The sequence below is a fragment of the Pinus tabuliformis genome, chromosome 7, assembly GCF_031772625.1.
Source record: "Pinus tabuliformis cultivar Carrire ecotype Pingquan chromosome 7, CPIR1, whole genome shotgun sequence".
Classification (NCBI taxonomy): Eukaryota; Viridiplantae; Streptophyta; class Pinopsida; order Pinales; family Pinaceae; genus Pinus; species Pinus tabuliformis.
Window position 1 is genome coordinate 1100540745 of NC_142293.1, and position 144179 is coordinate 1100684923.

The window sequence follows — 144179 nt, forward strand, 5'->3', positions numbered from 1 at the left end:
TGATATTTCTTCCTACAAAGTATATCATCTCAGTTAAACAAAATCAAAATAAACCAACGTACCTTAACATAGCTTGGGGATGATACCTTGTCTGCAAGATCAACAATTCAATGTGATACATGTATAACATAATCATGACAACATATAGAAATATAAACATAAGCATATGAACATGCAACCATCATTCTAGCTAGGGTTCAGTCATCAATGCATGACCTCAACAACAACACACACCACGACCTCATGCATGACATCAATTACTACATCATTGTACACTTGACCACATGCAAACATGAACATGCATAAGAAATACATAACCAACTACACATATGCATAATCACATATGATCAAGCACGAGTGAACGATACTTGAAATCAAACTTGCAAGAATGATATATGCAACCAATCATACAAGAATGTAACCAAACATGCAAGATTGTAACCAAATATATTGCAACGATACATGTAAGTGACATAGGTCGACATGTAACCAATCATACACTTGCAATGTTGCATTCCACGACACCAAAGCTCTAGGAACTAGTAACTTAACCCAAGCTACGGAAACATGAGAACCAACCAAAAACTCAAAAATGAAATAAACCCACAATCACCGTGGCTATCCAGGAAAATGCAAGGCTAGGAAATCCACTGTCAATCCCGACCATCCTCCATGCTAATGACATATCACAACCAACAAACCACATGCATATGCCATGCATGTGAAAACTAGTGAAGGAAACATACATGCAACTCTGTATCTGCAAGCAAATCTGATGTAGTTGTTGATCCCGATGCCTTCTTCCACTTTCCTGCTCTTCCTATGCCTTCTTGCTCCAAGAATCTAAGTATGCCACACCCTCCAATAGTGATCCAAGAAAACTCTAAGTCTACAAGAGTATTAGAGAGAGAGAGAGAGAGAATAGTGAGAGAGCTCCAAAATTGAACTGACAAAAGGTTACCAACTAATCCTCATAAGCCTTTTTATGAATGAGCCCTCTATTTTCTTCATTTTCCATTATTTTCCTTCATTTTCCTCCTCACATGCAACCTGTGACCTTTCACCTCCCTTTTCTCCTAATTTCCATTATTTTCATAAATAAATGTGCCAAAATGCCTTTTTTCCTTTCCAAATCCTTAGCCATTGCCTTTGCAAATTTCCTTAGCCATAAAAAATCACAAGTGATCCCCATCACTAGGATTTTACCCAACATTCAGCTTGGAATAAGTGTCCCATCATCCGTGGTTATTATTTTGCCTTTATTTACTTTTATTACAAGGAATGTTCACTAGGGCTATTACAAAAATCTGCCCCTTGGGGGAACACTGTTCTCGGTGTTCAACAACACCTATAACCACAAAACTGTTGTAAGCAAAATATACTTCCGATGGAGCTTTATCAGTTAGCTCTATGTAGTATTTACAATGATCAACCTGCTGGGAAGCAAACCAACATGAAAACATAACAACATAACATCATAATGACATGACACCCATACAACTTATTGGAGTTTTATAACATAGCTCATGGTGGTATTTACATCCATATACATATGTACATAAACCAACATCACCAAAACATATACCAAGACATATACCAAAACACCATGCCAAAACTTATTTGCCTCAACCGGAAAACAAGGAAGGATACATAGCCCGCATCTGATCCACCATCTCCCATGTAGCTTCATCGCGCCCAAAGTGCTTCTATTTCACTTTTACTTGATCGATTTCTCGGTTCCAGAGCATGAGCACCTTTTTCTACAATATACACTGAGGCTCCGGCTCGAATTCCCCATCTGGTTCCACTTGCAATACAAACCAGTCAATCACATGATCAACATCTATAACATACTTCTTAAGCAATTATACATGTAAAACATCATGGAATTTCATTGTCGGAGGCAGTGCAAGTCGATAGGCTGCTGGACCGATCCTCTAAATAATATTGAGGGGTCAACAAAACCGTGGTGCCAGATGGCACATGATCCAATCTGCAAGGAGCTCTTCTTCGGTTTGATGCGCAAGTACACATGTTCCCCAACGTGGAACTCCTTGAACAACCTGTCCTGATCTGCATAAATCTTCTACCTATCCTGTGCTACCTTTAGATTCCTCTTTATAGCCTACATTTCCTGTTCCATGTCTGCCAACATATCTGGTCCAATCAATACCCTGTTAACTAGATCACTCCAACTGATAGGAGTGTTGCGACTCTGCCCATACAATGCCTCAAAAGGACTCATCCTTAATTATTCCTAGTACTCATTGTTGTACATGAACTCTACTATTGGAAGGTACTCTTCCCACTTTCGTTGTTGATGCATCACATACATCCTCAACATGTCCTCCAATATCTTGTTGACCCTCTCTTTCTGTCCATCTGTCTGCAGATGATAAGTTGTATTGAAGGCCAAATCGGTGCCCAATCCCGCAAATAACTCCTTCCAAAACTTTGAAGTGAACTTCACATCCCTGTCCGACACAATCTTCTTCCAAACACCATGCAATTTGACCACATCTCTGATGAATACTTGTGCTACATCGCTAGCTGAGAATGTAGACTTCACTATAATGAACTGTGCAACCTTTGTCAACCTGTCCACAATGACCATGATGGAATCATTTTGTCTCACTGTCTTCGGCAACCCTATGATGAAGTCCATGTAAATGACCTCCCATTTCTACTGTGGAATCGCAATCAATTGTAGCAATCCACCTAGATGTTTACACTCGGCCTTTACACGCTGACAATCAAAACATCTAGCCACAAAATCTACTACATCCCTCTTCAAATTCGGCTAATAATAAAATTTCTTCATTGTTGTCAGTGTCTTCTGGCAACCTGGGTGACCTGAATAAGGTTTCGCATGAAATTCCCTCAAGATCACCTTCTTGAGCTCATTGTTATCTAGCACATATATCCTCTCTCGGCACCTGACCAATCTATCTGATGTAAGACAATAATCCATATCCTATGCACCTTCACCTGTACCTATGTAGAAATTTTGAATAATTTAACACATATTCAATGGAGATTATCCTGATCATGTACTAATGCGGAAAACATACACAATACATAAGCTCCTCTACGTTGATCAAGAATATAGCAGCATCAATAACAATAAAACATCAAGAGCATTCACACATTAACACAGTATGTATCACGGGGAAAGCATCTCGCTAAAAACCCCACACTATCTGTATATTAATGATTGAGTCATGTAACATTACACAGCATAATACTTCTCACAAGTATCTCCACCTCTGTTACACACAATACAGCTCAGATCTGATCTCCAAATCTCTTCCACTGCTTGCCTGCCTCCACTGCTCAATACCTGCTCAAGAACTGATGAGAATTGCTTCCCAAACTCGATTTTCACCTGCAAAATAGTCACTCACTCTTTGTGGACGTGAGCAAAGGCTAAAAATGCGGGCCAAATACGTGAGCAAACTCATTGGCATACTCAATCCTTTGATTGTGCAAGATCTGGTGCACAACTATAGTCACAACTGATAGCAATCTGATTCTCTACCACCTGTCCCTGTTGAACTGAACATGCACTGACATGCAACTGAGTTAACTGATGTATTCTTTAGTTGTATTATGAGTTAATAATTAGTTTAACAACTCATCATTAGTCTATCTGCAGTTAGACTAACTACAACCAGTTTAACTAAGTTAAACTGAACACAACTCCATCAACTGTACCTCCAGTCCACTAAACTCAACTCACTTGAGTTCTAACTGAAGTCATGCATGCAACAACTCAACTGACTCATAAGAAAAATGAATTTCCTTCTGACAGCTGCATGTGCCACTTCCGTAGCTCAAACTGAAGTGCTCCAAGAGAATAAGATTAAGTTTATAGTCCAAATATTATTGTGAGATAATAATATTTGACTTTTCTATTTTTGACAGCCAGTCTAAAAATAGACTTGATCACTCACACTGTGATCACTCACACTTTCATCAAAAATAGAAGTCCATCTATTTTCCCAACTTGATCAATCATCCATAAACATAGACATGATCCATATGTCTAAAAATAGACATAGTCTAAAAATAGACTTGCGCCAAAAATAGCCTGCGGGCCCACTTAGTGAAGGCGACTCTTTTCACTAAGCTCCATCATCTTGTTGCAATCTCAACAACCTATACCTATACATGTACTATAACCTGTACCTGTACCAATGCTTTTCTATAACCTGTCCACAATATCCATATATCTGACATCCCACTGACCTGCCTGCAAGATCATATCTTGTAGATCTGTCCCATAGAAGCTCATAGCTGCTAAGTGATTTAACTGTATCTGCCTACTAAGAGCATATGCCACTCTATTCTCTTTACCTTTGATGTATCAAATCTCGAAATCAAACTCGCTGATCATAGACAACCACCGAGCCTGCCTACCATTCAGATTTGTTTGATTAAATAGATATCACAAACCATTGTGATAACTCATCAATGTGAATCTCCTACCCAGAAGATAATGTCTCCACATATTCAATGCATGTATAATGGTTGTGAACTCAAGATAATGTGTGGGATAGTTCTGCTTGTGCTCATTCAATTTCTACGACTCATAGCGTACCACCTGCCCATCCTGCATAGGGACTCCACCAAGTCCTTTCTTGCAAGCATCTGGCGTACTACAAATTCTTTTTCTAGATCTACAATCTTTAGCACTAATGCGTGTGTCAACAACTACTTGAGCTACTAAAAACTGGCCTCACCCTCCTCTGTCCATTCTAACTTCTTACCTTTCCTTTGCAATGATGTAATAGGATAAGCAATATGTGAGAAGTTCCTAATGAACCTCCTGTAATAGCCTGCCAACCCCGTGAAAGATCTCACCTCATCCACATTCTTAGGAGCTACCCACTCCATGATAGATCTTATCATTTATGGATCTACTGTAATTCCATCCTTAGAGACCACATGCTCCAAGTAGTGTACCTTTGTCTGAAAGAAACTACACTTGTTGAGCTTAGCATACAACTGATGCTCTCTCAACAACCTCAACACTGTTACTAAATGTTCGACATGTTCTTCCTCATTTTTAGAATATACTAGTATATCATCAATGAAAACAATAACAAACTTATCCAAATATGAATGCAACACACTAATCATCAAACACATAAATGTAGTTGGAGCACTAGTTAAGCCAAATGGAACTACAAGAAACTCATAATGCCCATATATAGTCCTAAACGCGGTCTTGTAATTGTCCTCTTCTTTGATGCGTACCTAATGGTGTCCGAATTTGAGATCAATATTTAAGAACACGGTTTCTCCCTTCAACTGATCGAACAAGTCATCAATCCTCGGTAATGGGAAGCTATTCTTGATGGTCACTTTGTTCAACTGCTTGTAGTCAATGCATAACCTGAGAGTACCATCTTTCTTCTTCACAAACAATGCTGATGCGCTCCATGGTGATACACTTGGCCTAATGTACCCCTTGTCCAACATTTCCTTTAGCTACAACTTTAACTCAACCAACTCAGGTGTGCTAATCTTGTAAGGTGCTTTTGATGTTGGAGCTGCCCCTGGCACTAATTCAATAGAAAAGTCTACCTCCCTCTGAGGTGGAAACTCCGAAATGTCCTCAGGAAATACATCCCTGAACTGTTGTAAAACTAGTTACCTTCTCAATGCATCTGCATCCTCAACTTCCTTACCCTTATCATTGGAAATGTGTATCGCAAATAGCTTGCACCCTTTCCTGTGGCTATGCTTTGCTTGCATAGTTGTCACCGTCCTAACTGATGTACCTTTCTTCTTACCCTGTAGGACTCTTGGTTCTTCATTGTCATCAACACACCCAATGGATTTTTCATAACAGTCTACCTTGGTTCTATGAAGATACAACCAATCCATGCCCAACAACATACTATATGATCCCAATGGCAATACATTCAAATGTGTTGCGGTTAGCATACCATTCAAATCAAATTCACAAGCCCTCAGCCAATGATGAAATCGCTTCTTCGTACCTGTAGCCAACTGCACTAACCAAGACTCTGCATGCAATTCCTTATTCAAACCACACTTATCCACCAAGTCAGGACTAACATAGCTATAATTAGATCCAGGGTCAATCAAAATAGAAATAACTTGATCACAAAGCTTACTATCCATCTCAATGATAGATGCCTGATGCTCTGCTTGTTTGTTATCCAATGCTGCATAGATACGCGGAATACTCTGACCAACATCTCCAACAGTCTGTGCCTCCTGCGCACTGTATATCTTAGGCCTACCACTCTGGTACTATGGACAATCCCTCATGCGATGATCTCCTCCACAAGTCCAACACCGCACAAACTACTTATTCTACTCCTCAGATATGTGTTCCTGTCCTCTATCTGATACATGGAACCTCTTAGGTGGTGCAACATTCTCCTTGTTACCCGAATCTTGTGGTATTACTAACTTATTGTCCCATTTTCCCTTGTTCTTTGCATTGCCTCTTGAGTCTAGCTTCGTCTCAATTCTGCACTTTGATTGTTCATAGCAATGCTTCAACTTTTGGATGGCCTCCTCCAATGATCGAGGATCATCTAACTCAATCCTATCTTTGAATGCAACGGGTAATACACTAACGAAACTATGAATCTTGGCCTTATCCTCCACGAGATAAGGCACATACCTCAATAACTCCAAGAACCTGCTAGTGCACTCATCATCTATCATAAATCCCATCTTTAGCTCATAAAATTCCTTCACCCTGTCATCAAAATATCTTTCTGACATATACTTCTTCTTAAATAGTCACTCAAACTCACTCCAAGTCAAATCCTCCCCGTGAATAAATCTAACATTCTTCACATCTTCCCACCAAATGTCTGCTTTACCTTTAAGACTAAATGTAGCCACTCTAGCTTTCATGTTCTCCGAATAATCATGCAACCTGAAGAATTTCCGCATGCCAAGCAACCATGCCTCTACATCTTGTGGTTTATTTATGTCTCCATCAAAAGTTGGTGGCTTTGCTTTCTTAAATTAATCCAAAAACTATCCCTTATCACTCCTCCTGTAAGGACAATGACGATGACGATCATGATGCCTGTCTAAATTAGAACTAGAATCATACCTGTGTTAATCCCCTCTCATATCTGGAGTGCCCAACAATTTTCCATTTCTGACTGTGTCATCTCTATCAGACATGTGACCACCATTTGACCGACTACCATATGCCCCATTAGTTTTATCCTCTTGTTCATAGTTGATCCGATGTGGTCCCTATTGTTGCAAATCTAACAAAGTCTGAAGTATTACTCCATTTACCTCTGCTTGTTTCTCCTGAGCTTGCATGATTATGTCATTATCTGCCTCACAACTCCTTACTTCTTCCTTTAAGCTTCTCAGTGTAATTTCCAAATCGGAAGAGTTCCCAACATCATACTTCTCCTCGGATTCATAGGGAGAGTCTTTGTAGTCAACCATCTTGCTAGCCATTTGATATTTCTTCCTGCAAGGTATATCATCTCAGTTAAACAAAATCACAATAAAGCAACGTACATTAGTATAGCTTGGGGAGGATACCTTGTCTGCAAAATCAACAAATCAATGTGATACATGTATAACATAATCATGAAAACATATAGAAATATAAACATAAGCATATGAACATGCAACCATCATTCTAGCTAGGGTTCAGTCATCAATGCATGACCTCAACAACAACACACACCATGACCTCATGCATGACATCAATCACTACATCATTGTACACTTGACCACATGCAAACATGAACATGCATAAGAAATACGTAACCGACTACACATATGCATAATCACGTATGATCAAGCACGAGTGAACGATACTTGAAATCAAACTTGCAAGAATGATACATGCAACCAATCACACAAGAATGTAACCGAACATGCAAGATTGTAACCAAATATATTGCAACGATGCATGTAAGCGACATAAATCGACATGTAACCATTCATACACTCACAACGCTGCATTCCAGGACAACAACCTCAAGTTTCACATGACGACATCACTACAACCATGAACAACATCATGCAAATGCTACAAGCACATGGAATGCAAGTGTGAGGGACACACATGCATGACCAACACATAGCCCATCCAGTCCGAGGGGTGAACCATGCTCTGATACCACTTTGTAACACCCTCCTCCCATGTCTACCAAAGCAATCGGCCAGCCGAGGTAAATATGCGACGAGAGGCCACTATGATATGATTCAACCTCCCAAGTCACGTTATGGAAGTGGAACCGACGAAAACACACCATAAAGACATTCAACATCAACTTTAGGATCCTCAGGAACCAATCCAACACTTCAAACAACTTCCCCTTGGGTCCCACTAAAATTTTGGACAACTTAAGCCTCAGTTTCTCTCATGCTATAGACATGACAACGTTTAGAAACCCAAAGTCACTCTCACAAGCTTTCCTGCCAATGTCTAGAGACTAAATTTGTCAGTGTTATGCCAGTGTCCCCCAGATTTGAGCCACTTTTTCAGGCCCATAGCCCATAATTGAGCCATTTCTTCAGAACAATAAAATAACATGGAAATGACAGTACTAAAGCAAATACTTGTTTAATACCTTGATTGGACCCCTACTAGCCATGGTAGACATTTCTTCAAACATATCACGGATATGTAAACTACAGGTGTAAATAACAAATCTGAGCATAGGGGTCTCATAACTAGCTCAGAATCACTAAGAACCATTGATGCCTCAACACATCAACTGTCATTCCGTCCGTTAGGTCATAGATACATTGATCATTCAATTACAAGTAAAAACATGATGAAATCCATACATAGGTGTTGTCACAAAACACATAAATAACCATCCGAATAGCAACAAAAATATTCACGAAAGTACAACCATATAAACCACATATAATCCATCAAAATTCTCATAGAAATACAAGGAGAAATACACTTTCATTAATGATGCAAAATCCAAACTCAAGATGGGACTTCCATGTTCCACCCAACCGTAGAATGGCTGAGCCAAATCTCTCTTCATCCATTCACCCTCGTGCCATATTCCAAGCATGAATGTGGGATATCATAGAACACATCGATAAAAAACCATCCAGGGCTTCCCAAGGCCATCCACCTCAACCCATCAAATAGTGACTCAACCTCACGATCGAACATCACAAAACCATCATCAGATCGGTCTCTATCCAATCCATTCAGGGCTCCAGAGCGTTTGTTCCAACCAAGGCTCCAGGACTAGTAACTCAATCCACAACTACAGTCGATCTCCAGAGTGTTTGTCCAACCAAGGCTCCAAGACTAGTCACTCAACCCAGCAAGGGCTCCAAAGCATTGTACAACCAAGGCTATGGGACTAGTAACTCAACCCAAGTTGTTACAGGGCTCCAAAGCGTTTGTCCAACCAAGGCTCCAGGAACTAGTAACTCAACCCAAGCTAAGGAAACATGAGAACCAATCAAAAACTCAACAATGAAATAAACCCACAATCACCATGGCTATCCAGTAAATGACAAGGCCAAGCAATCCACTGTCAATCTCGACTGTCCTCCACGCCAATGACAGATCACAACCAACAAACCACATGCATATGCCATGCATTCTAAAACTAGTGAAGGAAACATACATGCAACTCGGTACCTGCAAGCAAATTTGATGTAGTTGTTGATCCTAATGCCTTCTTGCGATTTCCTACTCTTCCTTTGCCTTCTTTCTCTAAGAAGCCAAGTATGCCACACCCTCCAAGAGTGCTCCAAGAAAACTTCTCCAAGAGTATGAGAGAGAGACAATAATGAGAGAGCTCCAAAACTGAACTGATAAAAGGTTACCAACTGATCCTCAAAAGCATTTTTATGAATGCGTCCTCTATTTTATTCAATTTCCATTATTTTCCTTCATTTTCCTCGTCACATGCAACCTATGACCTTTCACCTCCGTTTTATCCTAATTTTCATTATTCTTGTAAATAAATGTGCCAAAATGCCTTTTTTCCTTTCCAAAACCTTAGCCATTGCCTTTGCCAATTTCCTTATCCATAAACAATCACAAGTGATCCCCATCACTAGGATTTTTCCCAACATTCAGCTTGGAATAAGTGTCCCATCATCCATGGTTATTATTTTTCCTTTATTTACTTTTATTACGTGGAATTTTCACTAGGGCTGTTACAACATAAATTACTATGACCTTTCCTCCTTTGCTTTTTCCTGGGACATAATCTTGGTTGTAACATCCCATAGATTACAACTATGGGTTGCTCCTCAATCAAACTCTTCAACATCCCACTAAGTTACCAAATCACTACCTTTAACACACTAATGGTTAACCATGGTCAACTGTATTTGACAATGATTATCTGTGGTTAACTATAGTTAAGCATTGTTGAATATGATTGTCCATGGTTGATGTATCTAACTCTATAAACCATCTCCACTTACCTTGAACCCATCGATTAATAATCCACGAACATAAATCCCTTAATCCCTAACGATTGACTCTTAATCCGCTGACCCTTGAGCCCTAACCAATAATCTCCGACCTCACCCACCTATCCCTGAACTCATCAACCCACTAACCACTATCCACTAACCTCCACCACGTAAACCACTTTCGCTGTAATCATTAACTTACTAACCTATTAAGAACTAACCCACTAAACCTTCAAGGAACCAATTACTAACACTTGACCTATTAAAACATAAACTCCCTAACCACTAACCCCCTAACTGCTAACCCTTGACTCATTAACCCACTAACCACTTACTTGACCTACTAACTCACTAACCATTGACCCCCAATTCATGGCTCCCTAACACTAATTGTTGATTGACCAACCACTAACACTTTATAGATCAATACTCAACCCACCAACCTTTAAACAAATTACCATCAACCACCAATTATTTACAAATTAACCACAAACCCACTAACCTTTGATAAACTAACAACAAACCTCTAATTCACAAGCCCTTGATTTTTAACCCCCTAAGCACTCACCTCTAACCCACCAACTCGTCAATACTCAAACATTTACCCACTAACCACTTATCCCATAACCTTTAACCTTGTAACCCATTAACCATTGATCCATTAAACCCTTAACTCACTAACCATTGACCCTAAACACACTAAACACATGCCCTTAATTATTTATCCCACTAATCCATTAACCATGAATCTTTAAACCAGAATGCATTGATCCACTAAACTCCAATCCTTAATTCACTAACCCCAGGTAACAATTAACTTGTAATTCATTATCCCATTAACACTTAACTCACTAACTACAAACCCCTAACTTGTATCCCATTAATCTCTGACCGCTAACCCTTTACCAATGATCTCTTTTCCACTTACCCTTAAACCACTTTGAAACTTCATTCCATAACTGATAATAGTATGGATACCCATTGCAACAATTCACATTGAGAACTATAAAAGGGGGATTCATTATGTAACAACCCTGGTTAAAAATCCATGTAAAAAAATATAAGACCAAGGTCATGGGACACGTATTCCAAACTGAATGTTGGGAAAAACATCCTAGTGGGTGTTCACTTGGTTTATTATGGCTAAAGGATTTCAGAAAAGGCAATGGCAAAGACTTTGGAAAGGAAAAAGACATTAATTGGAATTTTATTTATGAAAATAATGGAAAAATAGGAGAAAATGAAGATGAAAGGTCGCAGTTTGCATGTGATGAGGAAAATGAAGGAAAATAATGGGAAATGAAGAAGATAGAGGCCTCATTGGTAAAAAGGCTTATGAGGATCAGTGGGCAGGGTTATGAGGATCAGTGTAACCTTTTGTCAGTTTAGTTTTGGAGCTCTCATTTTATTCTCTCTCTCTCTCATACTCTTGAACACTTAGAGTTTTCTTGGATAAAGCATCAATGCTTCCTTACGAATCTTAGATAAGTATGAGACCCCTATGCTCAGATATGTTATTATGACCTATAGATTGCATGTTCATGATGTGTTCAACGAAATGCCTATCATGGTTAGGATTGGTTACGCTAAGTCCTTGATCAAATGTTGTGTTAGAGGCTTTATATTGGTGTCATGTATTGTTTTGGAAAGTCTTATCAAGTTTCGGGTAGTGGTCTAGAGACTAGCCCTGAAAAAGTGGCTTAAATATCACAGTCTTTGGCATAGAACTGGCTGAAAAAGACTGTAGTCTCTCCCTTGCAGGCATTGTGGGAGCGACTGGAGGGTCCTAGTCGCATGCATGCCCATGTCATGGGAGTAACTGGGGGTTTAATTCATTGAAAGGCTAGGTTAACTCAGGGGTTGGGCACCTGGAGTGGTGGATTAGCTCCTGGGGGTCTTGTAGCACCCGAGGGAGGTCTGTAAAGTGTTGGTTTGTCAGTTCCACTTCCTTAACTGCACTTAGGGAGTTGAATCATATCATAGTAACTCTTCATCACATGTTTACCCTGGTGGACCGGTTAGCTTGGGTAAATGTGGGAGGAGGGTGTTACATATTACTTAAAAATACAAATAAAAATGTATGACCTAGAATGAAATTCCTAACATTTTGTAAAATGTAAGTATAAATCACATAACCTAAACTAAGGGAGCACAAATCAATTAGAAGTTTATAACTTAAAAAAACAAAGAATAAATGTGCAATTATAGGACCTAGAATGGAGTTGGTCACCTTTATAAATTGGAAGTGGTAAATCATATAACCTAAGGGAAGAAAAATTAATTAGAGAAAAACAATTAATTGTTTCATTGCATAATTATTCTTATAAATATTATTGTACATCATGGAGAAAAATAAATAAAGATACACAATAATTATCTGTTTACGAAGTTGTGTAGTAGTAATAGTGTTGATTGTTTGTTGTTCACACCTTTTTTACATTACAAATCTATGGCATATACTTAATTTACAATGAATTATGATACACACTATAATTGCACACCACAAGAGACACACTATCCAAGTGTTCGGTAATTTTGTGTTTTCATAATAGTCAACAAACTTTTAAACTCATACTTAACCATCTAATTCATCGTAATGGTAATTTGTACACAATTTTATTTTAGATTTGTCTTTACTAAAACAACCTCCAATTTTCTCAAACTTCCATCTTAAATGAATTTTGACATTCCTATGCGACTCTAATCTACAATTCTCAAAACTTAAACCATAATTGATGAACTACGCCCATATTACTAGGATGTCTCACCAAACAATTATTTATTTGAACAAACATAGAAAGCACCATGACTTTAGCAAATAAAAACTAGGTCATATGTATTATAACTAAAGTAACCACACGAAAATTAACTCTAATAAACTTCACGTTCTTATATAAGAATATTTAACTTAACAAGATAGTTGCTTGAGATCTTCTATTTTTTTGTTTTTTTTTGTTTATCCTTTTAGCCTTCTTTATGTGTTTAAAGCAAAGTGAAATATATACTTATATCTCCTCTTCTTCTTCTCCTTGTTTTTGTTTTTTGTTTTTAAGCTTGGCAAGACTATATCTTCATGATGTCCAATATATCACCCCGATTAGGGCAGGGAATTGAACCAATGACTTCACATCAAGGAGTTCTTATCAGAGCCCCTGATCACTGTCTATTCAAGATCCTGTGGACATGCTCATATATGTTATAACTAAAGTAACCACATGAAAACGAACTCTAATAAACTTCACGTTCTTATATAAGAATATTGAACTTAACAATATAGTTGCTTAAGATCTTCTAATTTTGTTTGCTCATCCCTTTAGCCTTCTCTATGTGCTCAAAGCAAAGCTCACAAAGTGAAATATATGCTATTAGAAGTTTAGTCTAAATTTATAAAAAATAGTAGAGTAATTTAATGAGGCTACAATTTCACCTAAAAAATAATAGAAATTTCTGCAAGATTTTGACAAAATCCAATTGAAATTTTTAAAGATCCATATTATAGTTGTAAAGCTTCGGGATTTTGGGTGCCACAGGGGTTTTTGATAGTACTGAATCCATTTCCACTATAGAAAAAAGATTAAAACACTTCAATAGTCATATTTTTTGAAAAAATTATCGTCAAATTCCTGCAAAAAAAATTTGCCGCTTGGCTGAAATTGTGGCCTCGATAGACAACGCCAAAATTATTAAGTTAAAAAAAATAATATTATATATTAATAAATTATAAAAATATTTTAAAGTATAATGTATTTAGAAAATGATACATTTTAAACTTTATATTTCAACTAATTGAAGACCAAGACACCTTTACTCTTATTGTGCAGTGGAATTGCTATATATTATTTATATTAAAACATATTAGACTTTATTATGTTAAGATATTAAATTTTATTTTGGTATAACTTAATACTCAATACCAAATTCAAATTATATTAAAATATGCAAAATTAAAACTTTATATTTCTCAAACAATTATAATATTGAAATCACTAATTTAATTGCACTAAACATATACATAAACACATTTAAATGAATACTAAAACTTTAACATCCATAAATAATTAATTATAAAGTGAGAACAATATACAAATGCAATTTTTTAATATCCTGGTAAAATTAAACTTTGCATATAAATTTATACTTGGACATTCCTTGGGAAAGCTTATTTCTCCCAAAAGTGGTTTATATTTTCAGCTTCTCCCCACACAAACTAATTGATTTACACCTCATGGGTAATGAAATTATGCTTATGGTATATATATATATATATATAAAACCTACAACTAAAGTCGACGTAAAGAAGTATACTGAAAGAAACTATTGTGGTGCCTTAATGGAGATTAAACCGGTGTTGTGAAAATCGCGATAATATCGTTTTATCGCGATTTTTTCCCGAAGCCAATATTATCGGGGAATTTTTTTATACCCGATAATTTAAAAAAAAAATTGCGATAATTTGAAAAATTGCAATTTTTTCCCAATTTATCGCTGAGGGTCGGGGCAGCACGGTTTTATAAGGGATGCTAAATGTTCGAAATGCAAATTTTTTTGAAAGAAACAAATAATTTTTGAGTGGGGCAGCTTAATGATCAAGTCTAGGCCCTAGTATTGATATGGTATTCATGGTAATGTTAAATTTTTAAAGTAAAAGTGACATTCTCCTTAATCTTCATTTTCATCCTTTTACTTAAATTTTTAACATTACCATGAAATGACTCAGGATGTTTGAGAGTGGTTCCGGCCTCATTGGATTTCGTATGAAGAAAGTAGAATTTTAGATTTCATTCAAAATCTAGCAGACTTATCAGTTTTTGAAGAATTTAGGATTGGGAGATTGTAATGTTTCCAGGTGACACCACCTGCCCGGGCTACCCCTGCCACCAGTAGAGGACGTGGTCTACCTCCTATAGTTCCTACTTCTAGTTCTTCAGCTTCTAGAGCACAACAGACTCCATTGCCAACTCCACCAGCACCAGCATCTACATCTAGAGGGAAAGGGAAAGTTGTGGCATTTTCTCGCAAGAGGGGCAGAGGAAATCAATAGGATTAAACTTTAGTTATTTTCTTCATTTTATTGTATATGACATTATGACATGATGAGATATATTATTATATTTTTTGTTGATATTTTGAGGCTGAGTTGGGACTCAGGAGTCAGGACTTACTATTCAGGACATGATTTAATGTTGTGTGATTTTAGCACTAGAAATGATATTAAACATCTTATATATTAGTTCTTTTATCATATTTATGTGTCAATGTATTTATTTTATGTTGTAGATGGTCTAGATATTAAAAAATTTGAAAAAAAATGAATATTTTTGTACCAAACGATTTTTTCCTGATTATTTCCCGATAATTAAGATTATTCTTATTCTTATTATTATTTTTTATATATTTTTTTATATTTTTATTTTTATTATTTATTTATTTATTTATTTATGTTAATTTTAATTTTATTTATTTTATTTATTTTATTTTATTTTTTAATTTTATTTTTTAATTTTTTTTTGTTTTTTTTTAATTTTAATTTTTCTTTTTATTTTTATTTATTTATTTATTTATTTATTTATTATTTATTTTTTTTTTCCCGATTTTTTCCTGGCGCCAATATTATCATGATAACGATTAATGCAACATTGGATTAAACAAAATATTATTCGTCTTACTAGATTATAAAATTCCCACTTTGAAAGTCGATGTAAAGAAGTATAATGAAAGAAACAACTATTGTGGTGCCTTAATGGAGATTAAACAAAATATTATTCATCTTACTAGATTATAAAATTCCCACTTTGACTAAAACACATGGCTATAGAATGTCTTCATAATACCCATGTCTATAAATATGGCTATAGAATGTCTTCATAATACTTATCTTCACTCAAATATTAATTGCCTTAATTGATTTTTATATGTGTCAAGATTGGCTTGCATGTCCATTTATCTGTTGTTAGCACTTAAGACATGAAACCATTGCACGAATTTAAACCTTATTTTGAGGGTTGTAATTTGAAAGAGAACTTGAGTCAACTTATTGTCCTTTGGAACTGTACCTTGAATCATATGTCAGATGATAATTGTGGGATCCTCAAATACTAATAACTTTTGTATGCCCTATTAGTATGCCAATGACAAATGACAAAGCTTTGAGTAAGATACATACTTTTGTTTGATTGTTTGTTGTATGATTAAGGTTCCATGCAAAACTATAAAATAAAACCCCCAAACTTTGTCTCTAACAATATAAATACTTATTACAACCTAGCCGCCGCTCTGCTCCTCTACGCCTGTCGCCTGCTCGGCCCTCGGGCTGCTTGGTGGGCTTCGTAGGCCTCCTATGGGCTCTTCCCCCGCGAGGCGCTCCCCTGCGCTGTGCTTTGCCTCCGCTCCTGTAGTTTTGCTGGGGCTCCCTTTCGCTCTGTTCGTTGCTCCTGAGATGGCTTGTGGGACTTGATCCACTGATCTGTGGTCGCTGCTTCAATGGATCTGCCCCCTCCACCCCCCCTTCTGATGCCGAAGCCTTTCTTAAGCTCCTGGAATCCCTGCCGAAGAAGAAAGTTTCAGAGGTTGCGAAGTTCGTGAAACGTTTGGACGACATTCCAGAGATCTCGCTTCCCCCTGAGGGTCCGATCAAGGTCGCCCTTTCGCTGGCTGAGAGAGCTCTGGTAGGTCAGTTCACGGGCCTCTGGCTCTCCCCCAAATCCACGGAGAGCTGGATTGCTAGAAACTGGGCTCCGTTGATTAAGAATGGTGTCACCTCGTATTTTCTAGGAAAGTGATTCTTCATGTTTGAATTTACTGATAAAGAGGATAAGGATCTGATATTCCGGAACGATCCCTATTTCATGGGCCCTCAGGGGTTGTATCTCAACAAGTGGACGCCTGATTATGATCCTTTAGTTGATGTTCCCACAACCGTTCCTGTGTGGGTTAGGCTGCCCAATTTGCATGTGCATTGCTGGAATTGGGAATCCCTAAAGCATATTGGTAACACCTTGGGCAAATTCATCGACCGAGCAAATAACAAGGACCAATTCGATTGTGCAAGAATCTGCGTTGAAGTTGACTTGGAAGTTGGTTTGCCCGAGGCAGTAAAGATCAGGGTTGGAAGCTGGTCTCATGTTGAGAAGCTGGACTATGAGCAGCTCCCGTTCAAGTGCAGGAAATACCAGGTTTATGGTCACTTCGCTCGGAACTGTCCAAAGAATACTGAAATGGAGAAAGGAAAGGACGAAGGCTGGACCCAGGTTAAAAGATCCAAAAATGCCCACAAAGCCAATCGAACAGGCAATACAAAAGGCAATGGTTCTCATAGAAATCAAACCCCTATCATGGAAGAGCAAGGAAACAAATACACTCTGTTAAGCCCAACTATGGAAGGTTCCCTAGAACCAGAGATACAGAAAGAAGGATCGATCCCCAAGGAGTCCCTCATGGAACCAATACAGGTGGAAAGTAATGAAGACAGACCAAAAGAGACTCTCATTGAAGAGACAGAGGATGTGCAAAGTTCGGAGGAATCAGAAGAAGAAGGCGAAATAGGAGCTTCGCAAACCTCGACCAGAAGATCATTGAGAGGTCGAAAATCTTTGCGGGAAAAAAGAGAACAAGAGACCTACAAAGACAAGCTCCAGGGAAGTCAACCAACCCTTGAGAAGCTTTTGGCAAATACTTCGAAGAAGAACAAAAATCAGTCCCAGAGCTCTAGGGGAGCTCATCACTCAAAATGCAAGTGATGAAGATCATCTCCTAGAATTGCAGGGGTATGGGGAGCAGAATAAAAGAAGAAGCTATAAGAAGCCTGATAAGAACAGAATCTCCCGATCTACTCCTTATCCAGGAGAATAAAATGGAGGACTATGCCTTCCTCCAGATCGGCAAGAAGTTGTGGAAGCAAAGCGAAGGACAAGCAGTCTCAGCTCGAGGTGTTTCTGGTCGACTGGGCACTATTTGGAATGCAAACAAATTTATAAAGATCAGAGAAGTTAAAAACACCCATTGGCTGTTCTAAAAAATCCAACACGTAGAAACAGATATGACACTCTCCCTCTTCAACGTGTATGCTCCCATCAGCTCAGCAAAGAAAAAGCACTGTTGGGACACCATTAGGAATATGGCAGATACTGAAGAATTAGCTAATATTATCATAGCAGGGGATCTTAACCTAACATTATCATTATCTGAAAAATGTGGAGGAAGCATCGTCAGGGACCTAGCGCAGGAATGGGTTGAGGATTTGCTTCTCGATTGGGATATGATCGATATTAAGCCTTCGTCTGGGAAGTACACATGGACAAACAAAAGAATCGGTCCAGGTCATATCGCTGCAAGGTTAGATATGTTTCTCGTTCAAAGCTCTTTTCTTCTTCTTGGCCTATAATCTAGAATGCATATTCTTCCTTGCAGTGTTTCCGATCATCGTCCCATTAAACTCGAGCTGCTGGCTCATTCGGATCAAGGTCCCATTCCTTTTAAATTTAACTCTCATTGGGTCAAGGAGCAGTCTTTCTTGCCTCTGATAAAAGAAACCTGGAAGCTCCCTGTCAAAGGCTCTGCATTCTTTGTTTGGGAGGAGAAACTTAGGAGAGTCAAAGCTGCTCTAAAGTCCTGGGTAAAATCCTTGCCAAATCCTGATGTGGAAAGGAAAATGATCCAGGAGCGTCTCGGATCGCATCATTTGGTTTCGGAAAACACTGAGATCACTAAAGAATTACTTGACAAAGAGGCTAACCTTCAGCGCATGCTCCTTAAGGCTAGCTTGGCAGAGGAAGAGTATTGGAGACTGAAATCCCACAGTCTTTGGCTCAAGGCGGGAGATAGAAACTCTTCATTCTTCCATAAGCAAGCTCAGGCTCGAAAATGTTTCAACTCCATCTCTGAAATTAAAGTTGAGACCACCTCACATAGAGAAATCAGATGCATAAAGAACGGGGCCTTCACTCATTTCAAAAATCCTTACAGTGAAGAAGAGCCCGTCGATCATGCTTCTTCCCTCGTGAATGAGGTGCCCTTCGTGATAACCGAAAGAAATAATCAATTTCTGGATGTTGAGATCTCTAATCATGAAATAAAAACCTCTCTCTTCGCTATGGAACCGGATAAGGCCCCGGGCCCTAACGGTTTCACTACCGGATTCATTCAGACCTGTTGGCAGATTGTGGAGAAAGACCTATGCAGAATGATACGGAAATCCCAAGAGTGCCAGAAAATTGGGGGAAGCACTAATTCGGCCTTCCTAGCGCTCATTCCCAAGGAGAAAGGAGCCAACTCCTTTAGCCGATTTCGCCCTATATCCCTTTGTAATATAGGCTATAAGCTGATCACGAAAGTTATTGCCAACAGATTAAAAATCATCCTCCCGGACATCATTCCTGCGAACCAGGGAGGATTTATTCAGGGAAGACAGATTGTGGACAACTTTGTCCTGGTCCAAGAGGTGATCCACTCTAGTTTGGTTCGCAAAGAGAAAGGTATGGTTGTCAAGCTAGATCTTGAAAGCGCCTTTGACAGAGTGAGACACAGTTTTCTATTGGATGTCCTGTGCAAATTCGGGTTTGGATCCAAATTTATCAACTGGATTAAGGCCTGTATCAGCGAGCCTTGGATAGCCCCTCTGGTGAATGGGAGGGCCTCAGATTTCTTCAAAGCTTCTCGTGGTTTGAGGCAAGGGTGTCCTTTATCCCCTCTGCTCTTTGTCCTTCGAGCTTCCGTCCTCAACTTCCTCTTGAACAAAAAGCAACAGGACCAAGAACTTATGGGTCTGAACATTGCGAGAGGTGTTAATAACATAAATCATGCGTTATTCGCAGATGATTCCCTCTTGCTGGGCGCTGCCTCTGTGTCCTCAGCTAAAAGTTTCAAAGAAGTGGTTGATGACTACTGTGAAGACTCTGGAAGCAAGCTGAATAAAGGCAAATGCCATATCTACTACTGGAATACCCCTGCCTCCACATTACAAGCCATCTCCAATTGCTTTGGTTTCGCGGCATCCTCGTCTTGGTCCTCCTTCAAGTATTTGGGTCTCCCTATCTTTCAAAAACGCGCTGTCAACAGAGATTGGTTGCCCCTGCTGGAAAAGTTCGAGTCTAAGATCCATTCCTGGGGTTTTAACTGGCTTAATCTGGCAGGTAAGTCAGTTCTAATAAAAGCTGTCCTTAACAGCCTACCCATATATCAATTTGCAGTGATGCTGGCCCCTGTTGGAATTATGAAGAAAATGGAGGAGCATATCAGAAAATTCTTTTGGAAAGGCGGGAAAGCTAACGAAAAGAAAATTCCTCTATTAAGCTGGACTAAAATCTCCATGCCCAGATTGGAAGGCAGACTGAACTTTAAGAACATTTGCATGCAAAACATGGCGTTGGGAGCAAAACTGATCTGGAGGATTATTGCCCCAAATCCGGGGTGGGCTCAGCTCGCCTTGTGGAAAAAGTTCTTTCGTGGGCAGAGGAAAAGGTGCCTAGATCACCCCAGAGCAAACTCTGGCTCGCTAATTCAAAAGCTCTGTGCAAAATCCTCCTCCCTAATCAACGATCATGCTCATTGGATCCCTGGTAATGGCAAGCAAATCAGAATTTGGGAGGATCGTATAATGGGTTGCGACCCTCTGTCTGATGATCGCTCCCTGTCAGCGCTGAAAGATTGGATGTACAGATCGGGGTTCATTACACTGTGGGATATATCTAATTGGGAGAATGGTCACTGGCTCAGCTGGATTAACTTTGAGGTGCCCCAGTCCCTATCCAACGAACTGGCAATCTTCTCAGACTTCCTAAATGGCAAGGCTCCTTTGAATAGCAGAAAGTTAGACACTCGTGGCTGGGGCTCGTCGCCTGGGCGCTACTCCGTCTCTCAGGGGTACAGGCAGATCTTAGCGCATCCCCACGTTCCTCCAGATCCGAAACCATGGAAAGGAGTTTGGTTCCAGCGTTCGCTTCCAAAAATCGACTATTTTTGTTGGCTCCTCTGTCACCAACGTATTTTGACGGATGATAGATTACACAAAAGAGGTTATCACGACCCCTCTCGTTGTTCCCTGTGCGGTGAAAATTCAGAAATTGCTGCGCATCTGATGCTGAATTGCAAGTTCGTAGCTGACCTCTGGAATGCGGCCTTAGGCCCATGGAGGGCGGATATCATCCTCCCCAATAATATTCCAGAGTTGTTCTTGATCTGGATGCGGTCGTATCCTGGAGGCTCTCCTCAAAATGTCCATCTCAAAGCTGCCTGGTGTATTCTTCCCAAATTAATCTGTTAGCACACCTGGCTGGAAAGAGATAAGAGGATTTTCAGAGATAAGAAGAGAGATCACAAGATTGTCTGGGTTAAAATCAAAACTCAGTTAAAGGAATGTGTCGGTGAACAACTTGATGGGGCAGGACTGAGAGATCTTGATGCAGCTTGGAGTGACTCCCTGGATCTCCGCTTCATTGAAATTGTCAGGCCTCCCGTTCTCCCTAAAGACTGGCAAATTCGTCTTAACGCTTCAGATTTCTTGGCTCTTTGCTCAAAGCAGGAGCATATTATCCTCTTCTTTGATGGGGTTGCCAAAGGCAACCCGGGCAGATCCGGTGCTGGTGGAGTTGTTAAGAGAGCAGATGGCAGAACTGTTCTCAGATTTGCCTGGGGAGTGGGCTTCAACACCAGCATTCAAGCTGAAGCTCTGGCCCTTTTCCAAGGACCGAAGCAACTTAAATCTCTCGGAATCAATGATGCAATAGTGATGGGAGACTCTCAGACTATCATAAAAACTATCATAGACAGCTCTGCCCCATCAGATCTAAGACTGTCCAGATTGATTACCAGAACAAGAATCCTATCAAATTCCTTTCAGAGCTTGAAATTCTATCATGTCAAGAGAGACAACAACAAAGAGGCTGACGCTGAAGCTAATAAAGCTGCTCTTCTCCCCCTCGGAGTCATTCTCAGAGATGGAGAAGAAGGTTGGGATCCCATTCCTTAACCATCTGGTGATTATGTTTTATTGCCTTTTACTGAAGCAGTTCGTTTGCATTTTTAAATTGGGAAAAATAGAGGCGGTTGCCAGAAAAATAGCTTGTAAAAATCTCTGGAGTAGCATAGGAAAAGAGACTTCGGTCCTGGACAAAGAGCATTCTAGATTTTGCTCTGCATATTGTAATCAGAATTGCGGCATTTTGGCCAGAAATTAATACATCTCTCTAACTGTTTCTGTTAAATATATATATATATATATATATATATATATACTTAATAAATACAAAAATATATTTAGATTTTACTCAATCAATTAACAATCATAATAACAAATATATTTTTTTAACATTGTTAAAAATTCAAAATAATCTTCCCTTATTCATAATAACATCATAACCCAAAATTCTACGTGACTCACATGAGATTATCATATGCTTGTAAATTTTTATCATATTTATTCGAGATTATTATACCCTTCTAAAGTTTTATCTACTTAAAAAAGAGTGTGTAGACCCTTTGTTAGTAACCTAGATGGTTGGGAGTGGTTGGGAGTGTGTGAGACCCTTTGTTGGTAATTTAAAAAAAGAGTGTGTAGACCCTTTGTTAGTAAGTGAGGTGTTGGGAGTGTGTAGGACTTTTGTTAGTAACCCCGTGGTTGAGAGGGTTTAATGATAACTTCTCCACGCAAGATCAAGTATATTGACTTTGTATCTTTTCCTTGATTCTTGCACATAATACAAAAAGAAAAATCAAAATTTTTAAAACTTGTTACACTTGTTACCCATTGAACTATGTTAAAGGATTTGTTATTGTTGTTATTATTATTAAACCCAAAAATTCATGCTAAAAAAATTAACTATAAAAAATATTTAAATAATATTAACTCATAAAAAAATTACACGTCAGCTCATATTATAGATCTACACGGGTTATTATTATTCTTATAAAAAAACTAAATAAATAATAATAAGATCTACCTTTACAATTGGTCTCAAATGCTAGATTATGGTGATACACTCAGAAAGGTCTTTAACTCCTAGGTAATGGTTATACACTCGGGTTAAAACATAAGCTGGGGAGAATTGCGCATTTTATGTTCAGGTGCCTTCCCGCCAGTCCGACATTAAATTAATTCAGTTAAGGCAGTCGAATTTGTCTTTGGAAGTGCAGGGCGGTCTACCAAGCATATCCTCGGAGATTTTTTCGTGTTGACTTTCATTTGTGAATCTGATCGAAGTATGAGATTTTGAACACAGCACAGAAGGATAACCCTCACTAACTCGCTCATTCACTGGGATGGAAATATGAGCTTTTGAACACGACACAGACGATAACCCTCACCAACTCGCTCATTCACAGAGATGGAAATCGAAATGGGCGGCGAAGAAGACACGGAGGAGCTGTATGCAGATCTGTACGACCATCTGGGAGATGGGAGGCAGGTGCCCAAGACATCGCTTTTAGAGGTATTGCTTTAATTTAATCCAGGTTCCTTCCTTCATTCCCATTTCATTTGGGATGAATGGATGGATGTATTCAGCATTAATCAATATTATCATGGGCCGTGGTGGGCTTAGAATGTATTTGTTCCTTTGTTGGTCAGATGGAGGAGAGGATGGATGAACTCACTAAACAGGGAGCGGAGATGCAGTCGAAAATCTTGACATTGGAAAAGCAGGTTCGTGTTTTCGCACCACTCTGCCATCCAAAAGTCTGTTAAACTTCGAAGTCATAAATGCCATTTATTCGGCTATTGTCTTCATGAAACGTCAAATACTGTCAGAGGAAAACGAGTAGAAGATCTGCAAAATGAAACAAACTGTAAAAGATAGAAAAACAAGAATCGAGTTTCAAACCCAATTTACTGGCCTCCGTAGTCCACGGACACCGCCACCTGCTTTGGTTTCTATCTTTTGTTTGTATACTATAATTCCAGTAGAACGAAGTAACAAGCCAAACTCTGTATGTGCTTGTTTCCTCTATGGCTACAGCACTACTGGCCGTGTGCCCTATATTGCGTCTCCAAGTTATTGTTATAGCGATATCGAGCTCAGAGAGTTACGATATTTGCATTTCAAATGCCATGTGTTTGTCGCTAGACCTGATCTGCCTCCATGTTTTTGTCTATTTCATTTTGTAGTTAATTCTGTCAAAAATTGGCATAAACCTAATCTATATTAAGTCGTGTTAAGGCCACTCCTGCCTTGCAGGTTAACAATGGTTGGGTTTAATCATAGCAGCAAGATTCGAGTAAGAATACAACTTGGTATGTGTTACCTCTCATATAGCATGAGGATTACACTTGTCATTTTTATCACACAATACAGCGATTTGCAGGATGATAGCGTCACGAGGATGTTTCTTCAATTGGGTTGCTTGAGTGCCTTGGATTGCAGGAGACTCATTTCTCCTTCGTGATGGATTGTCGTGGCTTGGTTTTCTCTTCATGTTTGTGCATCTTTTGTTGACAAATCAGCATGCCACTGGATAGTTGATGATGATGCTTGTTACTATATATGAGTTATATTAGTATCATGGTATTACTCCCCTGCACATATGTAAGATGGTTCTGTTGTGCCCAACAACCCTCCCCTTCCATATTATGATTTGTATGCCCCCCCCTGTAGCTAACTTCTTATTGATCTCAGACCTTCAACAAGGGAACCTTAATGAAGCATACCCTCTGTTTGGGCCCCTAAGCCTTAAAGCTACCCTATCAGAGATATTTCCCCTTATACCCTTTTGTGTCGTAGATCAGACATTGGGAACTTTTACATCCTTTGAAAAACTCATCCTCTTCGTTTTCACAATGCCGATGACGCGTCAAATGTTTTCTCCTACTTTTCTCACAATACTCTATATTGGAGGTCAATAATCGGAAATAAAAAAGGTATTGGCAATGACCAGTTTGATATTTTCATTGATTCTCTGATGCTGATGCAATAATGGAGAAATATTCCTGCTTTTGCCTATACCCCTATATCGGAGATAGGAAGTCAGAAGAAAGTGCTGTGAAATTTTTTAATATATGTTGGTTTCTTTTGATTTCCCAATGTCAACTCTATAGGGGGAAAGCTTTGGACTCCAAAAATCCTGTTATAATGTTTTAGCTTTTTCGAAGACAACCCTCGTCTTTGTCTATGAATGGACTATGCCACTCAAAGTTTTCTTTAAACTTTTCTGCAAAGGGCGTATACTGTCTTTTGCCACGAGATCTTTACACTTTTTTCGATTTGATATATCACCGCTGGCCATAACGGCCGTAGGCGTGACTTTATAGCATTAATGCTAGGATCCTTCGATTTTTCCTCGCTGATCCCTGCACGTACTTGACATTAATTCGTGCTTTTTTGTGACGACTTGCCTAGGTGGCATTAACGGCTAAACTGTAGCACATTAGCAGCTTGCCTCGATCGTCCCAACGCTTTCCTGTTTGCATTAACACCCCTTAGGACGACATTAAAGTCTCCATTTAGTTGTTACACTGTCAAGCATTTCTATTAAGTATTTATTCAAGTTTAGCCCTTTGCTCTCATAGTGTTGCATAATTGCATTATTCTTCAGCGCAATATCTTTCCCAGTACTAAGGCTTGCACCCACTGCTCGAAGGCTCACTTGTACCCAGTTCGATTCTACTCCAAGTAATTATATTTGAATTCATTTTCTTTTTATGAAATGTATATTGTGAAGCTCATGGTGGTTATTGCATGCATGCATCGAAGATATTAAATTGACAGGGTGTCCAAAAAACGCAAGGGCAAAGGGAAGAAGCTTAATATCTCAAAGCCCATAGTGCTAGATCCTCCTGTAAATGAATTATTCTATGGGGATATTGGAGATTTTGATGGAAGCGACATGTGAAAATTCCTAATCCTCAATGAACCCCTACTGCAACGAATCTGAATCTACTTCACCTACTTGATTTTAACATACATTATCAAGTTGTTTTATGAATAACATTGAAGCAAATTACCTCTGCAACCTACACTACTTTAATATTTGAATACATGAAACATAAAACTGAGCAAAGAACAAGATACATAGGACACCGTTATTTTTGGACAAAATAGACCCTGGAAAAACCCAATGCGGGAAAACCAGTGCAACAACGCTGAGGGGTTTTTGTTATTAAGCAGTAGTTCTGAATACAAATGTTGGATGCCCTCCCGACAATCCAGTGACAAAAAAAATACAATGGCGGAAAAACTGAGTGAGTTTTACCTCACTTCACCTGGCAGATTCTGCAACAAAACTGGCTAACCCTGGCTACCTCTGCGCTTGCCTTGTGTGAGCCTTTTAGGCTTTGCGTCAGCCTTGCGATGTCTCTTCTATCTACTGCATCAACCTTCTTGGTTGTTCTGGCAGTTCCCAGACAATTTTGACTTTCTGCGTGGAGGGAAACTTTTGCTTCTAGTCTAGCCCTTTTAGCTTTGCATCAGGCCTGCGTGGGCCCATATTGGCCCAACGTTAGTCCTCTTGGCTGCTGCACTGCCTCCAGTAGCTTCTCTCTGCCTCTCTGTCAGTACTCTCGAGCTATCCATGCGCCTCTGTTGCAACTGATCACTCAGTTCGAATTCTCAGCTTCCTAGCCCAAAAAATCGAACTCCAGATCAATTTGTTCTCTCCATGTGTGTTTCTAAATGAACCCGAAGCCTCCTTCTTATACTTTTCTTGTTGAGACTTCAACGACCGAGATTAAGTCTCTAATCAACGTCTAAGATTAAAACATGATTTGATCCGCCTTCTAGATCATTCTCACCCATATTTTAATTAATACCCATTAATATTTTAATTTTCCTAAGTTTAGACTTAGGAAACTCATTAAACATATTAATTATTTTAATAAAATACAATCCGGGTGGAATTTCACCAAACGGTTTCTGGGTTCTTTAGAACTCATGTGCCTTAGCCTTTCCACCAATTTTCATGGCTAGAGCACATCCGGTGCTACCAAAAACTAACACTCCCTCTTAGTGAGGAAAGTGCTCTAGCAACAATGTCCAATTGCATGTTGCTCTACTTCTGAAGCACCTCCTTTCCGCATTGTTGCTGCCACCAACACTGTGCTGTTGCTGCTGCCCATGACATTGCCACTGTTACTGCTGCATATGTACTACAACTCCCTCTCAAATGCTGCATTTGCTATGCTACTAGCACTACCACTGCTAACACTGCATTCGTACTGCAACTCAGTTGTTGAGAGAAGCAGCTAAAAAACATCCAGAATTAACTGAACTTCACTGTGTTCAGCATAATACCATGAATGTTGGAATATGATTGCTCTAGTCTCTGACCCTCTGAATCTTCTGCACTGCTGCTGACTTCTGCACTGTGCTATCTGCACTGCTACCAACCTTGCTTTGCGCTGACCAGTCTCTGGTGTCCGGCTACTGCATCTGTCTCTCCAAACAATCCACTGCATCATCTGACACTAAGCCCATCTTGCTACTGCTGAATCTTGGGCTCATGTAGCAAGGAATTGATCCAAGAGGTGGACTCCTCAAGGATCTTGCCCACATGTAGTCCTCCTGACTACAACTCAATATCGCCCCATTTCCCTCTTGGAGATGCATGGGCACTCATGGCAAACTCATCTTTGGCAATCTTTGCTAGAGCAGCCTTTGGAACATGTTTCTCATCCCTATTCTTTTGCTTCAAAGGGCACTGGGATGCAAAGTGGCCCATCTCGCCACATCTGACACATTTCACCATCGAAATGTCCTTCTTCCGCTTTTGCTTCTACTGTCCCTTTGATGCTAGAGCTGCATTCTCCTCCTCCTCCTTGGTCTTCGTGCCACTCCCACCGCTCCCATTGAGGTTGACCTTTACCAGGTCCCCCCTTAATTCTTCTTGTTGAAGAGCTGCCCACATCTCCTCCCATGAAGGTAGTCTTTCCCTACCCAATATACTTTGGACAAAGACTTGCCATTCATTTGAGAATCTATTCAAGGCCTTTTTCACCATTGCGGTAGACTGAGGAGTAGACCCCATTGCAGCAAGCTGGTCTCTCATGTCCTGAAGACGTTGAAGATAGGAGTTAACCCCTTCTCCTTTCCGCATCAATTTCCGCTGCAACTTTTGTTCTAAGTACGTCTTCTGCTGTTCGGAAAAACCTTCATACAGTGAAGACAAGGCTTCCCACATCTCTCGGGTTGTATCTTTGCTTTGCAAGTGTGAGACTACATGATCTCAAACTCCATCAAGAATGAACCTCTTTGCCTTCCCCTACTCGGCCTTGTACTTCTTCTTTTGATCATTGTTAGTAGGAACAACCACAACACTCTTGACGTAGGCTTCGAGATTGTACTCCTCTAGAACAGTTAAGATTCTGGTCTTCCATATGACATAGTTGAAAGCTCCTTCCAACCTGTCCTGATCTCTGAGCCCATGTGATGCCATCTCACCCAAACTGTTGAATTGACTCTTCTAGTCACTACTCAGCACTGTTGCCCGACAAGTGAGAAATTCAAACTTTTCGGCAAAAAATTCTCTGAAGAGAAAATTTCCCTTCTATGTGTCTTCGCTCTTTTTCAACGGATTTTTGCCCTGACAGAAACTGCGCCCTTCAAGCATTGCGCTGAGGCTCTGCGTCACTTTCTTTGCCTCTGCAAACTCACGAACTGGAAATTGTACCTCTCTGTCGACTCTCTTAGAGAGAGATTTCCTTGTAATCTTTGCTTCCCGGCAAGGACTGTGCAATCCCTTCAAGAGGATTCGAATTGCTGCCAAGTGCAGCGTTTGGCCTCTCTGCGCAGCGCTAGATTTGCTCTTCTTATTTCAAAATCAATGCTCCGATACCATGTGAAAATTCCTAATCCTCAAGGAACCCCTACTGCAACAAATTTGAATATAGTTCACCTACTTGATTTTAATATACATTATCAAGTTGTTTTGTGAATGTGTGGTTGACGATAATCGTTTTGTAATTGTTGGAATTTGAGTTGGGGCCCAATCTAAGAAAAATGGAAAAGCTTAGAAATTTTGAAATACCCTATACTTTCAACGTTTGATTAAGGGTGTCAGAGCCAAGGTTACACCATTAGGGATGTATGAGTGAAAAACTAGACTGTATAGGAAAATACCACAAGTTTCATACCATATGTTTGATAAAATGCTTGAGTGGAGAATTTGAAATTAGAGGAAAATCCTTAATTTTGGATGAAATTTATAGGTTGGTATGCACAATAATATCAATTTTGGCTAGTACAGTTTCGAGTTTAGCTAGGGAAGCCAAGTCAGAAAAATTCATGATGGCTTTATGGAAGAAATTGGAAAATTTATGAAAATTGCCAATAATTTCCAATTATGGGCATATAACAAAAATATGACATGGACGATACAGGTGATGTGGATTGGCAATATGACGTGGCGGTGCTAGGCGATGCCATGTGGAGTTAGGTTGCTTGGCTAGTAGCCATGATACAAGGTCCATGATGATGGGTGGTATTTCAAAGCAATTTTAAGGGGGTAAAAATGGTATCCAAAACCATATTTACATTGTTCCAAAATTTCAAGGGGGACACATGTTGTCCCGAGATTCATTTAAGTGGCAAGTCTCCTTGTTATCCATTGAGCATCTTTTGGCCCGAAATGAATTTACATCATCATTTGTGAAGCACATCCACCATTGGATATTTTGGAGGCAAGTTATTTTGTTATCAATCAAGCACCTTCACCCTTGAAATAGATTTGGATTGTGGGATCATGATGCATGCCCATCGTTTGATATTTTAGAGGCAAGTTACTTTGTTATCGTAAGGACCTTCAGTCTCTAAATGGATTTGAGTTATCAATCATGATGAATATCAATCATTGAATATTTGGGATGAAAGACATTGTTAAGGGTTAATTATTTTTAATTCCAAAATCAATTTTTGTCATTAGGTCAAATCTAACGATGACCATTGGATATTTTGGAGTACAAAAGAGCTATTAATCATTGATCACTTTTTGTTTCAAAATGAATTCTTAGCCTTTCAACCTCACTCGTCACATCAACAACTAAGATTGTGCCAGGTGGTAGATACATGCAAAAAAATGTAGGTAGCCATTGTAATGTCCCTTTTTCCAAACATTGGGAAAGGAGAACATCTCAAAAGCTTGGGCTACAAATTAAAATTAATTTCTGGCTACGAGGAAATTAATTAATTAAAAGTGACTAAAATAAATAAATATTACAAGTCACTTTAATAAAAGAAGAAAGAGACCCATGGTATTTGGATGATCCATGGTATTTACCCATGGTATTTTGGTAGTCCATGACTATTAAAGGAGATGAGAGCTTGCTCTTTAGGCAGGCATTTGGATTATTGTTTTGTTGTCCTTGGTCTCTTGGAGCTTGTCTGGGTGAGAGCTCATATTATGTAGATGGTTAGTTTCGGTGGTAAATGATCCACCCTAGCTGATCTATTTGGGAGGGGTTTCGATATTGAGAGATATACCCCAACCACTCAAAGAGGAGTGATCAAATCAGATTCCTCATTGGAGCTTAGCAAGATTGAGATTTTGGAACTTTGGTTGGAAAGCTAAAGAAGTGCACAATTGCAGATCGGGGAATCAAGCTAGAGAAGATTTCTCCAACTTATCTATTGTTATGTTCCGATGAATTTTGATGTAACTTCCTTCTCAGTTATAAATAAATAAATAGCTGGGGTTTTGTAGTGGAATTTGTCTACAAACTTTGTATTGGTTGTTAATTTTTCCAAATTCTCAGCGAGAATTATTATGTGCTTTTCCAGAAGAAATTTGATAGAATAATTTTTGGGAAACTAAAATAAATTTAAAAAGGAATATTGCAGTGGTATCAGAGTTGGTTTTCATACCAACTTGAAGGGTTTTATTTGAGAAATGTTGCAGTAGGATCGTGCCAAAGATTAAGTCGGATGCATACACAAAGATTTACACAAAGATTTGCTAGGCTGAGTTTATCTTGTTGGGCTGAATTCATTTTACCGGGCCGAATTTATCTTGTTGGGACAAATTTATTTTATTGGGCTGAATTTATCTTGTTGGGCCGAATTTATCTTGCTGTGCCGGATTTTTCTTGTCAAAGTGAATTTCTCTTGTTGGGTTGAATTTATTGGTGGAGAGGCCAAGTTATTGCAACAACTGAGTTTATTCATGGAGAGGTCGTGTTATTACATTAGCTGATTAAATTTGCCAAGTCAAAAAAATGGAAAAAGATCCCTTAGTATTATTAATAAAATTAGTTGAGTTTTCTACTATGACGTTTTTTGTCCAATTTTTATTGGAATCTATTAAATTTTCGGCAAAATTACTTTTGGAGATTTTCTGAAGAAATTTGATTAAAAAATTGTGAATTAAATTAAAGGGATTGGCATGTTGACTGATTATAAAGGTGGAATTTGAAAATTTTCTCATGGACGACAAATGGAAACAAGCTTTAGAAGGCATCACAAATGGCATAAATAATTTGATGAGAAGACAACAACAGTTCAATAGTACATCAATTGGTTCTTTGGACAATGGTGCTCTTATGGAGCAAAGAACAAGACAAATCAACAAACCCTTCTCCAAAGGAGTCCATATTATTCTCCAACAGAAGCAGCCGAGGGACCTACAGAAAGAAAAGGACGTGGGAAATTGGCTCTTTTTACTTGGATCAAAATTTGAAGTTTATGAAGACAGGGGATGTCCTCTCTAAATTGAAGGAGTTGGACACATACTTGTCCAAAGTAGCCCATTTTGATTGGAGGACATTAAGTTGGGCAGAGGTACATACGGTACATGGCACTTATGACTGAAGTGATGGACTCACAAAACATGGTGGGAAAGAACATGTCTTAAGATCAGGTTCCACAAAAGAAAGCAGGGAACTCTTCTAGTTCAGAGGGAGTAGTTGTAGCAACGGAGAACATGGTAGTGTTGGAGACAGATCCAGGGGGACGATGTTCTTCTAGGAACACCTTCCTCACTAAGAGGGAGTGTTGAAAATGCTAGCGAGAAAGGGTTCTTTGATTTGTGCCTTAATCAAAGGAACCACAACGAGTTTCTCCTCAAGCATGCATGAGTTCCTCTTGAGTTAGGAGCTAATTCCTAAAAGGTAGGTTGAGTTCCTAAAATTTTGGGCAAATTCCTAAAATTTAGGAGTGTAAGAAGCAGTAAGGAGGACCATAAAAATTAGGTTTGTAGTAAGGAGGACCATAAAAGTGCAAGTGAGGGACATTGCAAATTTTGCTCCAATTTTCTAGAAAATGTAGATTAGTGCTTTTTGAAGAATAGGTTGGTGCTCATTGACAGAGGCTCTATTGATGGTGAAATTTTAACTGCAAAGAAAAGGGCATGCACGATGAAACCTAGTGGAGCTTTTGGCCAAATTCCAAATGGTTTGGAATGGAGATGCAAAAATAGGCCAAAATCCACTATTTTGGGAGACATCTTAGGGATTATGGGGACCTGCAAAGGAGGAAAAGGGACCCCAAATCACCAAATTGGAAAATTTTTCTTACTCGGCATTTGATATCCTCATAAATCCAAACTGTTTCTTGTTACTGAAGATTTTCTAGTTTTTCTTTGTTTGGAAGACAACAATTTTGGCTAAAAATTTTAGTTTGGGAAAAGTGCAAAAAGGACAAAATTGACAATTCCAGATTTTGTAAAAAGTGATTGGGGCATTAGATCGCAAATCTAAAGGTTTATGTGTGCTCACCCTTAGAAATACTATTTGCACCTAGTATGAAAAATTTCCTGGTTCTTAGTAGATTTTCTTCTATAGGTGGCATAAGTTAACCTTCTAGTTTGATTATATGGTTGAGAAATCTAGGGCATATCAATTAAGTGATTTCTATTTGATTAGTAACTGCTTGTGAGTGCTTTTTACTTCTTTAGATTAGCATCTTCTTTTACTTTGGTTATTAGTGTTCTTCTTTATCAAGCAACTACCAATGCATGAACATAAATAGACAAGAGACACAGAATGTAGGCTATCAAGCTAGGGCCAAAACCTCTCACTCTTTGAGAGGAAAACCCACACAAATTCTTCTTATAGAGATTTCAATTGACGAATACCAAGACCAAGACCCTTGATCTATTTGCCACTCCAAGACCAAGGTGACAGTCAACCGTTTGCTCTTTTCCTCTTCTCGAATCCTCTTCCACTTCGACCTTCGTAGCACTGAGACATTATCACCACTGAGATCTCATTATTGTCATGACATCGAGATCTCCTTATTGTGATGACAGTGAAACCTTCTCACTATAGTTATACCAAATCCTTCTTACTGTGATGACAACAAAACCTTACTGTGGAGACAACGATCTCTTCTTACTGTGGTGGCATTGAAACAAAGATTGCACCAAGACTTTGGTAGCATCGTTAGCACCGAGACTGTGGTATGTTGGCACCGAAACTGTGGTAGCATGTCACTGTGGTAGCACCGAGACCCTTTCACTGTTGATAGCACTGAACCATCTCATTTGAAATAGCACTGAACCATACTGTGATATATCACCGAAACTCTGTCTGTAATCTCCACTGTAATCCACACTGTAATCTCCACTGTAATCCGCATTGTAATCTCCACTGTAATGCGCACTATAATCTCTGCAATTAGTCCGAGATTCTTTGTGTTTTGATGCTTGACCAAATCGCAGACTTACAGACCACCAAAAATCTGTCTTCTGAAATAGGCCGAGCTGCCTATTCATACTTGTTTTCCATCATAATTAAGCCGACATGACTGTAAGCTCAACTGATGTGTCATTTGGAATTTGTAATAATCTTTTTGAAGGCGACATGAGGAGGATACTTTGCTTGGTCTTGGAGGGCTTATCCTATACATATTAATGACTCATACGCAACTGTAATATGCCGAAGAAGGGTCTTTCATACATGACATAGACTCAAATTGACTTTTATGACTAGATGACAAATCCTAAAGACTCACAATGGGAGCCATAACTAAAATAAAATTCCTTGCTCATGAAATCTATGAGACAAGCATAATAATAATTTTATTTTTCTTCTTTTCATCAATTACATAAAATCACAATTACATATGACATTATGAATTGCTAACCTAGTTACACTTTTCAACATATACTAGTGAGACGAGTGTAGTAAAATGGCAAAATTTCTAATATATAAGAGCCATAACTTTTAGCTCTATGCTTAGATTGAGGTATGAGTATAGTGATTGGAAAGATAATCCAAGGGACAAAGTGTATAAAGGTTTAGAATTTGGACAAGTGCTTCAAGATTTTTTAGAAAATGAGAAGAAAGATATGTAGGTTTAATTGGAAAAAACCTGACAATGTACATACTTTTCAGAATTTAAAAGAAATGCTATAGACTTGTAAATTGAAGTGTGTCTAATAGTTTCATTTGTATGCAAACTTCTTGTAGTATCAGTGCTATAGCAAGAACAAGTAAGGTTCATAATTTAAGGGTAGTGATGGAAGATGCACAAAGACCCTATAGTGATAAAGAAGACGTTAGAGGGTTGAATATAAGTGTAGGAAATTAAGAGACAAAGTCTAATGGATAGAAAATCAACATAGATCCATTAAATTTGGTAGAAACAATGAGGAATTTGAAGATGGAAGCGTAGAGTTATAGGGATAATATTGAGAGGTTGTTAAAAGCTTAGGAAGAAGAAAATTACTTAAACACTTAGTTGCTGGAAAGCCTAAATCAATTGTAGAGGCAAATGAAGAATGGATTAGGTTGAAGACATAAGGAAGATGGCAAACCTCATGCAAGGAGGGATAGCTATAGCAGATCGAGGCATTCAAGTGGTGTTATCAGAATTCAAAGTCATCATTGTTCACATACACATTCAACCAAGAAGTCATTCATAAATGAAGAATCCAAGAGCAACCCATAAATATTTGTAGTTAGACACCAAAGAAGACATGAATGAAACAATGTGTGAGGGGAGCTTGGGAAGAGAAATCCACCAATCTTTGATGGTTAAAAGAAAAGGGGAGAGGATGTGTTAAGCCATAAACAAGTCACATGTTAACCCTAAAACCCCTTATTAAGCCCTAGATATGAGTTATTACATTTCTATTGTTATATTGTTATGTGGGCCGAAACCTGTCATTGTATCTTTTCATTATAATTATACCTTGCCTCTCACTCTCACACACACATATATAAAGGAGACCTAGTCCTATGATCATCATATTTGATTTTGTATTATATTCATTTTAAAGGAGTTCCATGCTTGAAGTGGATTGTATTCATTGGTTTCTTATCATTTTTAAGGTGCATGGTTAATAACATTTGGTATCAAAGCATATGATCCTAGAGTTTTGCTGTGGACTTTTCTCCAAACTTTGGCTCCAAAGTCTTCTTTCAATTTTTTTACAACTTTGCTATAGCTTTTTTTGCTGGTAAGCTTCAAATTGTGAAATCTTGAGAATATTGAGGAGAGATCTCAAAGTAGATCTAGTAAAAGTTTCAGACCATGGTTTACTATATTTTCGGAGATATACCCTATCGAAGTTAAGGTTTGTGAATGGTATTAAAATTGGTTTCAAATGAGTGATCTTGGAATTTTTGCTATAATTTTTTTTGGTATAGTTTAGACCGTGAAATTTTGAGAAAATTAGGATAGATCTCTAAGCACATCTGGTTAAAATTTCAGATTTTGGTTCACTATACATTTAGAGCTACATCCTATGGAAGTTAGGGTTTGTGAATGGTCTTGAAATTAGTTTCAAATGGATGATCGTGAAATTTTGAGAAAATTAGGATAGATCTCTAAGCACATTTGGTCAAAATTTCAAATTTTGGTTCACTATACATTTAGAGCTACACCCTATGGAAGTTAGGACTTGTGAATGTTCCTGAAATCAATTTCAAATGGTGATATAGGCATCTTCACTAAATTTTTTCTGGGACACTTTAGATCATGAAAGTTTTAAGAGACCACTGAGAGATCTAGGTTACAACTGCTAAAAATTTTATATTCTGGTTCACTACATGTTTTGAGATATAACTTGTGGAAGTTACGCTTTGTGAATAGTCTTGAAATCAATTTCAAATGAGTGATCTTGGAATTTTTGTTGTAACTTTCTTCTCGAGGAGACATACTAAGGTTTTTAGATTAAAATTTGAGAATCATATTTGAAAAATTGGACACATGGAACTCTATACAAGTTTGCTTTGGAGAAAAGGTAAAAAATAAGCAAGATTTGGGAAAGTTACCATAACTTTTGCTTGACACATCAAATTTTGGTCAAACTTGTGGAACTGCGGAGAAGACATATTAGAGTACTACAAGCTGAAATTTTAGATTTCAAAGGGCTCAAATTTTAGAGATATATTAGGACAAATGTCAGCCATATAGATAGTCTAAAATAAGGGTTTTGAAAGGTATGTAACTAACAATTGGCATAACTTTTGATTGGGGGATCTATTTTTGGTTATTCAAAATTCGTGATAAAGAGAAAAGAAAGAGCGTTATTATTTACACACATGGCTCATGAGGGTGCTTCAAAAGTTAGTTCACCACTTAAATCTCCATAAAGCTTATCCATGATTCATGAAGAAATAAAAGATGTCCAGTACCAGGTATTCAAGTTAGAAAGTCAATTGTTACAAGTGCAAGGATTAGTAAAAATTATGGAAAGACTTCTTTTCGAGAGAATTGTAGGAAATCATGAAAATAAGGAGACCAATTATGTTGAAACTCAATCACATATGGGGAGAATTTGATCATATTGAAGAGCACAAATATTGAATCACACAACCATAATCATGATTTTCCATTCCAATATCCACATCATCAGAGCTTCAAGTGAGCACCAAGGAACTACCTCATTTCGAAGATTGATATGAGGAAATTTGATGGTAACGATCTTATAACATATATATTTCACATGGAGCAATACTTTGATCTGCGCCAAGTGACAACATTACAAAAGGTAAATTTGGCATCCATGTATACAAAACAAGATCAATTTGTATAGTACCAATGGCTTTGTGAATGGAAAGATGATTTTATTGTATCTTCATCTGAGTCCATTTTTATAAAGGAATTGATAACACATTATGGGAATATTAGAGCAATACATTATTTAGTTGATCGCTAAATTTTCGGCAAACAAGTCCAATTACAAAGCACATTCAATAATTCCAAATGTTGAGTCTTAGGGTAAAGAACATTTTAGAGAATAATTTGTTAGACCTCTTTATGGGAACTTTAAAGGAAAGCATCCAACATGAGGTATATCTTTTTGAACCAAAATCCCTAGAGCATGCGTTCAATCTGGCAAGGAAAATTGAAAGTAAAAATATGGTTACTAGAAGAGTGATCACTAACAATTGTAGGAAACATGCTCCCTCTCCTAACCTCACTTAATCAACAAGATTAACACCTCAACAAATGGATGAAAGTAGGGAGAAAGGACTGTTTCAATTGGGACAACAAGTATAGTAAGCGGTGTAAATGTGGTGAGAAGAAATTATTCTACATAGATCGTGAAAAGAAAGAAGATTAAGATTTGGACTTTCACAAGATCTAGAGCTAGAAGAAACTACTCCAACAATATCTTGCCATGCATTGGCCAATTCCAGTTCTCCACAAACCCTCAAGATAGAAGGATATATCAAAAAAGGAAAAGGTAACAATGTCGATTTATTTTGGTAGTACCCATAACTTCATCAATTACAAATTCGTTGAGCTTCTCAATTTCTTTGTACTTCTAGCGCTAGAATTTCAAGTAATGATTGCAGATGGAGGTGCCATAAATTGTTTAGAGAAGTGCCTTAGTATTAAGCTGAATATGGGGGAGTGTTTACCAGGTAGTCCCATTATTGCAATCCAAATGGGTGGTGTTGATATTGTATTAGGGGTGTAATGAACAATGGCCCTTAATTGTCAAAATCTTTTCATGAGATTTTTTGTAGAAGGAAAGGAAATTGAGCTTTAGAGGTATCCAAGGGAAACCCTCTAAAGTGATAGGCTCTAATAACACGACAAAACCACTAAAAAAATGATGCCATAATGTAATTGCACGATTGTGCTCAACAATCATTCCAAGGTATTTGGAGAGATACTTAAGGGTCTTCCATCTGCTTAAGACCATGACCATGCTATTCATTTGCAACTTGGAAGTGTACTACCTAACATTAGGTCTTACAGGTATCCATATGCACAAAATAGTGAGATTGAGTGTCGTATTCAATAAATGTTAGAGGCTGACATCATTCAACCTAGCAAAAGTGCTGTCTCTTTACCAATGATGATGGTTACATAAAAGGATTGTTCATGGGCTATGTGTATAAATAAATCAACACGAAGGTATTATGGCCCCTATAAGATGTTGTAGAGTATTGGAAGTATGACTTATAAATTGGAGTTGTCTCCATCTTTAGTTGTACATAAGATTAATGAAGAAGAGAAAATCGTACTCGAACTAGAGAAAATCCTTGAAACAAGGATTAAGCATATGAGAAATCAAGCAATTATCAAGTACCTCCAAAAGAAAGGACCTACTAGTGGAAGAGGCAACCTAGAAAGATAGGTTATTCATTCATAAAGACTTGTTGTTAGTCAAGTGTTGAGAACAATACTTGCTTGAAGGGGAGGGGCATGCTAAGGCCTAGACAAGCCCCATGTTAACCCTAAAACCCCTTATTAAGCCCTAGATATTGAATTATAAAATTTCTATTGTTATAATGTTATCTAGGCCATAACCTTTCATTGTACCCTGTGATTGTAATCATACCCTTTGTCTCCTATATATATATACACCAATGAGACATAGTCTTAGGAGTATCATATTTGGTATTGTATTTTATTCATTGTAAAAAGGGGTTCCACCCTCTAAGTGGATTGTACTCATTGATTTCTTATAATTTTTAAGGTGCATGGTCCATAACAAGATGTTGAAGTTTGGTTGCTAGGGATAAGAAAGTATTTTCAGTTGCATAACTACCATACAATTTGGAAGTTAGGATTACCATATACCATTTACAGGGAAAGACTTCTATGTAGGGGGATCAATTGAAGCAAGTAAAGCACATCAATGACAAGGGGATCTTTTGGAAACAATTCAAGAAGTATTTCTAGCAACAACACCTTTTAGAGCACAAGTATGACAAGAAGATGTAGGAGCACTTTGAACTCATGTTGGGAAGTATGACCATGAAGGAATATGAGAAGAAGTTTTTGGAGCTGTTGAGATATGTGGGCTTTATAGAGGAATAAAAGGCGACGATACAAATGTTCTTAGGTGGATTGCCATCATTTTACAAAAACAAGATTCAATTTGAGAACCCAAGACTTTGGAAGAGCCCATTAGGAAGGCAAAGTATGTATATGATCAGAACAAGGTTAGAGCAAATTCCTAGAAATCTTAGAAAGATAAGAAGTTGGAAAAGTTGGATTAGAGGAAGGAGGGATCCAAACCTCCTTTCTTAAGGAGTGGTTTTAACACGTATTTGGAAGGTCAAGCAATTGAGAATGGATTCGAGGGGACATAATACTTAGGAAAAAGGATAAGGCAATAGCCAATCAAATGTCAAGGATGTGAAGGAGATCACTTGTACAAAGATTGGTTTCATAAGTGAGATAGGATGAGGACTATGCAAAATGTATAAGAGGAAATTACAGTGGAAGATGGGAGCAGAAACATGCTAAGAATATCTGCAACCTTGGAGAATCAATAGGTAGACTATCAAACTGATTGAGGTTGAAGATGAGATTGCAAATTAGCCTATTGCCATTTGAATTGATTTTAGAGCAAGTCATAGTTACATTACCTCTAATTTAGTTGATTGATTACATTTGAAGAGAAGTAAGCATGAGAAATCATGGTTGGTTTATCTAGCCACTCAAACCAAAAGGAAGATAAATGAGATTTAAAGGTTGTCCAATCGATATGAATGATGTCAATACTATTGCAAGTTTGAACATATACCTCTTTGGTTCATGTGATGTTCTCATTGGAATGGATTGGTTGGATATGCATCATGCTATTGATTTCCAAAACACAACTGTTACTTGTTTTGATGAAGAAGGAAATCAAAGGATAATGGAAGGAATTCCAAGGCCTATTTCCATAAGGGAGATTTCATTCTTATAGTTGAAGAGATGTTTTAGGAAAGGGTGCCAATTGTATGTAGCTCATGTAGAAGATCCAACTAAGTGCATAATTCCAAGTCTTGAGGGCTTTCCATTGTTGTAGGTCTATGTAGACGTGTTTGAAGAAATACCAGGTTTACCGCCAAAAAGAGATATAGATTTATCTATTCATTTAATGCTTGGAACTGCACCAATATCAAAGAATTTGTATAGAATGACACACCATAATTGAAAGAGTTGGAAGTGCTATTCGAAAATTATTAAAGGAGTACATACAACCAAGTGTCTTACTGTGGGGAGTGTTACCCACCCAAGTGGGTGATGCACTGGAGAAAACTTTTCTATCATTTTGTTCGGTTTGGTAGCCAACAACATTATGTGATCTATAGATAGATAGCCTCAAAGTGTTGATTTTTTTTTTGCATCAGGAGGTATTCTCGCATGGCAAAAATGGTTTTCAAGTCGGCCTAGAAAAATGATATAATTTTTTTATTTTATTAGTCAAGTCGGCCTAGGAAAGTCAAGTCAACCCAGGCAAGTGAAGGGACGTGTCCCTTGGGTTATCATACCCATTTGACTTGTATAAATAGACAATGTGATGTCTCATTTCAACACCAATGAAGAGCAAATTTTCTCCATCATTCTTACCTCTCTTGGACAACCACAAGTGTGAGAAGAGGGGCGAGTTTGACCAACAAGTTGATTTATGTTTTTGGACCGAGTTGACTAAAGTTGATGTAGTTTGATTGGGTGTTAATTGTAGGGCTAGAGTTGACCACAAGGCCATAGTCTTTGACTACAATTTGATCGTAGAGTTTGACCAGTTTGACCACAAAATTCAAAAGTGTTTTTTGATAGATTTGACTAGGGTTGACTAACATGAGTTTGACCAGGTTTGATTGGCATTTTGACTTTGATATTGGCACAAATTTCTAGACAAATTGCTGACTTGTAAACCTTTCTAAATAAAATTTCTCCTAAAGAAAAGTTGCTAGGTTTTCTCCCAAGGTTGGTTTTCCCAGGGTCAAATTTGTTGTCTCTATTGTGCATGTCTGTTTTTCTATATCTTTTTTGTTTTTGTTGCATTTACTGTTGAGATTTTCTGAAGTGTAATTATTCAATGATAGTAGTGGCATAAAATATTGGTTCGAAATCATTCAGAAGTATTTATATGGCAGAAAATCATATTCTACTAGAAATCTTGTAGAAAAATTCAACATGGTATTAGAGCTTTGTGGAAAGATCAACCATTGAAGTCAGGCTAAGAGACAATATTCAACAACTTGGCTGGTTTTTGGATCTCTTGTCAAAATGGCACCAAGTCTCAGAGTTGAAGATAGGTTGGATGGTGCCACCAATTTTAGATTCTGGAAGACCAAGATACTTGTTATCTTGGAAGAAAATGAGCTTCAAGATCATGTGGAGGAAGTTATTCTAGAGCCAGAGGGAGTTGGGGAGAAAGCCAAACAAAAGAAGTAAAAGAAATATTTCTTTGTCTCCGCTCTATTACCTAAACAATGATGTTTGGTTGGTGGACAATGGTGCTTCTAGGCACATTACTGGTTTTTGAGATTCTCTCACAAATTTGACAGAAAGAGATTTAACATTGTTGGTGGAACTTGGAGATAATGCCAAGTATGCAGTGAAAGGAGTTGGGTCAACTTCATTTCAGCTAGAGTCTGGAGATTCTCTACATATGAGAGATGCTTTGTTTATACAAGAAACCTGCTCTCTATCTTAGCTTTGGAGGATAGAGGTTACAGAGTTGCATTCATAGATGGTCAGGTTCTTGTATGGCCTAAGGGTTCAAGCATAGACTCAACATGATTGGTTGATGTTCGAGAGGGAAGACTATACAAACTGATAGAAAGACTAAACCTGACATTAGTATTAGTTTATGTGAGTTATGGAATTGGAGAGTTGCTCATCTACATTCCAGGACAACATCAAATCGAGGTTAGTTTGGATGTTACTTTTGATAAGGAGGTAGCCCTCAGGAAGTCCAGAGAGTCTTGTTGTACCCATTTTGTCACAAGTCCAAGGAAGTTGCTTACAAAATTTTTCAAAGATCAAGATCATCAACCAGCTACATGTTGTATCATTGTAAATTGAATTTCTGCAAGTTGTAATGTAAATGATGCTAGTATGATCGTTTAATTTTGTAACAACACCTAGGCAAGCCTTTGATTTTGGCCTAAGAGGTTTTTTAACCTCACTAAATTATGTGTTTCTAAACACGGATAATCGACAAAGTTTTTCCTCCAGCTTAAACCCCGAAGCGAGGGTGGAATTCATTGACAAGGTCTTAGGCCAGTCTTAGTGTTATATCAAGTCTTTGTAAAAGTTGTTTGGAAATAATTTAAGCTATTTGGCTAAATTATTTTATTACAAATCACTTGGTCTATACTGAATCATATTGTGTAGCAGAATTGGGTAATTACTTTGAGGGTCTATAATGAAAGTTTTTTCCCCCTTTAAGGGTTGAATTATTTGTAATATCTGATGTAAAAAATATTTTAGTGCATAGTCCCTCATATTTAGACACCATGGCTAAAGAATTTGAGGGTGGATAAAATATTAATCCCCTCTTGTGTCAATTAATTAATTTTTCTGGTTAAATTAAAATTAAATCCTAAGTTAGAAAATTAATTAATTTAGGGTCAAAATTAACTATAGAGAAATTAAATTTTCTCCAAGTGAAAAATAATAAAAAATGCGTGGGTCAAAAAGAAGCCAAATTTTGGAGGTCCCTCACCAAGGCAAAAATGGATTTGTTAAGAAAAATCGAGCCCTTGGACCTTGGTGGTTAACTCAAAGTCAAATTTTTGAGGAAATTAATCCAAAAAATTAATTTTTGGATTAATGAAAAATGGGTTTTAAGTGAAATTCGAAATTTTCCTCAAAATAAATATTTTCGACAATAGAGATTAAAAGGTGATCAAATTATTATCAATGGTTGAGATTATTTTGATGGGGATTAAGCCAATTAGCCATTATTTTCCACTTGGGGGATTTCTCTATAAATAAAAGCCATTTTGCTTCTCAAGTCACAATTGGATTCTGGTTCTAGGCTATCTCTGGATAATGTGAATTTGTAACTCTGGTATTGAGCCATTGTTCTGCTGGGAATGTTTGATATCATTATAAAAAGACTTTGGGTTCAATTCATGGTGTTTTTGTTCCATTGATTTGTGGTACATGTTAGTTATGTGCTAATCCTATATTGTGCTTCATTGTTATATAAATTGGTATTTCATTTGTCGATGATAGGACATTCTATTGGTAAAATTATTTTTTATCTTAGGTGTTTTGATTCATTATATGATCTAACAATTTGGTTTAAGAGAAATTATAGAGATCTATAGGTACACTAGCCCTTGGGCTCCAAGTTCACAAGCTGTGGGAAAGAGCCGACCTTGTTTGGGCTCTAGGAATTTTTATATGGTATTTTTACTTCGCTAAAGGGTGTGGTCAATATTCTAACTTTTGAAAAATACATTAATCCATTGCCATTATTCAGAATTTATTTTCTCAAAATATTTATTTTACAAGCATTGTATATTTGTAAATGTTTTGTATATAATTTTTGTAAAATATTTTGTAATCCTTGTTTGTCGTAGTTGGGGTTTTGGGGATTATTTTGAATTATATATATATATATATATATTGGGGATTTTGGGAAATTTTTATTTGCGCAAGTGAATTTTCATAATTTTGTGAGGGTTTCTCTCAACCAAGTGAGACGTCCAATCTTCTTGAAGGAAATTGTTGGGTTTGAGGCTGATCTAGGCCTAGGAAGGCAATATCTAGCCTCCGACTACCCTCCAGGCTCAAAGATCAAGCAAAAGAGGAAGCCGCTAGCCCTTGGAGGCGAAGTTGTGGCATTTTTTTGGGCAATTTTGAAGTTTTGAAGCAAATATCGATGTTTTGCAGGGGTCTGATAATTGTTTAGGCCTTCCAAGCCTAGCGTTAAGCCTCCTAGCCCTAACGACAACTCCTTTAGCCCTTCTGGTTGAGCCACTGGCCCTTTTCCTCCTCCAAACCCTTGTTGTGGCCCTCATTTCCTTTACCGTTTGCCCTCTTGGAGCATTTTTCTCCCCTCAGCCTCCCTCCAAATTGAGCTGCTATCCCTCTAAGGGCTAGCTGCAGGCCTTAGAGGCCCTTTTAGGGCCTCGACCCTCTTCCTTGGCCTAGCCACAGGTCTCAACCTTCTTCTATTTCCCTTTCCGTGGGTTTGGGAAGCCCTTTTGGGCCCTCGACCCCTGTTATAACCCTTGGCACATGCCTTTCTAAGGTCTTAGGCCTCCTCCGCTTCCCCTTTTCCCTCCTATGTGGCCTCCTTCCCTCTGCTGCTGCATCCTCTCGCTCTGCCGCAGCCCTTAGAGGGCTTAATCCTTAGCCGCAACACCTTGTGGGGCCTCTCTAGCCTCTCGACCTTCCTTCTAGGCCTTGATGGCAGGCCTAGAGGCCTCCTCCCTCCTTGCCGTGGGCCTATTTGGCCTTTTTCCTTGGCTTGCCTTTCCTTGTGCCTCTAGCCCTCGTCCTTGCCTTATTCTGGCCCTCTTTACCTCATTTCACTCGTTGTTTAGGTTATGATTTGATTTTTGCCTCTAACACTTGGTGTTTGAAGAGATTTTCAGCTAATATTTTTGGTTGCAAGTAGTCATTTCAATGGAAAATTTTTGGGCAAGTAAGCCATCTCCAAGGCCTAAAGGCTTGTTGGTTTGCCTCCTCAAACCCTCATTTCATCTCGTTTTGCTAGTAGCCTCTAATCATTTGTTAACGGTGGTATACAACTCATATAAGAGGCCTAAATTCAACTAATAAGTCACCTAACAAATTGATAAGTCGTTGCACCAAGTGGGTAATCATTATTGGCTTAATTCATAAATTTTGATGACTGTCATATGGTATGTAAGGTCTGATCATAACAGTGACTCTGGCATCTAAAAAGAGCTTAAGTTCATTAAAAGTCTTGTTTTGGCAAAGTGGTTTAGTATTGGGCTGCCTCATTTGCATTTTTTGCACTCATATGCATCCTAAGTGCTCTAATTGGATTTAACTTACTGCTGTCATAAAATTGAGCATAAGTGCATGAAGGTTCCTAAACATTGGTTAATGCTCTATTGATAAGCATAGCACATTGTGGAAAGGATTGTTTGCATTGATTTGTTTAAAGAATTGGTTATATTGCTTAAGAGTACTAATACATTGGTTTCTCGTGAGTTTCATAATCTAAGAGGTCATAATTTTGCACAAAGTAACTCACTCATAAAAGCACTTGACAAATCAATTTCACGATCTAATATCTTGTTTAATGGTTGATATTTCTTAAGTTGTGATATTGGACTTGGGCATATTAACATTTGAATTGGAGATCTAATTATTTTACATCTAATTGGCATCGTGTTTAAAGAACATTAATCATCTAAATTGTCTATCTCTTGAGCAATCTTTTATTGGCAATCTCCTTTTCATTCTTGTATTGTCTCTAAAGAACCTTGGTTAATTGTTCTAAGTAATATCACAAATAAGTGCTCTAATATTTTTTCATTGTATTTATTGTTTGTGGTTAATTTTTTTTTTTTGTAAGCGTGGCAGGACTACATCTTCATCATGTCCAATATATCATCCTGATTGGGGCGGGGAATTGAACCGATGACTTCACATCAAGGAGTGCCTTAACAGAGCACCCGATCACCGTCTATCTAAGACCCCGTGGACTTTGTTCATGGTTAAATTGAATATCTATTGTGGATGATAATTTATCTTTGGTATAAAGAGCATTAATCTTGTTGTTTATTTGGCACTTAAGCAATTATCTCTTGGTTACATTGGATACATCTTTTGGGCACTATTGAAATTAAGCACTCTCTCTTGTGGTTAAGATTATCTTTCATTCTGCAATTAAGTACTCTTTTGTCATAATTAAAGATCAATTATAACTAAGTACTTAAGATCATAAGCAATCTTAACTCAAGAGCACTCAATCACCTTGCATTTGCATTCTAGGCCTAGTCTTGCATTAATAAATTGACCTCCAAGCCTAAGCTTGGTTGATAGAAAGATAGGAACACCCTTCATCTTGTAGCTTGAGAGGGATAAACCCTCTCTAGTGGTTAACACAGTGACCTTGCAGTCGTCGGAGCCACAGTCTCTGTATTGCTGGAGGCACTAGGTGGTTAGATTTCAAGGGGAGGTATCGTTAACTAAGCCTTTGGTTGTTTCGCCTTGACTTCTTTCTACAACCTACTTTTGAGACTAGCCTCAAAACAACTAAGGATGAAGGGATACATTTAGCTAGGCATATAATTAAAATAAACCAGGATTTTTGCATCTCACGTAGGACTTGCATCTCATATAGGATAGCGAAGCATCTCTTAGGCAGCTATTGTTCATTTGGTACTTAATCGATAGAAAGCAAGTATTTGACTCCATAAGGCACTGGTCTCACATAATAATCCAATCTAATCCTTAAAACATCCTAAATCAACCAAGTGACTAGGCGATTCAATCGTGTCTCCCGGACTTGTTGGTTGCCAACTAGTCTTGCATCCTCACATTCCATAGGGACTACCCCCATAGCCTGCTGTTGGGAGATAACTAGAACATAGAGGGTAGGGATTAGAGTGATAGCCCCCGCCTTGAGTCGTTGCCACACCGTGCCTGTATAATTTGAGCGACAACAAATGCTACATGGAGATTGATAGTGAGGAGCAGGTACAGGTCCCTCTATTCCAGTTATTCATCCTTCAAACTATCAGGAGGAGTTAGTAGAGCCAGCAGAGCGATGTTGTCGTGACCAAGAAGAGGTCAACATGGATTCGCAACACTTTGCAGGATGCAGAGTAGCATGCCATGACCAAGAAAAAGCCAACATGACTTTGTGACACTTTGCAAGATGCAAAGGAGTATGCAACTCCTCATAAGGAGAATAGATGACCATAGAGGTTTTTCAAGTTATATGGCATTGATGAGCCACATCATTGATTTCGAGTCGTCTAATTATGATGAGGTAGCAGCCACCAGGTTTGGAGGGATGCCATGGTGGAGGAGTATCAATCCATCATGAAGAATGATGTGTGGGAGATAGTTCTGAGATCAGAAGAGAAGTATGTGGTGACTTCCAAGTTGATCTTAAGATCAAGCATGCAGCGAATGGTAGCATCAAGAAGTACAAATGAGGTTCGTGGCGAAAAGGTTCTCCCAGAAAGAGGGAATGGACTATGAGGAGACATTTGCTCTAGTTGCCAGGTACACTTCTATCAGAACTCTTGCTTCAGTTATGGGTTGGAAGATATATTAGATGGATGTAAAGACCGCATTCCTCAATGGTGTAATTGATGAGGACGTGTGCATAGAACAACCTTAGGCTTCGAGATACATGTGAAGAGTCCCATGGTTGAAGATTGAAGAAGGCTTTGTATGTACTCAAGCAAACACACAAGGCGTGGTATTCCAGTAATGATGGACATTTGATGAGCTTGGTTTTTGCCAAGGGTGTTGCAGTTCGTGACCTTTACTTCATGATTGTTGATGGCGATCCTTTGATCTTGGTGCTTTATGTGGATGATCTGTTCCTCACTGGGGTAGAGAGGTTCATTGTCGAGTGCAAGAGGGAGTTGGCCTTAGAGTTTGAGTTGAAGGATCTTAGCTTGATGCATTATTTCCTGGGATTGGAGGTGTGGCAGAGATCAGATGATATCTTCTTGTTCAGTTTTTGAGGTGATTTGGCACGATGGACTGCAAGTCCATGGCTACACCTATCGTGACCAATCTGAAGACGCTGAGTGATTCCGCTTTAGATTCATATTTTGTGGATCCCACAATGTACAAATAGTTAGGCAAAGTGGAAGGAGCAACCTTCCAAGAGGATGTCATGGGATTGAACCTGTCATACTAGATGCTCAGAGATGGGAGGTCTCTACGAGCAATATGCCTTCTATGAGGGGACAATGCCAAACAAAAGGATATGCTTTAGTGATAGAGGGAGTAGCAGTGGTAGAGGGAGTACCCAGGATTGCCATAGGAGGATTTGTTTCAGTGTTAGAGGGAGCACCTTGCCAGGGTGACCAGATTGCAGCTGTAATGATGGATCCAATGAAGGAAGCTAACCAGTTTATGCTTGAGCCAAGGCATGCAGTGAAGCATGTGTTGAGGGTACCTGCATGGTACAATTAGATATGGTTTGAGATATGTCTCAGGTGGTGAAGAGAGGCTGCGGGGATATATTGCTTCAGTTTGGGCCGGGAGTGCAGAGGACAAAAAGAACAACTCAGGGTGCTACTTCAGCTTGGAATCAACTATGATATCCTGTTTAGCAAAAGCAGACTTCTGTTGCATTTAGTACAACAACAGTGGAGTATATCGCAACCAATGTTGCAAGTCGTGAAACAATGTGGTTTCAGAAGCTTCTTGCAAGACTATTTGATCAAGTCACTTCATCTGAGACATGTTGCAGAAGGGAACAATAAAGCTCCAGTACATATCCATAAAGAGCAGATTGCGGGAATTCTCACCGAGCCTCTGTCTAGAGCGAAGTTTGTATACATCAGAGACAAGCTTGGCGTGATGCAGAATGTCTTCCTCGTTGAGAGGGATTGTTGATGTCTTTGCAGGATCAGGCATGCTTTCTCTTGAGATTGCATGCTGATTTGGCTAGGTCATGCATTTGACCAAAGGAGATTGATACATTCACTTGAGAAGTTACACTAATTTGGTTGGGCCATTCTGATTTGGCTAGGAGTGAACAGCTCGAGGCAACTGTAGTATAGGGAATACCTTCTGAGTAGCCATGCTGATTTGGCTGGGTCATGCTGATTTGACCATGGGAGATTAATACATTCACCTGAGGAGCCATGCTGATTTGGCCAAAGGTGAATGTCCCAGGGGCAAACCTTCTCTTGAGAAGCCATGCTGATTTGGTTGGGTTGTGTTGATTTGACCAGGGGATATGCTACGGGGAAATTTGTTTGCAACTAAGGAGAATACCTCCCTCGCTAAGAGGGAGAGTGCTGATATTTTTTGTAGTATCGGGAGGTATTACTGCATGGAAAAAATGGTCTTCAAGTCGGCCTAGAAAAATTATATAAGAAAATTATTTTATTAATAAAGTTAGCCCAGGCCAGTGAAGGCTTCGGCTATCACACCCATTCAGCTTGTATAAATAGACATTGTGATGCCTCATTTCAACAACAATGAAGAGTAAATTTTCTCCATCATTCTTACCTCTCTTTGATAGACACACATGTGAGAAGGGCGAGTTTTGACAAGTTCGTTCATTTCTGTTTTTGGACTGAGTTGACCAAAGTTGATCCGTCCCTTTGGCTATCACACCCATTCAGCTTGTATAAATGGACATTGTGGTGCCTCATTTCAACAACAATGTAGAGCAAATTTTCTCCATCATTCTTACCTCTCTTTGATAGACACACATGTGAGAAGGGCGAATTTTGACAAGTAAGTTCATTTCTGTTTTTGGACTGAGTTGACCAAAGTTGATCGAGTTTGATTGGGTGTTGATTGCAGGGCTACAACTAATCGCAGTTTGTTGACCATGGGGCGACAACTAACGATAGAGTTTGATCAGTTGGATTGCAGAGTTCAAAAGTGATTTTTGATAGATTTGACCAGGGTTGACTAGCATGAGTTTGACTAGGTTTGAATTTGATATTGGCACATATTTCTAGACAAATTGTTGATTTGTAAACCTTGCTGAAGAATAATTTCTCCTAAAGAAAAGTCACTGGGTATTCCCCCAAGGTAAAATTTGTTGTCTCTATTGTGCATGTCTGTCTTTCTATGATCTTTACTGTTTCCGCTGCATTTGTTGTTGATATTTTCTGAAGTGTAATTATTGAATGATAGTTGTGGCATAAATTACTGGATGGAAATCATTAGGAAGTAATTATTGGGCAGAAAATCATATTCTACTGGACATCTTATAGAAAAATTCAACACAAAATCCCTCCATCTATGCTTTGGTCAGTGTTTTGTGACATCTAGCTTACTTGTCAGATGAAAGTGGATCTTTTATCATAAGGAACACTATCCATGCTTGTAATCAAGTGCTTTCATTTAATGTTTAAAGAGCATATTGTTGATTTTTCCTCGGCACTTCAATCACAGGTCTATGTCTAAGAACACGATCATAAGCACACCGAAATACCACAACGCTAGCACTTTGTACAACGGAAAACATACGATAGTGAATCAATGTAGTACACAAGAAAATTTTTAACCCAAAACTTGTTATATTACAATCTTTAATACAACAAACATAACGCTCCCATACTAGGGATCATGGTCCTTACAATTAGCCTTGATATAAGAACAACTAGTGCTTGATGTCAATGACTTATGACACTCAATCTACCCTAAACAAGATACACTTGACTTGCTAAAGGAACGTTCACACCAACCCTTTCAGTCCACGTACCTTGAACACTTGGCAGGTCCTTTTCCACCTCTTCTGCTGCTCACAAGTACTTTTGCAACCTTAGAATGATTGCATCTTCAGTTGACCAATCTACATCTATCAACCCTTTAGCTGCCTCCAGAATGATTGATCTTTGGCTCACCAAACTACCCTTTAGCAAACTTCTTGCTCCTCCAAGATAGCTTGCTCTTGGGGTCTTCAACTTTGCCCTCTTATCACTGAGCTACTGACCCCAAATCACTGAAATAGGGCATCAACAAGTTTGCCTTCAAAACATCTCTTGGTTGCTCCAAATATGACAAAACTTAGGGCACAATAAATTTGCCCACTAACAACCCTCTTGCTTCACCAAGGGACTGTGCTTAGGGCTTACAACCAAGCAACCCTCATAATAGAGAATTACCTATCATGCACTGTACTTAGGGATACTCTAAATACTGTCCAAAACTAGATATCCAATACTATATTATGCTAGCAATCATCCACAAGAAGACTAATCAACATACCTTTTCAAGACATCTACAACAACCCTGAAAAACTTGGCTTTGTGCATAGAAAATCTTGAGGTTTTCGCCCCTCTTTCAGGGCTCCTGTAAAAGCCACAGGATTGCCCTAATTCGGCTAGAACATACCTCCAAAAACCAACATAAACCTCTTCTAAAGACCCTTCACTTCTATGCTTTGCCTCAAAGTAACTTCAACTCTTATTACTACTCCATCATTGGTCTTACGACCTCTTATCCAACACACATATAGGGGCTCAACCCTAAGCATAACCTCAACCTTATCACAAAAAATCTGCCTTGCCTAGAATTCTGCTCAACTCATTTGTCCAACAAATCTCCAAACTATGCCTATCCAAGACACAAGAAATCAAAATCTTCGATCTTCTTCCTTCACTTTGGATGAGCTCCCCTAGGTCTACGACTCTCTCATATTAGTCTTCTTCTTGATGAGTGAACTTGTGATGTGAGGAATGAGCACAATCTTGTCTTCTATTTGTAGTGTTCATGATGGGTTTTCCTTAGCCACCAAGGGTCATCACATATGTCTAAGCTGACCTAAGAAATTTTCTTAAACACCATTAAATGATAAGAGAAAAATTTATTTCATTTTTCAAATGCTACATTATTGAAACCTTAGGTGCCCCTTAGCCATATGCTATCATTGAATAAAATATCATTTCCTCCTCTTGGTTTTGTGCCCACAACTTTGGGAACAATACCCACTGCTTGGATACATTGCCCACAAACTACTTTTGTGGGTCAACTCCTTACAAACCCAATACACCAGGGGTTGTGGGAGTACCTCCCAAGCTACACAAATCAACACTCCCTCTTAGTGAGGGAGGTACTTCCAACACTTGGAAGTATCTCGTCATCGTCGACAACAATAGCCCAATCTTTTTCATCCACCACCGTAACATACCCTATAGAATGAACCACACTCTTTTTGGTAGTGTCTTTGCCATCAAAAGCTTCCCGCTTCTTCCTTTCTTGATACGCCTTCATGCCATCCCACGGTTCCTTCTTGCCAGCACCTTTGATTCCCACTCACCATTCACTCTTCTTGGGTTGCAGATTCTCCTTTTGAACCTGCATACTCTTGCTCAAACTCGACTCCCTCTGAGTCTTAGGAACCTGCTTCTTCTCATGATCTATATGCTTGCCCGTTAGCTGATATAGACCATTCTCTCTAACTCCAATGATAAGTCCAGTAGAGTTAGAGCCTCTAGGCTTGAGTCTCGCTTTCCCATTCTGGAAAAACACCTCAAACCCCTTCGTCTCGATCACTGAGACAGACAACATGCTGTATCTGAGCTTTGGTACCCATAGTACATCTTGAACTCGGAGCAACCTACCTAAATCCATTCTAAATGGCACAACACTTGATCCTTTGATCGCTTTCTGACTCTTGTCGCCAACCACCCTGTGCAACTTCGGGTCCCATTCAGTTAGTCTCAAAAACTTCACACGACCTTGTCATATGCTTCGACGCTCCACTGTCAACGTACCATGGAGTCTCATCGATGGTACCTTCGGAGAAATGAGAAACTAGAGCAAAGTCCTCATCCTCCAACCTTCTCGAGAGGTCATTCAACTCAGAGGATGCAACATCACTAACTACTTCCTTCCCCTTCCTCTTCTCATCGTCTCCCTTCTTCTGCAGACACTTGCTTGAATAATGACCATATTTGCCACATGTATAACACTTCAATAGCCTACTTGACTCATAGTAGCCTACCTGACTCCATCCTAAATGGCAAAACACTTGATCCTTTGATCGCTTTCTGATTCTTGTCGCCAACCACTCTGTGCAACTTCGAGTCCCATTCAGTTAGTCTCAAAAGCTTCACGTGACCCTGTCATATGCTTTGACGCTCCACTGTCCATGTAACATGCAGTCTCTTTGATGATACCCTTGGAGAAATGAGAAACTAGAGAAAAGTTCTCGTCCTCCAACCTTCTCGAGAGGTCATTTAGCTCAAAAGATGTAGCAACACTAGCTACTTCCTTCCCCTTCCTCTTCTCATTGTCTCCCTTCTTCTTCCGCAGACACTTGCTTGAATAATGACCATATTCGCCACAAGTATAACACTTCAACTTGCTCAAGTCCTTCTTTGCCTTGCCCTTCATCTTACTTGCAAGAGCCACATTATCATCAAAAGACTTCTTCTTCTTATGAAGGTCCTCGTCTCACAATTCTCCCTAGATGAAGTCATCCCATAACCTATTCCAGTTTGGCAACTTTTCTTGAGCGACGATCCCTTTGATAAGCAACATCCATTCCTCGATAAACCCTTTCAAAGCAGTCCTCACCAACTCAAAATTTGGAACATCTTCACCGTTGGTAACAAACTCATCTTGTACTTGAGAAAGTCACATCAGATACAAAGCCACACCTTCACCATCTGACATCTTGGTGTTCTTCATCTTATCTCTCAATACCAACAACCGATTCTCGTCCTTATTCTGGACCATATCACGAAGAGATTTCCACATCTCATGGTTGTTCTTCTCGGACATATGAGGTATCAAGTGATCTTTGACACCATCTAGGATGATCAACTTCGCCTTTGTATCCAACTCCTCATACACTTCCAACTCCTTAGGGTCTGTTGGTTTCTTGATCTCCTTGTCAGCAAACTCCTAGATCTTGTTCACCATCAAGACCAACTTGATCCTTTCCTTCCAAGGACTATAGTTGGACAACCCATCCAACCTATCCTCATATCGCAAACCAACAACCAACTTCGCCATTGCTATTAGTCCTTCAATAACAAGGCAACCAACTCCCTCTTGAGCTGTACGCTGTGCACACTTTGATTCAACTATCCCTTCAAAGTAGCTCTAACACCATGTTGATTTTTCCTTGGCACTTCAAGTACAGGTCTATATCTAAGAACACGATCATAAACACACTAAATACCACAACACTAGCACTTTTCACAACAGAAAACATACAATAGTGAAGCAATGTAGTATACATGACAATTTTTAACCCAAAACTTGTTATTTTACAATCTTTAACACATCATAGGGCTCCCGTACCAGGGATCATGGCCCTTACAATTAGCCCTGATACAAGAACAACTAGGGCTTGATGTCAATGACTTATGACACTCAATCTACCCTGAACAAGATACACTTGACTTATTTGCTGAAGAAATGTTCACACCATCCCTTTTAGTCCACGTACCTTGAACACCTGGCAGGTCCTTTGCCACCTCTTCTACTTCTCACAAGTACTTTTGCAAATTTAGAGTGCTTGCATCTTCAACTGACCAATTTGCCTCTATCAACCCTCTAGCTGCTTCTAGAATGACTGATCTTAGGCTCATCAAATAGCCCTCTAGCAACCTTCTTGCTGCTCCAAGATAGCCTGCTCTTAGGGTCTTCAACTCTTCCCTCTTATCATTGATTTGCTGACCCCAAATCACTGAACTAGGGCATCAACAAGTCTACCCTCAAACCATCACTTGGCTGCTCCAAATATGACAGTACTTAGGGCACAATCAATTTGCCCACTAACAAGCCTCTTACTTCACCAAGGGACTGTACTTAGGGCTTACAACCAAGCAACCTTCATAACAGAGAATTACCACAACATGCATTGTACTTAGGGCTACTCTAAATACTATCCAAAGCTAGACATCCAATACTACATCATCCTAGCAATCATCCACAAGAAGACTAGTCAACATACCTTTTTAAGACGTCTACAACAACCCTAAAAAACTCAGCTCTATACACAAAAGATCTTGAGGTTTTCAGCCCTCTTTTAGGGCCCCTGTAACAACCATAGGACTGCCATAATTAGGCCAGAACAAACCTACAAAAACCAGTGCAAACCTCTTCTAAAGACCATTCACTTCTATGTTCTTCCTCAAAGAAACTTTGGCCCTTGTCACTACTCCATCACAGGTCTTACGATCTCTTATCCAACACACATATAGGGGCTCGACCCCCCTTCAAGTTGCAGAGATAACCTTGGCCTCTAATGGATGCCCATAATTCTGCCCAATTCGGTCGTCCAATAGATCTCCCAACTTGGCCTATCCAAGACACAAGAAATCAGAACCTTTGATCTTCTTGCTTCACTTTGGATGAGCTCCCTTAGGTTTGTGGCTCCCTTAGATTAGTCTTCTTCTTGACGAGTGCACTTTTGATGTGAGGAATGAGCACAATCTTGTCTTCTATTTATAGTGTTCATGGTGGATTTTCTTTAGCCACAAAGGGTCATGACATATGTCTAAGCTGACCTAAGCAATTTGCTTAAACCCCATTCAATCATAAGACAAAAAAATATTTCATTTATCAAACGCCACATCATTGAAGCCTTAAGTGCCCCCTAGCCACATGCTTTCAATGAATAAGATATCATTTTCTCCTCTTGGTTTTGTGCCCACAACTATGGGTACAAAACCCATTGCTTGGATACATTGCCCACAAACCACTTTTGTGGGTCAACTCCTCACAAACCCCCTACCCCCAGGGGTTGTGGAAGTACCTCCCAAGCAACACAAATCAAAACATATTAGTATGAATCAGAGGTTGAATTGGGTGATTGATTGCTTTGGATTGTATTCTTGTTCCCATTTTTACCTTGGTGGTTATCCTCTGCTCCTATTCCAATGTGACCTTCTTTGAGGCCTTTCTTTCCATTGTTTAGGAGGAGTACAAATACTAGGCATTGATTAATGTTGTGAGCCCATGGTCATTCATACTTATCACTTTCTATTTTCACTAGTTTCATGTCCCAATCTTCGCGTTGATTGTTATTGATCACCTTTATTGGTTTCATGATTTCCTCATCCTTGAGTAGAGTACCATAAACTTTGCCCTTGAAGGTTGATGCAACAAAAATAAAACAAAAAACATGAGTCATAAAGATAAAATGCAAAATATTGGTTGGGATAAAGAAAGTGCGTGGACAAAAGCCTAGATTGAGCTCTACCCCCTAATTAGCCCTCAACCACTTCCAGTCTAGTGCATCAACAAATCAAAATAAAAGGAACTTGGATATCCCAACCCTTATGAATAATAAACTATTTCATCCTAAAGAGTAATAAAAGCATAAATCAAGCTTGTAACCCAAGCTATGCAAGAAAAAGAGAATCATTAAAGAAAAAGGCACACAAGTGAAGTGGTATGTAACAGACAAGGTTCGTATACTTCAGCGGTATGCTTTGATACCAATGTAATGAACAAAGTTCGTACTTCACAATAACCTTCAGAATACGTCGAAGACAAGGACATCCATTGTAGGATAAGTAATTTATATATAGAAATATTTGAATACAAGTGAGATGATTACAATGAGGGTGAGGCTCTGCTTATATACCCTGGGCAAGTACCTCTTCACTAACGGTTATGTCCTTAAGGACATACCTCTTCATTAACTAATTTTTCATTATGTATGATGTGTTATTATTATTTATATTTATATTTTATTCATAACATTGCCTTCCTCCTCAAAAAGCTTTACCCTCAAAGCTCGCTGATAAAAAGGCCTGATCTCTTTTTTTGTTTCGAATGTCTTCTCGTCTTAGAACTATCATCTTTGTTGATATCGATTGATATGATCCTTGGAGTGATATATACAATTGTCTAACGGAGGAAGGATCTAACCATCCTAAATTAATCTTCTGTGGAATCTTTCGATTATTGGAAACTTGTGATGAATTGTTATCACTGGACTGAGTTGTGCGTCTGTCAGTATCCTTTCAAACATAAGTTTGTTGTTTATGTCATGAGTGATACAGATTCGTAGATTGATTGAGATGTCTATTCTTGTGGTTCAGATGTAGATAAGGAGTTCTTTTGGTTTGTCCTTCCTTTATCATGTGTGTGGCAAGATTCTGATTTACTTCAAGTTCTGATGTCGCCGAGTTGGTTAGAGACTCTTCACTTGGGTTTTTCGTCGTTTGAACTGCAACTTTGAATATGTTTTCCTTTCAACTGGGTTGTCATCTTCTTGAGTTCTGATATTGACTAGCTCGTTATTCATTTCTTTTTCTTCAACTTGGACGGTTATGTTCGAAAACTTCTATATGTCTTCCATGTTGAATTCCTCTAGTTTCTTTTTCAAGGATTTCTTATCATTTTTAAGTTTCTTAATTTGCGTCAATAATTTCTCGTTGTGGTCCTTGAGGCAAGTAACTTATTCATTCTTGTCAGCAGTGATTTTGTCAATTTCCCTTTGCATATTTTTTAGTACTTTTTTACGTTCTTGAAAAATTACTTTTGAAATATCTTGTATGTCTTTTGGTGTTATTGAATTTGGCTTCAATGTAACATCTTGTAGTGTTATTTTTTTCTTTTTGTATGAAAATGTCAAAAACTTCTTTTTCGTATTTAGGATGAAGGACCCTAGAGTTTCCATCCAAGGTGAACCCAAAACAATGTCACTATCGTAAAAAAAAAAGGTTTTCACAGTGAATTGCGAGATAAAAGTATAATCCCCAATACTTAGTTGTAGATTGCTTATGTCGTATTGTTTGTCACTTGTGTCAACAAAATTCGTTTCAATTATATTCGATTCAGGAATCACTAATTGGTTAGCACATTTAGGACTAACATAATTACTCTCTTTAGTAGGACTGATAGAGATTATAATATTTCTTTTTGAGTGTGATCTTTTGATTTTAAATAGTGTATTAACACATTTCCTAAAGGTTTTAGGAAATCTTTCATTGCTGGCCTCTATTTTTGTTTTCGATAATGAATTTTCTTTTGTGTTCGTTAATGAGCTTAGGAGTTAATGATAACCCTTTTTTTTTGTAAGCTTAGCAGTACCTTTCATTCATTCATATATAAATAGGCAGGTTACAAATATATGGGTCGTTCGGTGGCCTCAAGCTGCCCAGTGGAAAACGAGGTCTGTTGGCCACTGAATCGCATTATAAGCCATCCAAAACATAAATAGTTTGAGTCTTTTTAGCTAAGCCTTATAAGGTTGATAGTTTGGAAACCAACTAATAAACATCAGACTGAAAACATAAATGCTACCCGACATAAACAACAAAAAATAAGCCAAATTAACAGTCATATCTTCGACCCATTAATCATCCGACGATTCCACGGGATTAAGATCCTTAGCACTTGATCTTGTTAATTCAGATTGTGGTAGACATGTGAATGCCACTCGATGCGGCCCAGACGAGTGTTCTGTTTCTGCAACTGACGTTGGATAAGTTGGAGCTTGTTTTGAATGTCTTGTAGACTCAGATCGGCTTCATTGTGCGTTGCTGTGTTGGTGGTTGCAGTCATTGCTTTGGCCACTATGCATTTCATTAACCAATAAAGATGAATGGACTATCTGAACAGGGTGGGACGACCACACGTGTATCCAGTGTCCGTGATTAGTTCTCCCCAGTCTTCGACTGGCAGTTCAGGCTCAGCTTGTGAATTCAACTCTGCCTCCCAGTTCACAATCAATTGTTTCACCTACGTTGGGGTCCCTTTGCAGTAAGCCTTGATCATGGCCTGAAGATTCTCCGAATTTGTTTTTCAACCCATCTGCCTCGCAGCCCCCTGTCGCACAGTCACCTGCCGCGTAGTCGCCTGTCGCGCAATCTCCCGTCGCTTAGTCCTCTGTCATGCTGTCCTCTGCCGCTTAGTCCGACTGGGAGATGGATCTACATCTTTTCCTTTATCTTCCTGGTGCCTTCTGCCTCTTCTTCCTCGACCCGAGGCTTTGTGGGGCTGAGCCTTCACCATATCTGCTAAGGCCGAGGCCCCTTTCTTCACCCTTCTCCCACTTTCCCGTACTCGTGACCCAGCCCATTGTACAGAGGCCAGAAGTAAAGACATCATAGGTGGACTTGGAATGTAATTGTATAGAGAACCACTGAAAAAAAGCATTATCTTAATAAATGGCCGGAAAAATAGATGCAATGTCAGACAACATTGTGTCCCTTTAGAATTCCACTCGAGCTAGCAAGCATATATAATTAATAACCCTCCGGAGGTGGGAGGTATAACCAGAATAAGAACTGTGTCCCCCATACCCCCCTGAGCCTTAAGTCCGTAGACTTGGCCCTGATCATTTTTCAAATTGTTCACCATAAGGCTTGCGCTGACAATTTAGGCTTAAATCGGGAAACCCAATTATCAACATGCAGAGAAAACATCATGATAAAACACCCGGAAACCATAAACATGTCCATGCGAGAGAGAATATTGCCAAAAAATATAGAAATCGACATTATATAATTGAGAAGGCCTATATTGCCAGTCACAGAAGCTGCTAATTTAGCCAGTGTTTCCTTTCCCTTCCGGCTCTATGTTTATCCCGAGCAACGCCCCCCACCCAGGATACAGAGATAGCATTATAACATACTAGACTTTATAAGCCAACCTCGAGCTGAGACCGACAACAGCTGGGTATTCCTCTCGCGTTCCTGGCCTCGTGAACCTGTAATCAACAAACTTAGGCTCTTTGCGAAGCTGGGGACTCGAGTTTATACGCTGGATATACCGTCTTAACTCCACCTTCACTCCCACTACTTGTAGGCGCCAAGGATTATCAACTTTTACGTCGTGGATCTGCTAAGGTTTGCGACGCTACATATTATCATAGTGAATCACTGAATACGCATGTGAGGGTGTGGGGGATACCACCCACCATCCCAAAACATTAAAATCTTTGTCATGTCAATCAAGCCCAAGTGGGCCTCCATCTGTCTCACACCCCGATTGGGGGAATGATAACCCCTTTAAACTTTATAGTAATACCTCTTTTTTTTTTCCCTTATATTTTCTCTTTATATATATCTCACTTAATATTTCCTTTGTTTCAAATAGTACTTTTTATAACCTTGATGGCATATTATGAATAAATAACTCAATACTCTCATGCACCTTGTACTTTATACTATAACAAATTGTAATTTCCACATTTTTCAAAACAAAAGGACCTTTTATGAAATACCCTTTTTATAATTTTTTTCAAGGGGACCTTAATTACCCTTTTTTTCTTTTCTTTTACTAATATTTTTGTTGAGTTATTTAATATAAAACCTTATATTAAATAATTTACCTTATCTATTATGTTGGACATAAATATCATCCAATTAAGAATGATATTTTTGCACCTTGCTTAACTTATAATAATTAAAATTTTCATTAATTTTAGAGCTGATCGAACAACCACGATTCTTGGTTCTGGTTGTCTGGTTTTTATACCCACAGGTGTGACAATGGTGATTTTAACTTAATTAATTGACCAGCCAACAACGGTTATGACGGTTTGCGGGGATACAGTCAAAGATGACATTGTTAATGGCAATGGATCGAATTGGAGAAATCGTGACAATGATAGGTATGACGAGCTTCATTTTGCAGTGAATTTGACCAATGTGGACATGAGCGAACATAGTCAAGTGGGCGTTGGTCGGAGGAGTCGCATCAGTGTACTGAGCGATGGACACTCACGTCGTCTGAGGCGGAACGAACACTTGTTGGTAGGCATCAGGGGATGGTTGTGGTGGCGGTTAGCCGGTGACGGGGTAGGACAGGTTCTAGTGGCTATGAAGGGTGGCAAGGCAATGTTGCAGGCGGCAGGAGAAATTCAAAGTTGGTTTGGCGACAAGGTAGAGTGGCAGGCTGTAGGCTGCAGAAGGTACTTGTATGGCAGTTGCAATATACCGACTCTCGGCAAGAAGGGTGTCTCGGACACTGTTGCGGCAACGACAAATATTCTGGTCACCCTCAGAGGAGTGGAGGGTTGTGTTCGTTGACTATCTCCCGCAGATAAGTTTATTTTTTTAAAATGTTTTTTCTAATTTTGTTTTTGTTTAATATATATATTTTTTATTTATATAGTTTTCCCTTTTAATTAATTAATTAATTATTTATTTTTATTTTTATTTTTTAGTATTTTTATGTAATTTCTTTCTCTCTTTTTTTTTTCCAATATATATTTATATATTTTTAATCTCTTTTTTATAATTTATTTATTTATATTTTCTAATGGTCAAGGGCTTGATAGCGAAAATGGAGAACCTCCAAAAGCTTGTAGCGAAACGCTTCAATGGCAATAAAGTTGGTGAATTTCGACGGCCAAAGACCTGGATCGGAGAACAAGACTCTTGTGCAGCAGTTGAGCAACCAGAGGACCAAACGACTCTGATACCAATGTAACAAACTAGGTTCTTATACTTCAACAATATGCTATGATACCAATGTAACAAACAAAGTTTGTACTTCACAATAACCTTCAGCATACTTCAAAGACAAGGACATCCATTGTAGGATAAGTAATTTATATATAGAAATATTTGAATACAAGTGAGATGATTACAATGAGGGTGAGGCCCAGCTTATATACCTTAGGCAAGTACCTCTTCACCAACGGTTATGTACTTAGGGACATACCTTTTCATTAACTAATTACTAATTAATCATTATTTATGATGTGTTATTATTATTTATATTTACATTATTTATATCTATATTTTATTCATAACATGGTAAAAACAAGCCGAGGAAAGTGGTAACTTGGGTGCTACGATTGTTGCAATATGGTTGTGTTAGGATATTCCGACACATAGGATATAGTTAAGTTCAACTTGGTCTAGTGTAGAGTTAGGTATAGAGTTAGGTAAAGTGTGTTTCTTTACCGTTGTACATTTTGTAACTTACAATCTGATGGTCACGATATGTAGTGATCCGACGGTTCATTCTCTCCTCGGTATTACCGACACTTGATCCGTGGCTTGACACCCGATTGGTCCATGAGTTCTATTTAAAGCGCATGGAGGGTCATTGTTCGGGTAATTCGTGCATGAGAGAAGCTTATGTAAATTTTCATTCTTTGATTAATAAATTGCCTGTAGTACCCACGTTGGGACAGGCCGTGGACTGTTTCCCTCTTTGAGGGTTTTAACCACGTCAAAAATACTGGTGTATTGATCTGTGATCTGGTTGTGAGCGGTGTCCTTTTGGTATTCTTTCTGAAGAAGTTACCCTGTAAATTCCTACATGGTATCAGAGCTATTTGAGGGCCGCGTCCGTTGGTGATCCAAATCTGAAGCCGGTAGAACTGCATGCGGCTGTCGTTTCCTAGATCTGCTGTTTCTGACTGCTTTCGGGCCGAGAGGACTGCTCTGTTGCGTTCGGAGCATCTGTTCCAGTGAGGAACCCCTTTCGTTTCACGCGAAAAGGTTTCCGGTAGCCCTAGCTGCGTCATTTTTCAGATCGGGAGGTATACAGTGTTTTTTGCAGTTTACTGTTATTTTCTCTCTGCTTATTTCGGTTTCGGTTTATTTAGCCTTTTTTTTTACCGGATCTATACCTTTCATTTCTGCGTATGCTCTTTGCCCTGCGACTCTGTGCGATCTGGGCAAATCAGAAACAGAAAGGAAGGATTTTTCTCATGCGTATGCTCTTTTCCCTGCACCTTAGTGTGATCTCGGAAAATCAGAAACATTGAGAAAAATATTTAGTTTTTCGGCTAAAGCTAACTTTGAGATTTTTTTTTATTTTAAATTTCTAGTTTTTTTTGCTAAAGCTAACTTCGAGCCGCAAGGTTCGTTTTTCTTTGCATATTCGTGTTGGGTTTTGTGTTTTGTGTTTTGTAGGGAAAAAGAGCTTTCTCAAGGCAAGCACGCAAACCAAGGCCCCCCCCCCCCTCTCTCTCTCTCTCTCTCAAATTTTTTGTATAGATCAATTGGTTCAAAGCTATTTTAAGAGAGTAGAGGTCTTGGGTTCAAGTCTCCATTTTGTGGGGGCGGATTTTTTCATTCGCGCACTTTGCCGGCAACGTCAACAATTTTTTTTCAAAAAGCCATAACTTCTTCGTCCGGAAGCCTTTTTCAGAGCCGTTTTTTTTAAAACCGCCTATTTTTTCGAGATCTATCCATTGGAACACTTACTTTCAGCTTCTTCAGCTTCAGTTTTTTTAAAAAATGGAAAGTCCATGCCAAGTCATTTTTGACAGCACTAACTACTTCCAATGGGTAGCCTACATGGAAGATTTACTTAGAAGTAAAGGTCTCTTCAGAATAGCCACAGACCAAGAGAAGAAACCAAAAGATGAAGACAAGGCTGCAAAATGGGAAAATAGACAAGATCAAGCACGTGGTTTGATAGGGATGTCTATTTCTCCTGATCTTAGATTCCACATTGCAGAACTTGAGACTCCTCATGAAGCATTAGAAAAACTCGCTAAAGTTTTTGGGATTAAAAATGAAATTAGAGCCCATCAACTTGAAAATGAGTTGCTTACTTTGGATCCTAATAATTTTTCTTGCATTGAAGATTTCTTGTCCAAATTCAAGACCCTTAGATATCTCTTGGAAGGTGTTAAAGTTAAGAAAGAAGATGCTAACCTTATTTATTCCATCCTTACTAAGTTGGGACTAGCCTACTCTGTATTTGTTTCCACTTTCCATTCTACAAGGGAAGCTTTCATTTGTCAAGGAAAAGACTACAAGGCCCCTTCCTTTGACTCCTTTTGTGATTCCTTAATAAGAGAACAAGAAAAACTCTTACACCTTGGTCTTCTTAATCTTGGAAACTCTTCCACGAAAGCGTTAGCCGCCCAGCAGCAACCAAATTCAAAGAATCCTAAGAAGTCATATCCTCAAAAGAATGGTCCTAAACCAACTCAGCCTCAAAATGAAAGATCATTTCAGCAAAATGATAAGACCAATAAAAACAAATGGAAGAACACTGATAGACATTGTAACTTTTGTAATCGAGATGGCCACTTAGAATCTAAATGCTTTAAGAAGATGGAAGCCTTGGAAGCCGCAATGAAGAAACATAACATCCATGTGGAGCCTACTTCAACTTCAACTTCCGGAATGGCACTTTCTGCATGTCGTTGTCAATCATCTCAGTCTGGTTATGCATTAAATGTATCTTCTTCTTCTTCTCATTCTCATGAGTGGCTCATTGATTCTGGAGCCTCTTATCACATGGCCAAAAACCAAGCCATGTTTTCTTCTTTAAATGATTGTAACACCAAAAATATATATGTTGGTGATGATAGATCTCTTAATGTTGTAGGGACTGGAACTGTTCATCTAGACAATGGTCAGTTTAATGATGTATTATGTGTTCCAACCTTATCCTGCAACCTTCTATCTGTCTATCAGATAACTCATTCAGGTGAAGGTAAAATTGTTGAATTTTCACCTCATGATGTTGTAATCAAGGATCTAAAAGATCCTAAACAGATTCTAGCTACTGGTCTTGCTGATGATTCCACAAGGTTGTATAAGTTTCACAACTTTGGGTCATCAAATCTTCCCTCAGTATTTGTTGCTCATAATGATGAAGTGAACAAACTTTGGCATGAGCGATTTGGTCACTTAAACTATCGCTCCCTTCAGCATCTATGTAAAGAAAATATGGTGACAGGTCTTCCTATGGTATCTTGCAGAGATGGTGTTTGTTCCGGATGTGTACTCGGAAAACATCATCGGGACAGTTTTGACAAACATGCCTCTTGGCACGCCTCAGCCCCTCTACAGCTTGTGCACAGTGATTTATGTGGTCCTCTTCCTGTTGCTTCATTCTCTGGCTGCAAGTACTTCTTAACTTTCATTGATGATTTCTCCAGACGCACTTGGGTATACTTCTTAAAACTCAAGAGCGAAGTATTTAACACATTTTTGGCCTTCAAAGCCTTTGTTGAAAAACAATCTGGACATCAAATTCTTAAGCTAAGAACTGATAATGGTGGAGAATATGTTAAAAACACATTCATCAACTTTTGCACCGAAAATGGAATTCAAATGCAACATACTGTTCCATACACTCCACAACAAAATGGTGTAGCTGAAAGGAAAAATCGCACCTTAAAGGAAATGGCTAATTGTATGCTGCAATCTAAAGGACTCAGTCTTAGTTTTTGGGCCGAAGCAATTAATTGTGCAAATTATATAATCAATCGCACTCCTACTAAGGTTCTAGAGAATATCACTCCAGAAGAAGCTTGGAGTTCCATTAAACCAGATGTAAGTCACTTTCGTGTGTTTGGAAGTGAAGCATGGGCCCATATTCCAGATGAAAAGCATAAAGCTTTAGAACCTAAGAGTGAGAAATGTACTTTTGTTGGATATTCTGAAGATGTAAAAGGTTATAGACTTATTCCATTTAAGTCCAAAAATGTTATCATTAGAAGAGATGTAAAATTTGATGAAAATAAATCGGCCTGCGAGCCTAGTCCGGCGGATGTGCCACCTCTTCCTATCTCTTCTACTTTTGAAAACATTTCTTCTTCAGATGATGAAAGCGAGGATGATAATCCTCCCCCACCTTCTCAGGATCCTCAACTTCCAAGATGGGTCCGTGCTACTCGGGATGCAGCAGGTGATCTTGCCGGTGATCCTACAGATCAGCGACGTACACGTTCTCAGTTTGAAAGAGCCTCTTCTTTACTGGCTCAAGCTCCAGTAAATCATGATCCTGACACTTTTGCAGAAGCTTCAGGCCATCCACATTGGGAAGCAGCTATGAATGAAGAATATCATTCATTGATGACAAATGATACATGGGATCTTGTTCCTCTACCAAAGGGACGCAAACTTGTTAGATGTAAATGGGTTTACAGAACCAAGTATGGACCAGATGGGAAAGTTGATAAACATAAAGCTCGTCTCGTTGCTAAGGGCTTTTCACAGGTTGAAGGCATTGACTACACTGAAACCTTCTCCCCTGTTGCCAAAATGAACTCTATCCGCCTTGTTCTTTCCCTTGCTGCCTCTTTAAAATGGGAAGTCCATCAGATGGATGTTAAATCTGCCTTCTTGCATGGGGACTTGCAGGAAGAAATCTATATGGAACAACCCATTGGCTTCATACAAACAGACTCCAGCCTTGTTTGTCGACTTAAGAAATCCCTTTATGGCCTCAAGCAAGCTCCTCGGGCTTGGTATGCCAAAATGGATAGCTTTCTTTTAGAATCTGGCTTTTCTAGGTGTCATTCTGACAATACTGTCTACACCAAGAAAGTGGGCAACTCTCTTATCATCCTTGTTCTTTATGTTGATGATATTATTCTTACTGGTAGTGATCCCAACCTTATAAACCATGTGAAGTCCAACCTTAGAAAGAAATTTGAAATGACAGACTTAGGACACTTACACTATTTTCTCGGTCTTCAAGTCTTGCAATCCAAGGAGGGTATTTTCCTTTCCCAGTCCAAGTATGCTTGTGATATTCTTCGTCATTTTCACATGGAAGACTGTAAGCCAGCCCCTTCTCCCTTTCAGTCTGGAGTCAAACTTTCAGTCTCTTGTACTTCTCCTGAAGTTGATGCTACCTTATACCGTCAACTTGTAGGAAAACTCTTGTATTTAACCCATACTCGTCCTGATCTTTCCTTTGCTGTTGGCCTTGTTGCTCGTTTTATGCAAAACCCCCGTGAAAGTCATTGGAAAGCAGCTAAAAGAATACTTCGTTATGTTCGAGGTACAGTACAGTTTGGGATTCATTACAGTGCCAAAGCAGCTCCTCTGTTAGTTGGTTTCACTGATTCTGATTGGGCTGGTGACCCTGATGATCGGAAGTCTACTGCCGGTTATGTCTTCACTCTTGGTTCAGGACCTATTACATGGGCTTGTAAGAAACAGGCTGCCATTTCTCTTTCGTCAGCAGAAGCAGAGTATCGTGGTGCCGTGGAAGCTAGTAAGGAAGCCTTGTGGCTTCGTCAGATCCTATCAGAGTTTGGCTTTGAGCAGCAACATCCAACCACACTTTGGTGTGATAATCAAAGTGCCATTCAGCTATGCAAAGATCCAGTCCAGCATCAGCGCAACAAACACATTGAACTACACATGCACTTCATCAGAAAGCTCATTCATGACCATGTTCTTGAAGTGCAATATTGTCCAACAGATGATCAGGTTGCAGACATCTTCACAAAGGCTCTCACAGAAGCGAAGTTCACTAAACTTCGATATATGCTTGGAGTTCAGGAAGTTGTCACTAAGGGGGGATAGGCTCTAGTGCCTCCTTCCTTCTCCTATTGTGTCATATTTGTAAATCCTTCAATCCTATCCCAAGTTGTTCTTAAGGGGGGATGTTAGGATATTCCGACACATAGGATATAGTTAAGTTCAACTTGGTCTAGTGTAGAGTTAGGTATAGAGTTAGGTAAAGTGTGTTTCTTTACCGTTGTACATTTTGTAACTTACAATCCGGCGGTCACGATATGTAGTGATCCGACGGTTCATTCTCTCCTCGGTATTACCGACACTTGATCTGTGGCTTGACACCCGATTGGTCCATGAGTTCTATTTAAAGCGCATGGAGGGTCATTGTTCGGGTAATCCGTGCATGAGAGAAGCTTATGTAAATTTTCATTCTTTGATTAATAAATTGCCTGTAGTACCCACGTTGGGACAGGCCGTGGACTGTTTCCCTCTTTGAGGGTTTTAACCACGTCAAAAATACTGGTGTATTGATCTGTGATCTGGTTGTGAGCGGTGTCCTTTTGGTATTCTTTCTGAGGAACTTACCCTGTAAATTCCTACAGGTTGTCATTGATATCAACCCAAGCAACGCTAGAAGAAGCCTCATCTTTGATGACAAAGATGACAAGGCAAATCAAGTCTTTTGGTGATTCTCGTCATACCGATTCCTACGGTATGTGGTGTTGAAAATGTAACTAGTGTCGGTTTTCATAATGTAACTCAAATGTACTATTGATGTATTTATTATATTCATTATTATTATTTTTTATTTCTAGTCAAGGCATGCTTTTCATGCTTTTAGGGTATATTGAGTCAAAATAAAATTTACCATGAGTCAAAGAAATGTATTTAAGTCAAAGTCCTATTTGGGCTCCTTGTAAGGAAAAGAAAATTATTTTATCTTGAGTCAAAAAGAGTCAAAAAGTCAATTTGTCATCCACAAGACCAAGTCCGTCTAGAAGAGGCACCTATTCAATGTCCTGGACAGCTATAAATAGAAGACACTTCGACCTCATACAAACACACATCTCACACATCGATTTCTGTGCCGAATAGAAGAAGAAAGATAATGAAGTCAAAAGAGAGAGAAGTCAAATGAGAGAAAATTCAGATTTTTTGGCTTGTTTCTATTCACACGTGCTAAGGTGTTGGGGTAACTTTGCGAAATTGCAGGTCTGGAATTTTTGTGTTTTGACCAGATTTGACCAATGTTGACTTTTGTTGACTTTGACTTAGTTGGAGCAGATTTGAAGGAGGGACTTGGGCTTATGTGGCATTCTTGGTCTTGGTCTTGCGTCTTGGATATCTCACTTTGATCTGATTCTATAAGGAGGAGTTTTGGGTTTTCCCCCTTGTGGAGTTTTCCTTGGCTTGGAGCCTAATTTCTGGTGTTCTTTGTCTCTTTGTGACCTCTATGTTTTTGTTGATTGCTTGATGAAGAGAACATAATATTAATAAGAAGCCAACAAATATTCACAAGTAATTATCAAGTTAAGAGAAATCATCATTATCTACTTGCTTTTGGTTTATCAACATGTGGCACGTCAATAGGGTCCTCACAGTTTGAGAGATATGCTCGATTAAAGATTAAAGCCCCCTTCTTGTGGTCAAAGTCCCCAAAATGAGTTGATGTGGCAGCTTATCATTTGCTAAAAAATTGAGGCCAAGAAAGACTTTCATGAAAGAACTAGATAAAATATTTTGTGGTAAAAACATTATCAAAATTAATTTGGTACTATTGTTTGTGAGATTCAAAATTCAATCTGAAATGACTCCCTCTAAAAGTATAAGTCGGCCTAATTAATTGTGGGGTTTTTGGCTCCATTTAATTTAAAATTTGAATCGTTTCCCTCCATTTGAAGGTCAGCTGGCCTCCTATGTAGGAATTTACAGGGTAAGTTCCTCAGATAGAACACCAGAGGACACTGCTCGCAAACAGATCACATATCAATACACCAGTATTCTTGACGTGGTTAAAACTCTCAAAGAGGGAAACAGTCCACGACTTGAGCCAATGCGGCCACTTCAGGCAATTTATTAATAAAAGAATGAAAATTTACATAAGCTTCTCTCATGAATGGTCACCCTACAAATGACCCTCCATGCTCTTTAAATAGAGATCATGGACCAATCGGGTGCTAAGCCACATATCAAGTGTCGGTAATACCGAGGAGAGAATGAACCATCAGATCACTTCATGTCTTGAACATATCTGACCGTCGGATTGTAAGTTATAAATGTACATAGTAAAGAAACACACTTTACCTAACTCTACACTAGACCAAGTTATACTTAACTATTTCCTATGTGTCGAAATATCCTAACATCTCTCCTTAAGAACAACTTGGGATAGGATTGAAGGATGTACAAATATGACACAATAGGAGAAGGAAGGAGGCATTAGAGCCTATTCCCCCCTTAGTGACAACTTCTTGAACTCCAACTATAAATCGAAGTTTAGTAAACTTCGCCTCTGTGAGAGCCTTTGTAAAGATGTTTGCAACTTGATCATTAGTTGAACAATATTGCACTTCAAGAACATGGTCATGAATGAGCTTTCTGATGAAGTGCATGTGTGGTTCAATGTGTTTGCTACGTTGATGTTGGACTGTATCTTTGCATAGTTGAATGACACTTTGATTATCACACCAAAGTGTAGTCAGATGCTGCTGCTGAAAGCCAAACTCTGACAAGATCTGACGAAGCCACAGGGCTTCCTTACTAGCTTCTACGACGCTACGATACTCTGCTTCTACTGAAGAAAGAGAAATGGCACTTTGTTTCTTGCAAGTCCATGTAATAGGTCCAGAACCAAGAGCGAATACATAACCTGCAGTAGACTTCCGATCATCAAGGTCACTAGCCCAATCGGAATCAGTGAAACCAACCAATAGAGGAGATGCTTCTGCACTGTAATGAATCCCAAACTGAATTGTACCTCGAACATAATGAAGTATTCTTTTAGCTTCTTTCCAATGGGCAAGCATGGGTCAGATACAAAAGTTTTCCTACAAGCTGACGGTATAAGGTAGCATCAACTTCAGGGGAAGTACAAGTGACTGAAAGTTTGGCTCCAGACTAAAAGGGAGAAGGGGTTGGCTTACAGTCTTCCATGTGAAAGTGGCGTAGAAGATCACAGGCATACTTGGACTAGGAAAGGGAAATACCTTCCTTCGATTGCAAGACTTGAAGACCAAGAAAATAATGCAAGTGTCCTAAGTCTGTCATTTCAAACTGCTTTTTAGGGCTGGATTTCACATGGTTTATAAGGTTGGGATCACTACCAATAAGGATAAGATCATCAACATTAAGAACAAGAATGATAAGAGACTTACCCACTTTCTTGGTGTAGACAGTATTGTCAGAATGACACCTAGAAAAGCCAGTATCTAAAAGAAAGCTATCCATTTTGGCGTACCAAGCCCGAGGGGCTTGCTTGAGACCATAAAGGGATTTCTTAAGTCGACATACAAGGCTAGAGTTTGTTTGTATAAATTCAAAAGGTTGTTCCATATAGATTTCTTCATGCAAGTCCCCATGCAAGAAGGCGGATTTAACATCCATCTGATGGACTTCCCATTTGAAAGAGGTAGCAAGGGAAAGAACAAGGCGGATAGAGTTCATTTTGGCAACAGGGGAGAAGGTTTCAGTATAGTCAATGCCTTCAACTTGTGAAAAACCCCTAGCAACAAGACGAGCTTTATGTTTATCAACTTTTCCATCTGGTCCAAACTTGGTTTTGTAAACCCATTTGCATTTGACAAGTCTTCGTCCCTTTGGAAGAGGAACAATATCCCATGTATCATTTGTCAATAATGAATGATATTCTTCATTCATAGTTGTGTCCCAATCTGGATGGCCTGAAGCTTCTGCAAAGGTTTCAGGATCACAATTCGCTGAAGCTTGAGCCAGTAAAGAAGAGGTTCTATCGAATTGAGAACGTGTACGTCGCTGATCTGTAGGATCCCCTGCAAGAGCACCTGCTGCATCCCGAGTAGCACGGACCCATTTTGAAAGCTGAGGAGCTGAAGCAGGATCCTGAGAAGGTGGGGAAGGATTGTCATCCTCGTTGTCATCATCTGAAGAAGAAATATTTTCAGAAGTAGAAGGGATAGAGAGAGGTGGCACATCCGTCGAACTAGGCTCATAGGCCGATATAGTTTCAGCAAACTTTACATCTCTTCTAATGATAACATTTTTTGACTTAAGTGGAATAAGTCTATATCCTTTGACATCTTCAGAATATCCAACAAAAATACATTTTTCACTGTTAGGTTCTAAAGCTTTATGTTTCTCATTTGGAATATGGGCCCATGTTTCACTTCCATAAACACGAAAGTGACTTACATCTGGTTTAATTGAGCTCCATACTTCTTTTGGAGTGATATTATTTAACACCTTAGTAGGAGTGCGGTTTACTATGTAATTTGCACAATTAAGTGCTTTTGCCCAAAAATTAAAACTAAGTCCTTTAGATTGAAGCATACAATTAGCCATTTCCTTTAAGGTGTGATTTTTCCTTTCAACTACATCATTTTATTGTGGAGTATATGGAACAATATGTTGCATTTGAATTCCATGCTCAATGCAAAAGTTGATGAATTTGTTGTTAACATATTCTCCGCCATTATCAGATTTTAGCTTAAGAATTTGATGTCTAGATTGTTTCTCAACAAAGGCCTTAAAGGCCAAGAACATGTTAAATACTTCACTCTTGAGTTTTAAGAAGTATACCCAAGTGCATCTGGAGAAATCATCAATGAAAGTTAAGAAATAATTGTAGCTAGAGAATGAAACAACTGGAAGTGGACCACATAAATCACTATGCACAAGCTGTAAAGGGGCTGAGGCGTGCCAAGAGGCACGTTTTTCAACACTATCACGATGATGTTTTCCGAGTACACATCCGGAACAAAGACCATCTCTGCAAAATACCATAGGAAGACTTGTCACCATATTTTCTTTACATAGATTTTGAAGGGAGCGATAGTTTAAGTGACCAAATCGCTCATGCCAAAGTTTGCTCACTTCGTCATTATGAGCAATGAATACCGAGGGAAGAGTTGACGACCCAAAGTTGTTAAACTTATACAACCTTGTAGAATCATCAGCAATGCTAGTAGCTAAAATCTGTCTAGTATCTTTTAGGTTCTTAATTACAACATCATGAGGTGAAAATTCAACGATTTTACCTTCACCTGAATGAGTTATCTGATATACAGATAGAAGGTTGCAGGATAAGGTTGGAACACATAATACATCATTAAATTGACCATTGTCTAGATGAATAGTTCTAGTCCCTACAACACTAAGAGATCTATCATCACCAACATATATATTTTTGGTGTTATAATCATTTAAAGAAGAAAACATGGCTTTGTTTTTGGCCATGTGATAAAAAGCTCCAAAATCAATGAGCCACTCATGAGAATGAGAAGAAGAAGGTACATTCAGTGCATAACCAGACCGAGATGCTTGACAACCACATGCAGAAAGTGCTATTCCTGAAGATGAAGTTGAAGTTGAAGAATGATCCAAATGGATGTTATGCTTCTTGATCGTTGCTTCCAAGGCTTCCATTTTCTTAAAGCATTTGGATTCTAAGTGGCCATCTCGATTACAAAAGTTGCAATGTCTATCAGTCTTCTTCCCTTTGTTTTTATTGGCCTTATCATTTTGTTGAATTGATTTTTCATTTTGAGACTGAAATTGCTTAGGACCCTTGTTTCGTTTAGGACCATTCTTTTTAGGACACTGCTTCTTAGGATTCTTTGAATTTGGTTGTTGTTGGGCGGCTAAGGCTTTCTTAGAAGAGTTTCCAAGATTAGGAAGACCAAGATGTAAGAGATTTTCTTGTTCTCTTCTTAAAGAATCACAAAAGGCATCAGAAGAGGGGGACTTGTAGTCTTGTCTTTGAGAAATAAAGGCTTCTCTAGTAGAATGGAAGGTGGAAACAAACACAGAGTAGGTTGGTCCCAACTTAGTAAGAATGGAATAGATAAGGCTACCATCTTCTTTATTAACCTTAACATCTTCCAAGAGAAGTCTAAGGGTCTTGAACTTGGACAAAAAATCTTCAATGGAAGAAAAATTATTGGGGTCCAACGTAAGCAACTCATTTTCGAGTTGATGGGCTCTAATTTCATTTTTAATTCCAAAAACTTTAGTGAGTTGTTTCATTGCTTCATTAGGGGTGTCAAGTTCGGCGATATGGAATCTAAGGTCTGGAGAGAAAGACATCCCTATCAACCCACGTGCTTGATCTTGCCTATTTTCCCATTTGGTTGCCTTATCTTCATCTTTAGGTTTAGTTTCCTAGCCTGGGGCTATTCTGTAAAGACCTTTATTTCTAAGTAAATCCACAATGTAGGACCACCATTGGAAGTAGTTGGTGCTGTCAAGAATAACTTGGCATGGAATTTCCATTTTAACAGAAACTGAAGCTGTAGATGCTGAAACTAAGTGTTCCAATGGAAAGATCTCGAAAAATTAGGCCGATTAAAAAAACGGCTTTGAAAATGACTTCCAGATGAAGAAGTTATGGCTTTTTGAAGAAAAGTTGTTGAAGTGCGTGAATGTGCGGAAGTGAATGATAATGTTATATTAAAAAAAATCCCCCTCCTTTCCAAACTTATAATCTAATTAGCTCAGTTTAAAAAAGATTTTATGTGACCCACTTTTATAAATAAGTGAAAGTCACTTTTACAATGGTACTTTATGATCTACTCACTAAAATGTAACTTAAATAAAAGATAAAGAGACTTTAGAATTATAAGTGACTCACTTTTATAATGGGTGAGAACACTTTTACATAAAGTAACTTTAAAACATAAGTTACATGTGCTTTTTGAAAAAGTAACTCAACAAAAAGAAAGACTTGAACCCAAGACCTCTATTATCATAAAGTAACTTTGGACCAAGTGAACTATATTAAAAGGTTAGTGATTTCTGGAAAATAGAAAGGGTGGGGGGTTAGTCACTGAAGCTTTGGGGTGCATGCTTACTTGGAAAAGCTCTTTTTGCTTACAAAACAAAAAACCACACAACCCAATATGGACATACAAAAAAAACCAAACCTTATGGTTTGAAGTTAGCTTTCGCTAGAAATTAAATATTTTCCTCAATGTTTCTGATTTTCCGAGATCACACTAAGGTGCGACGGAAAAGAGCATACGCATGAGAAAAGTCTTTCCTTTCTGTTTCTGATTTGCCCTGATCGCACAAAGTCGCGGGGCAAAGAGCATACGCATAAATGAAAGGTATAGATCCGGTAATAAAAAACAGAGTTAAATAAACCGAAATAAACAGAGAGATGAATAACTAAAACTGCAAATAAAGACTGTATACCTTCAGATCTTAAAAATGACGTAGCTAGGGCTATCGGAAACCTTTTCGCGTGAAACGAAAGGGGTTCCTCATTGGAACAGACGCTCTTAACACAATAGACCAGTCCTCTCGGCCTAAAAGCAATCAGAAACAATAGATCTAGGAAATGACAGTCACATGCACTTGTACCGGCTTCGGATTTGGATCACCAATGGATGCGGCCCTCAAATAGCTCCGATACCATGTAGGAATTTACAAGGTAAGTTCCTCAGATAGAACACCAGACGCCACCACTCACAAACAGATCAGAGATCAATACACCAATATTCTTGATGTGGTTAAAACCCTCAAGGAGGGAAACAGTCCACGACCTGAGCCAACGCGGCCACTTCAGGCAATTTATATTAATAAAAGAATGAAAATTTACATAAGCTTCTCTCATGAACAGTCACATTACAAATGACCCTCTATGCTCTTTAAATAGAGATCATGGACCAATCGGGTGTTAAGCCACGGATCAAGTGTCGGTAATACTGAGGACAGAATGAACCGTCAGATCACTTTATGTCTAGAACATATCGTGACCGTCGGATTGTAAGTTACAAATGTACATAATAGAGAAACACACTTGACCTCACTCTACACTAGACCAAGTTATACTTAACTATTTCCTATGTGTCGGAATATCCTAACATCCTCTTAGAAGCTTCCCGGGTCACTATAAAAAGAGGCTTATTCTCTTTTTAATGGCATGCAATCTGAACACAAATTCTTTGAAATATCTTCTGCATCCAGAGTAGTCAAGCACATCTGAAGAAGGTTGAAAGTGCTTGGGTTTATCTTTTGTTTATGGTTATGGAATTCGCTGAGCTCTTAGGCATGTTCTGAAGCCAATTGTCTCTCCCTGAAGGACAGATTTGTGCATTATCTGAGGCTACTTCAACCCTATCATCTCTGAGTTTTTTGGTCCTCGGAGGGCACAGATGTTGGTATACTTAGCACATGTTTTAGGTCTGGAGCAGAACGTTGTGGAACTTATCTTCTATGCTTATCTTCTGATCTGTCTTAACGTGCTTCAGAGAGAGATTACTGACTTACACTCTATTCTGTCCGAGCTCTGTTGAAGTCACATGTGTACAGGATGAGATCCATTCAAAATCTGGAACAGGACGTGCCAAATCTGACCTCATTTGAAAATTAAACAGCGAAATTTGCAGACTGTTCTCTAGTAGGATTTCAACACAATAGACCTGGGTTTGTTCAAAGCTTTCTCAATAGTATTCTCATCGTCTTCCAAGGTAGAGTTAGGTCCATTACCTGAGGTAACTCATATCTTTGTAAGGCCTAATTTGACCTATTCTGTAGCAGCCGTATGAACTGAGGTAAGTTTGTGATTTGAGGCGTAACGAACCTATCCTCTCTTAACTGATCTATGTCAATCTGAGGTGAATATTTGAGGGCATTTGGTTCTGATGTTTTGAAGCTCTAAGGGCAGTTCTGAAGTATACTTTGAAATCTGCTAAGTCTGTTCTGAAGTATATTGTCATGACTCATGACATTATTTCAAGCTGAAGTTGCTGGCACATTAGTCCTTGATTGGAACTTCTTTGTTTGCTATTTTGCTGGTAGTTTTTATAGTTTTCTAAGGCTGATTCATGCCCTAATCAGAGAATTAACTTGACTGTATTCAAGGCACTTCTAGAACTTGTGATTTGATCTATAGCACATCACTGAGTTATTTACTTGTAAAGTTTTTCTCAAGGACTGACTAGGGCTTTGCAGAAGGTGCAATACTGTTATTCTGAAGCAGTACCTATGGTCTATAGTTCTGAGACTTAATTGCAAGACAAAAGTCAAGTTGTAGTGTATTCTTGTTTGGCATTAAAAACTGTCTCATCTCTTGCAACATTGCTTAACTGACATTGAAGTTTCTGGAGTATTATTCAGTGTATAAGGGTTTCAAACAGACTATTATTATTTGTGGACTAATTCAGAGTGTCCTTCAAGATTTGATATCTGGTCAGGCTCAGACCTCTGGAGAAGAGACTTCATCTACAACAAGGGGAGAAGCATCAGTATATGTGAGCAGAGAAGGTACAAGTAAGAGCAGTAGTGAAGACATCTTCAGGCAAGGTCTTGACAGTCAGTGACTCATTTGATCTTCAGGTTCAACTGTGACATATTTTGCATCAGCAAGATTGAAGGCATCATTGCATCAGAGACTTGAGGTACTAGAACTGTTCAAAATGTCAGTAAAGGCTTTTACATCATTTAGCGATAGTTTTTGAAGAAGTCCAGTTTTATTGCATATCTGAAGCATATATCAACAGTAAGGGTTTCATTGAATATTCTTGTAAGTGGGTCATTATCCTTGGTACGGAAGCCCACAAATAGTTTCTATATTTTGTATATTTTCAGGCTGGTTGGGTGGTTCAAGGCAGGAGAGTGAAGCCTCCTTTCGGTTGTAGCCTGAAAATACTTCAGGCTGGCAAGGCAGTGTTAGGACAAGTTGGAGCTTGCAGGGTGTTGAAGCATCCTATCAGTTGTAGCTGATAAAACTAGGGCGTTGGAGCATCCTTCCAGTTGGAGCTAGTAAACCAGGGTGTAGGAGCATCCTTTCAGGAGTTGGAGCTACCTGATAAACTTGAATGCTTTTCTAGAGTACTAGGGAGTTGGGGCTTCCCTTTCAGTTGGAGCTGAAGCATTATTGTACTCACAGAATATTATAAAAGTGTTCAGTGTTTCTTCTCTCGGAAGGGTTTCCACTTAAAAATTTGGTGTACTGCTCTTGTGATGTGTTCTCTTGTTCATGCTCTAAAGTTTTTATAGTTAACTAATTGTAAGTAAAATACTGATTCACCCCCCTCTCAGTGTTTCCGACAATGATTGCTTCTTCTGCACATTATAACGCTTAAGAATGATGGTATTTCATAGATGGTACACAAATGGTGGCATCTTCTATGAAATAAAACCCCACCATACCACTATTCACTTGCACCCACTGATTGATGGGTCAACCTGGAAACTAATCGTCCTCTTGAGGTTGGAAGCACCTAACAGGGCTTTGGATAACCTTCCCATACCTAAGTATGGTAACTTGTTTACAAATCGAAAGCTAGCAAGATATTTGAAGATGTCAGGCCAGGGTAACTCCAGAATGAGCGGGAGAGAAAACTGATATATTATTCATTAGCTAACACACATTTATATACATAAACTTGACGGATCAGTTCATCTTCTTGATGACTGTCCAGTTCACCCATCTGTTTCGGATTAGGTGTCAACATTCCCCCCCTTAATCTGAAGGGATGTTGGTGAGTCCAAGCATCGTTCTGAATCTTTCAAGCTTTTCTCTTCCAAGCGCTTTGGTGAAGATGTCTGCAATTTGCTCGTTTGTGGAACAATGACGGAGATGGATTGTTTTGGCCTCAACATGATGTCGGATCAGATGATATTTAGTATTGATGTGCTTAGTACGATCATGGAACTTTGGGTTCTTGGCCAACTTTATTGCAGAGGTGTTATCAATCATGAGTGGAGTTGATTGTATTTGTTTTACCTGCAAATCTTCAAGAATTTTCCTGAGCCACACAATTTCTTTCGTTGCTTCAGCTGCTGCCACATATTCTGCTTCTGTTGTGGAATCTGCTGGTACTGATTGTTTGCGTGATCTCCAGGAGATAGCTCCCGATCCAAGACTCATAGCATACCCTGAAGTAGATACCCCAGTTTCTTTGTCTCCATCGAAGTCTGAATCAGAGTATCCAATCAAGTTGAAGTCGTCCACCTGTGTATACTTGATTCCAAGGTCTTGAGTTCCCTTCAAGTACCTTAGAACTCTTTTTGCAGCAGACCAATGTCCCTCACAAGGATTTTGCATAAACCTGGAGAGGATTCCAACAGCAAATGAAATGTCTGGTCTGGTAGTAGTGAGGTAGATGAGACTTCATACAAGCTGTCTATACTTTGTTGCATCCTCAAATTCCTTTCCTTCAATAGATGTGAGCTTCAAGTTTTGTTCCATTGGAGTAGAAAAGGGATTGCACTCTGTCATGCCAAATCTGTTTAACAAATCTCCAATGTATTTCTTTTGAGAAAGAAATATGGACTTTGGATGTTGGGTTACTTCAATGCCAAGATAGTAATGAACATAGCCCAACTCAGTGATTTCAAAATTTTTTCCTAATTCTTTCTTTATGGATGCAATATAGCTTTCATTGTTCCCTGTCATTAAAAGATCATTTACATATACCACAAGATATACAACTGTTTTGCCAACTTTCTTGACAAATAAAGTTGCATCATCAAGATCAAAATGATTGAAGTTGAGTTTCAGAAGATGCTCAGTTAGTTTTTCATACCAGGCTCGTGGTGCTTGTTTGAGGCCATAAAAGGACTTCACAAGTTTGCATACTTTATGTTCATATCCTTTCACAGCAAATCCTTCAGGCTGGGACATAAAAACATTCTCTTTTAGATTTCCATTCAAGAATGCAGTTTTTACGTCCATTTGATGGACTTTCCAACCGTTCTGAGCAGCTAGTGCAAAGAGTGTCTGGATGGTGGCCCACTTTGCTGTGGGGGCAAAAGTTTCCTCATAATCGACCCCTTCCTTCTGTGCAAAACCTTTTGCCACAAGCCTAGCTTTGTGCTTGTCAAGTGAGCCATCAGCTTTGTACTTGTTCTTGTAGACCCACTTGCAGCCAATTGGTTTTGTTCCAAATGGAGGATCAACCAGCTTCCAAGTGCCATTCTTTATGAGGGCATCATACTCCTTCTGCATCGCTTCTTTCCATTCATCATGAGAAGCAGCTTCTTTGAAGGAAGTTGGTTCAAAATCTGTAGACAAGTTCAATTCACAATCATAAGTAACATCCATATCTATTATCAACAGGTGAATTAGAGTTATCTACATCACCTCCATCTTGTCGGTTTGTATTTCTGGTTCTTGTTTTTCCAATTTCATCAGGATGAACACTTTCAAGTGTCTTTGTCAGCCACTTTGGGGCACCTTTCTGAGATGGTCCAGGCTGCTCTGTTGATAGAGTTGAGTCTGAATCAAGATTGAGTCTCCCAATTCTATCAATTACATCACTTAAAGCATCATCCGTTGTTGGAGTGTCATGCAGGGGAGATTGTTCTTCAGAAGAAGATTCCACATGTTGATCTAGTATAGGAATCCCCCCTTCAAGATGTGGAATCTGATTATCAAACTCTTGAAATGATTTCGGTTTTGTGAATTTATCCAAGCGATCAAGTTGCCGCTCAACAACACTGTCAGATTTGGATGATTCAAGAAAAATGACATCTCTAGATAAAACAAACTTTTTATTTACTTCATCATAGAGACGGTATGCTTTAGATGTGTTTGAATACCCCAGGAAGATACACTTACGACTTCTAGCACCAAGTTTGTTTCTATGTACCTTTGGTATTAAAGCATAACAGGTGGAACCAAAAATCCTGAGATGTTTTACCGAAGGAACATGTCCATACCACAATTCATAAGGAGTCTTGTTTCTTATAGCACTAGATGGACACTATTCTTTATATATGCAGCACATAGAACAGCATCAGCCCAAAACATTGTCTTTACATTTTTGAAGAAAAGCATGGATCGTACCATATTCAAGATTGTTCTATTCATTCTTTCTGCTACACCATTCTGTTGGGGATTATAAGGTACAGTTGTTTGATGTTTAATCCCATGTTGGCGAAGATAGTGTTCAAATTCATTTGATGTATATTCCTTTCCATTATCAGTGCGAATAGACCCAATATGAGATTGTGCATCATTTTCAATCCACTTATGAAAATTCTTGAATGTTTGAAAAGCATCAGATTTGTTCTTCAATAAATAAACCCAACACATTCTGGTGTAATCATCAATAAATGTCATGATATACTTATTTCCATTTGCAGAAGAAACAGGCATTGGACCACATAAGTCTGAATGAATGAGTTCAAGCTTCCTATGTGCTCTTGAATGTGAATCATGAAAAGACTGTTTGCTATGCTTTCCTAGAATGCAAGCATCACATTGCTTATGTTTTCTAGGAATTGTAGGCAAACCAGCAACACCATTTTTCTTCAACAAGCGGAGACTATCATAGTTTAAATGTCCAAATCTAGCATGCCATAATAAACTTGATGGAAGTGTACCTTCTTCATGATGAGAAATATATGAAAAATGTTGTGCATCAGCAGAGGTTCCTTGCAGTTTAAGAAGTCTTTCTTCTTCTATACCCCTCATGACAAGTGAATGGTCAGATGCCTTTCTTACCTCAAGCTTTCCATCAAACATATGAATGGAGTGACCTTGCTGGCGGATGTGGACCAGGGACAGCAAGTTTCTCTTGAGCTGTGGGAGATATAGAACATGATCCAGAAGAAAGTCTGGAAGACCAGGCAGTTTAAGCCTGATTGTGCCAAGCCCTGATGGCTTGATTTTTGACTGATCTGCAAAGTATACTGCTCCATCAACATTGTTAGTGAAATCTTCAAAAAAATCTTTCCTATGAGTCATATGACAGGTTGCTCTTGAATCAAGCAACCAGTCATTTTTCGAAGAAGCAAGTGAAGCATTAAACAAATCTTCATTTACTCCAATGTTACATTGTGCCTCAATATAGTGAGCGGATTTAGATGCTTTACCTTTGTCTGTGTCATCAGTTTTACCTTTCTGCTGATTTCTTCTCTGCTCAATCTTGTCCCATGGTAGCTTGCATGTAGAAGCATCATGTGATCCATTTCGTTTGCAGCGAATGCAATGTAAGTCTGCCTTTTCTTCTTGAGAATGACTGCCCCCCCTGCCTCTGAAGTATCTTCTTCTTTCTCTTGAATGCATACTGTAACAAAAATTATTTCTGCTAATAAAAAGACTTCTACTGATGTACAGTGAAATTGTACTCAAAAAAGGGCAAATACTTTACTGTTTCTTCAAAGCCCTCCAAAGATCCTCACCATATTACATATGTAAAAACTCAAATGCTGGTTAATGTAACCACAGTGCACACATATATACAACGTTAGTGCACATATAAAGCACCGCCACAACAACAGTGTTAACTCAGCACCGCTATCTCAGATAAAAGGAACACCGCATATAAAGTGATCAAAAAATTTCAATGTATTGTAAATACACCAGCATGCAATCAACGCACATACAATCTCAGTTTAGCAGCATAATCTATTACTGTAAACGCACTTGTTTTTCTACAAGTCCGAAAGGACTTCTCCACAGAACCGAATCACCACAGGATCAAAATCTGAAAGAGATCCTCGCAACACAGCCACATGTACAGTGTTAAGTTGACTTGACTTTTGTTGTCAACACACTGCATCTCTGCGCCATTCAACTGTTCTTGAACAAAAGGGACATCAATTCATTTACATGCACTCTACCCAATAACTATTTCTTCATTAAAAAAACGACTTCTCAAATTCTGCCAGCCTCAACTCGCAGATTCCATCACTCCACAAAATACAAATTGCACAAAATGCAAACTGCGTCTCAAATACAAATTGCACAAAATGCAAACTGCGTCTCAAATAGTTGGTAAACTCAAATCTGTAGCATAGCTTGGCTCCTTAACAAACTGCGCCACCGTCTCACATTAAAAGTCGTGCGGATGCAAAGAACGATGTATATACTAACTATATTTAATAAGAGTTTGTTTAATGCACACAACATTGGCATTACAACGAACAAAAAATTGATAAAGGTTTTCTACCTTCATTTATACGCTGATCAGCATAACTCCATATCGGTTTCACCTTCAGAGTTCAACCCAAACTAAGCTTTCCAGATAGCAGGTAGCCTCCAGATTCGTCACAACGATTGATATGCAGTTCTGTCGGGCTTTGGGAGAACTGGCAGTTTGGGCGAGAGATGAAAAGCGGCTATGGCATATGCTTTTTAGAGACAGCTTCAAACTCTTAAGCAGCCAAAAACATCACAATGAGTTGGACAAAGAATGGTGACTCCAGGATCAGTGGATTGTTAATTTTAAACGACTTTAGAACCACAGTTAGCAACAACGAATTTCCTTTTAGTGCCCCGTTCCTCCATCACAACGGCAACATCTCTAACTTTTTGAAATAGTGCTGGCAAATTTTTCAACACTGTATCGACAAAGATACATCAAAGATCTCGATTACAAGGTATTTGGTGTTAAGGAACTTGAAGCGTCAGGTATTCATGCGCAGAGAGGGGCAGCGTTGAATACCTGATACCATGTATTCATGCGTAGAGAGGCAACAAAAAAAAGTATAACAACGCTTATGCAATCAATATAAAAAATGCATCAACGCTCAGGTGCATTGCACATTCAGCAGGGCAGAGGGCGCAGTGTCAGGATAGAGGCAGCGCTGGTGCGCCAGAGAACATTATGGGCAGATGCGTTGGCAGTGCTCAGGGCAGAGAATGAAACGCATGACAGAGGCAGCGCTCAGGTATGAGCAGCTCTCAGGACAGCAGGAGTTACAACTATTTTTGGGACCTGTGCTCTGATACCATGTCAGGCCAGGGTAACTCCAGAATGAGCGGGAGAGAAAACTGATATATTATTCATTAGCTAACACACATTTATATACATAAACTTGACGGATCAGTTCATCTTCTTGATGACTGTCCAGTTCACCCATCCGTTTCGGATTAGGTGTCAACAGAAGATAATGCATGTGTGAAGTATTCTTGTGCCTTTTGCTCTAAATGTGGTCCAATGTGATACTTATATGGTTGCTTTACCTATGATGATGACCTCACTTGATTTTGAGGGTATGTTATAGATGTCTTCTTCTAGGTACAACAACTATTCCAGAAGGGATTGATAGAGACTTCTCTAGCACTTTAGAGAGGATGTCCAACACCACTTGATGACACTTCAAGGCATTGTAGCTAGGACGTTGACCACTTAGAGAAGAGTGTTGACCTTTGGATTGATCCAGCATTGATGATGACCTTCTCCTCTCTGTGTAGAGCCTGAAACGCTTCCGAGAGTAGCCAGGATGTTGCCATGAAAGATGATGTATCCAAGTGACCATTGGATGCCCCCTGCTTGGCATTCCACCTTCTTGATGGACGTTGTCCTATTCCTGGATGAGTTTATGGATGATGATGACTTGTGATCCCTTTGGAAGGGGTGGTGCACCTTTCTTGATGATGACATGTAGTATCTCTTTTTAATTAAAATTAAAAATTTAATAGGGTGTTTGCTTTAGAAAATTAAGACATGCATTTTTATTCCAAAAACACCATAAAATGTGCACAATTTCACACGATAGATATTGCCAACAAATTAATAAAAATGCAATATAAAAATCCATAAATTAAGTGAACTGCTGCAACTCCGGCAATATTTTATTAATGGAATTTCAAGAGGAAATTTACATAAATATTTAAATCAAAACCTAGGATTTGACTCCCAAATTGCTTGCACCTGATCTCTTGCCAACTCACCCCCCTGCGGCACCACAAAATTTGTTCTTGGCAAATTTGGAATTCGGCCTCAACCAGCTGTAAATCACTTCACCGCTGCTCAAGGATTTTGGCCCCTCTTGCAAAATTAAATGATCAACTAGGGTGGCTTTGCAACCACCAAAACCGACCGCCACCAGCTAGGGTGTATATCTCAACACCGAAACTGGGAATTCTACAAGGGTTTCCCCTCACATGGTAAGCTACGAGAGCTCCAATAACAATTTATCAAATATCCAATCATAACCCTGAATGAACTCTCTCCTTTCTTTTATAATTTTCCCCATCCAAATACCATGGGCCACTGAAATACCATGGGTCACTTTTTAATAATAAAGTGACTTTATAAGTTTTATTTCTTAATTAAATCAAAAGTCACTTATAATCCCTTTTTTAAAAATTTAATTACTCACTATCACCTTTAAGATGACATTAAATAAATAATTTATTTTTTTCCTCTTCTTTTCTCGAGAAGGACATTACAGTCCTCCCTTCCCGAGATTGCTTCTCCCAAGCAATCCAAAACCTGCGTATTAATAACGGGATCCCACTTTCGCCTGTAGAATGCTCCAACATATTGTTGCTGTGCCATCCTAACAATATCATAAGCTGGAGCTCCAAAGATGCTACCTCCACATGCAAGCTCATCACTTGTCTGTAAGTTCCAAAGGATATTGCTATAATCCATTGTAACATCCAACAATCACCTGAGTGAAATTCTCTGTAACAGCAGCCGTGCTTTTAGCTGGGCATCCCAAGTCAGCCTCCCATCGCACATAACCACTGTATGCATCAATGCACAAAAAATTGTGTGCATGGGAGCCAATAAATATGTAATATTTATCATGCCACTTCACAAATAAAGGTGACGCATCAACACAGGAATGCAACAAGGCTTTCCATAGCTTGTTCATCTTCCCAGAATCTTTATTACTGAAGATTGTACAGGATTTCTGAAGAACTGAATGAATGTCAAATTCTTCTTTAGATGCAATTTTGTTACATCGAGAAAATGCCACTGCTTCTGGTAAACTAAGACCAGACTCCCAGAGCTTCAGACCAATTTCATCATTTTTGGATTGCGCTTCTAGAAACCGCTGCATTTTTTGAGGTCTGGGAGCATAACTATGAAGACTCAGATTGTGTTTTTTCATGATAGAACTCTTCTCCTCAAGTACAAATTTTGATCCTTCCTTCACACCAGGACTGCCACAGCAGTAAATAGCCTTTTCGGTACCGTGTAGTTTGTCCCACACACTATCAAGAACTTGAAGGAAATGTGAACATTGATCCACATATGTGCTTGAACTTGACAAGGCTATCAGTATATCCATCAACTCAGGAGATTCCCAATCATTTACAGTCCAACACACTGAATTTGCATTCCCTTCCCATGCCAAGTGTTTCCATATACTACAAGATTGATCTTGCAGTTTCTTCTCAATATTAACTACCTGCATAAGATTAGTGACACCAAGTTCTTTGAAAAAGTTACGCCACTGTAACATATTCAATGATCTCACTTCATTAGAATCAAATTGCAGATACACTATCAATTTCATTCCAGACAACATTTGTGCCAGGAAGAACTTTTCTCATATCAATCAGATTACCAATATTAACTACCTGCATTAGATTAGAGACCCCAAGTTCTGTGAAAAACTTACACCATTGTAACATGTTCAATGATCTCACTTCATTAGAATCAAATTGCAGATACACTATCAATTTCATTCCAGACAACATTTGTGCCAGCAAGAACTTTTCTCATATCAACCGGATTACCAAATTCTCTGCTAAAGTGAAGTGGTTCAGAACCAGCACATCTGTTTCCATTTTTTGTTATGATTGCAACTTTCTCATGTAGTTCTAGAGTTATTTTTGGCCTCTGCAAGTGTATCATGATAAAAGCTGTATATTCGGCCAAAATTAACTTATCTTTTGTAAGGCATTCAACATTTGTCATAGCTTGTAAAATTTGTTTCATCACAATTTTATGTCTTGACAATTGATCAATGCCAACATGCCATAGCACACATACTATCACATCTGAATCAGTTCCGACCACAATATCACCACCAACTGTCCGAAAGAAAAAGAGAGAACTGTGTACAGTTCTTAACTCACAATAGAGCTCTGTCAGCCAGAGTAAAAAGTTCAGCCTCTGTTGTTGTCTTTTTGCTTCTCTAAGTTTTTCTTCATGCTTTAAGGCTCCTGCTGCCTCTCTGTCTTCCTTTTCTTTATCTCAGCCTGTTCCTTGTCCACGAGTTTTCAAAACAGCAGCATATCCTTAGCCAAGTTCCGAGTGCATGCCAGTTTACCTTTTACCAATTTTAAGGATCGTAAAGATCTAGATTTCACCTCCTTTTGGTAATAGTCTGCAAAATTCTTCGCGTCATAAGATTTCTTTTTATGATATGTCAGGAAGACTTTTTGGTGTTTTGGCAAGTCCCTTTTCACAATGTTGGTCCAATCCCCTCTAATTTTTTCGGAAGAGTTCCTTACAACTACATCTGGAGACTCCTGTACAGACATCTTTAAGAGTGCCTTGTGTTCAGTAATCTCATAACCATCTGCTTTTTCAAAACCTTTACAGAGCGATGTTGTATTGTGCCTGCTTCAGCCAGTAATAACTGTTACATGTCTAGTATGTTTTGTTTTGCTGGTGATGTTTCTAAAGCAAATGCCAAAACCAAATGTTTGGGGATGGAAACTATTTGTTTGAGCATTGGAAGAACATTCAAGGTTTTTAGATGGTGTCAACAGGTCATAAATTGCAAGATTCTGAATAGGTTGATTTGGTGCACTATGGATTCCAGGTGTTGACAAAGGAAATTTATCCGGAATGCGATTAATCCTCAGCTCATGGGAAGCATCACCTACAGGCAGGCTTCTTGAAGAAGCGATTTCTCCCAGCCTCACTCTCTTGTACGAGTTCATCCTCGCACGTTTTTCAAGCATGATCCTGTAATTTTCTTCAGATATCTCAAGATCACCATCAGCATTATGGCATGCAGAAGCATCATAACCAACCTCTGCTTCATCATTGCTTCTCTCTTTAATGTTGCTTGTGATGGTAAATTTGATGGCTCCTCAGGGTTACTCATATGTTCAATCATTGCTTCAAAACCGTTGTTTCTAATACATTTCACCCTATCGCTATTGGTATGGTTCACGTGATCATCCTCATCTGTTCATAACTGGAAATCCCGAATAGAAGCTGAGTTGAAAAGTTTTAAATACGAGTAGTGACAACTGCCTTCCACTTTACTATTGCTAATGTAGTTGACAAGATCATCCTCGTCTATTGTAACTAGAAATCCCGAATTGAGTCTGATTTGAAAAGTTTGGAAAATGAGTAGTGACAACTGCGTTCCTGTCCAATATAGACCGCATTGGAACCCTTTTTTGTTGAATTCCCAACATCAAAAAGTGCTCTAATGTTTTCAGCGGTGAAGCGCAATTTATTATTGAGGACCATAACACCAGTGCTTTGTAGAATAAACACCAAAGCTGGTTCCACATTAGCAGGATAAGTGTTATCATTTGCATCAAGAAGCATTCCCAGCGCATCAGCCTAGTGACCAAGCTTGTGGGCAGCGATTTTGCTCGGAGAAAGAAGATGCATGGAAGAAATTCTCCTATGCAACCTCCAGTAATTCCCATTGGGTGTGAAGCCAGTGACCTGCCCAAACAACAACTACTGCACAGATTACTTGAGGGGTCTATTGGTGGAATCAAGTGAGTTGAGCAACTCTCGGGCCACTTCAGGGTTCGATGTAATAATGGTAGGCGTGGAGTTTAATCTAAAGGCCATGATGAGCGAGCGATTGAGATTGGAGCCACGATTCTTCCAGCGCCCGAGAGATGATGAGAGAAAGTCCCTTGTTGATTGCAGTTGATTCCAATGGCCGCATCCACTAAAAGCACATTCATGTTCCTCTGCTTTAGATAATTGTGATGACATGGCCACAAGTGTCACAACCAAGCGGTATTGGATACCATTGAGTTTGCTATAAAGGCGGGTGTGTGGATTGGAAGAAGGATTTCATCCTACGATCTTTAAAACTCCTCCGCCTCCATAAATCTTCACGGCCCCTAATAAAGCTCCTTTCACAACTTGTTCAATCAAAGTTTCTCTAAGGGCTTGCCAAGTAATTTTTTCTGCAAGATATCCAGCTAACCCTTCATACCCTTTCTTGAAAGCCAGGTTGGTAGGAGTCCAACCATTAGGAGACTCTGGTCTGGGATCAGTAACTAAGCTTGCATTGGCCCCTGCAGCTAATAGTGTTGGTACCATCCGCTTCCTTCCATAAACGATTGTCCAGTACAATTCCAACCACCAAAGTGCACATCTTGTGGCATATCTCAAACCCGAGGCACTATTTTTTGATAAATTGTAAGAAAACTATTTCCATGGAATACTCTGCTTCCTTCCTTGATTGATCCCGCATAAATAGTGAAAGTCCAAAAATTTCCTGTACACCGGCATAATGCTTCTAAGCCTTATCAATTTTGTAATCACTGGACAACAATCAATAATTTAAAGGAGCAAGTTCATAATTCCGCAACATGAAGGCATAGTTTCCCAATATTGAACTAAATGTGCAGATGGACCCATCTTGCTGCACAATATTTGCTTGAGCCCGCACTACCTGATATGGCTCATATCCATGTGCATTTGTCAAATTGATTCCAGAATTACCATCCTCGATGTACCAGCTGGTTTGGGACCTAACTAGTGCCAACCAGACCCCAAATCGGATTTTTCTCCTAGTTCGATGGTTGAGGGTGGTTGATTCACCATTTTGACTGATTATCGGTTCAAACTAATTGGTTTTTATAACTATGTAACTTTATTCTAGTAATTCAATGTCTCTATAAGCTAGTTTATAAGGTTTATATCTAAACAAGATTTGCTTTTGAATTTATAGGAATGGCCCTTGTGCTCTAGTCCCATTGACCTATTTGTGTTATTTATTGGACATTAATATAGTTATTTTGTCTTATTATGTTGGGGGAGACCCAACAAATCCTCCTCTTTCCATTGTTTCTAGGCATAGTTTTCCCATAAGGGAATTCAACCAATGATTCATAAAGAATGTATCTATTATTAGGTAAAGGATTCTTCAAATACATTGCCATAGGATTTAATATACATCATGTAATAAGTTATTTAGCTACCCCTTCAACTAACCTATATCTAGTTTTGGGTCATTAACATTTATTATGAACCACTAACATTAAGTCTCCTAATGTCAATAACAAATATTTATTGAGTACTACCTTAACATGTTTATAGGTCTAAAGGTGCTAAATTGGAGTCTTAAGAATGAAAGTTTTTGTTGTTTTATCATGGTTGTGGGGGAGCTGACCCCCCCGGTCGAATTCGCTCCCTAATTTTTTTTTCTCCTTGCCTTTTAAGGAGTGATAGAGGGAGCTATTACAATTTTTTTGAGCGTGGCACCCTAATGTTCAATCCTATGGCCCTAGTGTTGATATGCAGTTCATTTATCTTTCATTTTGAGAGTGGTTTCGACCTCATTGGATTTCATATGGAGAAAGTAGAATTTTAGATCTCACCCAAAATCCAACAGACTTGTCATTTTTCACGATTTTAGGATTATGGGAGATTGCAATGTTTCCATTGGATTTTTTCATGTGCTAGGGTATGGAACTTGTATTTAATCAAGAGCACCAAGCCCTCTTTGCTGGGGAGACTCCCAATGATCAAGAGCACCAAGGCCGTTTGACTATGCAGGAGGAGACTCCCAATAAAGCACGAGACAAGAAATTAGAAATTTCTCATGGCAAGAGGGTCAAGCAGTGGATAATAGATTTACTTGTCTTTTCTAGTTTCTAGTACTTTTTATAACTGTTGACTCTTTCATATTTATTATGGTATTTTTTGTAAACAATATATGGCAATCTAAGCTTGAAGTTTGAAGATGACATTTATAACTCATTGCTAATGAATTATGAATATGATGCTTCGTGAAAGTTGAAAGTTGAAACATTTCATTTCATGTTAGATATTCTTTGTTATAGTTTGGTTACTTCATAATGGTAATGGTTACAAGTACAACTTTAGTGATAAATGATGACAAATGTTATATATTGAATTTTGAAAGCTTGAAACATAAAGATTGATGAATCATGAGACTCAATATGTTGTATGTTACTAACTTGTGGACGTGGTTGATGAAGATTATAACTTCTAGATGATTGATGTTATATGGTTCAATCCATGTTTTTATGTTTTTTATATCTAATTCATTATTCTACATGCTTTTGTTGACATATATGCATCAAAATATATATTATATAAAATTTCGCTCCCGAACCGCAAGCTTTTGAAAATGTCGCTCCCCGCTCCCTCTTTCGCTCCCGCTCCCAAGTAACCTTGTGTTTGAGTAATGTTCCCACCACACTTAACAGATTTCAAACATATTTATCCCTTGTATAACTTTAAGAGTGATATAACTTGATATAATGATGTTGTAGTTGTTTTAGTTATTTACAATATATGTTTATTTTGAGTGTTGCATAAAAATAGGTTACGGTCTTAGAATCACTTACACTACCAATCCAAATACCACAACAAAATACGTTGCACAATGGAACAAAATACAACAATACATCAACACGTGCACAATAGTCAACCTTTTACAATTTTCAACAACCCAACTTCGTTATATTAACAAATTGTAATACAACTGTTTAGGGCTCTCGTACCAGGGATAATGGCCCTCATACATCCACTGATACCAGAATACAAGAACAAGATACATTGATCGTCTAGCTGATATAGAGCTCCTCACAACTGCCTTGAGTGCACCCTAAACACGACTGTTGGTCCTTCTGCTCCTAATTTGCACCTCTGCCTCTATCAATGGTCCTGCTCCTTTAGGTCACTGAACATGGCTTACAAATATACCCTCTAGGTAATCATTTGTCCATCAATGCATCAACACCTAGGATCTTTTGTTGACTTGTTCACAACTTTGTTTGTGAACAACTCTAGACTGCCCACTGCTGCTCCTTAGCTCCTTTGGGACTTCTTCCCTCTAATGCCTTCTTGCGCTGCTCCAATGAGTACAAACTTTGGGCTAGAGGGCTGCCAACCTGCCACCTATCACGGCAAGATGTCCTCTTTTGGGCTGATCCAACTGCTCACTTAGTTTTCCTTTGTCCTTCAAGGTGTCAACACTTGAGCTCCAAATCACTGTCTCTCCTAGTAGTCCAGGTGTCCTTCCCTGTACTGCACTTAGGGCCTCCTTGGGCACCTCCTTCCTGCCCTCCAATAGCCTTGAGATTACCCAACACAATCTGTCAAAACTGGACTCTATCCTCCAACAACAAGACATCACAACAAGGAGGCTAACATACCTTGTTATGTAGACTCCTTCTTCCCTCCTTGTCCACGGTTCTGTGCCTCCTCCCTAAAGTATGTGGCCCTCTATCTAGGGCTTTTGTAACAACTATTACACTCCCACAATCTTGTGCCAAAACCTCCTTCAATGATTGCGACTGTCCTCAATATGCAAGCTCCTTCATTCACTACACATCAAAACCCTTTTCCAACCTCCTGCTGCTACTTGCGGTCCTCAAGATGACACCTTAAACAAGTTGGTCCTGTCGCCGAGTGATCCGAGGAAACTCAACCTACAAAATTCATAGAACCAACCCTTAAACAAGCACAAAAACCACCCTCTTCTTCGCCGACAACTCCTGCTCCAACTCGGCCTAATCAATCAAGAAGAATAGACACAAACAAACCTCTATTCTCTCCTTCGCTAGGCCTCTTGTCTGTGTGGTTGCCTCAGAAGAATTCTTTGTGATGTATTGCACTTGGATGAGTCATTTGAGCTTCAAATGGCTCCTCTATTTATGCACTTCTCTTGGGTGTGAACAATTAGCCCTTGGGGCACACTTAAGCCTAGCAAACTGTCCTTTGTGCCGCAAGCCCACTATATAAAAATTAATATCTTGCATTGTAGAGCTCCTCTCTTGGTGTTCTTTGTGGCCCCCTAGTTCGTTTTTGGGTCCTCTACAATCTCCAAGAGTCAAACCAACAAAATTCAACATGGTTTTGGCCCAACTCCTTTGGGTACAAAACCCCCACCTTGGGTTTTAAGCCCACAAACGACTTTTGTGGTGCACATTCATCCAAAATCCCAAACCCTAGGGCTTGGACTACCTCCTAAGCTACAAATCTCAACACTCCCTCTTACCGAGGGAGGTACTTCTAAGACTAGGAAGTAACTTGTCATCACTGTCACTGCTGGAGACACTAGCCCAACTCTTGGCTCCCACAACTTTGGCAAACCCTGAAGCATGGACTTCGCCCTTCTTGGAAGCGTCACTGTCACTGGAAGCTTCTTGCTTCTTCTTTCCCTGAAACACTTTTAGACCATTCTACGATTCCTTATTGCCAGCTATAGAAGCACCCTTGCTCCCCATTGACCACACTCTCTTCTTGGGTTGCATAGTCTCCCTCTGAACCTGCAAACCTCTGTCAGAACTCAACTCCTTCTGAACCTCTGGAATCTCTACCTTCTCTTCCTTCTTGTTCTCATGATCTATAGGCTTGCCCATCAGCCTATATAGACCATGCTCTCTAACTCCAATCACAACACCTGCGGAGCTAGAGCCTCTAGGCCTGAGTCTCGCCTTCCCACCTTTGAACAACACCTCAAACCCCTTTTGCTCAATTGTTGAGACAAACAATACATTATATTTGAGATCTTGTACAAACAATACATCCTGAACTCGTGTCAGCTATATTGACTCCATCCTAAATGGCACGACACGTGATCCCCTGATCTCTTTCTGACTCTTGGTTCCCAACACCATGTGCAACTTCGAGTCCCACTCAGCTAGAGTCTCGAATATATCTTGCGAACTTGTCATGTGCTTCGATGCACCACTGTCCACGTACCATGCAACCTTGTCAATGGTACCTTGAGAGAAATGAGAGATTAAAGCAAAATCCTCACTCTCCAATCTCTTGGAGAGGTCATTAATCTTGGTGGAAGTGGCGACACCTGCAACTTGCTTCCCCTTCTTCTCATCATCTCCCTGCTTCTTCCTTGGACACTTCGTTGAATAATGATCAAACTCACCGTAATTGAAACACTTAATCTAACTCAAGTCCTCCTTTTCCTTGCTCTTCATCTTGGCTGCAATTGTCATGTCATCATCAGAAGTCTTCTTCTTTGGATGAAGATCCTCGTCTCATAACTCTTCCTGAATGAAGTCATCCCACAACCTAGTCCAGTCTAGTAACTTCTCTTTGGCAACGATCCCTTTGATGAACAACTTCCATATTGGAGTGAACCCCTTCAAAGCGATCCTCACCATCTTAAAATCTATAATAGTCACACCGATGGTAGTAAGCTCATCTTGAACTTGAGACAATCTTGTCAGATACGAAGTCACCCCTTCACCCTGTATCATCTTGGTGGCCTTCAACTTATCTTGTAATACCAATACCTGGTTCTCGTTCTTATTCTGGAATAGATTCTAAAGAGCTTCCCACATTTCATGGGCAATGTTATTCCTAGATAGATGAAGTATTAAGGAATCCTTGACACCATCTAGGATGATCAACTTCACCTTCGTTTCCAAATCTTCGTACACTTCTGGCTCCTTAGTGTCAGTTGGCTTCTTAATCGCTTTCTCGGCAAAGTCCCAAATCCTGTTCACCATTAGAACCAACTTGACCCTTTCCTTCCATGGACCTTCCAACCTGTTCTAATATCGTAGACCAACTGACAACTTCGAAATTGCTGTGAGCCCTTCAACAATAATGTGACCAACTCCCTCTTAAGCTGTACTTCACTGTGAACACTCTGATTCACTGGCCATTCAAAGTAGCTCTAATACCATGTTGTTTTTCCACGGTACTGGAATCTAGGTTAGGGTCTTAGAATCACTGACACTACCAATCCAAATACCACAAAAAACTACTTGCATAGCGGAACAAAATATAAAAGTAAATCAACACGTGCACAAAATATAGACAACCTTTTACAATTTTCAAAAACCCATCTTCATTATATTAACAAATTGTAATGCCACTGTCTAGGGCTCCCCTACTAGGGATAATGGCCCTCATACATCCACTGATACAAGAATACAAGAACAAGATACACTGATTGTCTAGCTGATGTAGAGCTCCTCACGACTGCCTTGATCATACCCTGAACACAATTGCTTGTCCTTCTACTCCCAATCTACAGCTCTACCTCTATCAATGATCTTGCTCCTTTAGGTCACTGAACATGGCTTACAAATCTACCCTCTAGCTGATCATTCGTCCATCAATGCATCAACACTTACGGTCTTTTGTTGAGTTGTTCACAACTCTGTTTGTGAACAACTCTAGACTGCCCATTGCCTCCTCAACTCCTTTGGGACTTCTTCCCTCTAATACCTTCATGCGCTGCTCCAATGAAGACAAAATTTGGGCTGGAGAGCTGCCACCTATCACTGCAAGATGTCCTTCTCTTCAGTGAACTTGGGCTGATCCAACTGCTCACTTAGTTGTCCTTTGTCCTTCAAGGTGTCAACACTTGAGCTCAAAATCATTCTCTCCTAGTAGTCAAAGTGTCCTTCCCTGTACTGCACTTAGGGCCTCCTTGCTGCCCTCCAATAGCCTTGAGATTACCTAAGGCAATTTGTCCAAACTGGATTCTATCCTCTAGCAATAAGACATCACAACAAGAAGGCTAACATACCTTGTTATGCAGATTCCTTCTACCCTCCTTGTTAATGGTTTTGTGCCTCCTCCCTGAAGTATGCAACTCTCTATCTAGGGCTTTTGTAGCAAATGTTATAGCGCCACAAACTTGTGCCAAAACCTCCTTTAATGACTACAATTGTCCTCAATATGCAAGCTCCTTCATTCGCTACACATCAACACCTAAGTCACCTGACACGAGGACACAAGACACGAAGGACACGGGGATTCGAGTGTCAGACACAGACACATCGACCCCCCAAAACAGGACATGTTATATATATATATATATATATATATATACACACACTAAAAATTCGATATTTCTTACACATTCTCATTCATGATACAAATTCATTGATTCAAACATAGATCTTCATCTAGATGTAAGCTCTACAAAGTAACATTATGCATACAAATACATTTGTGACATAAATGATAAATCATAATACACATTCATCAATGATCCAATAGGAGAAAGACAATATACTGTAATTTTCTAATTAAGTCATCAAAATCAAAATGTGTACGGTGTTACATAGGTAGTAGCAATGCCAATGGCAAATAGAAAGAAGCTTGAAGGCAGTAGGTAGCTCATGAGTCATCAATCCTCATAATGAAAATCAGCATCACTGTACTCATCATCATGGTCACCATTGCTCTCCTCTGCTGCATCCTCCTCCTTTGTATCCAGTGTCATCTCTACATCTGCTCGTCTGGAGGATGACCCCTCTATAGTATCACCATCATCAAAAGTGATAGGCTCTAACACGGGGTCATTAAGATCCATGTTGGCCAATGCCAACTCAACACTGCTGTCCAAACCCATATGATCAGGAAAGACATCCCACATCTTTGTTTTTCCCTTCAACCACTCATCCCCCTGCCTGTAAATAAGACGAAGGTTGGTGTGCACATACACCATTGTCTTTGCTCTGGATTGCTAAAGCCTGCTCTTCTTGACACTATACAAATTCCCACATGTGCTCCAATTCCTCTCGCAACAAGAGGATGAAGTCACTTGAGAAAGGAGCCTCATGGCTAACTGTTGTAGAGGAGGGCTTGTTGCCCCATGAGTTTCCCACCAAGAATAGGGCTTCTTTGCCACCATGTCTCTAATCACATCATATCTTGCAAATTGACTAGTGCCAGTGGAAAACTCTGCAAAGGCATCCTCTACCTCATCAAGGGATGCTTTATCCTGAAAAATCTGCCTCAATGCAACTTTCCTCCCCTGTGAAATTTCCCCATCCATGTGAGGAGGGAATCTGCGGGAAGGTCCACCATTCAGCCACTGGTGGCTGTAGTATTTTTGGTTCAATGAGTGAGCCAAACAATTTAAAGGTGTGCAATTCTTGCCCCATTTGCTGACAAGAATATCTTGTAAAAGAATGCTCCTCACAGACTCAATCACGGAATCCCATCCCTCATAAACCTTTCCTAGGATGGGTTGGTCTGTATCTACAAATCGAAGCAAAGAAATGATAGGGTCCATGATCTGAATAAGTACATCTACCCTCTCCCACCAAGCATCATCTAACACTATGTCCTTCACTCTTTTTGAGGTTGCTTGATATGTCGTTCTCCAAAAAGACCAAAAATCTGAAATAACCATGGCCCCAAGAGTGGTCTTGACCTCCCTCAACCTCTTCAACATGATGAATGAAGAGGCAGAACGTGTATCCGCAATCTTCAACAATGATAGATTGGTGTACTCCTTGTAGATAGTGAGGGAATTTGTATGATTTTGTACAAAGTTGCGGATATGCCTTGCATCCTCAATAATGCTTCCAATCCAAAGCACATCAAAAGCAATAGATTTAAGTGCTAAATTCAAAGAATGGACAATGCAAGGTTTTCAAAATACTTGTGGATATTTAACTTCCACAGTCATGCCAACAACCTTGCAAACAGGTGCATTATCTGTAATGATTTGCACACAAGAATCAACACCTACATCTTCAATAACTTTAATAAACAACTCACCCATATATTGTGCATCCTTGTATTTTCCAAGTGCATCCACTGATTTCAAGAAAACTGGACCATTCAAGGAAGACACCATGAAGTTGATGAGTGGGTGCCGTGCTGGATCTGTCCATCCATTAGAAACAATGCTAACCCCAGATGTTGGCCATGTTGATTTAATAGGCTCAAGCATTTTGTCCACCTCTTTCTTTGTCTTCGTCAACAATGTGGTTCTAAGCTTCTCTGACCTAGGAGGCACATACCTTGATGGAGCCCCTTGAGTTAGAGCTTGACACATCTCAATAAATAAAGGTGAGCTTGCAACATTAATTGATATGAAGTTCTGATAGAAAAAAAGTGCAATTGTGAGATCAAGGTCTTCCCATTTTTCTTTCTGAAAAATCCTGTCCATTGGACCAAGTGCCATTGCCTTTCTTTTTGCTGCTTGTCCCCCACCAGAACTCTCAAATGGAAATTTGTTGCTGCTTTTCCTCAAGAATGGAAGGGGGTTTTCATTCTTCTTTTTTTAGATATTGTAGCCACCTTTGCCATACCAACGTTGGCCTCTTTTTCCATTTCCTTCCTCTTAGCTAAAGCCACTTGTGTACATGTTGCAATTCCACAACTTGGTAAAGCCAACAAATGAGCTTTCACATGGAAATATGTGCTCATGAAATGAGTTTTACAATAGTTGCATTTCCAAGCAACATTGCCTCCTCCCTTCATCTTGCTACCTAGCCCTTGCTCTCTTGTGACATTTCCACAAGGGATATTTGTTATCTTCAGGCTACTGTCTTCTCTCAACTTTTGGTGAAGTTAGAATGGGCCAAATCGCCCTTTTATGGCTGCGCGGAGGTGAAAACCACGTGACACGTGTCGTGGAATCGGGACACGTTCGTGTCCCAATGGGACATGATCCGGAGGAGACGTGTTCCATCGAATTGTGTCTGATTCGGGACACGTGAGGCCTGGGCAACAAATCCGATATCTTAGATCAACATCCTTTTGCAACCTCCTGCTGCTGCTTTTGGTCCTCAAGAAGACACTTGAAACAACTCCGTCCTATGGCTGAGTGATATGAGGAAACTCGACCTGCAAAAATCACGGAACCATCCCTTAAACAAGCACATAAACCACCCTCTTCTTCATTGGAAACTCCTGCTCCAACTTAGCCTAATCAATCAAGAAGAACAAACCTAAACAAACCTCTATTCTCACCTTCACTAGTCCTCTTATCCCTGCGGCTGCCTCAGAAGAATTCTTTATGATGCGTTGCACTTGGATGAGTCATTTGAGCCTTAATGACTCCTCTATTTATACACTTCTCTTGGGTGCCAACGATTAGCCCTTGGGGCACACTTAAGCGTCGCCGACTGTCCTTTGTGCCACAAGCCCACTAGAAATATATAAAAAATTAATATCTTGCATTGTAGAGTTTCTCTCTTGGTGTTATTTGTGGACCCTAGTTCCTTTTAGGGTCCTCTACAATCTCCAAGAGTTAAACCAACAAAAGTCAACATGGTTTTGGCCCAACCAATGTTGCAGGATCCACCACCCCCCCAAGGATTAGGGGGCAGAACTGCGTCCCGTACGAATCCCCCACCAATCCTCTCGTAGAACTGCGGATCCGAAAATCGAATCCACCATTTTTTGGCGATTCCTAGAAAATCGGATCCTCGGGGGCCCGATCCGCAGTTCCGACTGCCTTATTCGCGGATCCAGAAAGGATCGACCACAGATCCGTGGAGGTTTGGGCATGTATCTGCCGCGGATCGCGAGCGGATCCGAGAGAAGGTAGACGGTTCACGCGGTTCCATAGGGCTTTTTTTGTTTTTTGTTTTTAGAAATTTTGAACTGTTATGTGAGGAACTATGTTTTCCGTGAGAGTAGTTCCAACCTCATCAGAGTTCATATGGAGAAAATAAAATTTCATATCCCATTCAAATCTAAGTAGACTTAACAGTTTTCGGGATCAATGGGATTGTGGCATTTCATTGGATTATATCATGTATGATGGCATGCGATTGGCATTTAATCAATAGCACCGAGCCCTATATGTACCCCAGTGTTGGTGTTGTTGATTGTTGAACTCATTTGTCACAGTCTTAGCAAAAATGTACCCTTCACTCAAGTCAAAATCATTGATCAGGCATGTTAAGCTTTCTCTACCATATTATAAGGCTTGGATTAGGTCATTTGATCAAAATCAGGCAATGTTGACTAATATCCCTAGAGAATCAAAGTAGAGGCAAAGGCTAGACAAGAGGAGGAATCTAAATTCTAGATGGTTGATGCTGGAATAATTAATCATTGATGTACAACGGATGCCATATCTATCTTGATTTATGTAAAAATATGCACCTTTAGGTGTCTTCTACAACTAATTTGGTATTTTGGATGTTTTTTTGAATATTATTGCCAATATATATATATAGTAGACACTTCCAAGACGCTTCGTTTCCTAGATTTTTGGGAAATAATGCTTTTGCGGATCCGCTTCCAAAAAACGTCCCTGCTAAGTCCTCGCTTCATGCAACATTGGGCCCAACTCCTTTGGGTACAAAACCCCCACCTTGGGTTCTAAGCCCACAAACCACTTTTGTGGTGTCCATTCCTCCAAAACCCTGAACCCTAGGGCTTGGAGTACCTCCTAAGCTACAAATCTCAACAGGCTGTATGTGTATGATTAATATGTATGCTTGTTTATATAAATTTATGTAAAATTTGAAGGAAAAATTTCAACAAGTAGACGAAATTGATTGGTCAACAAAACGTAATGCTCCACGAAGGATTGGTAGTAGGTTTTAATGATGCACTTTTTTGACATGGAAACAAGCCATTCGTGTACATCTAACTGTTGATTTGTGTTGAAGTTTATGATGGCAGTTCCATCTTTATATATAATCATTTTTCTATATTCAATCAATTTTAGTTTGTTTTTTGACTTATTATGCATTTTCTAGCGTAATGTGGAATTGTGGCCTATATTATCTTTTCATAATTGTGGTTTTCATATTACGTTTCCTCGAGTAGCACATCTTTTTTTGCAAGTATGTAGGTTCTCTTTCAACTGTTTTAAACCTAAATTATTGCTTGCTACATTGGTTCACTTTGATGTTTCATTTTGGGGTGTTAAAACTTTTATTTTTATTTTATACTTTGGTTATATTTGGCTTCATATTTCATTTTCTAATGTTTTATCCTTGTAAATGGAATATTTGCTGGAGTATTCAATACTGTTATTAGTGTAGAAGAAACGAAAATGCTTTACATTTTGTTGTTATTATATGCAACTTTGTGTTAACTTTCTATAGAATGAACCTTTGTAATTAATTAAATATAACATATCCTTTAAGATATAAGAACATTAGATACTTTTTGATTGCAAGCACAATGATCACAGTCATACAGGGTTGCAATTGAGAGGGAAGATGGGAGGGAGGTAGGAGTTTATTACTGTTTTAATGTTATATTGATATAGTTTGGGTTTTGTGCAGAACAACTCTTTACAAGAAGAGAAGAATATTTTGATCTGTAATATTTCAAGCTTATTCAAGGTCAAGTTTTGTTGGTCTTTACCCATGCACTTGTGTTTGAATCATTCTTGTTGACTTGTTATTATGAATCTCATTCTTTGTTAGGTGTGAAATTATTAGATACTAATGCAAGTGTTCATCACAGACTGCACAAATGGAGATTGGGAGAAAGAACAAACAAATAAATGAACTTCGACAAGAGTAGGTTTACTAATGCTCTAGTCTCATGAAAGTGAGGAAGAGAGGATGAGGTTTTCTTGTTAATATGTGATGTTGTAGTTTATTGCAAGGGAATTTATAATTGTGTTTACTGTTTCAGGATTTCCCAGCTGAAAATACAAGTGCCAAGTTCAAGTTCTTTGATCCCAACAACCGCGCAGATGATAGCCAAATCTGAAAAGCTGTTACGTGACAAGCCATTAACGGAAGTGCAAAATAAAAATTATAGGGAAACTAAGCATGCTGGTGAAATGCAAGAGATAGCCAGGATTAGCCCAAATGATTCAAAAACTACAAAAAACAGATCGAGAGATGAAACAACTCCCAACATAAGATCAGTTGCATTGTATAATATTGAGAGAACTGTGCCATTTGTCAGAGATGCAAAGAGGCCAAAAAACATTGATGTTCAAGCAAGGGCCTCTGAACAAGTAAATGATACACAGAATAAAAGTTCTCTTAAAGGTCAATGTGTAAATCGAAAAGAAGGGTGTAGGTTTGGGCATGAGAATTTGAGAGGCTGTCTCCCACATGAGAAACTGATTGATCCGAAGATTGACAGTAGGAATGATCAGCAGCTAATGCACACGCAGAAGAAAGATAGGGTCCATCAAAATCCAATTAGGGACTGCAGTTCCCTAGGGAGGATGGAGGGAAATGCTGATAAGACCATATTGGGAAATACTGCAACGAAATCAATAGATGAGTGTGACATTTTAAGTGGCAATGGTAACTGTATAGGTCCAAGAAACTCTGGTCTAAACAGGAAAGTCATTGATGTGGATGATAGCAGGAAACTAGATTCTTACAGTGAAGATCCATCTACATGCAGAATACAGCAGATTGATTCTTTTATGCATAGCAGGGATGACAAGAAACGATTCAGGAGTGAAGATAGTGCACAATCAGGAGCACACAAGCTTTTAGGAAAGCAATACAAAAATGTTGCCGGGGAAGATAAGAATTTTGGCAAAGTTCAGGTTACAAATATATTTGAGTCAGGACAAGATCATGAATCAAGATCGTGGATGAACGAAGCAAGGGTGCTAGAACATGATAATAAAGCACACTTATGTGAGACTACAAGACCTGAAAGGTTATCATTTATTTTAGATGAAACACATGGGGATTGCAGAGAAGAGGTTGAGAGAAACGGAGAGCAGAGGAAAAGGTCAAAAGATAATGAATTGCCAGAAATCATGGGTGCAGACAAGGGTGACATCTGGTCAACTAATGCTGTAACTTGCTCACATGGAGTTGGTCATGAGCTACTTGATGGTAGCTTGCAAAATATAACTGTTATTAAAGGTCAAGGCTTGCAAGCAAATAGCATCAAGAGTTCTATTTCATTACCAGAAATAAACCACACTGATAGTATAGTTTATTCTTTTGTCAATGGAGATAGTGCTGAGGCTGGGTTTAAGATGCAATTTGGTGTGGATGAAACTTCAAAAGATTTACAAATGTTAAGACAATTAACTGTTGAGATGCCAAAGGAAGCAGGAGCTATTAACCACAGAGCAGAGGGAATGAAGGATAGCAGTCAAAGGCACCCTGGAGAATCTATTTTTGAGAAAGCTAGAAAATTTCGAGTTTCCCCTGACAGAAGCAGTTGGAAACAAAATAGCAAAAACATTTTGCAGGATGAGAAGGGAGTTAAGTATGAGAAAAAAGAAAAGTGTTTCGATCTTTCATTTAGCAGGAAAAGAGGATTTGAGGAAATGAAAGACATACATACTAATAAAAACAATGATAGCAGGCAAGGAAATGGCAATATCTCTGATGATCACAGCAGAAAGAAGACTAGTTTTTCTTCAGATATGTACAAACGAGGGAGAAGAGGACATGCACATCAAGTGCAGGCTAGAAATGGATTTGTGTCAGGACAAGATCATGAAATGAGATCACGGGTTAAAGGAGCAAGGGTGCAAGAACATGGCAATAAAGCATACTTATCTGAGACCACAGGACCTGAAAAGTTATCATTTATTTCTGATGAAACACATGAAGATTGCAGAGAGCAGAGGAGGAAGAAGTCAAAACATAGTGAATTGCCAGAAATCATGGGCGCACACAAGAGTGACATCTCGTCAAGCAATGCTGGAACTTACTCATGTGAAGTTGGTCACATGCCACTTGCTGATAGCCTGCAAAATACAGCTGTTACTGAAGGTCAAGGCATGCGAGAAAATACCATCAAGAGTTCTATTCCATTACCAGAAATAAACCCCACTGATAGTACAGTTTATTCCTTTGTCAATGGAGATAGTTCCGAGGCTGGGTTTAAGCTGCAATTAGGTGTGGACGAAACTCCAAAAGACTTTGGAATGTCAAGAGAATTAAACATTGAGAAGCCAGCGGAGGCAGGTGCTACTAACTACAGAGCAGAGGAAATGAAGGATAGCAATCAGAGATGCCATCAAAGGACCATCTCTGACAAAGCTAGAATATTTCGAGATTTCCCTGACAGAAGCAGGGAGAAGCGAGATAGCGGAAAAAATTTGCAACATGGGAAGGAAGCTACGTATGAGAAAAGAGAAAGGTGTTCTGATTTTTCATTTAGCAGAAAAAAAGGAATAGAGGAAATGAAAGGCACACATACAAATAAAAGCAACGATAACAGGGAAGGCAATGGCAACATATCCAATGATCACAGCAGAAAAAATAGTAGTTCCTCTTTTGATATGGATGAACAAGAGTGGAGAGGACATGCACATCAAGTGCAGGCTAGAAATGGATTTGATTCAGGAGAACATCATGAAACAAGACCATGGATGGACAAAACAAGGGTGCCAGAACATGGCATCAAAACTCACTTATCTGAGACTGCAGGACCTGAAAGTTTATCATTCATTCAAGTTGAAATACATGAAGTTTCCAGAGAAGAGGTGCAGACAAATGGAGAGCAGAGGAGGAAGAGTCCAAAAGATCATGAAGTGCCAGAAATCATGGGTGCAGACAAGGGTGACATCTGGTCAAGTAATGCTGGAACATACTCATGTGAAGTTGGTCATGTACTACTTGAGGACAGCTTGCAAAATACAGTTGTTATTAAAGGTCAAGGCATGGAAGCAAACAACATCAAGAGTTTTATTTCATTACCAGAAGCGAATCTCATGGATAGTACAGTTTACTCCTTTGCCAATGGAGATGGTGCTCAGGTTGGATCTGCAGCGAGATCTGAGCTACAGTTAGTTGTGGATGAAACTCAAAAAGGTTTAGGAATGTCAAGAGAATTAAATCTTGAGATGCCAAAGGAGGCTGGTGCTACTAACTACAGAGAAGAGGACATGAAGGATAGCAGTGAAAGTCACCAGGGAGAGTCCATCTCAGAGAGAGCTAGAAAATTTCAAGTTTCCCCTGACAGAAGCAGGGAGAAACGAGGTTGCAAAAACATTTTGCAACATGGGAAGGAAGTTGAGTATGAGAAAAAAGAAAGGTGTTCTGCTGTTTCATGTAGCAGGACAAGAGGAATAGAGGAAATGAAAGATACACATACAAATAAAGACAATGACAGCAGGCAAGGCAATGGTAACATCTTCAATGATCACAGCAGAAAAAACAGTAGTTCTTCTGATATGAATAAACAAGGGAGGAGAGAATATGCACATCAAGTCATAGATTTCAGAAAATCTGCTGGGGCCAAATTTGATCACAGAAGACAACATCCAGTAAATGGAGAAAGAGTTAACATTCGGTCTTCCTTTGCTGATGGGGCAAGGGATGAAGCAATGACTGAACAAGATCATGCATATGGTGAAAGTGGGAGAGGTGGTAGGAATTTCCTTCACAAAAGGGAAAACTTCAAGACCACATCACGATTAGAGCGCCATACCTATGGTGCAGAAAGGGATAAGTATAAAAGGAGAGACAGGCGTGACCAGTGTGATGACATGCATAAAAGCAGGAGTTAGATTTGATCTAGAAGATACACGGAAAAGAACGTAGAAAAGCTCAAGAGTGTTCTGCCAATGTGGAAAGAAGGGCAGAGAGACAAGATTGTGTGTATGAAGATGGAGAAATCAATTCCTCAATAACAGTCTTGTTAGTTTGAAAATTGTCGAGAGAAAAAAGAGTCACACTTGAATGGAATTGAAGTTTGTCAGGGATACAAGTTCAGATATGGTGTTTCATTTCATGTTATAGGCTGTATGTTTGGTTTTCTAGTTGTGTGACTGAGTGATTATAATATTCCACCCTTCTTTAATGCCAATCATTGATATCCTTTTCTGGGCATGCAATTTATTTGCATGGCTTCAAATGTAATAAAAAAGAAAGGTCAGCACACCACTGTTTTTCTGTCAGTGTCTACTTTGAACATGGCTAGAGACAGGATTAGCAGTCAGTGCCTTCAAGAAATGTGCACATTTAATAATCTAAAGTCCAATCATAACTGAATTGTTTACCATTTGGGACTGCACTAATATTTTCCGAGTCTTCTTCCATGCAGTTGTATAATTAATTCAAGAAATAATTCATTCTTGAATCAGGTTTTCATCAAGAGGTAAATTTCATTGCTAAGTTCATCATGATTGTTTTGTATGTTGGTGCTTGCATTTGCATCAATGGTTTTCCCATTAACACTGATTGGTTTAACACAAAAGCAAAAGACTTTATATTGGTTATGTGTGGCGATTTCCTTTGGATTGTTCACAGTTTTCTTTAATTCTCATTTTTGAGCTAATGAGAATACAAATTTCATGTTAAACATGATCATGCTCATTTTTCTAGTATACTTCCCATATGATCCAGTGAAACAATCGTTCACAAACGGGATAATTATTGGAGATTGGTGTTATTTTAATATATATATATATATATATATATAACCTTTTTATTACGGGAAAGATATTCCTTCCTAATTGGTGGACAACATTTGGTATTTTAGTAGCTGCATCTTCCAGGTCTGCAGAGTAGATATAGTGTAATAATCATTAGCATACTGACTGATTATTGGAAATGGGGTATCAGTTATTTTATGCTTTTTTTTTTGTCCTTTTTATTATGGGAAGGATATTGGTATCTTAGTCAATGCAGTTTCCAAGTCTGCAGAGTCAAAATGGTAGCATCCCATTCATTACTTGGAGCAAAGACTAAAATGATGTCGAGTTGGAGACCCATGATAATCTTCCTATGGTGCCCAAATTGGATTTTGGGACCATAGTGAGTTATTGATAGATATTTGAGGGTCATCCCTCAAAGGATGAATTTTTGATGCTTCTACATAAAGTTTGGAACCTACAAGCACCAACGCATGCCACATTGAGCTCCCTTGATGAATGACATCAACTATTTTAGTTCTACAACTCGCACATGTGGGATTTCTCTTGCTTTATTGTTTTGGCTAGTTGGGTTGGCTTGTAACCCAAGGTTATATCGCGATTTAACTTGAGATTTAGGGGCTTTTATGCCATATATACATTGTTCCTCATGTAAATATAGGAGATGATCATTTTGTAAATCATCATCACTTGAAATTGTGAATTCAACCCCTTCTAGTAGAAAAATGTGATATATGGAGTAAAATTTGTCTTGAGAATTTGTTATTGTTTGTTATGCAACTAACTCACAAAATAGAAGAAAAGATAGATTAATGACTTCAAAATCAACATTTTCGAGGGGCAACCTCCTTTACATTACACAAATGAACAATTCTTGGATGATACAAATGACGAGACCTCTTTTCTATATATAGGAGTCTAAGGGGTCACAATATAATCAGAGCCGACATAACAATAATATTCTAAGGGCGCAACAATAACAATAGTGGGCTTTTATGGGGCACAATAATAACAATATGGGGACTACATGGGCACAAAACTACAATAAAGGGGTTGCACTAATAATAATAAGGGGCTACATTAGTAGTATAGGGACCTAGCATGCCCTTCTCCTTCAAAAAAGTGTTGTTCTCAACACTTAAGTAGTTATGGATGCTTCTATATAAAATTGATCGATTTCGTAGTTGTCGATTTCTTATTTCTATGATTGCTTCAAGTTCCAATATGATTTTTCCTTCCTCGTCAAGTTCTGGTAATATTGTTTGAACTGGGATCTTGTCACTTATAACCTTCTTTAAACATGACACATGGAAAACTGGGTGCACTTGTGAAGATGCAGGAAGCTCCAATTTGTACGCCATAGTATCAATATTTTGTAACACCTTGGATGGACCATAATACTTTTGTGATAATTTATTATCCTTCTTAGTTTTCTTGAGGGACATTTGTTTGTATGGTTGTAGTTGTAGAAATACCTGGTCATCTACATCAAAAATTCTTTCGTTGTGATGTTGATTTCCCTGTTGTTTCATTCTGTTCTGCACCAAAGTGAGATTATTCTTTAAGAGTTGGAGAACTTGTTGTTGATGCTCGATGTGATCTTCCACTGCTTGAGCCTTAGACTTTTCTCTTAAATATGATGTGATGGATGGTGGATGATATCCATAAAGTGCCATAAATGGGGTCATTTTTGCTGCAGTATGGAAGGAAGTGTTATACCACCATTCAACCAGAGGCAAGCACTTGACCCATTGTGTTTATTTATTATATATAAAGTAACGAAGATATCCTTCCAAATATTTGTTCACTATCTTAGTTTTCCTATCAGATTGGGGATGATAAGATGAGCTATGAGCTAATTAAGTACCCAAACAAAAAAATAATTATGTCCAAAAATTTCTAGTGATAATGGGATCTCTATCGCTTACAATAATCTTTGGGTTTCCATGTAGCTTTTGAATTGTTTCCATAAATGAAGTAGCAATTGTATTTGCTTTAAATGGATGTGATAACGCACAAAAGTGTGCATAATTGGTAAGTCTATAAACTACCATCATGATGAAACTCTTTCCTTCGGACTTGGGTAAATCTGTGATAAAATCCATTGAAACCTCCTCCCAAGGTTGACTTGGAATGGATAAAGGTTGTAGCAGACCCGAGGTCTTAATTGTCTCAACTTTATTTTGTTGGCAAACCAAACATTTCGCCACAAACTTATGAATATCAGATTTAAGGCCATCCCAAAAATCCTTCTTAACCTTGTGGTAAGTTTTTAAAAATCCTGAGTGCCCTCCTAAGGGAGAGGTGTGCAATTCCAGAAGAATCTCTTGTTTGAGTTGGGAATTTTTACAGAGGTATAAGTGATCTTTGTACCATAACAGATCATTTTTCCAGCTAAATGTATCATATGTACTGAGATTTTGCTGCAACTTTTGAATGAGTTCTCACACTTCATCGTCATTCTTCTATTTGTTTCATTTATCCAATCTGGTTGGATAATAGAAATGACACAAAACAATGCTTCCACATCCTCATCCTTTCTTGAGAGTACATCTGCAACAACATTTTTCTTCCCTTTTTTGTACATGATTTCAAAGTCATAACCCAACATCTTTGTGACCCATTTTTGTTGCTCTTCTAAACATAATATTTGTTCTAAAAAGTATTTAAGACTATAATGATTTGTTTTTACCTTGAAGTGTCTTCCCATTAGGTAAGGTCGCCATTTCTTAAATGCATGTAGTATTGCCAACATTTCATTTTCATAAATAGCTTGTGTAAATACTTTCTTTTGATTGGACGACTTTTGAAAGTAATGGGTCTTCTTGCATTAAAACAACACCAATTCCATTTCTTGAGGCATCACATTCCACAATTTATAAAGGTTTTTGTGAAATTTGGTGTAGCTAAGGCCGATGCTTGTCACATTGCCTCTTTAATATGTTCAAAGGCCTTTGTTACTTCTAGAGTCCAAGTAAATGCATATTTATTTAGTAATGTTGTTAGAGGTGCTGTTATTCTCCCATAATTCTTAACAAACTTGCGATAATACCTTGTCAACTCGAGAAATCCTCGCAGATGTTTTATGGATTTGGGGATTTTCCATTCCTTAATGGCTTTAGTTTTGCTAGGGTCTACCTTAACACCTTCATGAGATACAATATGACCTAGATATTCCACCTCTTGTACTCCAAAGAAACATTTGGAGGCTTTTGCATATAATTGTTTCTCCTCCAATAGTTTGAGCACTTTGTCAACATGTTGAACATGATCATTCCAAGACTCAATGTAGATTAGTATATTATCAAAAAATACTAACACAAATTTTCTAAGGAAGGGTTTGAAAATAGAATTAACCAAACCTTGAAATGTGGAAGGTGCATTGGTAAGGCCAAAATGCATCACCAAAAATTTATAATGACCCTCATGAGTTCTAAATGTTGTTTTCAGAATGTCTTCAGTCTTCATTATGATTTGATAATATCCTGAATGATGATCCAACTTGGTGAAGTAAATTGCTCCATGTAATTCATCCAATAATTCATCAATGATAGGAATATGAAATTTATTTTTAATAGTGAGCTTGTTGAGCTCTCTATAATTTAGAAACATGCTCCATGATCCATACTTCTTGTGCACCAATACTACTGGAACAGAGAAAGAACTTTGACTAGGTTGAATTATACCAGCCTCTAACATTTCTACAACCATACATTCAATTTCACTCTTTTAGGCATATGGATATTTGTAAGCCCTGATGTTTGGAGGAACACTTCCTGGAATCAAATGAATAACATGATCATGATCACAAATAGGTGGGAGGCCATTGAGAGTCTCACATATCTTGGAACGATTGTTCAAAACATTTTGGAGATTTGGAGAAACAGATGATTTCGATGTGGAAACCTCTAGTGAACATAATTGTTTAATTATACCTCATTGTTCTTTTTTTAGAAGATTTTTCACGCTGTTACAACTTATTATCTTTCCTGGTTTCCCTGCGATTCCCATTAATTCAAATTCCTTTCCTTCCCCAAAAAATTTCAAGAGAAGTTCTTGAAAATTAAAAGCTATCATACCCAAAGATTGTAGCCACTGGATTCCTAGCACAACATCAACACCACCCATTGGAATGGAAAGCATTGAACTATTCAATACATATTCTCCCATGGATAGATTTATATTATGGCACTTCCTAGAGAAATTTTATGGTTCCTCCATTTGAAACCATCACTTGACACTGATGTTGGATGTAGGAAGCAATTTAATTCCTTGGCTATCTTACAATGAATAAAATTATGGGTACTACTTGAATCAATCAACCCTCTTACCTTTTTCTTCTTGATATGTCCTTCTATCTTGAGGGTTTGAGGAGTGGTAATTCATGCCAATATATTACAAGATATGGTCAGATTCATTTCTTCTTTTTCTAGGTTTGGTTCCTGGTGTATATCCTATTCTTTTGATGTTTTTTGTTCCTTTTGTTCATCCTCTTCACAATGTATATAAATTAATTTCTTCTCAGCACACTTATGAACTTTAGTGTATTTTCTATCACAACTATAACAAAGCCTTTTTTCTCTTTTTTCTTCCAATTGTTGTGTTGTCAACCTTGTAGGTTGTAGAAGGTTAGGGGTAGAAACACTTACATATTTTGGTGTGCTTTCAATTTTTCTTGCCAACCTGAATGCCTTCTCCCATGAATTAGGTTCTCAAAGTCAAACCTCATGTTGGATGTTATCCTTTAAAGTCCTTATGAACAAATCAATCCTATTCTCCTTTGGAATATATTTTACTCTCATATTCAATTTTTGGAATTCCTCAATGTGCTCTACCATTGAACCCTTCTGTTTGAGATTTATCAATTAGCTAAATAAGGTGTTTCTTTTTGTATCCTCGTAATGTGCTATCATTTCCTCCATAAAAGTTGACCAAGTGACAATTTGTTTACGAGAGCAAAGCCATCGATACCATACAAACTGATTGGGTTCCAAATTTAAAGTGTCAATGCATACCTTTTGTGTTTTTTCACATTATGGAGATCAAAATATTGCTCCATCTATAGTATACATGTTACGGGATCCTTGCTATCAAAATTCCTCATATTGATTTTTGGAACATGGTGAGTCTTCAATCCAACGTTAGATTCTATGAAATCACGATTAACATCAATTTTTTTTCTCATCATGAGTTTCCTCTACTTACCTTTTCACCATTAGGAAGCATTTCATGTAGCAACTTTGCCAAACCTCCTTTCAAACCTTCCATGGGTTTCTTCAAATCTTCAATGTTTTCTTTCAGTTTTGCGTCTAAACCATCCATATTAGCGTCTATATTAGTTTCCATGCCATTCATATTAGCTTCAATGCCTTTCATTAAACCATCCATCTTAGCTTCTGTTGCTTTTTGTGAGTGAATTTTGTTGCACTTGGTTTCATAATTTGGATATATCATGTTGTATTTCTTCCTCTTTTTCATGATTCATGATAGAGATTTCAGGTTGCTTAATAGGTGTTTCCATTTTTTTTATTCAGGGCATAAATTAATGATAATAATTCTTCACTATTCCCTTTGAATTCCTTCAATCTATTTTTTCAAACCAAACTTATGCAAAATTTAAACAAAAAACTACACACCTTTTTTTCACTTTGTAGGAGCTCGATATTGAATCTGTTGTATCTTTGTAATTATGGATCTTCAAGGTATAAAATTACGTCCTGTGGTAGCCCTCTGAGTCCTCTTTCCAACCCCGCAAGTCTGATCAAGATTGGATTCTCCAAGGAAGATTTATGCCAAATCGCCCATGATGACTTGATTATAGATTGGTTCAATAGAGTGAACTTGTACGAAGTGCCATGCATCATTGTTTCGACCTTAGGACCTGAAACAAAGACATAAAACTAATGGTCATCCTCTTTTTGTAACTTTTTATGAAATTCCAATCTGATGCTCGGAGAGAAAGTTATGATGATTTTCCCTAGGTCACCTGTTTGAGATATAATTTGGGAGCCCACAAAAACCCTAATTTCCGTGGATCATATATTCGAAAATATAGTGAGACAAGATTTGAAATTTGGACCCAAGGTTCATCAATATTTTGGATCAAATGGCTTTTAATGTCAGCGTCTGAAATTTCTTATAACAAAAGTTATAGTGCAAATTCCACAATGACCTGTTTAAAGCAGCGAAACCCTAGAATCCAAAGCTTTGATACCAAATGTTATGCAACCAACTCACAAAATAGAAGAAAAGATGATCAATGACTTCGAAATCAACCTCTTCGAGGGGGAAACCTCTTTTACATTACACAAATGAAATTTTTTTGGATGATACAAATGACAAGACCTCCTTTCTATATATAGGAGTCTAAGTGGTCACAACATAATCAGAGCTGACATAACAATAATATTCTAAGGGCACAACAATAACAATAGTGGACTTCTATAGGGCACAATAATAACAATATGGGGACTACATGGTCACAAGAATACAATAAGGGGGTTGCACTAATAACAATAAGGGGCTACACTAGTAGTATAAGGATGTAACATTGTCTTTGTAGAAGCCACTTTGGATCAATAATTGGATTGCTCATGCATATTGTCTTATAAGTGCCATGTTTATTGTACATTTTTGATTTTATATTTAATGTATGGAATAAATTGGTGCCCTAATTCGATTTGAATATTAGTTGGATGGTAGCTAGGTCATATTATTGCATGCATTACTCGTATTATGATATGTGAATGACAATACCCTTGGTGATCTCATGTTAGCTCTCCCAAGTAAAGTTTGATCCCTCATAAAGGTGATAGTTAGGGTTTTGATGTTAGGGAATCAAAATATCCTTACTCCCTTACAAGATCAAGTCAATTTTAAGAATCCACAGACTCCATTGACCCTAGGACTAGGCATTAGCCTTCCTTGTTGGTGATCAACTCAACTTTTTATCCATAAATTTTTCTCTTTCTCTCTCTTTACTTAATTTGGCCCTTTTAAGGCCAAGCGACCAAGCTAGGGCTTGGTGTGAATTCCTAGGGAAGAGGAATTTTCGATGTTGGAGAGTCTAAACATCAAGAGGATAGTGGTTGCCACAAAATCACTCCTTTTAGTGGGCATTCACTTCAATGTTGTCGATAATTTCGTTTGCCCTTGAGTAAACCCTAGTTTGGTTTTAGCTTCAACTTGTGGTTTTCTTGAGGGTTTCATGTGATTTTTACTTGTTGGAATACATTGTGGGAAACCCTTTCTCAATACCTTGATCTGTAGCCATCCCAAATATCAACCTATCAATCAAGCCCTCGGTCTTGTGTTGAATATATTTTGTCTCTCTAAAGAAAGCATATTGCATCCTCTTGGAGCTTTGTGCCTAAATTTTTTCTTTATCTTGGAAGGCCTCATTGTGTCACCTTATACCTCAAGCCTTAGATTAAAATTTTAGGTGAATTATACATATACTAGGATTCCTCCCATTGGTGAAAATCCACAAAGAGTAGGAGTTTTTAGATGTGGTGACAATGGGCCATTGCCCCATTATTTTACTTATTCTAGTGTTTTTCCTTGTAGGGTATCCCTCTCCAAGGCTGACTAAATTTTGCGGAAACAATGTCCAAAGGGTAAAAAATTCTCATTGATTACATACATAGATGCCAATTGGGCTAGAAGTATAGAGGATAGGAAGAGCAGAAGTGGCAGTGCTTTATTTCTGGGAAATTGCATGGTGGCATGAATAATAAAAAAACCAGGCATCTATCTCACTATCCATAGCTGAATTCGATTACATAGTAGTTGTATTGTCTTGCACTTAGATTCTATGGATGAAGCAAATAATGCAAAAAATGAAGGTAACTTATGATAAACCGATTCCCCTTGTATGTGATAACACAAGTGCTATAAATATATCCATGAATCCTATTCTTCACTAAAAAACCACACATATACCCATAAAGTATCACTTTCTTAGAGAACGAGTGGTTAACCAGATTGTAAAGTTGGAATATATATCAACAAAGGAACAAATAGTTGATATATTTATCAATCCCCTTACCAAAGAAAGTCAAAAGTTGGGAGTGATGTCTCCCTCATCTCTCCATTAGTTTCCTTCACAAGGAAAGAGGGTATCTATTCAAATATATCAAGGATAGTTATATGTTATGATTTTAGAGAGAAGAAAAGCTAGTGAACTCAAGGGGAGCTTCAAGATAAACAAGAGTAGTAAACATTTAGGGGGAGTTTAGTGTACTATAAGAATGATAAAATGGAAAGTTTGCATGCCTTACAAGTTTTTTTGAATTTGCATGAATTGGTTTAAGTAGTAGAAACCATCGTGTTCAAAATCCATTGAATTAACAAAATTTAAAATTAACAATATGTTATATCCAATCAAGAGGATTTTTTTTTTTTTTAGAACAACCTTTGGTGTGTTAGCGTAGAAGTACAACTTACTAAATTTATATAGCAACACAAAATTTGATATTAATATCGAAGAGAATTTGCATCCTTGGAACTAGATCACAACTGACAAATTTTGAGCCATGGTACAACTTCAACAATGGGTTAAGCGTGTTGGCAATCATTGTCATTGATTTCAAGTTCACAGGGAGATTGTTGAGTCTATTAGCAATGTTCTATGCTTACGATGTCATTGATGTCTTGGTTGTTTGCTGAGTGTTGGATGTGTAGCCAAGTAAGCTATTTTTGAAAGCATTTTCCATATAGTTACCTTGTTCAAAACAACATGAAAAGTTCTTAGTTAGATAGCCCTCTCAAATAGGTTTCCAATGGTATATGGAACTTAGTGAAATTGCCCAAGAATGAAGATAAACTTGAGTTTGAAGTGGAGTCTAGGCACGGTTCCATATGAGACAAGGTTTTGTCACGTTTGGAAAGTATCAAGTTGTCTAGGGTATAAGACATACAAAGTATTCTTGTTCAAATGATAGCTTGGAGGGTGGATGCTATATTATCCAAATACATTCATGCTTTGATGAAATCTAGGCTCTTTATTATTATCCAAGCATCTGCGCAAGTGGATGGTTTATTGAAAATGGCTCAGACCCAAATATCCCAACACAAAACAACTAGTTGAGCCCAATATGACATGGGAACACATGTGGAGATTGGTGGTCGATAATTAAGTAGTAGTACATGTGGCATCTACGTGGCGCTAGGTGGTAGTGACATGACACTCTATGGTCATGACATGTGACAGGTGGATTCGGGAATTTGGGTGACTAAGTGGCCCCTTTTTGAGTGATAGGTGGTAGATATATGATGTGGTAGATGATGCAGCAACCTCAGGATTCATGCAAAGATTTTTTTTGTAAGGCTTCATAATGTTAACATATTTCAAAATTTTCATATTTTTGGAATCTAGAAGCAAAAGGTCATCCAAGCATCTAGTGGTCTAGAGGTGCATGTAGTATGTTTCAGTCACAATTGGCTCGGATCTAGATTTGACTAAGTTGATAAATACCTTGTCTAGGTTATGATGGATCATGGTTCCATGAGACAATGTATATCTAGCCATCCGGGGGTGTAGGCAACAAACACCCTAAGCTCAAACCTGAATACCAGATTGAGTGGATACACAACTTAGCACAAGTTTGGAATTAGAGGTGGAATCTACTTCAAATCCAAGGTGTCATTCAATATGAAAGTCATCTGATGGTCCAGTTTTATTGTGAAGGGAAGTGGGGACCAAACCTTGGATCCCTAGCTTCATCTGAATGCGAGGGTATCCACGCCAAGTGGTAATATGGTGGCACTGCGTTGATGCAAAGGAGAGGGGACCATATACCATATCCCTAGATTTTTTCAAAGGAATGAACATCTGGGCCTAGACCACATCAAAGAGCACACTACCAAGCACAAATTGGAAAAGGATTAGTTACCAATTTTGCAAGAGCTTTGTTATAACAGGAATATGCTGAATTCCACAAAATGTGAGGCTAAGTGCCTTTGAGCTTAACTCTTGCTCCTAGACCATGGTCAAATGGTCCATGGTGGTTGAAGCTAGAGGGCCTCAACTGAGAAATTTCGCATTTTAGGTGCTAATTTAATAAAACAAGGCCAAAAATTTGGTGTTTGTGGAACGCGAAAAATGGAAAAATGCCTGAAATTGCAAAAGGGTTAAAGCTTAATGAAGGACCAATTGAAGTATGAATAGGAAAAATATGAGAGATCAATATATATAAATAGAAATAGAATTACGTGATAAATGAAGTGTGTCTTGTTTACATGTTGTGAAGGCGAAAATACTACTATAGAGAAGCAATATTGTGGCAGTTTATGAGAGGGAGCGAAGCTATAGATAATTTATATAAGATGAGTTCTTGTTGGGAAGAAAATGTGAGAGAGAGTGTGTGCATGCGAATACTTGGTAGAGGTTGAAACTGATAAATGTCATAAATCTAAAGCAGATGTGGGATAACGTGTGCAGAGGAGAGATGAGTAGAGGCTGAATGTGTAGATTGGTTGAGATATGAAGCTGTTGTGTACATGAAGATTGTTGGTATTGAGTGTTGAAGATTTATTTGTTGAAAAATTGTTGTGTCCATGTGAAAAGCTGTAAGGGAGTTGTTGTGATCTAAAGTTAATCCATTTGAATCAAATAATCAAAGCAAGTAGGTGTTTGTATATTAAGGTAATTGAGTCTCCTTCATGTTGGTGCCTGTAAAGATTAGAGGGTTGGTACCTACAAGAAAGTGGGAGTTGGTGCTTCTAACAAGTGGGTGCTTGCAAAGAAAAAGGGGTTGGAGCCTCCTATAGGTTGGTGCCTACAAAATATATAGTATAAAATGATATTGGTGCTCGCATTTACATTAAAATTAAAATAATATTTGTTTGTTTGTTTGTTTGTTTGTATTTTTTTTATTTTTATTTTTTTATTTTTATTTTTTATTGTTTATTTTTTATTTTTTTATTTTTTTAATTTTTAATTTTAATTTTTATTTTTTATTTTTTTTATTTTTATTTTTTAAATTTTTTATTTTTTTTTTTTTTAATTTTTATGTCGTACGAGTTTCCATGTAAATGTCCTGTGTGCAATCCTTTATGTCATTGATGCACTATTGTATTGTTGAATGTGTTTGAATGGTTTAACAATTGTTAAAATTTATATAATACTAATTCACCCCCCTCTTATTATCATTATGGTTTCTAACAACACAAGTATATAAACATGCAAAAGGTCATCCTCATCAGTGCAATTAAGGCAGGTATGCCTAGTCTAAGTACCTCTAGGCCAATGAGTAGGTAGAACTCAAGCTCCATCCCCATTAATGAGGATTCCTTTGGTAGATCCATATATATTCCATGCAAAGGGAACTCCATTCAAGTAAGGGCATTCACATTTGGGATTAGTTTTCAAGGAGCTTGAAGTTTTCCTTTAAATAAAAAAAAAGGGGCAACATCCATTTAGCATAATTACACAGTTGGGATTTGGGATGAGTCTTGAGACCCATTTTATTACATTATCAACATAGAAATCCATATCTCCTTACTTGTTTGAGCTCTTCCATTGAAGGAGCAATAACATTTTTTCACTTGTATTATTTTGAGGGAGAAAGTCTACTAAGGATCAAAAGGACCTTCCCAAGGAGAGTGTTGGAACACACTTGGCTCAAACTAGTTTGTCCAAGATCATGTTGAGGCACATCCATTGGGAATTCATGGCTATTGTTTCTTTCTCTCATTGTATTTTTCCAATTTTATGTTTGTAGTTTAGTTTTTTCTTGAATATCTTGTATGTTCCTCTATTTTTTTTTTTTACAATGACACTCTAGTGATTGGTCATCACACTTGCAACCTAGCTATATTAAGGAATATTTTCCTCACCTTTGTAGAAAATCGACCCAAATAGATAGTTTAGGCAAGAGTCAATCAACTAGTAGAACTTGAATAAACTTTAAGAAGTGCATTTGTTCAGATTGTAAAAAATCAAGAGAATATTAAAGGAATATTTTATAGAAAATCCTGACAAAGGACACTTTAGAAGGGAGATCTTGTCCTAATGTGGGACAAAAGAAAGGATAAGTTGAATGCATAAGAAATTTAATAATAGATGGTTGGGTCCATGATGTAATTTAAGATAAGGTTGAGACGAGTTCTATCTTAATTATCTTGGAGAAAATTTTCCATTTCCCATGAATGAGCAAATTTTGAATTTCTATTTTTCTAATGGAAATTAATGCCCAAATCAAATATTGTGAAATACAATGAACAAGATTAGATGAACAATAGCTTAGAGTAATTTCTTCATTTCATGTCATTCCTAGATAACCAGAGACCCCAAATTACATAGCATGGTAAATCTCAATGACCCTTTTCAAATTTATCCATCATTCAATTTTGAAGGCCATCCACCAAAGCCTACCGAGCCTATCTATTCCCACCAATTGAAATTTGTAGGACTTCATTTCACACTGCTCTTGAAAAGGAACACGTGACAAAGAGGTGGTCAACTTTTTCACTATTACTTTTATAATGTTTATGCTAGCCTGGAATGTGCATTTAAGCAAGTCAATTTTGTCTCCTAAATGATCATAAATTTTGAGTTTGAGCTGCTTAGCTTATGATTTTGGGATTGTTGGGTGTGAAAGGAATATATCACTAGAGGAATTCTTTAGGCCTTTGAAGGAAAAATTTTAGTCACATTAAAGGAAATATCAACTCATTGAGAGAATGTTTGAGGTATCTAGTAAATGCAAAATTTTGTTTTAGCCTTGAACTTCAACAAACCAAAATGGAAATCAAATCGATCAAAATATGCCATGGCCATATCATGTGGAATTGAAATCTTTTTTATTTTTTTTATGACCAACTAGAAGCTCTTATCTAAAAGTGAGCTTTAATGTCAATATAAACATCGATGTTAGTTGCATGTGACTTGGTTTAGGGATAAGGGATGTTGGATAATTGAGAAACCATAAATAATTTATTGTAGTATGATGCCATGCAATAATTATTCTCTATAGGAGGATGTTCTAAATTTTTTCTTTAATTCTTTATGCCTTTATGTGAAGCCATATCTTATATTTCTTTGTTCTAAATCTATGTATTACTCTACATTTGTGTTTAGTGCCTTAAATTTCCAACTTGGTATCAAGGTTGGCTATTTCACATAACTATAATATGAATTCCATAGTAGAGTTGCCATAAAGTGTCATATATATGTATAATGAAGTTGCCAATATGACATTTATTAGGTTGATGATTTACCTCACTTATAGATTTCCATCCGACGATTGCAAAATAAATAATATTTATGCAATTTTTTTTAGAATCTAGAATAGGTGTATTCTCATCACATATCAAACTTCTCAGCATAGCTCCTAAGGAGTGTCTACAAAGTTTAGATCATGTGGCAAATAGACTTATAGCAAGAGTGATCAATGATATTAGTCTCTTATCTAGAATAAATTGATCCTTGTTGGTAAATTTTGTTCCAAATGATGTTTAAGAATTGATGAAGTTCAAACTTGACCTAATTACACAAATATGTACTAGGGAATGGGGTGAACTAGATGTTGATTGTTTCTTACCATTTATCACATTTGATACATAGTACATAAAATTCCTTTTTGACCTCTCTAACATTAAAAACTTACACTATTTTTACCACTACATCAAGGATTTCTTGGTTTAGTTGCACTCTTCAAGGTCCAGTGTACATGGGGTAGAAAACCAAAAAGAATGAGTCCACATATAAGTCGAAACATGGTAGTAGGATCGACATTGTTCATTTTTTTTTGCTAATATAAAGAACACCCATGACATGAATCAAATACTCATGAAATCAATATAATACTACACATCAAGATCTAAGCCCCTATATACCTCAAGGGATTTCTGAAAGGCCTCCATAAAATGTGAAGAGCCTTCTAGCTCCTCTCTACCAAGTATTAGAAGAAACCTTTTCCTCCTAAAATATTATCATATTTATGATCATTTGATGCATTTATTCACATATTTTCTAATAAGATATATTAAGGTAGATGTTTTAGAGATATGTGAGATGTAAATCTAATTTATGACATATTATTTAACGCCATAGGATATACTAATGTATATATTTTAGGGATACATTAGATGTAAATCTAATTTATGATAGTTTGCAAGTTATTGGTTGCAATGTTGCACACCATTGGATTCCATGTTGGAAACATTTCCTAATCTCTTCATATAACAAATTTATTTGGTGTATGACAAGATATGATACTTAGGTTGAACAAATAGGCACTCTATACATAGTTATTTCTCTCCTATCTTCTTTAATCATGGACACAATTTTTTTTACTTATTTGTATTAGTTTAGAGTGATATTAATTATGATTTTTCTTGTAACATTGCCTTAAATACAAACTAATACGAAAATACACCTTAATATTAATTGAGATAAGTATTGAGAGATTTTTTTTTTAAAAATACCATTTAATATAATAAATATATTTGTTGGTTAATATTTCTTATTATCCTTGCACCTTTATTATTGATGACCTCAATTTTAGTAAGTAGCTTAATTATGTGATATTTATCTTGATTGAATATAATCTTGATTGATATATTTGATGGCGGATACTTAGGCATGGGAATAAGAGATTAATTAATTGATTTCTATAATTGATTTAGTATGCTTCTATAGAGGAGGTTTATCATGCTGTGATGGTTCATGCCTTGCATAAACAAGGATGAGTACTTAAGTTATTGATAGAAGAATGAGTCTATTATAATCAAGGAAATTAAGATTCAATCACAACAAATAAAGAATTTATGAGACCAACATAGGGCTAAAGAAAAGATGAATAATAAAAACTTAGGGTTAAAGAAAAGATGAATAATAAAACCACTATGTGTAGTTGAATAAGTTCAAGAAATCAAGTCATAAAGAGGAAATAAGAATAAAGGAATCACTATTTCATATAGGTAATCTCATAACTATAATCAAGTATTCAATATGAAACATCAAATCACTTATTCAAAAATTTCTGTTAAAACAAATTATAAAGAATTGAACAACACCTAAAATATTGTAATATTGAGTCTTAAGTAATATTGGATCACCAATATGTATCAATCACTTGAAAGAGTGTATCTCAAATCGTGGTTGCGCCAATATAACTTGAACATTGCATAATGATAAATGAAAACATTGATATATTTCTTGAATTCGCAATATACATGCCAATATAACTTAAACATTGCGTAATTATAAATGAAAATATTGATATATTTTTTAAATTCACAATATGGATACGAAGTGATAGATGGAATGGATAAAATAAACCTCTTGTCAGAGTGGGGCATATTGTGGAAATTTTTTTCAAGCGTGCTGTAGCCTTCCAGTTTCAAGGTTTTAGCATATAGTTTAATGCCCTTACCGCAAGCCTGTTGCAGCTTTCCAGTTTCAAGGTTTTAACATATAGTTTGATGCCCTTAACCCAAAGAGTTAGTTGATATACACTCAATGCAAATTAGTTTGAGACATTTTGGGGGTGATTTTGGGCTACTTCAGGTTTATGGGAAGCTAATTTCATAAAACAAACTTCACGTTTATGGGGAACTCATTTCATAAAACAAAGTAACAAAGGATTTATAACGATGCATTTGGAGGGCTAGAAATGCCACTATATTTGATCAATTGAGTCAAAGATCACAATTTTTTAGTGATAAGAGAACATGAGGATAAACGGCCTAGTAATAAACATATATGGGCTAAATATCGTGTAGGGTTTTTCGATGGAACCTCAACTTCCAACACATGCCATAGTGGGATTGTTATATATTTGGAACAACATTTTTATCATTTCCAATTTCCAATGGCATAGTGACATGGACATACAAATATTAGAGTAGAATAATTGGCACTGTGGGGAGTCCTATTATGTTCTAGCAGACTTGGCATCGAGGAAATCAACATATATGGAGACTCAAAGATGATTGTGAGATAAATCTACCAGAGGAATAAGCTCACATATTGGAAGGAAAAGACCAGATTGCTGCGGCGAGACTTCAAGATATTCCTGCCTAAAATAGCCATGAGATACCTCAGATTTTACCGCATAATCATTATCGTTATCACATTTGATCATTATCATACATGGATGACAGCATGACTTCATAATCAACACAAACCACAAAGGCCGTAGGTTTTAGTCACGACATACATAATTTGGGTTTGAGAACGAAACAATGATATATTACATTGATTAGAGTCATTGTTGGAGGTTCAACAACTCAAGAGTTTATGCACTGAATTCTTTGTGGGAATTAAAACATGTGAATGAAATTGGTTAAATCACGTTGAGTTTTTGGAACAAGCTATATTGTTATATATATATATATATATATATATATATTAAAATTCTAAGTTGGGGTGAGATGCAATCAAAAGCTTCAGTGTATCATTGGATTGTTGAATGGAGAGCAAGGAATCATTATTAGCAGGCATGGGCTATAGTAATCGGAAATCGTTCCGTCTGCAGTATTAGTATTTTTGAGAATAACCTAAAGTTTTTAGCCTCTAAGCATATTGAGCCTACAAAATTTATTATTGATTTTTTTTAGGACCAATAGAATTAATCGTCATCTTATTTGGCCTCTTTTGGCCAGGAGGCTATAAGCATGGATAAGTGATTAATATTTCCATCCCCTCGACCACTTTGATGCCCTCTAGTGGTATCCAGCAAGGGGATCCTATCTCTCCCTTTCTGTTCATCCTAATGGCCAAAGGTTGAAGTCGAACCTTAAAAAGCACGCTAATCAAAAGGAACATAAAAGGTATCTCTCTTCATGGCAATAAACTTATCACTCATCAACAATTTGTCGATGATAACATGCTAATGGGACATCCTTCAATCCAAGAGCCTCGTGCCATCAATGGAATTCTCCTACTCTTTTCAGACACTTCTAGGACCTCTATTAATCTAGACAAATCCCAAATTTGCTTTTTCAATACCTTTTGGTAAGACAAAGAAATATAGCTAGAATCCTAAGTTTATCCATCTCCTCTCTGCCCACAAAATATCTTGGAGCCTCTCTTATTGACTTAGCGAGCATTCCTCTTGGAAAGAACTCCTAGCCAAATTGGCCCAAAAGCTCCCTTGACTCTTTATTTCACCATTTGGGAGGTTTTCACAATACAAAATAGATTTCTATTTTTTTGGTGAATGAACGGGAGCGAGGAAGAACCTCAACCCGTAGAAAGCATACACCCAAACACTTCCTATCTTGAGTCACTTAACTTTCAATAGCGAAGGTGGAGGAAGGAGATTTCGAGTACCTAAGTCGGTAGCTACATGTTGAAATGAAAATCCAATAACCTATTTCTATATATACGTCATTATGCAAGAGACTTTATCTACTTAATTACGCAATAGACTTTCTTTATGTGATATTGGGACGGCTTATATCCTGAGTTAGATTCTTTATGAAATTGAGATGGCTGGCCCTAGCGGGAATCACTATGTGGGATTGCTGCCAGGCAGGGACACAAAAGCGCAAGGATTTCTTGGCAATGACAGGCATGGGCTTTTGGCCTATTGGAGTTTGCCCTTCGAACCTATGGTTGGCCCCTTTGGTTCCTTTTCACAGTTGTTCTAGTAAATTTTCTATTTTTTTAAGTGAATTATTGACTTTCCTCGCTTTGCGCATTTTAACATCGATGACTTCGTGGGGGGAACACAAGTCAGTTCATATTGTAGTAAGAAAGCCACATTGGCCGCTGGTAGTCTTCTAGAGTCGCTATTTGAGCTGTAGCGAGTCCATCAGTCGAAGGTGTCCTTTATTCTCCTCCTTGAGATATATAAATAAATCCAGTTGTAAGGGGACCAAAAAATAGAGATGAAACTGGATGCTTCGTTATAGTGTTTAAGTATAGGCCCTCACTACTCTACATAATGCAACTATGTAAAATACCCATATAACCCTACTTGAAATTGATACGATTTAGTATTTAAGTCATACATTAAGAGTCTTACTGTTAGTCATGTAATTGCTGCGACCTCTGATTACTAAGCATGATATTATTAAGTAATTCACAGCTTAACTAGTAGTACGAGCTATTATATCCAGGGCATGTCTAACTAGACTGGCGTTATGCTCTTATAATTCAATGGCCAGAGTGTGAGTTAAATAACGGGGTGATTACAGATTAATAAGTGGTTATACTAGAAAACATAAAAACTAAACATATACGTCGCATGGTAGAGTTTAAAGTATTATTTATACACCATTAAGCAAATTCAAACCTTCAGTTGACCATTTACAAGTTCATGTTGGGTATCCCTCTGTACTCACGCCATGGCGACTAAAAAGCCTGTCAATCTATGGTGCCTAAAAAGCCTGTCAATCTATATATAAATCAAGGATTCTTGTGACCCATATATGTCAAAGGACAGCTGGAAACAATGGCCGGTTGAATGTAGGATAGAAAAACGCTTTGAATTATGTAATGCTAATAACCAACCCTTGAGAGACTAACTACTTGTCCAGGCAGGGACTTATCACAACCCTTCTTATTCACTCTAAACATCCCCAATTAGGTTTTTATTCTTTTGGTTTTAAGAATTAATAGAAATGTTATCATAAATTTAGTTGTAGTTTTATTATAATTTCAATTTAGTTTTTATTCTTTTGGTTTTAAGAATTAATAGAAATGTTATCATAAATTTAGTTGTAGTTTTATTATAATTTCAATTTAGTTTTTATATAGTTGTAGTTTGGTTATTTTTGTTTTAATTTAACTTTCAAATTGGGTTTTAATTATTTTTATTTTAAGAATTAATAGAAATGTTATCGTTAATTTAGTTGTAATTTTATTATAATTTCAATTTAGTTTTTATTTAGTTGTAGTGTGGTTACTTTTGTTTTAATTTAGCTTTTAAATTAAGTTTTAATTATTTTTGTTTTAAGAATTAATAAAAATGTTATTGAGACATGTTTTTGGTGATAATTACATATTATCAAACTTCAAAGTAGTTCATCATCAGGATCAACTAAGCTAGTTGGTTCGAAACAAGTAAACAAATGAAGTTTGATCTAGTTGGTTCAAGTAAACAAATGAAGTTTGATAATATGTGATTATCACCAAAAACATATCTCAAAAACTTGATATAGATCAGAAATCTTAATTCAAGAGAAATGTTATTATTAATTTAGATATAATTTTATTATATTTTCAATTTAGTTTTTATTTAGTTGTAGTCTCGTTACTTTTGTTTTAATTTAGCTATTAAATTAGGTTTTAATTAGAAATGTTATCATTAATTTAGTTGTAGTTTATTTATAATTTCAATTTAGTTTTATTTAGTTGTAGTTTTATTAGATATAGTTTTTCTTTTAGATTTCTTTTATTAATATTATTTTCATTTAGTTACTTGTTTTAGAATTAGTAATAGTTAAGTAATGATATAATTTATTAAGTTTTTTAATTTCCATATTTCAATTATTTAGATTTTTTTTTTTAATTAATTTTGATTTAAGTTTAATTTTATTTAGATTTAGTTGTTTCTATTAGATTTGTATTCAAAATGTCTGTCTGTCTTTTCTTTTCTTTTTTATTTATTTATTTTTAAATATAGATTTAATTATTTTTAATTTTATTTATTAATTTTTAGCTAAAGTTTTTGTTAAAGTTTTATTTGATGATTTAGTTTTGATTTTAAGATTGTATTCAGATTAGTAATAGTTAGTTGTTTAGATGATGGGTGGATAATGGAGAATTTGAAACATAAAATCAAGGAAGCAAAATAAATTCAAAGGCTTATAAAAGGAGCATTAGAGCACACTAAAAGGGGTTCCATATCTGAGAGACTAAGAGGAGAAGGAGATCCATAAAGACTATAGGGAAGAGGCTAAATTTGACAGAGAGAGAACACTTATGCACTATCGTTTTGTGCTCTTTCTCTTTGTTAAATTTAGGAGATCAATAAGGCGTAGAGGCCAAGACTCAAAGGACTATACCAAATACATTTCAGAGCAATAAGAAAGTTTGCATTCTTTTTAACTATTGCAAGAATTTCTAGATTTATTGTTGTCTCCATTGTGTAATTTTTTTTGTGTTTTCTTTGTTAACAATTAGTATGAATGGTGGACATTGGCACTATTGTAATTTTTATCTATTTATGTTGATTATTTTCTATGAAGCTATCTTCGCAAACGTTGATAGGATTGAGGCAAAATTTGATTAATGGATTCAATGAAACTCGTTAGCAATTTACTAATAACTATTTAACAGTAAATTACAACCTTGTTTTGCTTTAATTGTCATTGTGTTTAATGAATTTATTCTTGAACATAATAACAAACTTAATGTTGTATTCATTAATAATTGGTTTAAGTGTTTGTATGGGATGATCTCGATAACTATTTATTTAGGGTAATCTTAACGCATATTTGTTTGAATAACTTGTAAGTCGCTTGAATTGTTTCTATGATTTGAAAGTGTGTCTTAATATTAGATCAATCTCAGTGCTTCTCCCCTTTGTTTACCTTGATCTTCATTGAGATATGGATTAATCCTTCTTTTAATTAAGATAGTTTTAGGATTTAAATTTTGTTTCGAGCATCATAGACTTAAATTTGATTAGGACATTTTTAGTACATCCTCCTTATGTAGGAGAAAAGCCCAACATGGCTTTGATGAGCCCGTGTTTCAGCTAACTAGAAGGATTATCTTCTTCAAGCAATCACAAGATGATAATTCCTTCTCTTCTGTCTACTTATAGTAGCAAGTAACAAGATAGATTACCAGATAGAAGGTCATGTATATATTTTGTACATAGAATAGTTTAGCTTAGCTTATCATTTAGTCTAGGCTAGTTTTAGGATAAGGGTAATTTGACCCATTTAACTAGTCAAAACCACCATCCTAAACATAAAAGAGTATGATTTGGGGCTCTGACCGGGTGGTCCTTAATGTTGATGAGGTCATTTTTTTTTTTCCATCAACACTATCCTAGCCACTGATTCTGCATTTTTTCTCACACTAATGGTGTTTGGAAAGCCAAGTCAAACACATTTGAATCTTCTCAAAAAAATTGTTCCTTTGTTTTGACCATACAACCTTGGGATACATGCTTAAAGTGCCTCAAAATTCATGCTTTTTGCCCCCGAATTTACATCAGAGACAATCCTTGGAATTCATGCAAGAATTCCTACCTTTTGTGTGCTCTGAAAATTGACAAAAAAATCAAAATTGGTGCCAATATTCCTACCTGAATCTACCTTGAAAATTGAGTCAACAATGTGAATTATTTTCCTAGAAACTCAACCTGTCTAGAATTGCATGCCAACTAAATTAACTCTCCCACTTCCTTAGGATTCAAGCTCCTTTCTTGTTGTAGAATTCTCCTCTTGCAATTGTTGTAGCAACCTCATCTTCTTTCGTCTCCTTCTCCTCTCCAAAACTCTCATGTGAAGAATGAATAAGAGATTTCTCCTTTTTCTCTTTTTGTCTTCTCAAATGAAGATAAGCCTAACCCTTGAGATCTAATGGTTGAGATTAAATCTCAGCTCATTAGATCAAGGGTAGAGATCATTTCCCATCTTGACCCCTTCTTACAAGCATTTCTTTTAATTAATGAGCCTCCTAGTCACTCTTTAATGTTTTTGTACCACGTGCACATTTTCTCTCATAAAATCACATTTAAAACATAAAAGTCACTTTAATATTAAAAAATGTACTTTGCACTTTTCTCGTAAAGTCACTTTATAGCACTAGTGACATTAATATATTAAAGTACATATTACATAACCCATAAAAAGTAACTTTCTTCCATGACATTAATATAAATCATAATTTCACATGACAAAAAATAAATTAATGTGTCTTCCTAGGCCAAAAGGATAAATGCACTAGGAAACACATCTTTGGTACCCTTAATATCTTTAACACATCAAAATGGTTTCAACCATCAAAATGGATTTAAACCTCCCTACTAGATTTCATGGAGTATTCATTAGGACTAAAAATACAAGTCCATGGGCCAACCCCAAAATATGGCATGCACCCTAATTGGCTTACAACCATGCAATGTTGAGGTCTTAAAGAAACTCTTAATGATATAAATTTAGTTATCTTTTTATAGGTGATGATTAGTTGTGTGTTATTCTATAAAAATCATGTGAATTGATCATTTTTATAACCCATGATGGGGTTGGGATTGCGTGCTCCCTAGAAAGGATGCAACCAACAATATGTGAGGGGAAAATAAAAGGCATATGATTGGGACAATAAATTGGGCCTAGGATTTGATGTCATTAGAAGCTAACTCACATGACATTGGAAAGGTAGATGCAAATTTCCAACATTAGACAAGTCAACCCCAAAAATGTCACAATCACACTCACATAATTATATATAATACAAAAATATAACATAGACATAGACCATTTTTTAGAACATTTACAAAATATTGATCCAACAAGTTATCTTCTTATGCTCCATTCAAGATAAAAGAAAATTTTGAAAAGTAAACTGTTATGAGGGATAACTATATGTTGCAATACTTAATAGTAGGACAAAGCAACTAGAAGTATATTTTAACCTATATAGAATAAGAGAAGAAAAATTAATTTATTTTTCCTATTTAATGTTTTTTGGATATGATTTGATTTGGTGCGAGAATTGTTGGGACTCATAAATGTCATATTTTCATCCACCTTTTTCTTCACTATTCCTTACATTTCATCATCCCATTAACCTTTTATCATATCATTTTCATAAATACATTTGGGTTTCACCTTCTTATTTTCAATTTTATTCAATTTTGTATTACAAGTGAATTTATGATTAAATATTAGAAAATATACATATTTTTATATATATCTCAAGAATATGTGAGTTTTGTGATGTGTAGGAAATATGTGAAGAATTAATATCTCCTCCACCATATTAAGGAGATAATTATGCAAGTCTATTCCTAAGGAGAAAATCATGGAGAATTTGGTTGGCATATCTTATCCAATTCCTAAGGAGAAGATTATGGAGGATTTGGTTGGCATATCTTATCCAAGATATGTGAGAGATTTGTGGAGGATTCAAAGGGATCATATTTTGTAATAATGGGAAAGTAGTTAAAAATGCTTGAGAGATTTGTGGGATCATATTTTGTAATAATGGGAAAGTAGTTAAAAATGGTTGTGAGATTTATGGAACTAAAGAGAGATTAGTGGATGATCATTATGAGTTTGTTACTCATCCCATTGTATAAATAGGAGTACAATCTCCTCCATTTGTAATCTGGAAGTTTTTGTAATCTTAGAATTTTGGAGTATGTAATCTTAGAAGCTTAGAGTTGTAATCTTAGAGTTGGTTTGTAATGGAGATTTTTAAATAAAGGATCATACTTCAATTTTGCTTCTACATCTGAGTCTCCATTGAAGTGGTGTGCTTGTGGAGTTATGGAGGGCCCCCATGGCCTCACTTGCATGCTTATTTGTTTATAATTTATTTTATGTTTTTGTTTGATTTCAGCTTTCAAGTTTTGTTAAATGTTCTAATATTGGAAGAATCTTATTTGAAGGTGTTCTTGTAAGAGAACCGTAAGATCTCATACAATTATTAGATCTAGGTTTATTTCATTTCAGCTTTTAATTTCTTATTAGATGTTCTAATGTTGGAAGAGATCTTGTAGAATATGTTCTTGTAAGAGAATCATAGATCTCAAACAATTGTTAGATCTAAGTTTGATTAGTTATTGAAAGAGATCTTAATGAATATGTTCTTGTAAGGGGACTTTAAGATCTTAGACAAATTAGGAATCTTTCTAGATCTATATAATTTAGATAAGCACTTCTAAGTTTACCTTCTCGGGTTGACATTAAATTAAACTCTAATTTGCATCCGCATTTTAGACCACACATTTTGGCGCCGTTGCCGGGGAAGTGCAACTAGAAAGATTTAGTAATTGTTTTTATGCATTTGTTTTTATGGACTAATTTGTGGAACTTGGTGACAACAAGTTCGTAAAGGAGTTCAAAGTTTGGAGAATTTTTATTTTCGTACATAGTTATTTTAAATTTAGTTTTTATTTTAAACCCCCCATTTCTCACTAATCCATCCACGGATGATGAATTTGACAATGTTGAACAGGTACTTCTTGGAGAGCAAGGACAATAACCTTGAGCCAACTCTAAGACATGATTCTCACATACTTGCAAAACATAATGTAAAATTTTTAAATCTTGATGTGAGCATGTTCAAATTTTTAGTCCGTAGATGGCTTCATTGGAAGCATTCTTTTACTTAGAAAATAAAACATCTTTTAAGTTAATATAGAATAGATTAGAAAAATAAAAATGAGATCTCATTAGAAGTCATTAGAAGTCGTTATCATTAGAAGTTTTTAGTTTTGTTTTCCAAAAATAAATCATCACGAATAAAAAGAACTGCTTCATCTTTGCATTTATATGTCTTGTTTCTGTATCACGGGTGAGCCAGGAGCCTGATTATCGGAAAGATTGTCTTCCGAGAGTCTAAATGCCCCCGCGACATTGCAGAAAGAGTGTAGATAATGCAAGGTTTTGTAGCAGATCTTAATTGTTTTTTTTTAATAGTGTTTTATCCATCCACGATAACCTACATAAATAAAAAAAAATCAAGAGATTAATATGCTCTTTTCCCGCACTTCGTGTGATCTGGAAGATCAGAAAATCTATTGATTTATTTCAAATAAAAATACTCTTGCTCGAGAACTAATCTCCAATGCGACAATACAAAATTTTGTGAATGAGTGAAAAATCATCTTAATTTTTTTTTAGATAAAACTTAGTCTTTTTAAATTTTAGTTCTTTTAAAAATAATAAAAATAAAAAAATAAAAAATTCCCACATAATAATAATAATATATATATATATATATATATATATATATTATTATTATTATTAAAAAAAATAATAATAAAAAAATTGGATTTGACTTATCCTAGAGAGATTTGGCATTTGCATTATCTTCTCCTAATTTTTCTAGACAAAAAGTCAGATTTTTCATTGATTCTAGAGGATTTTGTGTGTTTTTTTAGGATATTGAAAAAAAAATCCATTTTAGTGTTAGTTTATTTTTAGAAATTTTCTTGTTGATTTCTTTAAAAAAAATGATTTTTTAAATTTTGTTATTAAAAAAAAAATTGACTTTTATTCTTTTGCTTTTTAATATAAAAATAAAAAATAATAATAATAAATAAATAAATAAATAATAAAAAAATAAAATTTCACAAAATTCATGCAGGTTTGAAAATAAAAAAAATGGAACACTTGGAAACAAATTTTGAGGATCGATTTATCAAACGTTTGGAGGATTCTATAAATGATGATTATCTTCTTTCAATAGCTTCAAGTTGGCATAACATATTTCTGTTGAATGCTTTTATATCACATACTAATATGCAGACCACAACAGATCTTTCTAATGCCAATCTTTTTGCCGAGCATATTTCATCTGACCCAAACATGGAGTATTACTTTTCATGGTTATTTTAAGAATGGATTGATTTTAATATCATGATTAAGTCAATTTCAACACTTTGATTGTCCTTAATATGTTTTATTTGGTATGAAATTTTGGTGTAAGAATCATGAAGGAAATGGCCATTTCTTCTTGAACACACTTATGTTTTCTTTCTGCCAAGTTTTTTTACAGGTTACAGGATAATCAAGTGATCATAAGGAGATTACATTGTGACGACAATTGGTCTTCCAAAGACTCAATTCATGAAAAATTCTAAAGACAAATCCAACTCCACAACCACAACCTTGCACCTCCCTTTTTGAAGTAGATTTTGAATTCCACCAATTGTAAATCCATAAAGCATGACATTTCCATATCCATTTTTCATAGCAAGAGTTCATCTTCATACACCATGCATTTCCTTACATCCATTTTTGGACGCTTGAAGGAGCTAATTCTTCACTGCACATATCATGACATTTTCCACTCCACAACGATCCTTTTGCGTCATGATTACAACTCTTTGTTTTACAATGATGAATAAAACTCATTCCCTTTCCATGATTACATTGCCTTGTTTTCCTCGCCATGCTGATCCACACTGCTTGTCTGTGAGTTCTTTCCATTTATAGTCCTACCAAATCTTTTTGTACAAACTCGCGTTGACTGATGTGGGATTCCTTAAGGCCCACCTTTCAACAAGTCTTGCCCCATCGACATCAGCACCTTATCTTGGAAATAGATTAGAGTTCCTTTTGAGTACCTAGAGGCTTGCATGCCTTAATGGCAAATTCTCTCGCTGACGATCATGGGAATACATCAATGTCCCTTGATCTTCAGATATTGCAAGTGGCTCAACCTCAACACATCCATTCGCACTTCGCAAGATGTACTCGGGTACCTTGGCACTCATTGACATCAATGGTGAGTTGCCTCGCATTGGTTAACGACATACATCAATGGCTGGTAATCCAATGATTTCTATTCATGCTCGACATCGACACATTCTTTCGCATGATTAGAATTGTACCAAGAAGTTTAGTAGCAGGTGAAGACTATACACTTTTTCACGACTCCCTCAGCAGTTACAGCAGCATGAATTCTGATCTATGAGAGTACCACAGTTCCACTTTCAACATTTATCTTTTCCATGATTCAGGATCAGTAGTTCAGATTCCTTCATTTCCCAGGATTCAGTAACAACAACATCAGTCACATTTTCCTGATCCAGCAGTAGCAGCAACAAGCTACATTCCTCTTGCATAGTTCATCATTCTTGGGTAAGTAGAGGTATGTTGTTTTCTAATCTTTAATCATGCAATTCCTTATATGCTAACTTGAATATTTTGGAAAATTCCCTCACCATGCTACATTTCCTTTCATTAGCCATGTCAAGTTGCATGAGGACATGCAACCAATTCAGTTGAAGGGGGGGTGGGGGGAGAACTATATTCACTTCCATAATTCCATTTCTTCACCACTATCACTCCATTTTTTCTCATTTACCATTCACCAACATTTATTTTCCAATGATACTTTGTTGCACTTTGCTTCATACATAATATTGGCATGCTTCATTAATATTACAAAAGGGCTTTCTTATGCACATTGACAGCTTATGATTTCCAGTGAGTGTTTACATTATTATTGAAGAAAAGAGAACATAAAACGAAATGAATGTTGTTAACACAAGAACCAACATTCTTTGTATTCATGGTTCTCACACAAGAATCAACCATAAGAAAATGTAAGTTGTTACTCATGTCTTTCACATATCCTGGAAACATTCATTATTAAAGACATCATCATGTAAAGCCAAAGTTGTTCAAGATGCCAAATGTTCTTAAAGAGACCCATGCATGGTTGCATGAGGACATGCAACAAGTTCAGTTGGGGAGGATGTTGGGACTCATAAATGTCATATTTTCATCCACCTTTTTCTTCACTATTCCTTACATTTCATCATCCCATTAACCTTTTATCATATCGTTTTCATAAATACATTTGGGTTTCACCTTCTTATTTTCCATTTTATTCATTTTTGTATTACAAGTGAATTCATGATTAAATATTAGAAAATATACATATTTTTTTATATATCTCAAGAATATGTGAGTTTTGTGATGTGTAGGAAATATGTGAAGAATTAATATCTCCTCCACCATATTAAGGAGATAATTATGCAAGCCTATTCCTAAGGAGAAAATCATGGAGAATTTGGTTGGCATATCTTATCCAATTCCTAAGGAGAAGATTATGGAGGATTTGGTTGGCATATCTTATCCAAGATATGTGAGAGATTTGTGGAGGATTCAAAGGGATCATATTTTGTAATAATGGGAAAGTAGTTAAAAATGCTTGAGAGATTTGTGGGATCATATTTTGTAATAATGGGAAAGTAGTTAAAAATGGTTGCGATATTTATGGAACTAAAGAGAGATTAGTGGATGATCATTATGAGTTTGTTACTCATCCCATTGTATAAATAGGAGTACAATCTCCTCCATTTGTAATCTGGAAGTTTTTGTAATCTTATAATTTTGGAGTATGTAATCTTAGAAGCTTAGAGTTGTAATCTTAGAGTTGGTTTGTAATGGAGATTTTGAAATAAAGGATCATACTTCAATTTTGCTTCTACATCTGAGTCTCCATTGAAGTGGTGTGCTTATGGAGTTATGGAGGGTTTCCATGGCCTCACTTGCATTTTATGTTTTTGTTTGATTTCAACTTTCAAGTTTTGTTAAATGTTCTAATATTGGAAGAATATTATTTGAAGGTGTTCTTGTAAGAGAACCGTAAGATCTCATACAATTATTAGATCTAGGTTTATTTCATTTCAGCTTTTAATTTTTTATTATATGTTCTAATGTTGGAAGAGATCTTGTGGAATATGTTCTTGTAAGAGAATCATAGATCTCAAACAATTGTTAGATCTAAGTTTGATTAGTTATTGAAAGAGATCTTAATGAATATGTTCTTGTAAGGGGACTTTAAGATCTTGGACAAATTAGGAATCTTTCTAGATCTATATATTTTAGATAAGCACTTCTAAGTTTACCTTCTCGAGTTGACATTAAATTAAACTCTAATTTGCATCCACATTTTAGACCACACAAGAGTTATGTGGATTCTTTATGGTTTGGAAAGAAGTTCATCGTGACTAAGGGAGAACATTCCAAAGAATTAATGAAATCACAATTCTATCTCATAGGATATTAAGATGATTGACTCATGAGATGGGATCCTATGAGGGAAAGACCAAAATGTTTAGATTTACATGTTCAAGTTTTAAAAGCAAGTCATCAATTTGGGTATCTCATTGTAAGAACCCGTGGTAATAATGATGCACCTTGTAGGTTTACATGGTCATATATGAAAGTAGTTGTACCCTCTCAATACTAGAAGCATAGATTAAACAAGAAAGAAATTTGTTTATATCAAATTGGGCATGAAAAGTGGAAAACAAAATAATAAAGAAGAGGCACCCCAAAATGAAGGAAAGAAAGTTGTAGCTACATTCCAAATGGGAAATGATCTCAAAAAATATTGCAAACATTGTGATGTAGTTGAACACATATTAAAAGAGTTGGAAGCTTCATCTAGAATTACATCTGCAATTATATAAGTTCAAGAAGAGAGCAATTACAACTATCACGATAGAATGTACAATAGTATAAGGAAGCTTTGATTATAGATGTCTATGTGTATGCGTGTGTTTATATATGTATGCATGTGTGTGTGCACATGAAGCAACTAGAAGTATCTTTTAGCCTATATTGAAAAAGAGAGGAAGAATTATTTGTTCTGACTATTTAATGATTTTTTAACATGCATTAATTTGGAGGGAGAATCATGTGGATGCTTTATGGTTGGGAAAGAAGTCTATGACAACTAAAACATATCACTTCACACAATTCTATCATATAGGCTATGATGAAGATCAAGTCATGAGATGGAAATAATTCCTATGGGAGCAAGCGAAAAGTGTTTACAATTACATGTTCAATTTCTAAAAGCAAGCCATCATGTTGGGTATCTCATAATAAGAACTTGGGGTAGTAATGAAGCACATATGATGTCTCCATGGTCATATTTAAAGTCAATTGTGGCCTCTGAATCTTATAAGCATAGATTAAATAAGCAAGAATTCCTTTTATATCAAGCTAAGTATGAAAAATAGGAAACAAAAAAAAGGCAAGAAGAGGCAAGCCAAAATGAAGGCATGAAAGTTATAGCTACAATCCAAAAGGAAAATTATCTTGAACAAGATTCCAAACATTGTGATGTAGATGAACACATATTAAAAGAGTTGGAAGCTTCATTTGGAATTGAATTTGAAATGATACAAGTCCAAGAAAAGAGAAATTACAACTAGCAAGATAGAATGTACAAAGGTAGAAGATGGCTTTGATGTCGATAATAAAAGTTTCTATGTTATGTTGCAAGAGCCAAGGGAAAGTGGAGGAGTGTGCTCTTCTAGATCAAGATTCAAGTGAAGAAAAACAAGGTAAAAACTATTTTCAATAATGGTTTTCAAAGTGATCTATTCACGAGAGCTTTAGTTGATAAGCTTGGATTCGAAGAAAATGAATGACCACAATCATCTTCTCTTGCTGGTTGGAGAATAATTTTATTATGAGGATCACATTGTAGAAATTTTGAATAATAAGACACTTATTCACAGAGATTATCCTGATTATACACTATTGCGGAATACATGCATAATACATAACCTCCTCTACGTTGATCATCAATTTTGCGGAATTAAAAACAATGAAACATCAATCGCATGTGCACATTAACGCAATATGTAACCCGGGGAAAGCATACAGCTGAAAACCCCACACTATCTGTATATTATAATGATTGAGAACATGTAACAATACATAGTATGATACTCCTCACAAGTACTTAGTACTATCTCCACCTGTTACACACAAAACTAGATCAGATCTGATCAATCACAGCTCAAATCTCCTCCACTGCTTTGCTTGCCTCCACTGCACAATGAAAAGTGAAAATCACATGAGCACAAGCTACAATTGCCTTGGTATTGGCCCACACTGCGTAGTCCTCATTGGACTAACTCAATCCCATTGATTGTGCAAGATCTCATGCACAACTATAGTCACAACTGATAGCAATCTCAACCTTTAACACCTGTCTCCACTGAACTGTACATGCACTGAGTTAACTGATGTATTCTTTAGTTGCTTTATGATTTAATAATTAGTGAATTAATTAATATTTAATTCACACAACTCATCACTAGTGTATTCTTTAGTTAGACTAAAATACAACTAGTTCAACCAAGTCAAACTGAACACAACTCCATCAACTCCACAATCAACTCCACCAAACTCAACCACATGAGTTCTAACTGAAGTCCTGCATGCAATAGCTCAACTGACCCACAAAGAAAGCATATTTCCTTCTGACAACTGCATGTGCCACATCTGTAGCTCAAACTGAAGTGCTCCAAGAGGATAAGGTAATGTTTATAGTCCAAATATTATTATGAGACAATAATATTCGACTGTTCTATTTTTAGCCTGGCAGTCTAAAAATAGAAACCTGCCTATATGTCTAAAAATAAAAGTCCATCTATTTTTACCAACATGACCAATCATCCACAAATAGCATCCTGCAACTCATAGACCATGATCCATATGTCTAAAAATAGACTTTGCGCCAAAAATAGCCTGCAGGCCCACTTAGTGAAGGCGACTCCTTTCCACTAAGCTCCATCATCTTGTTGCATTTTCAACACTCCCTCTCAACAAGATATGGATTATCAGCAACCCCTATCCTGCAACTCTGGAATGTTTTGCATGCAACACATTTTCCCAGTCCACTTTGCTCCATCAACACTTGGAACAAAAACACTCCCAACTGACCACTTTTTTGGGCTAGGAACATACTCTGATGCTGAAGCTCTACCTGCTGCTGACAAGTGCTCCCTCTCTGACATCTGCGATACTGCAACATCTCCATGCATCTCGCACCATTGCACACCTCTCTGTGCCACCTAATACTGTGCAAAACACTTGTGCCTCTCGCATTGCTGCAGCCTGCTAGCTATTCGCTGTCCTGGGATTCCCTACATTGTCGCTCTCTCTGCCGCTCCATCCGCATCTGTCTCTACCCAATCAGTCAGTTCCTGCTACTCCACATTGGGGCTCTGTAGCAAGGTCTCATCCAAGAGGTTGGGTACCTAAAGGATCCTGCCCCTCCTCCTTGGGACGATCAATCCACATCACCCCACCTCCTACCTGGAGGTATGGCTGCATGCGATCCCTCTGCCCACCTGGCTCGAAGTTTCCCCCTACTAGAGGTCTCTGCATGAGTAGATGTCTCTACTCGATCTCCTCTCAGCTTCCCTTGTTGTGGCTGCTCCACAACCTCCTGAAGCTGCTGCACCAATCGTGGCTCCTCCACAATCGTCTGAGACTTCTTCTGGCTCTACATGTTGATAGGTAATATACGCTCCCTCTCAACCACCAAGTCTCCATCAGTTGCCTCGCTGCTCAAGGCTTTGCATGCATCTTGAACCTCAAGAGCATACAGGTTCTTGACCCGTGAACCAATCTGCTTCACCTGTCTAGTGATGATGTGTCTAAGGAAAACCTTTCCCTTATTGAAGACTACATCACAACCTCTATCTTCCAACATCGCGATCGACACCAAGTTTCTCTCCAGTCCTGGTACATACTTGACATTGGTCAAGGTAAGGCGAGCTCCATGCTCCCTCTGAAAAATAACCGTGCCTACACCTGGGACACTATACTTCTCATCATTACCCATCGCTATGAGTATCTGGAGATCTTTCTCCTCCAAAGTACTGAACAAACTCTTGTCACTAGTCATGTGGAAAGAAGCTCCACAGTCAAGAAACCAACCACTTCCCACCATGGATGAAACCATGCATGTGAAGAGTGTGAAATCCAACTCAAACTGTGAAGCAAGTGCCTCACCTTCAGATCCTTCCCCGGATCCCTTCTTGGATTTCTTCTTTGGGAAATTAGTAGCATAATGGCCCAACTCATGACAACGAAAGCATATCACCTTCGACTTGCCAACCTTCTTCCCATCATTGGAAGAACTGGATTCGGAAAGAGAACCTTTCTCCTTTCCCTTCTTCACCTTACTCGCTAAGGCACAATTCTCCTCATCATGCATGGATGAAGAACTGTCTCTGGTGCTCCGTCTGATCTCCTCTTGCACAAGATCCGACCAAAGTCTCTCCCATCCTGGAAATTTCTCCTGACCATTGACAGAGTCCTGATAGGAATGCAAACTCTTCGGAAGACCAAGGAGAGCCAAGCTCACCAAGTCCTCATCATTGACAGTCACCCCCACACTTCCCAGCTCATCCCTGCACTGAGTGAACTTCGTGAGATACTTGGGCATACTGTCTCCCTTCTCGCATTTGATGTTTCTGAGTTTATCTTTGAGTGCCAGCTTCCTCTTATCGCTCTTGCTTTGGAATAGATCTGTCAACGCTTTTCACATCGAGTATGGAGAAGCCTTTCCATGCAGGCTGGACACAATGTGATCCTTCACGCCCTCCAATAGAATCCTTCGACACTTTGCTGTCTTCTTTTGCCAAACCACAGCTTTAGCAGCATCAGTAGGTTTTGGGACTTCAGCATCTATGAAATCCTTCAACCCATTGTCATCTAACACCGCCTCCATCCTGTCCTTCCATGCAATATAGTTCGAGCTTCCTTCAAGAGCATACTCCAATCACAATCCTTTGAAAGACATTTCAACTTTGACACCAAGAAAACACTGCTGCAAATTTGAATTCCACCAGCTCAAAACTCAACCGCCTCTGATCTAAAATTCGTGAGAACAAGGTATTTCTCGTATAGAGATTGACTGTATGGGCTTTTACCGGATATCTCACCTTCTGTTGTGGTCACCAACAACCCCCTCTTTATTTGATATTAGTAATAACATCAAGCAAAGGGGGACCCTTAACCAAAAAATCCAAAAAAATATTTTTGTTTGAAAAATCTTTTGTATTAACTCCCTAAGAGCTATATCGCATCGCAAAGGAAAAAGAGGTGCTCTCCCAAAGTGCATAAATACACTGAAAGGGAGCGACGCGAGAACTCATCGCACCACGTGCATTAAAAGCGCTCAAAAGGGGAAAACCTAAAGAACCACCGACGGCCGATATGCGACGTCGCACGTCGCAATGTCGCATAAGCAACACAAAGTGACAAAGCGAAAAACCTTGCGATCTTGCGATATGCGATTTGCGACCATACAAAGCTGCGACCTGCGATCTATGGTTTGCGACGAATGAGACCATCAATTGTTGCGATACCACTTATTTACATCGCAATCTTCAATGCTGCGATGCAAATCGCAGAAGCCATTCGTCGCAGGCATTCCTCGGCATGATCTGTGAGCCCAAAATTAGGCACGCACCTTACGGGAAATTAATGATTGTACGCCTGTGTATCCAAAGATGATTATGTTGCGTTTTTCGAAGAGTCAAGTCATAATGGGTGACATGATTATGCATTCATTAGAACTTAATTGCTTTCATGTCAATCTTTTCTTCTGTCTCTTTTCATTTACGTGAACTATAAGTCAGCAACTGATATAAATCTATATGCAGGAAACATCTAAGGAAAAGCGCCAGAGCTAGAAGAACAGAGAGGAGATGACTTCGCAGATGGATACCGCATACAACAGGGCCGCAGATTCCAGAGTATCACTCAACAAATGCTGATGGGAATAGGCTATCTAGGACTCAGAGTCAAAGGCGCACAAAAGCAAAGCGTTTATGAAAGATCCTGAGTCCCAAATTGGGTAAAGCAAAAAGAAAAAAAAAAAAAAACGCTTAAGGGGAAATACGTCTCAGAAAAGCCTGGAACAAAGAATGGAAACAAGTTTCAATTGAGAAAATCGTTCAGGCAACAAAATCCCCAGCTCATTGAGTCATTCGCATGGCCGGAAACCGAAATAGCAACAGCACAATCAGTTTGAAAGAAATCTGAGTTGTACTAAGTATACACGCCGTGAAGACACTCCTCCAGAAGAACACTTTCAAAAATATCTTCTAGTTTGTCAGAAAGAGGTGCCAGCTCTTGTTATTTCTAATTTTCAAGCTCGAACTAAAGGAAAGGACAAGCAGCCGACTCTTTTACGACAAACAGCGCATCGCTTACAGCACTAAGGAGCAGATACATAAATGGTTAGAAATTAAATTCAGTTTTTAGAAATAAATTTGTTTTAGTAAAAGGGCGGTCATTTGAAGCCGTTCCCTAAATTTGTGTAATTAAAATTAGCCAGTTAGTAGTATTTAACCCTTCTCGTTGCATTGGAGAAGGGTCTGGAAATTTGTCAAAAAACTTGTCCTCAGAACATGCACTTTTGCACCCTCGGAGGGGGTTTTTGATGAATGGACGGATCAAGATTTATTTATGTTTGCATTTTAATACCTGCTACTGATGTTGCACTTCTGTACTCTTAGTAGGCATTAGAAGTAAGTAGAAATAGATCGTTATTGCTTAAGGTCTGTGAGTATAAAATCAGTCATAAATGGTACTTTTATCTCTTGACGAGTTTCTGCTTGCATTCTTAGAGTAATATACAACTGATGTTGTTTATATGTTAATGTATGAATGAGTGGACTACCATTTGGCACTTTTGTACGGTGGAGTCATTGATTTGTGCTTAATACATGAATAACTGATTATGCGATATGCTTTTCACAACCGTTTTTCTTAACTTTTTATGCAGGATGGTTCATCTTAATTGATTTATATTCTCATAATAGCTGAATAATCTTCATTACCAGTTATTGTGTGAAATCTTTCTAGATCGCATAATGGAAAAAGTTCTATCCCGGGTTAGCGTAGATTAGATGTGTTGTTCTTGATAGATTAAAGTAGTATAAAATTCAGTCTCAGAGTTTAGAATTAAATTAGCTTAGAAATAATTCCAGATTTTCATTATCATATCCTACACACACACATCACCAAACTCTACACACACACACCCCTTAGATCGGGAAGCTGGTCCCGTTATCCCCAGTCGGACCCGCTACACCAAACGGGCACGAAGCCGCCAACCAGGTTCCCGACCGGGTGGGTATCCCCCTTGTTGTTGACCCGATTTCAGGGCCCTCAACATATTTGGCGCTAGAAGGAGGGCCCGAACTATGAATGGCACCTAAAGCAACATCTAAATACGATTCTGAGAGTAATACACCCTCATCAACTCCCTCGACTTCTCCAACACGGTTAAACCCGGAATTTGAAGTCGCTCGAGTATCTACCACTGCTACATATTCGAATATATCAGACCAATCTATCATTGAACCCCCTGAAATTCAAACTTTGATTCGTAAACTCCAGGGATTCTCTATTTTTAACCAGAAGTCTGATAAATCTAAAAGCAACGTGACTTCGCAGTACAACCCTGCTCATCCCCTTACCAGATTAAAGAGTGAAAAATTTGGCATACAACCAAGTGAACTCCCTCTCCCTACCAGGAAAAGAGCAAGGAAAACACCACCAGAGTCTGACAGTAAGACTCCTTCATCCACTTCGTCCATATCAACTCCCTCACCGCGAAGTCAACGACCCACTCTTTCATTCCAACTCACTCACCCATCTTCTACAAACCTTCCTCTTCAAACATCAAAGATCTTAATATCTTCATCTTCTCAACATCAGGGATCATCTTCTGCACTTCCATTAACTAGCAGCTCAACGATGGCCCAGTCTCCATGGAACAATCCTGGGGCGGTTTTAATGCCTCCACCCCTGAGCCCTATACCGGCCCATCCTGAGAAATGGCTGCCTAAATTCAATCCGGAAGCAGGCATGCTAGCCGAGGAACATATCAATAATTTCATGCTTTCTGTTAATCTCAACGGAGTCACTAACGAAGACGCTGTTGTCCGGATTTTCCCTTATACAATGCAAGGAATAGCCGGGTCATGGTACTTTTCTTTACCTTCCGGATCCATCACAAGCTGGGACATTTTTCAAAGTCAGTTCCTCACCAAGTTTGGTGATGACAGATCCACGGCGACATTGATCAATGACCTATCTAATCTTAAGGCTGAGGCTAGAGAACCCATTAAAGATTTTAACTTACGGTTCAATAAGATCCTCAACAAAATCCCCGCTGCCTCACAACCCAGCGAGGAAGTAAGATGTGAATGGTACATCACGGCTTTACCTCCAAACTTGGCTATCTTCGTAGATAGGGCAAACAAGACCACCTTAGTCGACAACTTGACAGAAGCGTTAGCAGTGGAAAAACGCGTGGTAGCCCGAGAAAAGAGATCTGCTATAGAAGAACGCAAATCTAAGAAGATCTCTTTCAAAGAAGACACCAAGAAGAAGCAAACGAAAGACCCTTTCGATTTGGAAGGATTACAAAAAGTGTTGAAAGCCATGTCCAATGAGATGATTGATATTAAGAAACAAGTAGCTGAGACTTCTTCGAAAAAGCCCTTTAGGACTTTTAAAAGAAATCCTCCCATGGAGGTAAGACCACCTAGTGTTGTCTCAAACGTTGAATCTGAAGAAGAGGAAGAAGAAGAGAATACCACTGAAGGGCAGACCGACGAGGAAGAGGTCGTAGAACTACAAGGAATGTGGGACTTCATCCTCCCACAAGAAGAGGATCAAGAAGCATTTCCTGTTAGCACGAGAAGCAAAAATCAACTTGATCCTCCCCTAACTACCCCAAAACAAAAGGGCGCAAACCCTACAACAAAAGAAAAGGTCGCAACAAAAAAGACAACTGCTAAAGCGACCCAGCTTAGCCCAGTCCAATCTGATCAAACGCCTCCATCAAGAACACTAATAGTGTCGGATGAAATGGAATATAACATCATTGATGACATGAAGAAGACTAGGGCTAATATCACTCTGTACGAATTGAGTAAATTGAAACACCAACAGAAAATAATGATGAAAGAATTACATGCTGTGCCTACTACATCTTTACCTACAGTTGTAGCTTCCCACAATTTGGGAAGACCTCCAACCAACACGATCAATAAAATTGATCCAAATGACATCGCCTTGATTGGAGGAAGATCGAGATCCCATACTCCTCCTTTTCTTCTCACATATGAAATCTTCAATAAAAACGTGCACAATTTCTTGGTCGATTCTGGTGCTTCAACGAATATTTTACCCAGGTCAATATGTGCCAAATTGAATGTGCAACCTCAAAAATCCGCGGTACGTATAGTTCAACTTGATCGATCCCAAGTCGAAGTGATTGGTGAAATCAATCAGGTGACCATAAGATTGTCGTCTAACCCAAAAGTGTGTCAGGTTATCGACATTCTAGTAGCTAATTTCCCTGAGTTCTATGGTTTGATTCTTAGCAGGGATTGGTCGGAAAAACTCCACGGATATTTTTCAACCGATTGGTCGCACATGTGGTTACCATACAATGGTAAACCAAATCAGATAAAGGTTGAACGAGAGTTGCACCAAAAATACATAGTGACAGAACTCGAAGGAGAAAATGAAGCCATAACATACAATAGCAGCATTGTAGGCAATTACGCAATAGATTCTTTCCTAGGTAATTTCAATGCTCATATTTCACCATACTTATAGAATTCAGTTTTATCCCAAGTTGAAAATTTCTCCCAAACTGATGACTCAAAATGTTTTAGTTTTTTAGATAATTCTGTAAATACATCTTTATTTTGGAAATTATATTTTGACGGATCTAAATCCAATGAGGGAGCAGAAGCAGGATGCGTTCTGATTAACCCAGACGGGAACAAGATTATGCTCACATGCAGACTTGAGTTCGATTGCACGAACAACACAGCGGAGTACGAAGCCTTGGTTCAAGGCCTATACAAAGCAATCGGATTAAACGTTAAGTATCTTCAAGTCTTTGGAGATTCGGAGATCGTCGTAAAACAGGTACGTAACACCATACATTGCCTGTCAAGTCATTTAAAGCATTATCAATCATTAGTTCAAGATCTCACTGCACATTTCGTAGCATTCAACATCTCGTCAATTCCAAGAATTCAAAACGCGAGCGCAGACCTGTTAGCTAACGTAGCCTCTAGACTTATCCCTTCTGAAGATTTTAGTCCTGATAGGTTTTCAATAGAATTAATCTTTAGACCATCCATCCCTGACAATATCACCAATTGGAGAGTGTTCAACGACGATCCTGACATCGTAAATTTCCTTACTTCTGAAGGATCCTACTCAAATCAGATAATCGACGAAGACCATCATGATCACCAAATACAACAAAATGGCTCTGACAATGCTATACCGAAATCGGTGGTCAAGTTAGAAGATTTATATGATTTGAAAAGTCGGTTTAAAAGGTCCGCCAATGCTAAAC

General features: G+C 37.9%; 1 protein-coding gene across 2 annotated transcripts; it reads left to right on the forward strand.

Moving 5' to 3' along the window:
- Window positions 1-23408: 23408 nt before the first annotated feature.
- LOC149251393 (uncharacterized) lies at window positions 23409-104870 on the forward strand. Of its 2 annotated transcripts, XM_089459409.1 has the most exons (6): window positions 23410-23855; window positions 23993-24067; window positions 76646-76866; window positions 100326-100385; window positions 100510-100565; window positions 100684-104870. In XM_089459409.1, exons 5-6 carry the CDS (start codon window positions 100519-100521, stop codon window positions 104495-104497), a joined length of 3861 nt encoding a protein of 1286 aa, XP_089315535.1. In that variant the 5' UTR covers window positions 23410-23855; window positions 23993-24067; window positions 76646-76866; window positions 100326-100385; window positions 100510-100518; the 3' UTR covers window positions 104498-104870. The 2 variants fall into 2 exon arrangements, with proteins under 2 accessions (XP_089315534.1, XP_089315535.1); XM_089459408.1 differs by lacking the exon at window positions 76646-76866 and having other exon boundaries at window positions 23409-23855.
- Window positions 104871-144179: the final 39309 nt, after the last annotated feature.

Bases quoted from the DNA above. Each gene is read 5' to 3' on its own strand.
- LOC149251393 (XM_089459408.1), top strand. From the start codon at position 23,751: ATGGAAATCGAAATGGGCGGCGAAGAAGACACGGAGGAGCTGTATGCA. The intron at 23,856-23,992 runs GTATTGCTTTAA...TTTGTTGGTCAG, and splicing joins CCAAGACATCGCTTTTAGAG to ATGGAGGAGAGGATGGATGA. The intron at 100,566-100,683 runs GTAGGTTTACTA...TTACTGTTTCAG, and splicing joins ATAAATGAACTTCGACAAGA to GATTTCCCAGCTGAAAATAC.